At 42.4% G+C, this 144,179-nt stretch overlaps 1 protein-coding gene across 4 annotated transcripts; it reads left to right on the forward strand.

Moving 5' to 3' along the window:
• Positions 1-46,967: 46,967 nt before the first annotated feature.
• On the forward strand, positions 46,968-101,039 carry GATA3 (GATA binding protein 3). Of its 4 annotated transcripts, XM_068276061.1 has the most exons (7): positions 46,968-47,261; positions 48,964-49,030; positions 57,389-57,749; positions 59,403-59,897; positions 82,546-82,691; positions 86,326-86,451; positions 99,943-101,039. In XM_068276061.1, exons 3-7 carry the CDS (start codon positions 57,509-57,511, stop codon positions 100,225-100,227), a joined length of 1,293 nt encoding a protein of 430 aa, XP_068132162.1. In that variant the 5' UTR covers positions 46,968-47,261; positions 48,964-49,030; positions 57,389-57,508; the 3' UTR covers positions 100,228-101,039. The 4 variants fall into 4 exon arrangements, with proteins under 4 accessions (XP_068132162.1, XP_068132163.1, XP_068132166.1 ...); XM_068276062.1 differs by lacking the exon at positions 48,964-49,030; XM_068276065.1 differs by lacking the exons at positions 46,968-47,261; positions 48,964-49,030 and having other exon boundaries at positions 56,906-57,749; positions 99,951-100,087.
• Positions 101,040-144,179: the final 43,140 nt, after the last annotated feature.

The following is a 144,179-nucleotide window of genomic DNA, read 5'->3' on the forward strand; positions in this document are numbered from 1 at the left end:
CGCAAGGGGCAGATTAGGGTCTGATCTGATGGGTAACAGTGACAGGTGGTGATAGGGGGTGATTGATGGGTAATTAGTGGGTGTTTAGAGGAGACAATAGATGTAAACACTGCGCTTGGGTTATGATCTGATGTCGGATCTGCGGGCGATCTATTGGTGTGGGTGGGTGATCAGATTGCCCGCAAGGGGCAGGTTAGGGGCTGATTGATGGGTGGCAATGACAGGGGGTGATTGATGGGTGGCAGTGACAGGGGGTGATTGATGGGTGATTGACAGGTGATCAGTGGGTTATTACAGGGAAGGACAGATGTAAATAATGCCCTGGCGAATTGATAAGGGGGGGGGGATCTGAGGGCAATCTGAGCGTGTAGGCGGGTGATTGGGTGCCCGCAAGGGGCAGATTAGGGTCTGATCTGATGGGTAACAGTGACAGGTGGTGATAGGGGGTGATTGATGGGTAATTAGTGGGTGTTTAGAGGAGAGAATAGATGTAAACACTGCGTTTGGGTGGTGATCTGATGTCGGATCTGCGGGCGATCTATTGGTGTGGGTGGGTGATCAGACTGCCCGCAAGGGGCAGGTTTGGGGCTGATTGATGGGTGGCAGTGACAGGGGGTGATTGATGGGTGATTGACAGGTGATTGACAGGTGATCAGTGGGCTATTACAGGGAAGAACAGATGTAAATATTGCACTGGCGAATTGATAAGGGGGGTCTGAGGGCAATCTGAGCGTGTAGGCGGGTGTTTGGGTGCCCGCAAGGGGCAGATTAGGGTCTGATCTGATGGGTAACAGTGACAGGTGGTGATAGGGGGTGATTGATGGGTAATTAGTGGGTAATTAGTGGGTGTTTAGAGGAGACAATAGATGTAAACACTGCGCTTGGGTTATGATCTGATGTCGGATCTGCGGGCGATCTATTGGTGTGGGTGGGTGATCAGATTGCCCGCAAGGGGCAGGTTTGGGGCTGATTGATGGGTGGCAGTGACAGGGGGTGATTGATGGGTGATTGACAGGTGATTGACAGGTGATCAGTGGGTTATTACAGGGAAGAACAGATGTAAATATTGCACTGGCGAATTGATAAGGGGGGGTCTGAGGGCAATCTGAGCGTGTAGGCGGGTGATTGGGTGCCCGCAAGGGGCAGATTAGGGTCTGATCTGATGGGTAACAGTGACAGGTGGTGATAGGGGGTGGTTGATGGGTGATTGATGGGTAATTAGTGGGTGTTTAGAGGAGAGAATAGATGTAAACACTGCGTTTGGGTGGTGATCTGATGTCGGATCTGCGGGCGATCTATTGGTGTGGGTGGGTGATCAGATTGCCCGCAAGGGGCAGGTTAGGGGCTGATTGATGGGTGGCAGTGACAGGGGGTGATTGATGGGTGATTGACAGGTGATTGACAGGTGATCAGGGGGGATAGATGCATACAGTACACAGGGGGGGGGGGGGGACCTGGGGGGGGAGTAGTGGGCAGGGGGGGAGATAAAAAAAAATAGCGTTGACAGATAGTGACAGGGAGTGATTGATGGGTGATTAGGGGGGTGATTGGGTGCAAACAGGGGTCTGGGGGGTGGGCAGGGGGGGTCTGAGGGGTGCTGTGGGCGATCTGGGGCAGGGGGGGAGAAATCAGTGTGCTTGGGTGCGACATAGGGTGGCTGCAGCCTGCCCTGGTGGTCCCTCGGACACTGGGACCACCAGGGCAGGAGGCAGCCTGTATAATACACTTTGTAAACATTACAAAGTGTATTATACACTTCGTATGCGGCGATCGCGGGGTTAACATCCCGCCGGCGCTTCCGTATAGCCGGCGGGATGTTGCGGCGGGCGAGCGGTGACAGGCGCCGGCGGAGGATCGCGTCACGGATGACGCGATCGCTCCGCCCATGCCCTTACAAGGACCGCCGCCTCTGTGGGTGAGCCGGTCCTTAAGGGCTCCACTTCCCGGCCGCCCCTGTGCGTTAGGCGGTCGGGAAGTGGTTAAATAATTTATATCTAAATTAAATTATATTGATTTGATTTAATGATTTTTGACAATTCAGAGAAGGAGGCACAGGAAGACAGAAGGAGGCACAAGGGGGTAGAGAAATGCCCCAGGTGTGTATAGGGGGTAGGGATCACAGAGAGACACAATTGAGGCTGCCTGCAACTTACACTATCCGGACCTTATAATGTCTGCCCTCCAGGGACCTGCGAAGCTGCTGCTTCTGAGGACACCAAACTTCCTATGCAGCAAAAGCAGGTGATAGAACACCTATGGTGTGGGGCTTAATCCAGATGTGGGGCTTAATCCAGAGGCATGCCCCCCCCCCCCCCCCCCCCCCCCCCCCAGGACCAATGGCACTCCAGGCACTGGCTTGGAATGCCTTTGTCTAAAAATGGTCATGCCTCCTAATATAAGCTCCTAACCATTACTCACTATCTGTCCTCTTCACTGTCCAGTGTGCTGTGTTTCAGCTACAGTGTAACTAAAACACTGCACCAAAATTGCTCTTCTAGCACCTAGGTTCTCAACGTGTGGTACGCGTACCCCAGGGGGTACTTCGGATGGTTCCAGGGGGTACTCGGGCTTGATATACTTAACCAAGCATAACAAATTTAGAGTTCTAGAATATGATAAATCTTATTTAAACAACACCAAATTAGTATTTTAGCTAAGTAAAAACAATAGTAAATGCTTGGAAATTGTTTAGAACCAATTATCATGTACTACGATTAAATATATATTTGTCAAGGGGTGCTTGTGGTAATGTTTACTATGCTGGGGGTACTTGGTAAATACTGGGTTTTAAAAGGGGTACATACCAATAAAATGTTGAGAAACACTGTTCTAGCACATATGAGCTTGTGCTATGCTTCTGGCTGTCTAACAAGTGGAACTTCATACTTACATCGTAGTGTGGATTTTTGGCTATATAATAGTCGTAACCCTGTGCAGATTTTAACAAGCATTTTATGAAACTGATTTGAGCAAAAGGACATATAATTGTACAACATACTTGAAATTTGGATCATTGGTACAGGCTAGTTAACTTCTGCTTGATGTGGAAACTGGATGGTAATTGGCTGTGCACTGCACATCTGACTATGATCTTTTGCCCAAATTAATAGCCACTAAATATGCCTGCTTATTCCTGTAGTAAAGAATCGGATGAGTAGAGCAGAAGAAATACTACTTTAGGGGAATAAAAATGTGATGAGCTGAAAATATTCAATAGGGCTGATAACTATTGAGCTCAAGCAGATAATAGGATAACAGAGGCGCCAAAAAAAAACACTAAAAGAACTTAAAGACCCATCTTGGTAATAGAGGAGGTAGTAGTGGAATTACCCCCTCCAAGCAGAACATACGGCTGTGCATTTTCAGTCAAAACTATTTTATTGGATACTCCAAATAAAGTGCAACGCGTTTCGCAAGACACAAACCAGCTTCATCAGGCAACAACAGATAGGAGTAAACAGCATCTGCCAGTATCATCAACACTGAGCGCCTGAAAATCCATAGTCGTATGTTCTACTTGGAGGGGGTAAGTCCACCACTACCTCCTCTATTACCAAGATGGGTTTTTAAGTTCTTTTAGTGTTTTTAATCCTGTTGGTGCCTCTGTTATCCTATTATCTACATCAAGTCCACCCTTGGTGGAGGGTTGTACCCTTCCTTCTTCTACTACAGAGAGCGACTTTTTAATCCTGAGTGGGGTCAGGACAATCTCCCCACCTGCTTTGACAGTGGTTGCCTACCTGGTAACCCTGGTTTGTGAGTATTAAATTAATATTATTACTCTTCCAATTATACATTACCAGTACATACTACACTATATTGGGCTCTTGGTGTTCTCTGTTTTTCTCATTGTGCTCAAGCAGGTCTCATCGAAGCAGGTCTTTTAGGCACGTAGACTGCAATGCAAATTCAGGTCGACTGTATAATTTGCAAAGCATCAGAGGTCAGCAAGTGCCGGCACTTGGTGCACTTGGAGTACACATACTAAGTAGCTGATTGCGGTGCAGATAGCGGCAACAGTGAACAAAGTTCAGCTACCATGTAGCTGAAACTCCAAATAGTGGCAGAAGTCTTTAAGTGGCACCAGGGAATCAAAGTAGCCAAACACTAGATATCAGTGCAAACAGTGGCATGAGTAACTGGGCATCAAGGGCTATTATGTGGCAGAACCCCACCTAAGCTATCAGTTAGAGCAAGGCAAGGCATTGGTGGGGGTGGGATGGGTGCTTTTAGGCATAGGTGGGTTCTAGGTTAGTGTTAGGAGTAGGCAGAGGGGTAGGAGTTTGTTTTAGGCATAGCGGAGGGTTAGTGTGATGGAGGCACCAGTAAAATATTGGTAACAAGCAACAAAAATTCTACCGTCAAAAATGCCAAGCACCTGAATTACCAGACACCCTTTTTATATGTACATGGGCTCATACTAGACAATGTACAGGCTTACGTGCTGCTCCGGCCCTAAAACATCAGATCCAATGACTACGTTTTACGTAAAAGCTTGTATTTATTCAACTTCTACCTGCTGCTTTTTGTACTGCAACTTTTAGAAAATACATGTTTTCAGTAATTGCAGTATTATCGGAAATATAGTGAACAACCCTTACTATAATGAAGTGAAGACAATATGTGTGACACCTTCAGCTTCTCGACATGATACATGGAAAATGTTAATGAGCTGAAGGTGTGAAATAAGGAGTATGGCATCAGTTCTATTTCAGATGGAACAAACCGGTTCCTGTGAAGTTAGCAAGGTCATACACAGGCCACTTGGCTTAAGGTTACCAGTGTCATGTTACCATTAATATGTGAACAATATGCTAGATGTCTGGCATCATCACTAGAAATCCTGGTAAACCCCCACATCTATTGCCTTGCTGAGTTACATATCAGTACATATCAGGGTTTACCGATATCTGCTCATCAAGGTCAGATGAAGTGCCAGACATTCTGAACATGAACCTGCCACCAAATATACACTCAGCTGCATTGCTAGTTAAGTGAGTGTAGACTTCATTGGTCGGTCATTTGACTATGTCAATTAACTAAGACCATTCTAACCACAGTAGGGCTACAAAATCTGAAGAACTTTTCGTGAACTTATGAACTCAACACACAAGTGTATGTCTATGGAAGTGTAAGTGGAACAGAGTAAGTAGTGGGCAGAAGACTTTGATTGTGCCGGTTTATTAAATTTGGAACATTAACAACTGTCACAAGGCTTTAAACCTATTCAATGTTGCCCTAGGTAAGTAAAGTGGTAGATCTCGCAGGAAACAGTTGCCCTTTTTGGCTGGAAACTACTGGATTGATCTCATCATTGATCCCATCTCATATAAAGTATATGGACTACTTAACTCTGATTATAGTTATACAGTAATTGTTTGAAATGCAAATCTAATGTTATCATTTAAAGGGAACCTGTACTGAGTAAAATTAATTAAAATAAACACATGAGGTAACTTCAAATGAACACTACATAGTTACCTTGCCATCAGTTCCTCTCAGAAGCTCACCATTTTCTTCTTACAGTGATCCCTTCCAGTTCTGACATTTTGTCAGAACTGAAATATATCAGTTGCTGTCAGTTATATACCAGTTGCTGTCGGTTATAGCTGAGTGGACAACTGATGTGCCCGGTAATGTCCATGTTTCCCTATAACCCAAGTGGACGATGTTACAGTTTAACAGTGTGCTGACCAGAAAGCTGTTATGAGGTAATGGTCATTTTCAAAATGGAGGACAGAGAATTCCCTTGATCACAGTGGACAAACAGGACGTGGGAGAGGAGAGATTGAGGAGTAGACTACACGGGAGGTAAGTATGACTTGTGTATGGTTATTTTGACTTTTAATTTTCAGTTCAGGTTTTCTTTAATGATGATGGCAATAAACAAGGCAATGGCCACTCTAAAGAATAGTAGGACTGCCTTTTGTTTTTCTGCATGCCAAGACCTAGAAATCTTTAGTTAAATCCATTCAATACCCAGATATTCACTGTATGACTTGAACCATTATTGTGTATATATATATATATATATATATATATATATATATATATATATATATATATATATATATATATATATATACATATATATACATAGTACCCAAATATTCACTGTATACACTGAATCATTGTTTCATGTTTATATAGTGCGAGTTGAAACATTGTAGCATGCACACATGGCATTACATCTTTCCAAAACCACAAGTCATGGCAAATATTGCACATAAACTTTATTGTGACATATTTTCATGGTCAAATACCCTATCAATGGCCATGGTAGGCGTCTATGAAGGTGCAATCATTGTATACATTGCTGAATAGCCAGCTCATGCTATAGAGAAGTATGTTTGTATTGAATGTTTTATGCTGTAGGAATGACTGCTTGTTTTTTGTTAGTGTATCAATTCACACGAGCAGAGACATGGTTTATGAGTCTTAATAGTGTTTGTAATTATCTAATTATTCTTACTGCCAAAACGGTTTACAATGAGTACTGTTAAAATATCTCCTTCTATACTGCTCATATATGATAGCATGGACGTAACAGTCTCAGATCTTTGTTTTAGTCAGCAGACTGAGAATGAGAACCGGTGTACAGACTTCGAAAGTATGATTTCATCTCACATGAGTGGTATAATATAAAAGTAATCATAAACATATTATAAAAACAAATATCAAGGGCAGTTGCACAAGGAAAACCAGATGCAGAAGAATACTGAACAATCCCGACTGCCTGTTCTAAGGTAAAAAGACTAGACGTTTCCCTTTGGTTATTTAATTACCACCAGCTATTCAGCTATATACATATCCATGTTAAATGTTACCCAAAATGACCCTTTGTAGTCACATTGAGTGACACTATACAGTGGTTGCTCAAGTATAATCCGCTCGGTGGATCACAAAGGGAGAGGCCAACAATGTTGAGGGACACCTATAAACATGCTATATTGGAGAATATTCACTAGACTGTCACTAGACTGTGGCATTCAAAAACATTACCATGGGTAACTAACCACCGTTACTAATGTGTGGTAGTACATTATGCATGTAAGCAATGCATGAATGGTAAATTAACGCATGTCATCTAGGTGTGTTTGCACCATTACGCATGATTTACACATGCGCTGCTCACACTATTATCATTACGCGCAAGCAGAGGCGTAGCAATAGGGGTTGCGACCACATCGGGGTCTTTGGGCCAGAGGGGCCCCCGAAGGGCCCTCCCTCAACTATAGTATTAGCTCTCTATTGGTCCTGTGCTCATAATAATCACTTCTATAGATACTTCGAGTAGTGGTAATCATTAACAAACCGCTCCCCATCCCCTCCTTGCACCTCAGACACTGTAGTTGCCATTGGTAGGTTTTGGTGTGCCATATCAGTTGTTATGTATAGAGTGCTTGGGGGGGCCCCAATGTAAAACTTGCATCGGGGCCCACAGCCCCGTAGCTACGCCACTGCGCGCATGAAACCTTACCAATGTGTGTATGTGGTATCACTGCATTGCATTACACTATCATGCATATGACTTTACACATGCTATCCTATTGACTGCAGTTTAGTAGCTTTATCCTATTGTCACCATCGTAATACTGCCAATATGACCTGTGTATGGAGGTTTAAAGGTTAAGCCCAGTCATTGGCTGTAATGGTGCTGGCGCAAAGAAAAGAGGGCTCATACCCCCATTTTTATCTAAAAACTACACACACTGCATGAGTTCCATGGACCTCTAAAGCAGCACACAATAAAAGATAAACAATATTTTTTAAAGATGATGTTTTTAAAACAGGATGTGAAAGATGCTCTATTGAATCTCATATCAAAACGCATATTTCCATAAATACTTAGCATACGTTAAGACATAACATACACAGAGTATCTGCAAGCTACAATGCATGCAGTGAATCTATTTAAATGAATAATTGCACAAATATTATAAGGATTTGGTTGTTCGCGCTCTGTGCTATGCATTTTTACAAGTCGCTTGTGAAAAACAAAGACTCCCTTCATTTTTAACTTACATTTTTTAAGTTGCCTTGAAATCTTGCCCATGCATTTCCATTAATCCTATTAGCTCCCAGTGTATCTTTCTGGAAACTGCTGATGTAAAACGTTAGAAAGAATTTCAATACGTATTTCAATAGGAGAAAAAAGATGGAAAAAAAACACAGAAGATATATGAATGTGTCAGTGTGGAAATGATCAAACACAGAAACGGTGTATTAACTTCAGACTCAGATTAATATAAAGTTCCTGCATTCTTTATCTACCTGCATTACCAGTGTTCCAATCATGAATTTGTAATGCATTTTGGTAATGCAGATACATAAAATATTATTTCATATTAAACCCAGGGCGGCTAGTCACTTACTAACCATGTCCAGGCTGCTAGATTTCCTCACAGAAGGAACAACTTTAATGGAGTAGAATGTCACACCTACCTACATCTTAAGGAAAATAAAGTGAAAGGCTTGTGGAAGGTCCCCTTACTGGCTTTGTTTTCTTTTTTAATGAGAACCCAACGTGACATAACATGAAAAAATACTTACCTACGAAAAGGAAAGCCTCTCCTCCAGAGCATACATATGAACTGGCCGCTGGGAGACTTGGGCGCAGGATACAGCCGATATATGGCTGATCCTGCTGCTGCTCAAGTCCCGGTGGCGTTAATTACTATTCCCCCTCCAGGTCCGCGTGGATAGTGGGTAATTATGTAATTTGTCTTCCAGCTATTGCTGGCAGACAAATTACAGTGTTTTAAAAGCAACTTCAGCTCCGTCTTCTGACAGCGCCGAAGTTTCTCACTGTGCGCCGCTATAGCCATAATTCCTATTACGGTCTATGGTGGTGCCGGCTACGCCCCAATCTGCTATTACAGCGCTCGCCTCCAGAGGCTTCCCACCTCCTCCTCCAGACCAACGCCGCTGCCCGGGACCCTCCTGAAGTTCACACCCGCACGTCTTTACATGCACGAGCATGGCTGTACCGCACTTACATGAGTACTGCCGTGCCGGTGCACTAAGCCAAAGCTGTTTGTATATGAGCGGCTTTGGCTTTATGCGCAGGCACGGTGGTATTTGTGCAGGGGCAGTACAGCAGCACATATGCACAGTGGGGATTGTGGCCATGTGAACATATCCAACAAATGACAATGGCGAGGGCCAGGAGGACTTCCCTCTTCATAGGTAAGTAACTTATTTTTTTTAATACCGCCTGAGGTGCACTTTAAAGTTTACTTGCCAAATTGCTGGGCTGATCCTCTGATGCAATACAATACTTTCTATTTTACTGACCCAGGACAACAATGTAGGTCATTCTGACTCCACTGGTTGCATGCTTGTACAGTGGGGTAGCAATAGAGGATTCAAAGACTGCATCAGGGCCCTGGAACTGAGGGGGCTAAATGGAGCCCTCCTCCCTCTAGTTGCTGCATTTGCTCTTTATTGGTCCTGTAGTGGCAATGTGCTTTAAATAGTGATAATCATTAAGAAACATTCCCTTTCCTCTATTAACCCCTCTTTTACAGAGAGGCTGCCCTTGGAATGTTGTTTTTTTGTGTGGTTTGTATCATGTAATTGTTATACATACAGTGCTGTGGTGGGGGTAGTGCAAGATTTGCATTGGATGCCATGGCTTTGCAGCTACACCACTCTGCTTGAACCACGTGTAACCCGGACACAGGCTCGGATTTACCTCACAGTAGCCAATATGCACTGATGTCCTGGCACCTTAGATTTTGCCCTCCACTAACCTACAAACCCCCACCGAACTGCACCACAGGTGTGCTGGCTGTCCCAGCTGTCACATCTCCCTAACTTCCCTTCCATAGGAAGCAACAGGTGTTCCTTAGCATCATATACCCAGAGGTACCCTCAGTATTAAGTAGCTAGTGGTGCCCCCCAGTGGAATGCCGAGATCTGGGTGAGTAACCTCTCATCTACACTCTGCTCAGGACTCTGCATAGGGAAGGAGGGAGGGAAGCGCTCGGGGAGGGGAGTAAGCCACCTTTCCATCATCAGGCGCCTGTAGGCACGTGCCTTCAGTGCCTTATGGTAAATCCGACCCTGCCCGGACACCAACTAGAAGTAGGGTGTCTGGCATTGTAAAGCATAATCTTTATTTTTCCATGCAAACACTGGATTCACATTAGCAAATATTGACGTGAACATCAACGTTCCAACAAATGTGTGACAACTAGATATGGCCCAGACTGTTCTGCCCCCTCAGGTGAACACATGGCGTGTTCAACCCGCCCCCTATACATTATAATGGAGCAAACTTTGACCCTTCACCCCAGAGTCAGCAGACGAATGGCAGTCAACCAGCTTAACTGTCATTGAACTACCTCAGCCCAACAGTAGGGGCTTGAAAATCGCGATTGCCTGCACTTCCGTGAACGTGCACACAAGCACAGAGGCACTACACACCACTACACAAAGACTGCTGCTGAGAGGACTAACATTTATGTCCTGGAGGTGTCCACTGGTAAAAACAATTATTTGCTCACCTGACGTTATCACTAACGCTCTCTGCAGTTGTTTGTGGTGCGCAACGCGGCATTTCGTCTGTTAGTGTGGACTGAGCATAACCCTTACACTACCTTATTGCCGTGTATGCACGCCAGACATTTTAAAGCACTTAATTCCACAAATGTAGGAATGTACTGTGATTTTTGCCCTTTAGAGATTAAAACATGACTCTGCGTCAACTCCGTAATTTTTGGTGGGACTTTTGCTATGGATCCCCCTCCAGCATGCCACTGTTTAGGTGTTAGGCCCCTTGAAACAACTTTTTCATCACTTTTGTGGCCAGAAACTGTTCTATAGCTTTTAAAATTGGCTTGCCCATTGAAGTCTATGGTGGTTCGCTAGATTTGCCTGTTTGCAAACTTTTGCGGAAAATTCCTGTTCGCGAACCAAAAATTTCATGTTCAGTACATCACTAGTGACAACACGATGGAGATACTGTACAAGCTTCAGTGGTACGAACACGCTGAAACCAGCGCAGGAGATTTGGGCGCAGGAATTACGGCTATAGCAGGCACAGGGAGTCAGAAGACGGAGCTGAAGTTACTTTTAAAACATAATAATTCGGCTTCCAGCAATTGCTGGAAGCTGAATTATTTCATTCCCCACCATCCATGGCGGCCTGGAGGGGGAACAGTTCTTAATACGGCCGCAGGATCAGCCATATACCGGCTGAATCATGCGCCCAAGTCTCCAGTGCCGTTATCTCTCATACGCTCAGTGGTAGCTCATGTGGGGTAGACTTTAGGCTTTGTGCACATTAGGCCTCAGAAGAAGCAGGCAGCAAGACAGGTGTCAGGCTCTGGCATCTATCACTACCTTTAAAAAATACACGTGCAGTTATACCAAACATCATTATTGTGGTCCAAAGATGCATTGGTCATGTTTATTATTTTTCTTCTTTTACAAGGTGCTGTATTTGGAGTGTTTGCCAGAAATCCCCCATCTGGTTGTCATGTTGGAGACCACAAACTCTGTGTACAATACAGAGGTGGGCCTTCTGCTAGCAACAAACCACTGATTGGCTGCTGTGAACAAGATGTCCAATAAGCGTTTATTGACATCCAAAGGCTATGGGTGTAACTACATATGGCCCCCCTTCCCACGCAGATATATGTCACTTGCCCCCCTCCCCAACCTCCATGACATGAGAGAGGGGGAAGCATGCTAAGAGCTTGGGGGGGAAGGGGGCGGTCTTGTGCATAATGCAGTCAGTGCCAGCCAGCCGATCGCCATGTATGTTCTCTCCGTGTCTGCGTGGGTTTCCTCCGGGCACTCCGGTTTCCTCCCACATCCCAAAAACATACGGATAAGTTAATTCCTCCCCCTAAAAAAATTGGCCCTAGACTACAGTACTGACACTACATAATATAGACATATGGCAATGGTAGGGATTAGATTGTGAGCTCCTTTGAGGGACAGTTAGTGACAAGATATATATATATATATACACTGTACAGCGCTGCGTAATATGTCGGCGCTATATAAATACTAAATAATAATAATAATAATAATAATGTCTTTTCAGTCCCATAATTACCATATGTAAATACCGTATATTACCTTTGCAATACTGCACATAGCACTTTACATACTTATTGTTACACTATAACGTGCTCCTCTATGCCTGTTATCCCCACACTACTTGATTTTAATTTGTAACACATTGCCAATAAAATGTATACCTTATTCATTATATTTTAGTGCAGTTTGTGATGGTAATAGGCAAGTTAAAGTGGATCCGAGATAAACTTTTACTCATTGCATAATTGTGTTCCTTACATATAGTTTATAGGGCATTCCTCAAGCCAAATACTTTTTTTGTTTTGTTTTAATACTCTAATTCCCTATAAACTAAACAAGCCTCGCCCACAGCTTCAGAGTGCCTTGGCATTCTCAGACTCATGTACCAAGGGCTTATGGGAGCTCAGTCTGGGCAGGAGGAGGAGGTTTTACTAGCCAGAGATTTCAGAGGCAGAGGGGAGGAGGGGAGTTAAGTTTTCACAGGCTGAGAGCTGGAGATGCTATCAGCTTGCATGTGTGTAATGGGACAAACAGAACATGGCTGCCCTCATTGTATCACAGGAATGATTAATCCTAAACTTTTGAAGCTGTTTGCAGCTAGATTTGCTATGTAAACTATCTAAACTTTAGATAAGATATATAGACAAGTTACTTGTTATAGTTGGTTTTTCATCTCAGATCCACTTTAATGCTAATATCCGACAGGTCCGATGACCTGCCGGATAGATTCCCTGCTCAATCCCCGCGGGTGGACAATAGTGGGGAATTGAGCAGCTGATAAGGAATGCCCGCAGGGACAAGCGGGAATCAATCCGCGTGTACACATGGACGAGCAGTGACACGCCGGCATCGACCCGCTGGCTTGATACCGGCGCATAAACGCATCGTGTATGTTTAGCATAAGGTTTAGCAAAACAGGGAACCAGGATCCTTGCTCTGTTTTTTTTTTTTAGTTCAAGAAAAACCTATTCAGACACTGCAATGGCACCAGGGAGCTTTGTGTTTCTCGGGACTCTGTATTAGCACCAGTTAGCATTTTATTGGCTGGGGGACACTGTAGTGGCTTGAGGGAGCTTTTTATTGGTTTGGGGACACTGCAATAGCACCAGGTAGTGTTTTATTGGTTGGGGGGCACTGCACTGGCACGAGACAGCTTTTTATTAGCTAGGGGACACTGCAACAGCTATTGGTACCAGGAATTTTATTGTAAGCAAACAGCCACCTGTTTTATTGGCAGAATATCCTACTGGCAGGTTTTTAAAGGGCTGAAGAAAATGCTGATGTCACTTCCCACTCATCACTTATCCTACATAAAAAAAAACCTTTGCGCCTGTGTGTGTTCGTGTGTGTCCCTGCGTTTGCGCCACTGCGCATGTGCCGCAGGGACACCCTTTGGACGGAGCAGGACAGCCAGGGGGGCGGCCGGCCGGGTGCACGCGCGCGGTGGGCGTTTGTGCGCGCGGCAGGTGAGCGCGCACATGCGCTGGCCGTGGTGACGGACCTAGATCATTTTTAAACAGGCTAAGTCACTAGTCATAAATAATAATTGTGGTCACTGAAAATGTAGCCGTTTATGCAGCTGTAATGGGAGTAGCTTAATGATAATATACCTCACCACAATACAATACTGCAATACTGCATTCTCAGAAGAGCTCTTCACAAGCCTAAACAGTTAACGTTTACTCTATTTAATTAGGGTACATGAGGGAGGGATGGGAAGGGGTGTTATACTGGCTACAGAAATATAGTATGGATGGAAATGTACCTGAAAGCTGCCAGCATCCAGTCTGCAGTATTCTATTTCACAAGTAAGCATTTACATTGAGGTTTCTGCTGATTTCATGACAGGGTCCACAGCCAAGGTGTGAAATTAACTGGCACTGCATCAGAAACTCATCGCATCACCTTCCATGCATTACTGGTAGCCTTCCTAACATATATTACTGGCATATGCCTGCTTAGCCAGCTTCCTTCAGCTGGCTCATATAAACAGTCTTTTGCCTTTGCAGTGTATCTCCAACCACAGAAAAGGACCCATAACACTATCAATGTAGCCAAGCTGAAATCAAACTGACAGTTTTGGAATGTTCATTAGATCCCGCAATTATTCTCTGGAAACTGTTGTCCACTGTCTCTGAGCCTACACGCCCGTACACACACGCACTACATGTATTCTTCTCAGCCACACAGAGTTTTGCCATCTCTAATTTGTTATCAGTGAGAATTGTGCCACAGTCCAACAGCAGTTTGACTACATAGATATATAGCCCTTTCTTGAATAACAATAGTTTTTATTGGAGTTTTCAAAGTTTTTTAACAATGAGTTCAAAACAAGTGAATAAGGCATATCAGAAAAACAAATTGCACATCAGTTGCATAACATTGAAATTGAGCATTAATAAGCATTACTTACAGTAGTGTTATGATCAGATGGTTCTAGTTGTTATTTCTAAGAAGATTTATCTTTATTGATACAGGAAAATAGAGTATGAAAATATGCATAAAAATGTTTATAACCTTCAAAGAGATAATAAAGAATTGAACTATAGTGTTGAATTAATAAAGTTCTAACTTAAGAGATAGCAGGGATATCTAATGTTAGGAAGTATAGCCCTTTCTTGAAGCACCACTTTCACAAAAAATTGTAAATGTAATGTGTATGCTTTAATATAAAATGCACATTTGCCCACAGTGAAATGCACTATAAATTAAAGTTTTCCTATGTTGCTGTCACTTACAGTAGGTTGTGGAACTATTACAGATCTGACGGGTTTTGAACTAGTCCATCTACTCATGGGGGATTCTTAGGGTTTTCTTTATTTTCCAAAACACTTACTGAATGGAAGTTGCTCAGTGCAACACAGTAGATGCTACCCTGGAAGTGCTTTTATGAATAATAAAGGGAATACTGAGAATCCCCCATGAGGATCTGTCAGACTTATACTACCTACCATAAGTGACAGCAACAAGGAAGAAAAGTAATTTATGGTGCACTTTATCCTGGGATAAATGTACTTCACATTCACATTTGTATGTGTTTACATGTATTTTAATTCCTTTAACTCTTACATTAAGAAAAAGTAAAATGGAATGCCGGCGGACAATGGCAGGGAATCGAGCGGCTGATAAGGACCGCCGGTGGGGACGAGCGCGAATCGATATGCGCGGATGAGAGGGGACGCGGCTGGAGTCAATCCGGCGGCTAATCGGCTGCCGGATCGACCCGTCTATGCCTAGCATAAGAGTTAGTCATTTCAGTAAGCCAATCTTATGAACCCACCATATCATAGTCGTCTGGAACTCACTGGTTAGAGAGGAAACATCATCAGGTTAAGCTTCGTACACGCGCTTGACTTAAGTCAGGTGAGGCGGCCAATAAAGACCACCTCAGCCAACAATCAGGCATGTGTATGGCACCCGACGACCCCTGACGCCCAACCCCCGGGCAATCTGCCAGATGGATCTACTCAACCCAAGCAACGCCGATCCTTGGACCATCCCATTGTTTGCGCCGCTCCCCCGCCCACTGAGTGATGTCACACATGCGCCGCTCTTCGCCCCTCTGTCGTGACCCCCCCTCCCCTGCATAGCAACACAGTGCATAATCAGCTAAACAGCTGATACGTGTGTGTGTGTGCAGCAGGTCTCAGCCATGTCTGCCAAGGGGATCAGGTGCTGATCTCTGACGGGCTACATACATTGTCAATGTGTATGAGACCTAACACTGTTAAGAAACGGGTTTTGCCACCTTGTAATGCAGTGTGGAAAGTCTGTATCACTCCTGTGACTGGCTTAGCAAAGTCATTCAGCAAGTCAGACAGTTCACTGAGAAGTATTTCAACTCTTTGTCTATCCTTATGCCTGTAAACTTGTATATAACAAAGAAAATATCTTAATTGTGGTATTACTAAAATTGTTAGTAAACTAAACTGTGTTGAACTTAGTTATTAGTTATTAAGAAGAAGTTGCAATACAATAGCAGTGGAATTCAGAGAATATGAATATGGAATCTCTTGCAAGCAGCCCTGCAGTAGCCTCTCTTGTATGGAAACCCTGGACATTCTGTCTATGAACAATAGCTTCCATCAGTACATTGAGATTAGTAGCTGACATAGAGAACTGTCCACAAATGAACGCCTAGCGATGTGAAGAAAATTTCCATTATCTGGTCCTTACAGACAAATCAACATGGCAGTTCAAAAGTCAATTTACCTGGAAATAAATCACTTGTCAGATTCTGTCCTTTCTGCTTGGCAGAATTTAAGATGACAAGCATAGCTGTGCTTATGATGGGTGACATTGGGAATCTTTATGGGACAACCAAGGGCTGTCTGACACCAACTGTACATCATCACGAAAAGTAATTGATACTCTCCCTTGGACTATATAAATGGATGAATTGAGAACAGATTAACCTCTTGATTGCCATTAGAGTTTGCAGTTAATATTCAATTGAACAGTAACAATGCAGTAATTGTGGTTAGTAAATAAGATGTACTCTTTACTGTTTACTTTTTATACTGTTCAAGAATGTCCTCAGCAGCTGTTCCTTTGGCCTGGAGCAAAAGCTGCAGGAAAGTCATCATCATCTAAACTTCCTTGCATGCTAATGTCTGCCACAGCACTATTCATACAATGGGGTGTATTCAGTAACTTACGGTAAGCTTCCATGCGTACACAGTGCAGGGCAATTTTACCAGGAATCCTGACAGTAATGTAACGCACACACATCAATCAGTATTTTAAGTGTTAATTGTGGCAGCACCAGGGGGAGCTTTCCGGCGCTGTAACACCCCCTAAATTCTCATTAGCAGCCTGATAGGCAGGAGGGGGTGCCGATGCTATCAGGGTGCTAATGTGGGTGGGCGAGGCAGGGCAGAATGGCAAGCATGCAGAGAGAGAGAGAGAGAGTGAGTTACAATATTTACGTTGCATCCTCTTGCATCGATAGAACGCAAGAGATCCAGGAAGTAAGTATGTGTGATGCGTGAATCCCGGCAACGTAAGTATCATAACCCGCTCTCCCTCTCTGCATGCCAGCTGCTCTTCCCTGCCTTGCTACCTATACTGGGGGCACCTATACCAGGCTGGCTATACTAGGAGCACTTATACCTGGCTACTTATACTGGGGCACCTATACCTGGCTAGCTACACTGGGGGCACCTATACCAGGCTACCTATACTAGGGTCACCTATATCTGGCTAGCTATACTGGGGGCCCCTATACCAGGCTAGGTATACTCGGCATGTATACCTGGGTACCTATACTGAGGCACCTATACCAGGCTACCTATACTGGGGGCACCTTTTCCTGGCTCCCAATGCTGGAGACACCTATACCAGGCTACCTATACTGGGGGTTCCTATACCAGGCTACCTATACTGGGGGCACCTACACCAGGCTACCTATACTGGGGGCACCTATGCCAGGCTACCTATACTGGGAGCACCTATGCCAGGCTACCTATACTGTGGGCACCTATGCCAGGCTACCTATACAAGGGGCACCTTATACCTGGCTAGCTACACTGGGGGCACCTCTACCAGGCTACCTATATGGGGGTCGCCTATATCTGGCTAGCTATACCGGGGTACCTATACCAGGCTAGCTATACTGGGGGCACGTATACCTAGCTACCTATACTGGGACACCTATACCAGGCTACCTATACTGGGTGCATCTTTTCCAGGCTACCTATACTGGGGGAACCTATACCAGACTACCTATACTGGGGACACCTATACCAGGCTACCTATACTGGGGGCACCTATGCCAGGCTATCTATATTGGGGCACCTATGTCTGGCTACCTATACTGGGGACACCTATACCAGGCTAGCTATACTGGGGTCACCTACCTATACTTGGCTCCTTATACTGGGGCTGTAACGATTGGTGTCAGCAAGAACAGATTTCTCTGATTATTGGTGATCTGCAGTATCACCAATAATACAGACGCTATACCTGATTATGTGTGATCTGCAGAATCACCAATAATACTGGTATAGCCAGGACCAGGACAACCAATGTGAGGGTATGTGTTTGGTGCAACAGTAATGATAGAGATGCTCGCTATTCCCAGAGGAGCTGGGAGATAGGATTATCTCTAAGTAAAATAGTGAGATAGTTCACCCGAGGAGCGGGTGGAACTATGTTACAACAAGTGTACTGATCACACGAGGAATGGGTGATTCAGACTGTACTGTAGCCACTAATACCTGAGGGGCAGGTAGAGAGGATAGTACTTTAGTGGCTATTCACCTGAGGAGCAGGTGATTCAGACTGTACTGCAGCTACTGACCACCTGAGGAGCAGGTGATTCAGAGAATACTGCAGCTAGTAATCTCCTGAGAAGCAGGTGATTCAGACTGTACTGCAGCTACTGGCCACCTGAGGAGCAGGTGATTCAGATAGTACTGCAGCTAGTAATCTCCTGAGGAGCAGGTGATTCAGACAGTAATGCAGTAACTGACCACCTGAGGGGCAGGTGATTCAGATAGTACTGCAGCTAGTATTCACCAGTGAGACAGGTGATACTCGCAGAGAATCCCTCACCAGTGACTAGATTCACTGGTGAGGATAGGAGAGTCAGACAAGCAGGTTTGGCAACGAGCGGACAGATACAGTACAGAGACAGAAAGCTAGATCAGAGTAGTGTTTCAGGCAGAGTCGGCAACTATATCAGATAGGCAAAGGTACAGGATCAATAAACAGAAGAGTAGTCAGGCTAGAGTTGAGCTGAAATTTTCGTAATTTCACATTACTATAATTACGCATGCGAAATTTGCGATTATGATGCGAAATTAGCGTAGCGAAATTGCCATTAAAATCGTAATTGAAAATACCGTAAGCGTAATTTTCAACGCGAAATTTCGTGTTTCGTTCATGCCGTAATTTCGCATTAAACGCTACCGTAATTTCGCGTTAAACCGTAACGCTCCGTATAATATAAAAAAGCCGCCGACTTTAAGGGTTAATAGCAAAGCCCCCTTAAATGCTAAGAGCCTCAAATTTGGAGAATAGATTAAGGAGATCAGGAGGAATAAGAGGAAAATTTTTTTTTTCAAAAAGACCTTATAGTTTTTGAGAAAATCGATGTTAAAGTTTCAAAGTAAAAATGTATACATTTAAAAACCCGCCGACTTTAACGGTTAATAGCAAAGCCTGCTTAAAGTTTAGGAACACCAAATTCCTAGGGTATATTAAGGGGATCAGTGGGAATAAGAGGAAAAACATTTTTTTCAAAAAGACCTTATAGTTTTTGAGAAAATCGATTTTTAAGTTTCAAGGGCAAAAATGTCTTTTAAATGCGGAAAATGTCAGTTTTTTTTGCACAGGTAACAATAGTGTATTATTTTCATAGATTCCCCCAAGTGGGAAGAGTTTTACTTACTTCGTTCTGAGTGTGGGAAATATAAAAAAAAACGACGTGGGGTCCCCCCTCTCAGACCTCTTTAACCCCTTGTCCCCCATGCAGGCTGGGATAGCCAGAATGCGGAGCACCGGCCGCGTGGGGCTCCGCACCCTGACTATACCAGCCCGCATGGTCCATGGATTGGGGGGTCTCGGAAGGGGAGGGGCAGCCAAGCTTTCCCCTCCCCCTCCGAGCCCTTGTCCAATCCAAGGACAAGGGGCTCTTCTCCACCTCCGATGGGCGGTGGAGGTGGAGGCCGCGATTTCCTGGGTGGGGGGTTCATGGTGGAATCTGGGAGTCCCCTTTAAAAAGTGGTCCCCCAGATGCCCACCCCCCTCCCAGGAGAAATGAGTATAGAGGTACTTGTACCCCTTACCCATTTCCTTTAAGAGTTAAAAGTAAATAAACACACAAACACATAGAAAAAGTATTTTAATTGAACAAAAAACATAACCACGAAAAAAGTCCTTTAATATTCTTAATTAACCATTAATACTTACCTGTCCCTTTAAATAAATGATCCCACGCAATATCCTCGGAAATGTTCTATCAGTTACAATGTAACAAAGTTATTACAATGTAACAACTTTGTTACATTGTAACTACGCCGCACCCGACGTCACTCACCGCCGCCGCCGCCTCCGCGTCTGTGCTGCAGGACCCGACAGAGCTCTGAGCTATAGCTCAGAGCTCTCGAAAGCATCTTTGTATTTGGGCTCCAAGGAGCCCCATTGGTCCTTAGCAGACCAATGGGGTTCCTTCTGATTTGAAGGAACCCCATTGGTCTGCTAAGGACCAATGGGGCTCCTTGGAGCCCAAATACAAAGATGCTTCTCAGAGCTCTGAGCTATATAGCTCAGAGCTCTGTCGGGTCTGTGCAGGACGCTAAGTCCCCGCCGGCTCCGCTGCCCTCCCCGCCTCTCCCACATGTCACCCACATGTCACCCACATGTGGGTGACATGTGGGTGACAGATGTGGGCGGGGTGGACAGCGGGAGCTGCGGGGACTTAGCATCCTGCACGGACGCGTATGCGGCGGCTGAGCGGCGAGTGGCGTCGGGTGCGGCGTAGTTACAATGTAACAAAGTTGTTACATTGTAATAACTTTGTTACATTGTAACTGATAGAACATTTCCGAGGATATTGCGAGGGATCATTTATTTAAAGGGACAGGTAAGTATTAATGGTTAATTAAGAATATTAAAGGACTTTTTTCGTGGTTATGTTTTTTGTTCAATTAAAATACTTTTTCTAAGTGTCTGTGTGTTTATTTACTTTAACTCTTAAAGGAAATGGGTATGGGGTACAAGTACCTCTATACTCATTTCTCCTGGGAGGGGGGGTGGGCATCTGGGGGACCCCTTTTTAAAGGGGACTCCCAGATTCCACCATGAACCTCCCCCCCAGGAAATCGCGGCCTCCACCTCCACCGCCCATCGGAGGTGGAGAAGAGCCCCTTGTCCTTGGATTGGACAAGGGCTCGGAGGGGGAGGGGAAAGCTTGGCTGCCCCTCCCCTTCCGAGACCCCCCAATCCATGGACCATGCGGGCTGGTATAGTCAGGGTGCGGAGCCCCACGCGGCCGGTGCTCCGCATTCTGGCTATCCCAGCCTGCATGGGGGACAAGGGGTTAAAGAGGTCTGGGAGGGGGGACCCCACGTCATTTTTTTTTTATATTTCCCACACTCAGAACGAAGTAAGTAAAACTCTTCCCACTTGGGGGAATCTATGAAAATAATACACTATTGTTACCTGTGCAAAAAAAACTGACATTTTCCGCATTTAAAAGACATTTTCGCCCTTGAAACTTAAAAATCGATTTTCTCAAAAACTATAAGGTCTTTTTGAAAAAAAAATTTTTCCTCTTATTCCCACTGATCCCCTTAATATACCCTGGGAATTTGGTGTTCCTAAACTTTAAGCAGGCTTTGCTATTAACCGTTAAAGTCGGCGGGTTTTTAAATGTTTACATTTTTCCTTTGAAACTTTAACATCGATTTTCTCAAAAACTATAAGGTCTTTTTGAAAAAAAAAATTTTCCTCTTATTCCTCCTGATCTCCTTGAAATATATTCTCCAAATTTGAGGCTCTTAGCATTTAAGGGGGCTTTGCTATTAACCCTTAAAGTCGGCGGCTTTTTTATATTATACGGAGCGTTACGGTTTAACGCGAAATTACGGTAGCGTTTAATGCGAAATTACGGCGAAATTTCGCGAAATCCTTCTTCATTACGATTATGTACTTACGGCCATAATCGTAATTACACTAATTACGCGAAATTTCGCAAAATCGTAATTAGGTCATTACGCTCATCTCTAAGCAGAAGGTCATAACAAATAATACAATTCAATTAGTACTATAGCTATCAACAGAATCTGACTAAGTGTGGATCCCCAGCTCCAGCTGGTTCTAGCACACTTTGGGATCTGACTAGGTCTGAGTGCTAACACGTAGCATTTGCAACAGCAGACGAGGAGCAATTGAATGACCTGTCCTATATATACTGCAAGCGCTCCACAGCGCCGCCTTAGTCACTCAGCCAATCCGGAGCATAGCTGGAGTCAGCTGATCGCCTGATCAGCTGACTCCCCTTCTAGTTGCATAAAGGTCCTGTCGCCTGGCGCGCGCGCGTGTAGCCCTTAGTCTATGAGCAATAAAAGGACTAGTCAAAGCACCAGCGTGTAACTGCGCGGCGGAAACCGCCGGCTGTGACGCGGAGATAGCCGCCATGCCGCTTGCTGTTGCGGCCGTATCTCCGCTATTCATTACAGGGGCACAGGGAGCTTCGCAAATTTGAATGTGGGTAACCATGACTTCCCAACCTGGTTTAGGTACCAGGATACAATGAGGTGTGGATTTAAAACTAGGAGGTATTGCATTCACCATAGGGCTATACTGCCTTGCAGTAACGGAAGCTCATCTCCTATAACACAGTGGGCTTGTTTCACTAGACCATGATAAGTCATATCACGGCCATTTTTGCTTGCATTTTTGCATTTGATCGCGCGCAAATGGCCGTGATATGACTTATCACGGTTTAGTGAATCAAGCCCAGTGTATTAATTGCAGTACAAAAAAATGTGGTAATGCATATTTTGTAATATAATATGTAGGGTGTACAAAAAGATTCCTCAGATTGCAAATTCCGGGAGCTGAGGGAATGCTTGATTGTATGTGAGCAGATAAAGCACTGGCCTTTTGCTGCATGGTAATGCACTTTTGATTTTTGAGAAAATATATTTTTTAGGCATACAAACTGCAAGTTGTAGGCTGGGTTACATTACATAGCAAGGAAAAAACAACCAAATGACCAAATAATAAAATTACACCCTAATATAGTAAATTAAATAACAATACATAAATCCCCCATTAAAATTAACCCCTATCCTTCACCACTCCCCCCCCCCCCCAGTTACCAAATTAAAACATTTGTATATATATAAAAAAAAGACATTAAAAAAACACATAAATAGTTACCTTAGGGGCTCAACTTTTTTAACATGTAGTCCACGAGGATTATATTACTATTAGGGCTGGAACCCACAAGAGCGTTTTTTTGAGCATTTTGGCAGCGCTGCGATACGCTAGCGCTTTGCCAAAACGCTCATCTGATGTTAATGGATGGGGCAACTTCCACAGGAGCGTTTGCGTTTCCAAGAAACGCAAACGCAGGACATGCAGCATTTTGGGAGCGCTAGCGCTTCAATGTAAAGTATTGAAACGCTAGCAGAAACGCTCAGAACTGAGCGGTTCTGCTAGCGTTTTGCGGTTCAGCACACTGTAACAAATTGAAAAATAATTCACAGGACCAATCAGGAAAAAACCGCAAAACGCAAACCGCAACGAAAAAAAAAAAATGTTGCAAAACGCGCACGAAAACCCGCATGAATCCGCTTGCAAACTGCTCATACAAAACGCTACCGCTTGCGATTAGCGATAGCGGTTTGCAGTGGGTTCCAGGCCTCATTGTTCAAAATAAGGGTTTGTAATTAGTGATGGACGCAAAACTGAAAAAAATACACCTTAATATCCAAATAAAATATTGCCGCCTTACATTGTGCTACGGACGTAATTCAAACATTGTAATAACCAGGACGAATGGGCAAATAAAATGTGTGGGTTTTATCCACAGTAGCACGATTTATTTTAAAAATATAATGGATGAAAATGGAGAAATAATTATTTTTATTCTTTTTTTTCCTTATTATTCCTGTTAATATGCACATAGAATAAAATAATTCTTAGCGAAATGTATCACCCAAAGAAAGGCCAATTGGTGGCAAAGAAACAAGATATAGATTATTTTATTGTGATAAGTAATGATAAAGCTATTGGCGAATGGAAGGGAGAAGCGCTAAAGGTTGAAAATTGCACTCGTCCATAAGGGGAAAAACCCCTCAGTAGTGAAGTGGTTAAAAAAGCTAGTGTATAGTGCTTGTAATTCCTTCAGCTGAGTGGGAGTTCCTTCCCCTGCACAGAACAGTTCACCTGACCCTTCCAATATTGAAGGGAATTAACCATTTGTGGCCAACACTCCAGCTACAGTTCCTTGCTACTTAGTGTGTGATAAAGTAATTAACCCTTCCCACACCTTCCACCTTCCCCAGTCTGTTTATAAAGGTTATGTGTATCTCTAATCACCCTGTCCTGTCTGGAATAAGAAATCAATTATCACTGTTTTTTTTTTAGTCCCGTTATGAAGACAGAGAATAAGAAGGTTTAAATTATTATTATTTTTACTAATCAGGAACAGGGAGACAAGACTCTGCAGATCTGCAGTCCTGCAGTACTGTCCACAAGAGTTAAAGAAAACCTGTAGTGAAAATACAATTAATCATGTCATATGTTTATGTGTTTTACTAAAGGTAAATATAACATAACTGAGCCTCATATGTTCATGTTCAGTTTAAAGGAATACTGTAGGGGGATCGGGGGAAAATGAGTTGCACTTACCCAGGGCTTCTAATGGTCCCCCACAGACATCCTGTGCCTGCGCAGCTTCATTTTAAAACAATTTTCTAAACAGCAGCCCTAACAAATTTTCCTTGCTGAGCAAAAATGCAACCATAAGTCATGACCCTACTTTACCACCACCAGATAGAGTATCTACGTCCAAGTGTTTACACAAATATAAACAAATAATAAACACTTGGTTCTGTTTCTATTTTTAGAACACATTAACTCTGTATCTCCATCTTGTGGCCAAAAAGTAAAACCACATCCAAATACCCTATTATACACCTTCCCATAGATAAATTAAATTTTTTATTATTTTTAAAAACCCTTGGAGGTCAAGTGGTTACAGCACTAAACCCTTAACAAAAGTCTTTCCTCGCTCAGATATAGCTATTTTGGCTTCTATTTTCTCTTCAGGAAATGGACGGGCTAATTTTCTTCAAATAGCAACTCTAGTGTTTTCTAGCATTTAGTTTCCCAGAAAGTGAAAAGTGACTTCAGACAATTTCTCATTTCTGGCTAGTACTATATGTACCCATGTGTATCTCATGTATATCGTATCACATCACATCACTTTAGGTGTGCTTTAACAACTCAGAAGTGGGAGGAGGTGGGTTGGTTCAGGAGATCTATACACACAGGAAGAGACTGTTTGTTTCCAACTCCCATCTCCTTACTGTGTCATGCTTGCATTTGATGGGATAGGGGGAGGAGATTGGACAACTGTCTCCTCATTAAGATTAGACTGTCATGTCAATAGAAAATAAAGTTAAAGGAGGCAGTCAACCAGTTATTTTAAATACATTAATTGCACAATGTTCAGCTGTGAAATGCACAAAGGTTTGTGAATTGCTAATTACAGTAAATGAGCGTGATGGAAAAAATTGTAACATTTTAAATACATGTGCACATATATATGTCCGTGAGTAAATGCACTGTAGATGTTTTACTTCCTATGTAGCTGTCACTCACAGTAGGTATTATAATCCAACAGTTTTGACCGCTTACTGACAGATTCTGAAATAGTTATGGGTTATTCCTAAAGTTTCCTTTATTTGTTTCAAAACCTCTCCCCATAAAGGACCCATACAAACATACTAGTAGGCCTGTCTGCTCACTGCACACTATTTTGGCAGCTGGACTGCATCACTGCTATTCAGGGAGTGCTTTTGAAACCTTAAAGTACTTACCTGGGGTTTCCTCTAGCCCGATGAGGTTCATTGGCTCTCTCAGCATCCTCTCTGGTGACTCAGTTCAGTAGCAATTCCCTCCAGTATTCTGGCCAGCCGTGGCCAGTTGTGCCCTATCAGCGTGTGCATGGCTCGGCCACGCGCACACCCCCGCTGAGCTCCCGACCCCAGGAACGTTCTGTGTCTGTGCAGTACTACAGAATGCTCCTGGCTGCAGAAGTGCAATGAGGTGTGCGCATGGCTGAGACGCGCATGTGCAGGAGAGTGCAACCAGCTAGAATACCGGAGGGAATTGCTACTGAATGGAGCCACCGGAGAGGACGCCGAGAGAGCCCATGAACCTCATGGGGCTGGAGAAAGCCCCAGGTAAATATAAATACTGTCATATAGCCCGTCTCAGGTTCTCTTTAAGAATCCTCCATGAGGAGATAGACTAATCCAAAACTTGTAAAGGCACCTACACTTGTAAAGATGCTGAGCGGATCAGTCAAAACCACTCTTATCAGTCTGACAACAGATTGTACTCACATGCGACTGCCCCGCGGGTGGGTCTGACGACCCGTAGTATGAAAAAGTCTGACGTGTGTACGCGCCTTAAATAGGGCAGGATTCGCACATATATAAAATTTCAAGTGCGATTTGGGATTTTCCAAAAATGCAATCACCGCTCATGTACTGTATTTTAACAGCATTGTGTTCTCTTCCTGTTATGTGAATTTACACTCATAATAATTTCCCAGGTCACAGCACTGCTAGTACTGGGAACAGCCAGATAGCCTCAGAAAATTGTCCTTATAAACTTTTTTTGCTGGAATATGTGGTGAATGGCATCCATCCTTCATGGCAGGGGAGTTGCTAGCCCCAAAGATCAGTGGCCCGTGCCCCAGAGCTATTCTGGAGTGCCCCGGATGTCCCTCAGGCAGAGTCAGCTGTGGTGCTTTAATGGCGGGCATGCTGGGAGCTCTGGTGCATCAATCGGGGTTATGCTGGGTGCTGTGGTGCCTCGAAGTGGGCATACTGGGTGCTGTGGTGCCATTCTGGGCGCTGTGATGCCTTTAGGGGGGCATGCAAGGAGCTGTGGTTCTTTTATGGGGGCATGCTGGGATTTGTGCCTCAATGTGAGGCCCGTGGGAGCAAGGGAGGGGGTCCACTAAAAAGTTAGGGAATGCTATGGGGGAACTGCCATATAAACTGGCCATCCCACCCACCCACCAGAAAGCCAGAACAGCCAGCACAGAAGCCAGGTAACTCTGCCCAGTTATAAGTGACACTGCCTATTTAAGTGCTATGCTGCATTTTTTTAAAAAAATTTTAAGAGGGAGCTTCATCCAACATTTTGCTGGGCAGGCCTACTTTGATTGCTGTTAAGTTCATGTAAATTTGACTCCACCCATGACCACACCCACATTATGGTGCATGGCCATACCCATTTTCTGTCTGAAGTGCCCCGGATCTCTTAGGATCCTAGCAACGCCCCTGCTTTATGGTACCTCTTGAATTGTCATTCAGAGTTGGAGAACTGACAGGACCTTTAGGACTGAAGACTGTGCTATTTGACCGTGTACAGGCTAAGCTACTTTACAGTTGGCTGCTTCAAGATTCTCCACCGATCACATTGAACCAACTTTAGTCAACAATTCACGGCCAACCCAGTGCAACCATCATATAAATAAGGACCAGCAAAGTTTGGGACCTCACTTTACTGAGGATCATTGCTGATCCCAAATTTTATTTGATAAACTCATTATATCCCCCAATATCTAACTACCAACAGAACAAAATCTCTTCTTACTTTCTCTCACTACTGTATTTTAACAGTAGAGGTGGCCACACACCATGCATTTTTTTAAATATCTGTTCAGTTCAAGAATAGCAATCATTTTTTCTAATAGATTGTAACAATTAAAAAATCTGACCAATGTACCACACACCTATGTTCAATTTTCCCCCAATCATAAATAAAATAATTGAAAGCTCAGAAAAAAATGATTGGAACTGCACATCAAAAATTTGACAATCCATCACACACACCATGGAATTCTTGATAAAGTTGGTCTGAAATTTCCAACATGTCCAATCTCCAAAAATCGAAAAAACAAACAGGAAATTTGATCGTATTTATCAATCAAAAACAAAGAAAAGCTCCCGATTTTTCGGGACAACCGATCGAAATGATTGAATTGGCAAAAAATTGGATCTTTTAATTGTATGGTGTGTGGCCACCTAAAAGAAGTTATCAAGGAAGTAACCTAAAATGAGCTTTACTCACCTGGGTCTTTCTCCAGTCCCTTGCAGCAGACTGTCCCACGCCGACCCCTCTGCTCCCCGCCGCTGTCCCGGTCTCGCCGTTCGTTATTAAGGCCGACTAGGGGGTCGGGCTTACTGCGGCTGTGCGAAGCGCCGCTGTCAATCATCGCCACGTGGGCCACGGCGAACTGCGCAGGCGAAGTAGTTCTGCGCCTGAGCAGTTCGCCGCGGCCCACGTTAAGGGCCTGTATCCACTCGTCAGTTTTTCTGTGTGTCAGTTTTTCTGTTTGAGTTGACTGACAGTTTTGCATTGTTTTTCTGCATGTTAAAAAATGCATTCTAGTGTGAACTAGCCCACTGATTAAAGAGGAACTCCGGTGAAAATAATGTAATATAAAAGTGCTTCATTTTTACAATAATTATGTATAAATGATTTAGTCAGTGTTTACGCATTGTAAAATATTTCACTTACACTCTGACAATATCACATGGTGACATCTTTATTGCTGGCAGGTGATGTCAGTGGAAGGAGATGCTGCTTGCTTTTTTTAGCAGTTGGAAACAGCTGTTATTCTCCACAACTCAACAAGACTCCCACAGTGTGAAGTCAGAACCATGGTCCTGACATCACACTGTGGGAGGGGTTTCACCACAATATCAGCCATACAGACCCCCCTGATGATCCGTTTGTGAAAAGGAAAATATTTCTCTTGGGAAAGGGGTATCAGCTACTGATTGGCATGAAGTTCAATTATTGGTTACGGGTTCTCTTTAACATTGGTTGCAGTTTTCCTGTACAGAAAATGCAGAGAAAAACGGTTTGAAATAAAGTTTTGAATTAGGATGATATACCATATATTGGCTAAAGGTGGCCATACACTGGTCGATGTGCCATTAGATCGACCAGTTGACAGATCCCTATCTGATCGAATCTGATCAGAGAGGGATCGTATGGCTGCCTTTACTGCAAACAGATTGTGAATCGATTTCAGCCTGAAACCGATTCACCATCTGCTGAGCTGCTCCTGCCGCCTGTCCCCCCCCCCCCCCCCGTATACATTACCTGACGCTGGCTCCCGGGCATCTTCTCCGCATTGTACGGCTCTGTTCCGGCTCCATTATGGCGCTTCCTGTGTTACTCCGTGACCAGGAAGTTCAAATAGAGCGCCCTCTATTTGAACTTCCTGGTCACTGCAGTGACACAGGAAGCGCCGTGATGGATGGAGCCGGAACAGAGCCGTGCAGCGCGGAGAAGACGCCCGGGAGCCAGCCTCAGGTAATGTATACTTGATCGGATCGGCCGCCGCTAGCGACGCGCACTTTACCCGCGGGCGATCGAGGGTAATTTCCCGCACGGCGCGATCGACGGACCGATCCGATTTCGGGAGGAAATCGGATAGGCGGCTGCGTTTACCGCGAACGATTGGCAGCAGATTCGATCCCAGGATCGAATCTGCTGTCGAAACGGCCGGGAATCGAGCCAGTGTATGGCCTGCTTAAAAGTACATCAAGTAGGAAGCTATGTACCCCAGATAACAGCATTAGTCTGATCTGATGTCTGAGTGACTGGGAGGCATGGGGGCAGGCATGACAGTGCAGCATAGGAGTAGGCATGACAGTGCTGCACAGGGGCAGGCACGGCAACCATGGCATAAGCCATGTTTGCACGCCACTGACTACCATGTAACGCACTGAACAATTACATAGTTACATAGTTATTTTGGTTGAAAAAAGACATACGTCCATCGAGTTCAACCAGAGAACAAAGTACAACACCAGCCTGCTCCCTCACATATCCCTGATGATCCAGAGGAAGATGAAAAACCCTTACAAGGCATGGTCCAATTAGCCCCAAAAGGGAAAAAAAATCCTTCCCGACTCCAGATGGCAATCAGATAAAATCCCTGGATCAACATCATTAACCCCTGCAGCAAAGCCCACCAGGCTTAATTTCACTGGAGATGAAAGCAGATAAGTAAGGGACAGTTCACACTGGCACTTTCTGGAAAACGGGATTTCCGTTCCAAAGGATTCATGCCCGTTCAGTTGGTATCCGTTTTACAACGGAAAGTGCTGAATAGCTGCATGGGAAAATGCCAGTGCTATATGTGTTGATGCTGAGAAAGACAATATTTATATAGAGATAGATACAGAAATAGAATAGAAATAGAAATATTTATATAGCACTGACATCTTCTGCAGTGCTGTACAGAGTATATAGTCATGTCACAAGTATGGAACATTGATTGCTGCATTCCAGACCCCCATCATAAAGTAGATTTTGCTGGCTAGAACGGGTCTGTTTTATAGTCAGTGTGTTGTACAGATCTGTTTCTCATTGCCTCCCATGTTCTGCATCAGCCTCTGTTTCCATTCCTCTGTCCGACAAAATCGCTGCAGCACCAAACTTGCAGTCCGTTCAGCAGACCAATGTGAACAGATCTATAAGTTAACAGTGGTTCCATTTACATTCATTAGGACCATTTTGTAGGCCTGATATAGGAGGGTTATGGGTGGACTGCATTATGCTAGCTTTATACACATGATGCAATTGACAGTCGAATCGATTATTTTTGATGATTTTTCTCATCGATTTTCCAATCACTTCTATGCAAAATCTATCAGAAAAAATAATCGGAAATCAGATCGGACCTGTTGGAAATGATCAATTTGACCCATCTATCTGACAGGCAATTGGATGGTGTATACCAGCCATTACAGGTTTACTTTCCTCTTTAAAAAAAAATACATTTTCTGCATTCATTTATCTGATGCCAGTCAAGCAAGTGATGATAAAGAAAATCTATGCACTAATAAACAGAAGACTATAGTTGAAGGGGTTATGTGCCTAATAGATAAAGGATGTATTTTACATGCAGAGCTCCCTTCCATCCCTCAGCCGACCTGTCCTTCCCTCTATCCGGCCAAATCCATCCATCCATCCAATGTGATTAGGGAGGCTTGTGCTATGACAGAGCAGGGCAGTCAGTGGATGTAGAAGCTCTGAACTCCCCAGGCTCCAGCAGCCCACAGTGACATGAAGCTGACTTCTGACACCTGGTAATAAGACCAATAAAGCGAAAGTGGGAGCTAGTTTTGTGAAGAAGGAGGGAAAGTTAGTGAAAGGCGTGCTGTGTTGTGGATGACTTTGTGTCGACCTTTGTTGGAAATGGCCTATGCATGCAGAATAATGGTCTCCTTGCAGAGAGGGAAATGGCTTAGTGCTATCGCCATCGCCATGGCAACCATCGGAGTCCCCATCTAGCACAGAGAAATGAGTTATGAAAAGGCTTGAGTGAAGAAGGGATTAAAACATGATCCCAGGGACAGCATGTCAATCAAAAGCAGCCTAGAAATTACACTTCTCCAGGTTAGAATTTCTGACGTTTATTTAGAGGAACTTTTTAGAAAAAAAAGATTCAAATTAGGAGGATTCTCATCAAGCATCTAAATTCTTTACAATATCCATATACACATACTGTAGTCATTAATTTAACGTGTGGTGTGTATATGGACATGTACAATTTATCATCATCTATATAGCATACTGTCATACTGTATACTATATATATATATATATATATATATATATATATATATATATATATATATATATATATATATATATATATATATATATATATATATATATATATATATATATATATATATATATATATATTGCATATACACACACATATATGCACATAATGTCCAGCCATGCCATATCAGTAGCCTTGTGGAGTTCGCAGTCCTATAGGCAATTGTGCTTGAACATGAGCAGTGCACGTTCTCGCTTTGAGCATTTACAGAAGCGATGGTTCCTGTCGTCACTAACATATCTTACTAATAAGCAACACATTTAAGAGTTCAGGTCCCCTTTTCCCATTGCTATATCCCATTAGCATCAACATCAACTTATGTCCATATTAACTGGGAGTAAGATTTCTCATGTCTCCACAGCTTGTTTAACACTGAGTTAAAAAGTCCTCTTCCTCTTTCATATGCCAGCCTCCGCCAGCCCCACAAGCTTCCAGCTCATAGGTACATAGAACAGTTAACCAAATTGCCTTGACCCTTCTGCTATTTGATAGTTGCCTCTTTGACACTCATTTAGAAGTTCGCAGCAGTAGAGCAGACACGGGACAAGTCCAGCCTGAAACTGAAGCCCCATGAAAGGAGGAGATCAGGAGAACTTGATAGCTGGAAACTTGCACTCTCCAAAGGCTTTTTGGACATTTTAGCTCAGCTCAGGAGTCCTTGGAGCGCCAGCAAGTCTCCAGTCAGGGTGTAAACTTTAAATGTTAGCTATTTGTTCCAGAGATTGCAATAAAACTGAATCTTTCTTTTGTTACATTCTAACCCTCTCCTTGGTCCTCTCTTCACAGCTATTCATTAAGCTAGCCTTCCGAATATTTTATAGAGACAAGTTAATACTATGAACATACATTTTTATGTATACATATATATTTTAAAATTACCCATTGAGTGATTGCAATCTCGTGTACACATCTGCAATGGGATTTGTTTATCTATTCTTAGAATAAATGGGATTTGTTTATATATTGTTTACCTATTTTTAGAATAAATTCTGGATGAGCAATCATGAATAACTTATGATATCATCTCTGGAGATGTTTAGAGATCTATAGAGATGCATAGTAAATCAGGTACTTGAAAATAATAGAGTCATTAAGCTGTGTATGAAATGCAACTATGAAACGTATGTACAGCTTAGCTGGAAGCAATTATGGGTCAGGCAACCAGAGATAGCCCAGGTCACATTATAGGCATTTCTGTGGAGGCAGATTGTGTGCTTGAGAATTTCAAAGGATGGTGAGAATTATCTTAGGTAGGTGTTTTCAGCGGAGGAAGGAAACGTGAGAAAACATTATGCATGTCTGTATACTGATATTTGTGGATATAAAAGACCAGTTTAAAGTTACAAAGAAGAAGTCCTCTTAGAGCCAGTGTGGGATATATCTAGCCCATATACATAGATCCATAATGGCCCAATTTGGCAAAAGATCCCTCGCTTGAGGTACCACATTGCCTCACTCAAGGTCCCTCGCTTGAGGTACCACCTTGCCTCACCCAAGATCACTTGCTTGAGGTACCACCTTGCCTGACTCAAGGTCCCTTGCTTGAGGTACCACCTTGCCTCACTCAAGATCCCTTGCTTGAGGTACCACCAATGGCGTAGCTAAGGAGCTGTGGGCCCTGATGCAAATTTTACATTGGGGCCCCCTAAGCACTCTATATGTAACAATTGAAATGGTGCACCGAAACCTGCCAAGGGCAACCACAGTGACAGAGGTGCAAGAAGGGGATGGCGAACAGTTTGTTAATGATTACTACTACTCAAAGCATCTATGGCAGTGATTATTATGAGCACAGGACCAATAGAGAGCTAATAATGCAATTGAGGGGTGGCCCCTCTGGCCCAAGGGCCCCGATGCGGTCGCTACCTCTGCAGCCCCTGGGTACCACATTCCCTCTTCACTCAAGATACAATACAATACAATAACATTTCTATTGCGCTTTTCTCCCATAGGACTCAAAGCGCTTAGGGTCTCTCAGATTCATTAGTTGGTAGTAGGATGAAGTATTCACACAACAGAAGTTAAGATAGGTACCACCTTGCCTCACGCAGTCTCAGATATTTATCCAACTACTAAGAATTGTGTGTACAAGGTCCTGCTGCTCATTCAATAAAAAAATACTGCTGCACTTAGCCACCAATGCAATCCATTAAATGTCTAAACTTAGCCTATGGTGGCAACTAATGATCCAATCTTTTTTGTCCAATCTTACCACATCTATGTAGTAGAAGATTAACTGAGTGAATATATTGGTTACTTTAGGCAGTCCCTTATATTACATAGAAATTGTAAAATTGGATGAAAATATTGGATCATTAGTGGCCACCTAAGGTTTATCAATCTACTATTTTGGGAGTTAATAGATCACTGGCAGAAGGCATCAAGGTCCTGAAATATGAACTCGTATATGGCCATATGATCAGGGCCGGATTTGTACTTTTTACCGCCCAAGGCCAACTATACCGTCTGTATGGTTGTTATCTCTGTGTGACCCAATGAGAATTCTCCTTACTCTCCATCATTGGATGTCACAGACAATAACTATTTTAGTAATATGTGTATAGATATGTTATGTTTGCCATCTCTTTAATGATGGACCCATTGTGTCACCATGAGAGTTAGGCTGATGTGTACCTGCAGGACAGAGCTTACAGGTCTTGCAGGGATGACAGAAGTACAGGACAAATAGTTCAAAGGTTAAAGCTGTAGTTGTAGATAGGGATGGCTCCATAGAACAGCTTTACTGCCCCTCACTGAGCCGCCCCTAAATTTCTGGTGCCCTAGGCCATGGCCTAGGTGGCCTTGCCAGAAATCCGGCCCTGCATATGATAGCATATTACCCAGAGAAATAACCTGAATTGATCACATATCTGACTAGAGGGGTATATAATTAGCATTATACGTTGGATTTTAATGTGCTTCTCTACCAATCTGTCCTTGTAGTAGAAATGTGAGGTTTAAACTGGTATCTTCTTCACTATTCAACATCAACAGTGGCTGTCCAGAGACTTGTAAAATAATGATTTGTATGACTTCAGATACTGCCCTTGTTTACTTGTGAAGGGACACAGAACCCCCTGTTTCAGATACGTTTCAGAAGAATACCTATTCTCTATCTATCATCTATCTAGTCTGCTTTTTTCAGGATGGGTAGTTCAGGTCTGCCGACCTGGTGGATCACTTCTGTTGTGTAACTTGACTATGTGACACATTTTTTTCAGCATTCTTGGCATTTTTTTTACTTATTTACGTTTTCCTAACCCTAATAACTAAACTGTTTATTGCCTACCCCTAACCTACCACCCTCACGAATCCTAGGCTGAAAACCATCTTTAATCAAGCCTCCTGCCTGATGCCTAACCATAACCTTCTTCATGTAGGCATTACCCCCTACCTAACCCCTAACACTAACCTCCCGACCCAAGATAAGACTAACCTCCCACTACCCTAACCCCTCTTTATGATGACTAACCGTAACCAATCATGCTCGTTTTGACCTCAGTACGTGGTGTACAGTCAAGCCTGTCTTCACCAATGTATCTCCCAAGATAAGTGCCAGAGCCCAATCCACCATCATACTACTGATAGTGGCCCTCTAGCTGTGTGTTGGCGTCCAGCCCACTGGTGACAAATCCACTCATCTATCTCCATTTTGTCAATGCATAAATACTATTATTATTATAATTATTATTACTATTATTACTATTAATAATAATAATAATAGCAGCAGCAACGTAGCTAGAGACTGGTAGCCCTGCTGTTGGCATTACTAGTGTGTGGTTAGAGACTTGGCAATGCACCCATAGGGGCTAGTTCCATTAAATAAAGCATCCATTGTGCAGGCGATCTGTCCCGCTACCCAGCCTGACCAGAGATAAGATATGAAAAGGCTACATAAGGAGTGTGTCATATTATAGATCAAATGTGACATCAATGCTATACAAAATGGCTGCAAAACAAAGGCAGACTTGGAGATGTTCATCTGCTAATTACAGCTGCAAATATTATGCAAATGGGTCTTGGCACAAAAAAGCACAAAGCAAGTTTAAGTATGGAGATAATTCTGCAAAACGGAACGCTCATTTGAGAGTGGGAACCGCTCCAGTACATCCCAGTTGTGTGCTTGATTTTACATTCACTGCCTTTTTTTCTGTATCAGTGGCAGATCCTAATCTTTATTCGAGTCACTGGCCTGGATTTAAGATATGAGCATCATTTATCTTTTTATATTAAATGTCCCAGAGCAGTTTCCTCCTAATTAAAGATGCTTCTGCACATGCACAGCGTGTTAGCGCAGCACAGACACACTCTCACGTCACATAGTACAGGAGGGCCGGTCTTTAATCCCTCAACTGTAATCGCACAAAAAGCAAAAACAAATAATGTAATGTCTGTAAAGTTCCCAATGAACAGCATGCTGATAGGAGACTATTGTAAAAGTGGCAAAACATTGGTAACAAAACGTCTATTCGTGAAATCGAAGGCAATGCCAACATGCAATAATTCCCAGCATCCAATCAGAAGGGATTCCTCCAAGCTACAAATGTAGTTGCTATGGTTACTGCACTTTGCACCCAATAAGAGACTATTGCTCAGAATTGGTACCTTTGGATAAGCATCCATAAAGGGAAGCTAGCAAGCACTGTTACCTTTAAGTATATTCATCTCTAATAAGAATCTGAAACTTGCTCATCCATCGTGAAGTAAATGAAATCTCTTAATAAACCATCTTGTGATTTTTACACGTTGTCTAATCATCATCATTATTGGGGCTGCCCGGTAGGACTGAGGAATAATTCTCCACTGTACATGGTTAGAGCAGGGTATGTGGCCATACAGAGAGGAGGTAGGCAGCCCAGCTAATAATGTCAGTCACTCTTTGGAATACACAAGCCTTTGTTAGATAAGAGGGAATATTCCATCTACATTCACATGTCCCTGCTAGCCAGCCACTAGAAAGACAACCCTGAATGTAAATGGAACTAGATCAAGATTATCTGGCAGGGGCTAAAAAGTGATGAATCTGAAGTTTATTGAAAGGAAAGAAAAGTGCATTTCAAATCGCGATCCAGTGATCAGGCACCGGGAGGAAAGGCTGGACTCTCTTCTGTCTCCAAAACCATTCCCTTTAAAACCATCAAGATATACAGTTACCGGCTGGACAAAAATACTAATCTTTCCTCGACGAATAAAAAAAGGACACTTTATCCGCTGAAGTATATTTAGATGGGGAGATACCCACAGAGGCTCCACTTAACAGACTTCCAGTTATTACAGCACAGAAAGTCATAATTTCCTGCAAATAAATAAATGAGGGGGGGGGGGTTGGGTGTTAGGTCCTGAAAAAAATTATATATATATATATATATATATATATATATATATATATATATATATATATATATAACACTTACACATTGTGTAAATTAGGGTGTTGGACTCGAGCTGGACCATTGCGCCACAATATACGCCCTAGATAGCCCGGTATGTATTATCTTTATAATTAGGGCCATTTGAGGAGAGATTAATAGAGAGTGTTTAATCGATTTGGCAGGCAGAGAAGTGAATAGGCTGGTATTAATGCGGTGGGTGCAAATGTAAGCAGTATGAACCCCCCCCCCCCCCTCCCATCATGTACAGGAGATAAATAATGGCCAGGTCTTCCCTATAGAAGTCGGGGGGAGAATGAAAGATTTGCAGCAGTACAAACGGTTTGAGGTCGATCTTGTTAATTTCAGCTTGAAATTGACACACTAATTACACAGCACTATGGTAAACCTGCACGAAGAGGCGAATATAGGCAGACCTTTATCAGATCTGCCTGTTATTTTCCCAATTAAAACTCTAAAGGCAATTTCAGTGCCCCCGGATAAAAATACCCCCCTCCCCAGAGTTTTTTTTTTTTTTTTTTACAAGGCTGGCCATCACTTTCCTACCATCAGATTCATTGTGATGTATTAGATGCAATAAATTATCCCATGTAACAAAACATTGGGAGCTGAAAGGCTGATAATCTGGAAAGCACAGATAAGAATTCATTATTCCAAATCATTATGAATCCGACGTTGCCTGTGACTTCTTCCTTAATCAGCTTCTCTGATCCTGGTTATGTGAGCAGCGCAGATAAGGACACACTCATTTATAATTCTCCACCTCGCCTAATATTTTAAAATAAAGTCAGAGGCAGAGAGATGCTATAAACCACCATCGAGCAGGCAGGCTGCGAATGAAAAATCGCTTCCATGTTATTATATCCGCTGGAAGATTTAATTAAAAAATCAGCTCTATGTGTTTTATTATTTTTCATATACTTTGCATTATGCATAATTGATATAAATGTGCAAACGGGGAGCAGGATCAGACGTGTTATTTAGAGCTTTGTACTGCGGCCAGCATCGCTCTGAGTCCCTTCAATGACACCAGCGACTGGAGCCGGCAGCAACCTCGGGATTTTGTGAATGATGCAAGCCACTAAGGCAGCATAAAGTCACACAGTCAGTGACTGGTCTATGGAATCAGCCCACAGTCACCCATCTCTGAACCCTACACACTACTGATCCACTCAGGTGATATACACATCCCACTCTACTGATCTATTCAGGAGATATACAAATCCCACTCAGGAGATATATACTCTCAAACTACTGATCCACTCAGGAGATATACACATCCCTCTCCACTGATCTACTGAGGATATACACACTGCACACTATTGATCCTCTCAGGAGATATACACACCCCACACCACTGATCAATTAAGGAGATATACACATCCCACTCTACTGATCTATTCAGGAGATATACACATCAAACTCTACTGATCTATTCAGGAGATATACACCTCCCACTCAGGAGATATACTCACACCACACACTACTGATCTATCCAGGAGATATACACATCCCACTCAGGAAATATACTCACACCACACACTACTGATCTATCCAGGAGATATACACATCCCACTCAGGAGATATACTCACACCACACGCTACTGATCAACTTAGGAGATATGCACACCCCACTCTACTGATCTATTGAGGAGATATACACATCCCACTCAGGAGATATACTAACACCACACACTACTGGATCTACTCAGGATATACTTACTCCACACTACTGATCCTCCCAGGAGGTATGCACACCACACACTACTGATCTACTTAGGAGATATGCACACCCCACTCTGCTGATCTATTGAGGAGATATACACATCACACTCTACTGATTTATTAAGGAGATATACACCTCCCACTCAGGAGATATACTCACACCACACACTACTCATCTACTCAGGATATACACACTCCACAGTACTGATCCTCTCAGGAGATATGCACACCCCACACTACTGATCTATTCAGGAGATATACACATCCCACTCTACTAATCTATTCAAGAGATATACACCTCCCACTTAGGATATATACTCACACCACACACTACTGATCTATCCAGGAGATATACACATCCCACTCAGGAGATATACTCACACCACATACTACTGATCTACTTAGGAAATATGCACACCCCACTCTACTGATCCACTCAGGAGATATACACTCCCCTAACTACTGATCCACTCGGGATATATACACTCCACACTACTGATCTACTCAGGCGATACATACTTCATACTACCGATCCACTCAGGAGATATGCACATCCCACACTACTGATCCACTCAGGAGATTACACACCCCACACTACTACTGATCTGCTCAGGGAATATAAACACCCAACACTACTGATCCACTCAGGAGATATACACATCCCACACTACTGATTCGCTCACATCCGCACAGTATTCAGGTAAACGTATCTGCAAAGGACTGGAGAGCTATAACCATCACTCCCTCCTTTATTTTACACGCACACCCACACTTCCTAATTACTCGGAATAATTTAGAAGATTCATATATAATAGGGTATAGGCTGCGCGCGCACCCACCTGCTAATAACGCAGGATAATAAGATGAATACATTCAGTACAAATAGGATGAAGGAATTTACACTAACACTTAAATAAAATCATATATTTGGTACACACACACACACACACACACACACACACACACACACACACACTGTCATTATTAAGCTATACATATTTAAACATTCACACTGTACTAGTCATTTATGAGAATTAATTATTCATAATTGATATAAATTAATGAAAATTAATTATTAGTACAGTATATATGAATATATTGGTACCAATATATTTAGAATAATTAATTAGCTCTAATCAACCAGAAAAACACACACACACAAACACACACACACTCACTTAATAAAATGCCTATGTTTAATACAGACAGTAAGTATTCACACACACAAATACACAATAACTCAGACCAAATAACAGAGAGGAGACATTTGCTCCAAATAGAGTATAGGCACACACACACACGCACACACACACACGCACACGCACACGCACACGCACACACACAACACACACACACACACACACACACACACACACACACACACACACACACACACACACACACACACACACACACACACACACACAATAAAAAGCATATGTTTGATACAAACTGGGTATAGGTATTTAGATACACACAGATACACATTAAGACATCCTTAATCAAAATCTTTGAAACTAAAAATTCACACGAATTAATAGACTAGAGGCATTTGGTGCAAAAGCGTTTAGGCACACTAGCAAACTAAATTAATTTAAAGCATATGTGTGGTACAACTGGGTACAGGTATTTACAATTTAGATACATACAGACACACATTAACAACCATGCCTAATTAACAGATTGGAGAAATGTGGTACAAAATAGTACACAACACACGCACACACACGTGAAAATGTAAAAAACCACACACACACACACACACACACACACACACACGCACCCCCCCCCCCCCCCCGTGTATACGTTGGAATAGATTCCATGATGATGGATATTTGTATGTGACACGAGGCTGTGCATGATAAGGCACAGTAACTGCGATAAGCGCGCGCCTTTCTGCTCGCCTCTACCTTTATTACAGTGTATTAGCAGCAGCAGGCTCCGCCCTATGCAGATATTACCGGGGATCCGTTTAGTGAAAAATGCTTCTTCTATGGAATGGAGCATCTTCCATACATAGGAGTGAATTGGATTTGGGAGCGTCGTGCAGATAAGGCAGCGAATAAATAAGATGATGAAAATGAGAATAGGCTTATATTCCAATCACTGAAACCAGTTCTAGGTAGCTTTAATCGTTGCTGCCGTTTCTTGGCGGAGAGAATATTGTTTTCGTGCTTTAAAATAAGCGGTGCTTGAAGCCTTGTGATGGGAGTTTAATACACAGCTACATGTGTTTTATATGAACGGGGTTGTTTGAATGACACAATGGGACTATATGGCTTCCAGCTTATTCTCAAATAAAAGCCGGTCACGTGCTGCCTCCTCTTCTTTCATAAGTAAGACAAGCTGTGCACCGTCCAATGGTCCTTGCTCCATGGAGGAAATAGGACTACAGTGTGGGCTGCCTGGCTGCTATAAACTCCTCACCCCCGTCGCTTGGATCCCTCCTCACAGCACTTAGGCAAGGTTTCAGTGACCATGCCACAACTATCTTGGCATCAGGGAAGTCTTCTATGTCTGGGCTACCTTTTTTTTCTACACAGTCTCCTGTGCAGCTAATTATCTTTAATTTATTACCTTAATTGAGTTTGTTTTTTCTAAAGATAGAAATGGTGTGATCAGGTTACATTTCACTGCACTTGAGTCACCTAGAAAGTGAGAGATGTGCCCCCAACGTCAGCAGAAAGCAGGCGTTTAACGTGCTCCATACTGATCCATTACACTGATTTATTAAAGAACGTGGCCAGTGGCAGTCTGCAGCCTTCCCATGTGGAGGACTGTGCGCCACCACTGACTGGGGACTGACAGATAACATCACCTGCCCAAGAGATGGCTCCAGCCCTCATCGCAATTAGTTCATGCCAATAGCCAAAGTTGTGCAGAGCAGCTGCTCACATCATTGCTCCTGGCATCTGATATCTCCTCATATCACCAATAGACCATCATCACTGTACATCTATTGATCTACCTACCTAGCTATGTCTGCTGCCTGTCTGGCATCTACCTCATCAGTCAGCTTGCTAAACTATATTGTATGATTGTAAAAGACCTTCTAAAATAATGTTATTATAATTAAGGTGTTGTTTTGGATAGTGTGGAATGGCTATTGTCCAGGTCTCCACTGAAGAGTCAGCCCCGCCCCCCATCTTGTCCTTGAGACCCCCATCAAGGATAACTGAAGTGAGAAGAATATGGAGGCTGCCATATTTATTTCCTTTTAAATAATACCAGTTGCCTGGCAAACCTACTGGTTTATTAGGCTGCAGTAGTGTGTGAATTACACCAGAAACAAGCATGCCGCTAATCTGCCGCTGGTGGCTGGATGGTGTAATGGTTAAGGGCTCTGCCTCTGACGCAGGAGACCAGGGTTCAAATCTCGGCTCTGCCTATTCAGTAGGAGACCTTAGGCAAGTCTCCCTAACACTGCTACTGCCTATAGAGCGCGCCCTAGTGGCTGCTGCTCTGGCGCTTTGAGTCTGCCAGGAGAAAAGCGCAATATAAATGTTATTTGTCTGGTCTTGTCTAATCTTGTCAAAAATGACAATAATGTCAGAAACACCTAATCTGCTGCATGCTTGTTCAGGGTCTATGGCTAAAAGTTTAATGCTAGGTACACACGATGAGGTTTTCTGGCAGATTTTCATGGAAAATCGATCAGATATGTTGGAAATAATCGATCTGGCAGTAAATCTGCCAGAAAATCTCATTGTGTGTACCTAGCATAATGCATAGTACACACAATGAGATTTTCAGGTAGATTTCCTGCCAGATCGATTATTTCCAATATGTCCGATCTGATTTTCCAATCGATTTTCCATAGAAGTTGGAACATGTTGGAAAGAATTGATCTGACAGGAAATCGGCCAGAAAATCTCATTGTATGCACCTAGTATTAAAGGCAGAGGATCAGCAAGCTAGTCAGGCAACTGGTATTGCAGGCTCCATATCCCTCTAGCTTAAACCAGAACTGAAGTAAGTATTAAAACAAACTGTTTCACTTACCTGGGGCTTCTGCAAGCCCCCAGCAGCCGTCCTGTCCTGCGCCGCTCCTCCACGATCCTCCGTTCTCCCGCTGCCAGCTACTTTCTCTTTCGCCGCTGGGCCACTGCGCCTGCGTGGCTCTGGCCACGTGTATCCTTCTTCGCATTCCAGTCTGCAATATCGCTATTGCAGACGGGAATGTGTAGAGAGAATACGCTTGGCAGGGCTGCGCAGTCCTCGACTTACAAGTCGAGGAACAAAACGGAGAGGGGGCAAGAGAACGGAGGATCGTGGAGGAGCTGCGCGGGACGGGGCAGCTGCTGGGGGCTTGCAGAAGCCCCAGGTAAGTTAAACAGTGTGTTTTAATACTTACTTCAGCTTTAAAGAGGAACTCCAGTGAAAATAATGTAATAAAAAAAGTGCTTCATTTTTACAATAATTATGTATAAATGATTTAGTCAGTGTTTGCCCATTGTAAAATCTTTTAAATCCCTGATTTATATTCTGACATTTATCACATGGTGACATTTTTACTGCTGGCAAGTGATGTAGCTGCTGCTTGCTGTTTTGGCAGTTGGAAACAGCTGTAAACAGCTATTTCCCACAATGCAACAGGGTTCAGAGCGGAAACTGCCAAGAGTAGGTACTCAGAATTTCTTTGTGGGAGGGGTTTCACCACAATATCAGCCATACAGCGCCCCCTGATGGTCTGTTTGTGAAAAGGAATAGATTTCTCATGTAAAAGGGGGTATCAGCTACTGATTGGGATACAGTTCAATTCTTGGTCGGAGTTTCTCTTTAAGTTGTCCTATAATGTGAGCTGTGATGGTCTTCCAGGAGCTTAGATGAAGCCAGTATTTCCGGGGATGAACCAAAAAGGAAAAAAACAAAACACACACACAGTTATAGCTCCTTTCCAAGCTAGTCAAACAATGTATTGCTTCTGAAATTGGAGCTGTGACACAGCAGAGAGGAGACATGCAGGAAAAGGGGAACTGGCCAATATTTAAGCTGGCCATACACTGGCCCGATTTGCCGCCGTTTCGACAGCAGATTCGATCACTGGGATCGAATCTGCTGCCAATCGTTCGCGCTACACGCCGAATTTCGATTCATTTCGTCCGATGCCGTCGATCGCTCCGTGCAGAAAATTACCGTCGATCGCTCGCGGGTAGGGAGTGCGTCGCTAGCGGCGTTCGAGTACCCGACGACCGATGCAATAGAGCCGCATACATTACCTGCTCCGCCGGCACGACTACCCCCAGTCACCGCTGCTCCGTGTTCGTGCTGGTCTCCGGCATGCTTCAGTTCCTCCTGCCCGGCAGGAAGTTTAAACAGTAGAGGGCGCTCTACTGTTTAAACTTCCTGCCGGGCAGGAAGAAGTAAAGCATGCTGGACCTGGAGACCAGAGCAGAGAAGACAGCGGAGACCTGGGGACTGGAGTCGCGCCGGCGGAGCAGGTAATGTATGCGGACATGCGGGCGGGGGGAGCGGCGGCAGCACCACCACCACCACAACAGATTGTGAACGGTTTCAGGCTGAAATAGGTTCACAATCTGTTTGCAGTAAAGGTAGCCGTACGATCCCTGTCTGATCAGATTCGATCAGAGAGGGATCTATCTGTTGGTCGAATCTGATGGCAAATCGACCAGTGTATGGCTACCTTTACAGTTTTTTCTGTTTCCTATGTGGCCAGTGTGATAAATGGTCCTTTGAAGAATCACATGAGCTATGGGAATCATTCCCCAATAGTAGCTGCTGCAGTCCCTGTGACAGCAGGAATGCAATGCAATGGATCGGGACAGCGATGCCACACGTTATACTCGCATTGCATCGGGTACAGTGAAGAATATAGTCAATGAAAAGTATTCTTCACTTTTGTTAATGCCTGCGTTTAGCGGTAACGCATGCCGCAGCCCATTACACCGCTACGCTCCTTCCACACTGTGTACGTCACATTGATGGAGCAATATGGTAATATGATGTTCAGAAAGCGGTGCATTACAGTGTAATGGCCCCTTCACTCAATGCACCGCCTATGTGATGTTCACAGTGCGGCATGAACATTGCGGTATAACGGGATGCGGCATAGTAATGCACTACATGCAATGCATTACTGCAAAACACTTGTGTTAAGGGTTACAGTGAAGCATACTTTTCATTGAATTGTATGCTTCACTGTTTGCAACAAAACGGGCAGGTAACGTGCAGTATCGGTTTCCCAATCTGTTGCGTTGTGTTTCTGCTGTTACAGGAAAAGCAACAGTCACTAAGAATGTGCCCTAAGGATCAGTTGCTGTCAGTTGTAACTGCAATGACAACTGATGTGCAGTCCAGTGTCCATGTTTCCCTATGGCCTCTTTCACACTATACGCTAAAAAACTAAAGTTTTTTACCAATGCACTGCTATGGAGGCAAAAAAAATGCGATGCATACTAATGCATTTAGTGTAAAAGGGCCCTAAGGGTGTTTTTACACTATATTAGTTGCTGTCAATTATGACTGAATGAATAATTGATGCGCAGGGTAAATGTTCATATTTCGCTATGGCTCAGTTCACATTATAAGCGTTTTAACTGAAAGCCTTTTCACAATGCACTACTATGTTAAAACCCATCAGTTTTTCAGTGCATAAGGCCTTGCTAGGTTTATTTGAATTATTATTCTCAGTGGACCATTGTGGTGTGTCGTGATGGTTACATTGTAATACAGAATGCAACACTACTATGGAAGAGCAATGCAACGTTCACAGTTCGGCCATTGCAGTGTGGCCTGATGAAATGTGGTATTCTATAGCACCCACGTTAACCCACGGACAGTGAAGCATACTTTTCATTGACTTCATGCTTCACTCATGCGACGCAATGTGTGTAAAACATTCAGTGCCACTTTTGCGTTCCATTGCAATTCTGCTGTCACAGCGAACGCAACTCCCATTGTGAACCTTACCTTAATAGACGACTACTGCAGAAAATAGTAAAATAGGTATGTATAACAAGTACATTTCTCCCAGTATAAAAGGCACTAAATTACTTTTGCCCTATGTTGCTTCACTTACAGTTGAGAATACAGTTCTGACAGGTTTTGGAGCAGTCCATCTCCTTGTGGGGGATTATCAGTATTTCCTTTATTCTTTAGTAAAGCCCCTCCCTGGGAAGATCTATACAAATATTTTAGTCAGTCTTATTTGCACACCAGCAACTGCCATTCAGTAAGTGCTTTTGAAAAAAAAAGAAAACCTTGAGGATCCTCCAAGAAGAGACAGATTAGTCCAAAACCTGTCAGATCTTAACTGCCTACTGTAAATAACAGTGAGATAGGAAAAATGGTAATTTGTACTGCATTTTACTCTGGAATAAATGTACATTTTATACCTATGGATTTTAAATGTTACTATGTTTCATGAGAGTGGTCTATGTGCCTGGTTAGCAGCTCCCACAAATATTGAGGGTGTTACAAAATAAAAATATAGCAGATATAATTTTATTCTGAAACCATGGCAGTAGTAGCTGCACAGATAGGCAGTGTGATGTGATATAATGATGTAGTGTACTGATACAGTGGCTGGATAGTGTAATGGTTAAGGGCTCTGCCTCTGATGTAGGAGTCCTGGGTTCAAATCCTGGCTCTTGCGAATCGCTGAGCCAGCACCTATTCAGTAAGGAGTTCATTGGGCAAGTCTCCCTAACACTGCTACTGCCTACTGAGTGCGCTCTAGTGGCTGCCTCGCAAGCGCTTTGAGTCCGACAGGAGAAAGGCGCTATACAAAAAAAGGAATTATTATTATTATTATTATATAGGGGTCTTTTAAAGGACAACTGAAGTGAGAGGGATATTGAGGCTGCCATATTTATTTCCATCTAAGCAATACCAGTTGCCTGGCCCTCCTGCTGATCCTCTGCCTCTAACACTTTTAGCCATAGACCCTGAACTAGCCTGCAGCAGATCAGGTGTTTCTGACATTATTTTCAGATTTGACAAGACTAGCTGCATGCTTGTTTCTGGTGTTTTTCGGACACTACTGCAGTCAAATAGATCAGCAGGACTTGCCAGGCAACTGGTATTAATTAAAAGAAAATAAATATGGCAGCCTCCGTGTACCTATCACTTCTGTTCCCCTTTAACTGTGGCCTAGGCTCCATATTGTGCCCTTAGGCACTTTAGATGGAAGGGCTATTCTATTCTGTAAATCCATCAGCCCTGTCCGAGCTCTGCAATCTCCCCTTTCCATTTGTATTTGTGCTCCTGCTGCTGTCACCCTGGTAAAAGTCCAGGCTAATCACACAGCTGTTTGGTGAACTGTCATTCCTGGGGGCTGGACTAATAAACTGAGCCCAAAACTCAATAATAAGTGCAGCCACCCCACGTGAGGCTTGGCCAGAGCTCGCATTGAATGGAGGCAGATTTGCACGCTGTTCCTCAGCCTGGCAGCCGCCAGCCAGCGCATTTGCACATTTTCTAGAGATTTGAGAAAATTGTCGCCATCTCCTGAAGGTGGGGATGTTGTTATGTGTGTTGTAATTCAGCAAGCTAAATGGAAAGCACTAACTAGCTCATAACCTCCACTGTCCTCTGGGCTTGATCTGCTATACCTTTGCTTCGGAGCCATAAATCTCCTCTCCTGCCGGGCAGCACTCATTGCTGCTTTATGTGGTGGAGTAGTGTACTGGAAAGAGACAGCACCAGGACAGCCACAACCTCAGGTACTGCTGCTATCCTATGTACTACTGTGCTATTTACCTGCTGCCTTCTGCCACCTCCTATGCCTTACCTCTGCCTTCAGAATCATTAGCGCTCCACTAGGCTCACGTCTGACTTGTAGGTAGACGTGGACTGAAATGGATGAAATGCTTATGCCTCGCACTTACACAGCGCAGTAAACATTACAACTAGATACATACTACATGCGGAGGGAAACGATACTATCAAGCGGGTAACATTATTATATAAAGTGTGTTGTATTAAATTATGGTGGGACTGTGCTGATAGCAGATGTGCCAATCGTGCCCTTATGACAGCTCTTATTCTACACTGACATTATTATGCATCTTTCTTTCTTCCTTCCTTTCTTTCGAAACTTTCATTAACTGCATGTATCAATTACCTCTATTTCTGTTTTATTGTTTCTATTTATCATCTCATAATATGTCTGTATTGATGAAATTGGTATTATTATTATTATTATTATTATTATTATTATCATCATCATTTATGTGTGTAATGGATATAGTAGTCTAAATCAAATTAAGCACATTTACTGACACTAAATGAATACACAACATAGTAAATACAACCTAAAAGGAAAGATAATAATTGTGAGAAAATAATAATAATAAAAAAAACAATAATAAAAATAGCAACTTTTAGTGATTGCTTGACTGTCATCGGCTCTATCTATCTATCTATCTATCTATCTATCTATCTATCTATCTATCTATCTATCTATCTATCTATCTAGATACACAGGTAAATGGTTAAATGATGGAAATAAAATACATTATTTACTGTTATAAGGAATATGAATATACTGTGTATAGGTATGTGTATATCTATCTTTCTTAGACAGATTGATATGTATACAAAGATAAATGGATAAATAATGGCAATACATGTATTGTTATTAGAGTTATAAAAATGCTAGATGTATGATATCTATCTATCTATCTATCTATCTATCTATCTATCTATCTATCTATCTATCTATCTATCTATATATTTATGGTAGGTAGATAGATATGAAAACATGTAAATGGTTAAATAATGGCATACAATTTAATTACTGTTATAAGAGATATAAATGTACTATATCTGGGTATGTATAATATCCTGCTATCTATCTATCTATCTATCTATCTATCTATCTATCTATCTATCTATCTATCTATCTATCTATCTATCTATCTATCCATCTATCCATCCATCATCACTGGGTGTAAATATGAAGTGCTCTTTCTGTGTCTTCCATGCGGCCTGTGGTCAGCTGAGTAATAGAGAGCAGTGTGCACTGCCCATCCATATCTCTGAGCTGTTGGCCCACTTTCTCCTGTGCCACTGGGGAGGATGGGCAGTGTGCCAGCATAGACCGTGCCTCTGCCGCTAGCCTCCCTGGCAGCTCTGTTACCGCGTGGAAGTGCATTCTAATGGCTCTAGTAAGAGGCAGCGTAGCATCAATGTGTCTGTAGCAGGTGACCGCGCTGTCACTTGCCCCAGCCCGGAGCAGGGGACCATCTCAGCATGATATTTGTGGCTTTGCCCTCTGTCACGCCCGGAAGAGCGGAGCCGCTCTCCTCCAGGTAGAAGGTCACATATCTGGGTGGGTAGGAGGAGTAGATCCCCCAGCTCTGTATTTCTCACTCCAGCTTAAATGCCATAACCAGTGCAATCTGTCTGTCATTTCTGCCTCAGATCTTGCAGAGATCAGAGAAGGAAGAGGAAAAAAATACGAAGCAGCTGCCAAGTCCGAGCTGTGCAGGTCAGTGAGTAGAACATTTCTCCCCCTCTCCCTCTCCACCTCTCTCCCCTCTCTACATTTTTACTGGCTTTGCTTCCACGTGGAGAGAATTAGAATGGGATCTTTGCCTTAAAGGGATAGCATGTGTCAGTTGTAACCTAAGACTCGTTTGTTATTGTTCTCTAGTCAGTTTAGTCATTTTAAGAATTTTTTTTCTCCCCCCCCCCCCCCCCCCCCCTTCGCCATGACCTGGCAATGGCTCTGCAGAGAGCTCTGGTTTCCCCTGCTCTAGGGATAGGCTCTGCAGTGGAGATCACCTTGTCTGCGGCCCTTTGCCATTCACAAGATCGCACACTCATAGCCATAATGCTGGCATATTTTATTATATCAGACGTAAACAATGGGGCTCCTGTGTGGCCCTGCTCCTCAGCACCGTGCTTCGGGCACTGCTTGTCATGTTAAGGAAGCCAAACGTAGCTAGACTCGTTTGAAGAAGTGAAATGGTGGAGATTAGTCCGTGCTGGGGGTTTGGCTTCAATTTACAGTGATGTACATCGGTTAAGTGGAAAATGTTCCTGCATTGCTCTCAGTAACAGCCCTGTCCATCAGAGGGGCTCTGGCTGGCTAAAGCAATGGCAGAGATTTGGGAAATATACAAGCACGTGTCCCCATGCAAAAGGCCAGCTATGGCAATGGACTGACGTGCCTTGTTCATCCACAGGGCTACTATCAGACCACATCATTACTATCAGACCACATATACAGCCACTGACAGCTACAGATTGCCCCCTGTGATTGCTGGATACATTATACGTTCAATACAGATAGTGATCGCTGCTTATGTTTATAAGATGTGACGTCTAAGCTGCTCAGTAATGTGGCGTAAGCTGAATTTGTCATAAAACATTACAGCTGATTTTATAATTTATGCTTCAGTTTTTGAATCTGTAGCCTGTGTACAACACTTATATAAACACAGGTAAACAGCCAGATAGTCACGCAGATACAACACTAACCATGACAACACTGATGCGAATAGTAATCTAATTAATGTAAAACTATAGCTGGGTAGATAAATACGATAATAATAATACTAATAGTACTAATAATAATTAATAATAATAATAATACATTTGATATAAGTATATAAATTACAACATGGGTAAAAGCTTTTCCATCGCTAGAAAATAAGCTAAATGTATATTTGTGCGTTTATCTTACAATAATCTATCTATATTTATATAACCGTGTATTTTCCCATCCAGTATATAAATAAAGCATTTCTTTAGAAATTCAGCGACACGTCACTCCATGTAATGCAGTGATATTTGTCATTTACGTAATTTTGCATTGCTCCTGAGTACACCCCCCCCCCCCTAAAATCAGATTTTCTCCTTTGATGTAATTTGGTAGGTTGGTAATTATTATTTTCCGTCCTCTGCTTGCTGGGGTTTCATCGCAATCAGAGATCTGTGGTGAGAACCACATCTCTTCAGCAATAAAGCCCTTTGCTGAGTAAGAAGATGTATTTTAGCATTCTGCCTTAATCTGCAGACACATCAGTATTAAGCCATGAGATTCTAAGAATTATCTTTTTTTTTTTTTTTTTTTTTTTTAATAAGAAATACTCTGCAGTAAGGTCCGTGCGCCTGTCCCGCCAGGGGCTATTCACATGGATTAGTCACTATAGGAATTCCAGCAGGCTCATCATCATTATTCGCTGTACATCAAATGACATTACTCTATGCATAAAGAATCCAATGTCAGTCATCCTATAAAAATTGGCAAAGCAATTTAGTATGTTATGTGATGATGATAGTACGCTGAGTGCTACATATGAATAAGTTGACAATTTATTTCTCTTTAGCATACGAAAACATAATTTGGTCGTTTACATAGTGAATGTGTCCCTGTCCTCTTTCTATTTTAATTTTTCTGGCTATTTATAGAAGAATTTCTCAGTGGCACTGACCTTTTCCCCATTTCCCCCAGTATTATTTTCGTTCTCTTTCTCTGAAGAGAGAGAGAGGGAGAGGAAGAGAGAGGGAGAGGGGCACACAAGAGAGGGGAGAGAGAGGGAGAGGGGCACACAAGAGAGGGGGAGAGCGGGAGATAGAGAGAGAGGAGAGATAGAGAAAGAAGAGAGGCAAGAGGGGGGATAGAGGGAGAGGGGAGAGAGAGAAAGGGAGGAGGGAGAAAGAGAAGGGGGGAGGGGTGGGAGAGAGAGGGAGAGAGAGGGGAACACAAGAGATGGGGGAGAGCGGGAGATAGAGAGAGAGGAGAGATAGAGAAAGAAGAGAGGCGAGAGGGGGGATAGAGGGAGAGAGAGAGAGAGAGAAGGGGGGAGGGGTGGGAGAGAGAGATGGAGAGATTGGGGGGGGGGGGGAAGGGAGAAGATAGAGAGAGAGTACTATATATGTCTGTTGGTGTGTGTGATAAGACCACAATGTTTTGTAATAGGTGCAGTTGATTATAAAAGTCCCCGTGATTGTCCCCTGGGCCCTGATTATAATGTCTAGTATGAGGTTATTGGTGACTTTTAGTTCCCTGCAAGACCAGCACGTAGCTCCTGCGCCTGCACTGATTCCTGTGACATGTGCCAATCCCACTAATAGTAGGGGCATTGTGCACAAGCAGCCAGGGACCCTGCAGGAGGCTGCCAAGATGGTGCAGCCAGCACTGCCCAGCAGAGCGAGCGCTGGCAGCAGTACAATGTCACAGGCTGTCACCTGCAGCACTCTCCCGGCAGCTGGGCTCCTGCTCTCCCTCTGTCCGGCTCAGCACAGAGCTATGCGATAGTTAAGGGCTTGGATGTTAAATGTTTACACTCAAGTGGAGAAATGTGTCAGCTGAACTGTTCTCAATGGCCTCTGGAGACATTTAACTAAAACATATCTAGTCTGAGCTAGAGGCAGACAAAATACCTGTAATCCATTTTCCATTCTTGTCATAAATAACTGGTTATTTGAGGAGCTAAGGAGCAGGCAGTAGTGCTAGTATCACTCACTATTATTATTATTATTATTATTATTATTATTATTATTATTATTATTATTATTATTATTATTATTATTATTATTATTATTATTAGTCCGTTATTATATGCGGTGCTATAATAACTAATATGATCAGACTGAGGATACGCGCTATTTACTAATGACAAGGCACTATTATTGGCGAAAATAATTATATAGTCAAAGTGTGATGACATTAGGGTTTAAATACAGCAGATTTTTGTGTGCAAGAGGGGCTATTGTCCGTTTAACAATCACTGAGATTTCTGTATACATTTCCTGCGATGGATGAAAAAAATGGGGGGCTAGATCTGATTTAGGCTTTGTTGTATTTCCAATCTTGTAGGTCCCCTGGAGCAAGTCCTTTCCATTGGGTTGCATTTCGCGGTTCCCTCACATTTTCCAGTAAAAAAATAAGGCACTAGTATAGCAGCGCACCGCTCAGGAAGGCAGTCTGGTTGGGGAAATATGTGAAATGAGATCAGCGTTTTCCCTGGCGTGGAAACTGCACCCCACTCTGGACAGCTATCCTCATAGACAATTATCCTCTATTTTCACGTGTAGGCTGAACAGAAGTTGTTTTACATAGGAAAGTATTCGGAGCTGTGCCCTGGGCCGTGTCCTCTCTATAACCCTCCGATATTCAGCCCTGGGCTGTTTATACAGCTTTACCTGTACTACTATAGGACCCTGTTAAATCAAACCCCAAGCAAACGTAACCTAATCCTGCTATGATCGCTTTAACTCGGTGGTATTCAAGAGGCGTCTTCTCCAGCCGCCCCCAACCAGAGGACAAGGAGAAATTCGGACCAGGTGTGGCAGCACCCTTCAGTGCAGGAAAGCCATCACTTCAAAAGGGAACAGAACTAAAAACAATTTACTCAAGATCTGGGGGGCTCTATTGTTTTCCATTAACATTGCTGTTGATTTCCTGTTGCCAGATGCTAGTGACCCCTGATAGGTAACCCTACTATAATCCAACTACTGCACTTCATTATTACCATGGCGTGTCAGGCTTATGGGGCTTGAAAGCTATCAGCAAGGGATCGGTTTGCTTAAAGAATACATGGCGTAAGCGTGATGATGTCATTTTAATTTCCTGAGGAGATAGAGATAACCGTACCGTTGCTCGGGTGGTCAATACTTCCTATTGATTGCTGAAGGTAGACGTTATTGAAGGAGCCTCCTTAGCATTGGTCACACAACAGTAAATATTGGGGTTGAGGCTCCTAGGATTTACTTTAATCTAGACTCTATGGCGTTTGAGCAAAGAAAAAAAAAAAAAAAAAAATAAACTGACTGGAGCAAAATGAAATTTCTGTTGATGTAGTAGACAAGACAGCGGGGCTGTATTATGGAATTGGTATTCTTATGTATGTGTAAGAAATCCTATTGCAGATAAGCAGTGGCTAACCCTAGATGACCCCTGATAGCAGATCCTAGGTTATTCCAGCCAGGAAGTGGACTAGATTTGTCTGCTGTTAGTCACTTGTACCTGAGCTACTGGAATGAGGTTTGGAAAGTGTCCCCGAGATTCAAAGCGACGTCTGCCTTAAATCTATGCAGAGCCTGCCGGAGGCAGAGCTGGCTCCTTGGGTGGTATATCAGGAAGATCTATATGAAGTTCAGCCCTGCTTCGCCCATGTCTCTGTCCATCCATCTCTGTTACCCCTACAGGCCTTGTAGCCACCCTGTCCTCCTCTATGGCAGGAGACAGCAGAGAGCACACATACCGGGATCTCACCATTTCATGAAACGCCTTTTTCTCTCCACTATTGTTTTTGTTAATTGGGCAGACAAAGAAGGCTATTAGCGCTGAGCTGTCAATTAGAGCTGGTTGGTGGGGTGGGTCTGGTGGTCAGTATGGCCGGCAGCTAGACTATGTGTATAGGCAGCCCTCTCTCTTATCTATGATCTGGACTGCTGTCACCATTCCATCTCAGCTGCTCTTCCCATTCATCATGATCTCTTGATTATTTACTCATGTATATTAAATTAACTCCACTGACCGACAGGGCAACATTCTGAAGGCTCTCCAGAGAGCTCACCTCTCTCCTGCCCATTTATCCACTGAGCGATTTTTTTTTCTGCCTTCCCTCCCGTTTGCGATAGAATGAAAAATAAAGCGATAACAGAATAGTTGCGTCGAAATGCTGCATTCTACACACCACTAGTAATTAATTGTAAAGGAACCTCGTTTTTTAATAAGAAGAAAACCAGTGAAATGGTGAAATATTTGCTTAGTGTTGCTATCAGGAGCTCTTACATAAACAATCACAGCGATGGCCTGGGGCAGACTGAAGACTGACGTGCTCAATAGTCTTTTTTTGGATCTTAAAGGGATCTGAGCTACAAGTGCATCACAAAGCTCTTCTGACTCACAGGTCAATTAGTACTGTCACAAATACATACCGTGTAAAGAGGCACTGACAAAGGATGGCTACTGTTCCCAATCGGTATACAAAAGGATTATATATATATATATATATATATATATATATATATATATATATATATATATATATATATATATATATATATATATATATATATATAGTCCTGATCAGCACACGCTTGCCTTTTAGAGCACACCTGATGGTATCTTCAGATCGCTGACATGTCAGGAAGACAATGGATGGTCTATTAGCCAGCTCGGTGGGGTTAATTGAAGAGGAGAATACATTCAATTCGGCGCTGTTTGGGCAAGGCTAATCGCCCAGCATTGAGGGATGGAGGCTTGCTGAGGCTAGACTGCTGGGAGTTTCAGTGCATCTGTGTGAGAGGATGGGGATAAAGCGATGCCCTAGATCACTGGCAGGCCACTGGCCCATGCTCATGCAATTTCCTGGCTGTGGAGTTGAGGCGTGACGTCACGGTTCCTGGCGTCGGTCAGACTGGCCGGTGCAGGGCATTGCATAGCATCAAAAGAGCAGCCTCCCATTTCCCAATTACATACTGTCAATCTGGGGGGACAGGCTGGGAATGGCTCTGCTGCCTGCTGGAAGCACATCTGTGTGACTGCTTCACACACTGCTCTACACTGATGGAATTCCCTGCTATGGAAATGCATGGACCTATCCTAGCACAATTCAGTACAAAAAAGGAACTGCGTTCAGTAAATGGATGAGGACGAGCAAAGCTAAGCTTTTTATCACAGTCACTGTGTTTACTTTATGCCGCATTATGCTCTTAATCCCTCGGTGAATTGTTGTGTTTCTTAGCATTGTGTACACTGGGGGTTCTGCACACATGCATGTGTATATTTCAGGAATGCCTGCAGGCTCTCTTCTCTAGTCTGATGTCAGGCTCATCTTCTTGCTCTGTCCATCCATCCAACTATTAACCTATCTATCTATCTATCTATCTATCTATCTATCTATCTATCTATCTATCTATCTATCTATCTATCTAACATCTATCTGTCTATCTGTCTATCTGTCCATCTATCCTATATCTCCTCCTGTCTCCTTGTTACCACATTCACATGAAGGCATAATGATATACATATATATATATATATATATATATATATATATATATATATATATATATATATATATATATATATATATATATATATATATATATATATATATATATATATACCAACCAAATAGGAGGAGTATTTTTCTTGTATTAGTTTTGGGTATAAGAAGTGAGTAAAGTTGATTCTAAAAAGTAAATTTAGTAAATTTAAAATCCAGTAACTGAACTTTTCACTCCCACTGCGCTGACTCCAAGACTTCTCCAGGCAAGCCATAGAAATCCATTCCAATCTCACATACCGAGCCTCCTCTCTAGATATTCACTACCAGAGATAGTCAAATCAATATTCATGTCAAATCAATATTCATGTCAAATCAATATTCGATAGGGAAAACGGCTGAATATCGATTCATAAAAATGATCTTTTCATGGAGTTTGTACTGGATCTAATATCTTATCTATCAAAAAATAACTAGCGTTTTCCACCTGTAAAGATTACTAATAAGTCCCCTCTCCATTTCTCCTAGCTATTACAAAACATGTTCCCGCTTTATATTGTTGTCTATAATTGCGTTTTCTTTTGTACCATAGCATCTAATCTGCGCTCCTTGTTAGAGGTGAATAATAATAATAATAATAATCTGGACTGCTGTAGTGTACCAATCCCTCTGTGATAGAGGGAGAGGTGGAAGTCGCCGCACAGTAGCAGTAGAGTTGATGAAGTTTCTGCAGCTTGTTGCATATGTGCCGCTAGGGGATGCAGTGACTCAATGCACAGGGCAACAGGAGGGCTCAGGAGGACCTGAAGCCAGGCAACCAATCAGAGGCAGACCTCACACTCCACAGCTCCCCCCTCCCCTTCTGTGCTATCCCCATCCCCAGCACTAGTGTGCCCTGCGCTCTCCAGCACGGTGCTAGTGCTACTCCTGCACCTCCTGTACAGTACCCACCTGTTCCACCCATCTGAGGGAGAATAGCATTTTTAATTTAAAAAATGCACGTTTTTCTACATTTAGCAAGCATCTACAATGAATTTCAGCGGTGTAATAGATTTGCTTCCATGCACAGCCGTTATGGAAGGCACAGTGATGCAGTATTAGATCGCTATGTGGAGTGCATGATAACTGCAGAACCTGGGGAGTTACTTTCATTTTCACCAGAGGTTAATAAGTGTCAGCGCAGGAAGCTGCCCAGTGATGGCATGCACAGGCAATGTAAACAGACAGCTAGCATGGATGTGTATGATCAGACTGCCCTGTGACATCCATACATTCATAGGAAGAACCATGCTATAAGTTTATGAGCTGTCAGGCACATTCATGGGCGTGACAGACAGCTAGCATGGGAGGGACTGAGGCTGAGTTGGGTGTCCTATTCCTTCCCTCTCCCCTCCTGTGTGACAGTCCCCTCCCTCACTACTGATGACAGTGGAACCTCCTTAAGTTGCGTCTCGCCACAGCTGTCTGCGATCATTGAGCTGCCTGGCGCCATCCTGCTACTTTCAGAAAGAATGCCTTCACTGTAAAAAAAAAAAAAAAAAAAAAAAAAAAATACAGAGAGAGGGAGAGAGAGAAAAAACACCAGATCTGATCAACCAGTTCCTTGGATCACATAGCTGTTCCCCTCCCGCTTTGTAGTTGTGAAGGGTTTGTGCTGACTTTCTATTGACTGACTCTAGGAGGTCCTGCAGGGTTGAAGTGCAGACCCCCGTGGCAAACTCCTTTCTGGGACAATCACTTTGCTCTTTTGTCAGAGGAGGCTCGTCTCTGGCACACCTGAGTTACCTGTCCAGCCACTCACTGCTTGAAAAAGACAACTTTGCTGCTATCTTCCAGTTTAAAGTGTGCTTCTTAAAGTTGGTGTTTTCTTTCCATCTCAGGTGACAGACGTCAGTGGATATTTGTTTGGGGGGAACTTTTCCTAATTATTGGACTTACTCCTGGTGGTGTGGTGCGCCCACAGAGAAGTGATCTTATTAAAGGGCCGGGTGCTTTTGGCAATGGAGGTCCCAGCTACAGACCAGAATCGCTGGGTCAGTAATCACCACCACACGGCTCTGCTGAATGGACAACACCCGGCGGAAAGCCACCACCATGGACATGCGTACCTGGAGCACCCTCAGTACTCTCTGCCCGAGGAGGTGGATGTACTCTTCAACATCGATGGGCAAGGAAACCATGTCCCTTCCTACTACAGCAACTCAGTCAAAACAATGCAGAGGTACCCAGCCGCCCACCACGGTGAGTACCCGCCTCATCTATGGACCTATTCACACCTTTAAGGTGCCGACTAAGGACACTATCTTTTTTGTCCACTCTTACCACTTCTATGTAATATGAGGGAATGCCAAAATATCCATTCAAAGTATATTCGCTCAGTTTACACCTCCACTACATAGATTTGGTAAATTGGACAAAACAGGATTGTATCTATTAGTGGTCACCATTACAACTACTTTTATGTGCCAACATTAACTATCAGCCATATCAGATCGGCTTTATGTCCGGATCTAGTACACTTACAGAGTAACTGTACCACGAGTTACATGTACTCTTTAATTATCTATTTACAACAGAAATGAAAACTTTATACTAGATAATAAAGTGTAATTAACAGCGTGATTCAGCGAAACACGTATATTACCCTGATAGAATGCAGGCTTTGCTGAAGATAATTACACAGCAATCAGCTAAGTGTGAAGATGTATTACTTCCTAGATAAATAAACCGCTCGTGTATTTCTTTACATGGTGAGCACACAGCCATCAGTGTAGATTAGAGAGCTGTGGACAGTGGAGATAGTATAGCCAGCCATCAGGCTGTATGACCTGTTGCTGTTGTGCTGCTGGCCCTCTGCGTCTTGCGTGTCATGCGCTAAAACCAACGTGTGATCTAGTATTTTCACACTTATTAGTTTGTGTCCTCTTTCCTGCACTGGTGTCAGTGTTCATGTCTACCCCCCACCTCTTCCTCTCTTCGCTTCTACTACCTGTCACTAGAGCAACTTGTACAGACCTTGCACTATTTTATACAGCCCCACACATGTATTATTTTCTGGTTATTATGCATTTTACACTCCTATATTCACTATCAATTCACTGATTTCTTTTCTAAATGCTATTATACATTATCTGTATTTATATAGTACATTATCATTATGTATTATTATTTATATGGAGGTGACATCTTCCACAGCTTAAATATACAGTATATATAGTCTTCCCACGAAATGCCCCTTAAAAGAACTCACAATCTAATCATGGAATAGATTGGCAAAAAAATAAATCAGAATTTAATACACGATTTTGTATAATAACAGATGTCCAAAGTGACATAGATAGATAATAGATAGACATTAATACGACAACAATTTCCTTTAAGGGAAATAATACGTTGTGACTTTAAGCTTGTGGCATTTACAGGAGGGCCTAATCAGAAAATGTATCACTGCCTTTTTCACAATACTCTATCAGGTTAAAGGGATTAAGGGGATACAAACAGAAATTTGCATGGACCTGGTTGGGTAAATTTGAAGAGAAAAAGTGTTAAAACGTTGCTAAATAGCATAGGCCCATTTATTACTGGAGCTTACAGTAGCTTGCACTGCTTGGCAGACTGGCACATTATTTAGTTACACACTACTAGACGAGGGCCTAGAGACGTAACTGCACTGAATGGTGTGCTGAAAAAGGAACCTATTGTATTGGTAAGGTAAATAATACAGAGTATTGCACGGGTGATTGATATTTTCAGTAATGTTAACAATCCCATGACAGTAAAGATTTGTGAGCTTGTAGTTCCTTGCTGTGGATTGCTATTACCTTGCTTGTAGATTTAGGGAGCACGATAGTTTTGTGCGCTATGTAATCTTATGTTGTGATTACATTTCCTTAGGTCAAGTATACCGTCCTCCACTTCTACACCCTTGGTTGGATCATGGGAAGACCATAGGAGGACCCCATACAGCATCCCCATGGAACCTGCCACCCTTTTCCAAAACTCACAGTCCCCCGGGACCTCTTACTGTGTACCCTCCAGCATCATCTGCATCCCTGGTTACAGGACACTCAAGCCCCCACCTGTTCCCCTTCCCTCCAACCCCACCCAAAGATGTCTCTCCGGACCCTTCCTTATCAACCGGTGGCTCTACCGCCTCATCCCGCCAGGAGGACAAGGAGTGTATCAAATACAATGTATCGCCCGATTCCATGAAGCTGGAGGTCTCCCACCACAGGGCATTAGGGGGAAGCGCCTCATCAGTCCACCACGCCGTCTCTAACTACCAATCCTACGTCCAAGATTATGGCTCTGGCCTCTTCCCACCCATCATTGGGGGATCGCCCACCAGCTTTCCTTGCAAATCCAGGCCTAAAACACGATCGAGTACAGGTAGGAATCTCATGCAAAGCCTAGCCATGCTTATACTTTGTGACCAGATCTGTATACTAGTCCATCCATTTATTATTATATGAATTGCGACACTCTTCCAAATTATTTTCCAATTCCCAATTCCACAAGAGGAAAGGTTTTGTTAGTGTCATTAATCCACATAACTAACTAGTGCAGATCAAGGGGTATGATGACGCAAAGGAGCCAGTCCAGGCAAGTATATATGTTGTATATCATATTAACCTTGCCTGTACTATCTTCCCTCTATATCTGCTCCCTGGCAGTGGCTGCGTGTGAAGCCAGGCTCGTTGTAGGCCCGTTGCAGGGGTGTTTGCATTGAGCTCTGTGTGATTTGAGAGAGCAGAAGACAGAAAACCAACAGTGTCAGGACCGGGTCTGGGATGAGATGTGTTTTCAGGGGGGTTTTCCAGGGTAACATTTGCTTTGCTTGTCTGAGCCGGGACAGTCTCTATTTAGTTGATATGTTTGAGTTAATCCAATTATTTTCAGACTGCTGCACGCGACAGTTTCATTGTTTATCCAGCGCCAAGGAGTTTAATAGGGTCCGGATGTGGTCAGGCTGACCAGAATAGAGAGGATCTGCCTGCACTGCACAGTCACACAGGGCCGAGGAGCTGCCTGTCAGCTGGCACTGCACCCACTTGCTATACTACTTCTTCATACATAGATACAGACACATACAGAAGCCTTTCTGCCATTTACTCTGCCACTCGATTTACACGTGTAATCATGCAGTCACAGCAGTGTTAATTACTTGTGATTATTACATACTTCTTAATCACTTAACAAAGTTTACTTTATTTATGGAACTGTTAATCTCAGTCTGTTTTACAGACAGATAGAAGTCACTCCCAGCAGAGATTGTGAGGGCATGCTCAGAGTAGTAGTTACACAAGAGGGCATGCTCAGAGTAGAAGTTACACAAGAGGGCATGCTCAGAGTAGAAGTTACACAACAGGGCATGCTGAGAGTAGTAGTTGCACAAGAGGGCATTCTCAGAGTAGAAGTTACACAACAGGGCAGGCTGAGAGTAGTAGTTACACAAGAAGCAATTCTGGTAGCAGTAGTTACACAAAAGGGGATGCTGAGGGAATGCTGAGAGTTGTAGTTAGACAATAGGAAATGCTGAGAGTAGTAGTTACACATGAAGGAATATGGAGAGTAGTTGTTACACAAAAGGGAATGCTGAGAGTAGTAGTTACACAAGAAGTAATGCTGGTAGCAGTAATTACACAAAAGGGGATGCTGAGGGAATGCTGAAAGTTGTACAATAGGAAATGCTGAGAGTAGTAGTTACACAAGAGGGAATACTGAGAGTTGTACCAAAAGAGGGAATGCTATAAGTACTTAATTCACAAAGACTGTGGATCACTGAAATATATATATCTGTGAACTGCTTTCCTCTCAGATAGAACACTTTCAAACACCTCCATAAACCTCTTTTCCAGCCACTGAACAGCTGTTTGTATATGGCCCCCAAACCCGACTGAAGAATAAAATAGTAGCTGAATGTGCTCTTTTTGAATTTTAAACAATGTAACTAATCCATAGATAATGGCAATAGAGAAATACTGTTACAATTTCAAACACATCTCAGTCTTTATTAATTAACCATATTTTTTAATGTAGCATTGGCCACACAGCTCGCATTAACTGTGGAAAGATAAATTCCATAGATGTCAAGTGATGTCTCTAAAGGAAACCATAAATGCATTTAGCCGTCAGTATCTAGTCACATGGGAGAGGTTTAGCAATGAAAATATAAATCCAAAGAAACAAGAGAGAGCTTGATGTTGTTGTCACCTTCTCCGTTCCAGGACATTAAAAAGGTGTCCGCCCAAAACTAGGTTATATTTTGTTGCTTATACCATGACCTGGATAACCTTCACATATATATCAGGATCTTTTTTAAGCCACTTGATTAGTGGGCACTGGGCACTGATCAGAGTAGAACATCTCAGATAAGATGAGAATTTATAGGAATGCGGTATAACTTAATAATCAGCTGGATTGATTTATGTAAGAAATCATTTTAATTTTGTGTAAAGTGAAACTCTGAATGGTGTATAAGAAGAGGAGATACTTTCCTGGATGTCTGGATGAGTGGAAGGACTGAATGGGTGGTATAGAGAAGCCAGTCTGTGAGTCTGAAGGGACCACCACAGGCCGGGGCTGGCCTGTAGGCCGAGAGATGGGGAACTAGGTCATTCATGTTTCTCTCACCCACATGAGCTGTGTGGTATGTGAAAACCCCAAGCTCAGGTAAACAGCTCAGTGAAATGTACAAGGCTCGGCAATATTCACCACCAGTTGTTTTCTACACCCCAGAAATGTAAACATGCAGATACTGGATTAGCTAATATTATAACTAATACAGCCCTAGACAACAACAAAAAAGAGGGCATATAAATGGGGAAATAAACAGGACGGCTAGAAAGCAAGCTACACCTCTTGTGCTGTGGTTTGTTGTGTTGTACTGGCCTTGCTAGGATCTATATGAGCTGGATGATTGCCTTGTGATGAGCACCAAATGACAGAGCCTGAGTTTTCTGAAGAAACAGTTAAGAGTTTGTGGTTGTGGTGCTAGAGTGCAGGAACCAGGCTGAACATCGGCTTGGTCTATTTTTCTTAACAGCCTCCCACATCTTAACACCAGTGAGCAAACTGTCAGCTGGAGGATGAGGCCTGTTCTCTAGTGTGTGCCGTTTCCTATCAGAGCTGCTGCGGATGATGAAAATATGATTGACGTGAGGTTATTTAAGCCCTTCCCACTCCCTACTGACTGAATTCTTTATTCCTGTTGCAAAAGGACATCTGAGACTGAAGAAATGCACCCTGGCAAGGAAGGGGACAAAAAGATATTATAAATGACAGCTGAAGTACAAATGGCTGTCAAAGGCTGTCATTTTTTTGCTTTATACTGTAAAATAAAGAAGAAAAAGGTTGCTGTGTTTGTTAGACATATAGATGTAGGAATGCACAGATGACTGTGCAAACTTATTATTTACATAGTAACTGAAGGCACTATTTAGTATTTCACCTAATGGTAAGCCCTTCCCCGTTGTCCTTTGTTGGGCTTTGTGAACCACAGCTTACAGAATCTGTTGTATTCCATGCAAACACTTAAGCTACTTCAATAGACTGACTGCTCTTCAAAGACTGCAGGCACTAGCTATGGTGACAGATATCAATATTTTGTCACACCGTGCTTAGAGAGCATGCATATATTTCCAATGGCAAACAATGGCACATATACTTAAAGCCATTCAAATAAACAGGGCCTCTACAGTTTTGAGGTAAAGTCTTTGAAAGGGACTCCATAAACTCACCTGCAAAATGATGCTTAGAGCTTTGTCGTATGCATTGTAGAGGGGGCTGGGGGTGGTATGTATAAATAAACCACAGCAGACTGTATGTGCTATAGAGACCTGTAAAGGCTTGATGATTAGAGAAAAAGTTACTTTGTGTTCAGCTGAGCATGAAAGCACTGAGGTCATATGTCACTAACTTGTCCAGTTCTATAGATTGACAAACCTAGGGCATTTTGTTGTTGCTCTACAGACACAAACTAATAATAAACATTAGAATGCCCATGTCATTGTGAGATCTCACTGTGCGTTCTAGTTCTAAGGAACGGAAGTATTTAATATTCTTGCTAAAACAGTACATTGTGTACCTATTTAGTACGAATCACAGTGTACTTCATATAGTCTGATTAAGCAAGTGACCTATTGTAGCTTCCTGTACCTATATCATAATAATATAGAGATAAATACCAACTTTTAATTAATTTTTTAAGTCAGAAATGTGTAAATATGATATTTATTGCTGCTCTTTAAATATTATAAACTAGGCCCTGAACATTTTTATCTGATTTATATAGTAAAATTGGTATGCTAAAAATAACAAATATAGGAGGGTTGTTAGCACACATATAGGGAGTTTGAAAATAAGTATTATTAAAATATTTAATAGTGAAGAGCATTAAAAAGAAAAAAATAATAATAGTAAGCATGTTGAATCATTTTACACTGAAATAAAGGCTTTATGAACAGTTATCAATGTAGAGAAAAGTTCCTGTTAGGCTATCCTCTAGTTTGCTGTATTCATTGATTATACTTAATAAAAATAGATTGTAAAGTCAAGAGTCAGGCGATTTTGAGACACCATATTAAATGGACTAGGCTGGACTGATTTACAGAAAAATAAAAACAAATAAAAATAGGTGTTTACAGACTGTAGCAAGTCTAACTTTATACATTCATTCTAGCTTAATGCCAGAAAAGTATTAAAGTCCTTGTGATTAATAAATCAGGAAAATCAAGAGGAGAATAATGTGGTGGAATTGTATTTCTTTTGGCTTAAACAGATGTGCATCCTCATCTTCAGTACGTTTATGATAAGGCAGCATAACATGCTCAGAGACCAGTTAACAAAACACCACAATGGGATTTGCATGTACATTTTCCTGTATTGTTTGCACATCAAGGCCCCTGAAATTCCATTATATAGACTTACTGGTGCAGCTAATGTTTTGCATACTTTGGGGATGCTGAAATATATACGGTAGCCCTTTCTTTGTCATTTTGCAGCTCGATTTTAAAGGAATTTGCATAACTACTTTTGAATCACCTCTCAATGCACTTCAACATCCAAAATATTTCTAGTAGCTAGATGATGATAGTAATGATGAACATGCGAACTGACGTAAATGGGGCTTGCAGTAGCACATTACCTTAAAACATTGTGTGTGTGTGTATAACTGTATACACATGTTCTCCCTAAAATATTGAAATAAAAAAAAATGCCTTCTGTCTTCTGTAGTAGATCCACTTCTCACTATATATTCAGGTTGGTAATTTCAGAGAGAAGTGCAAAAAAACTAGCTATCACTTTTGTTGATTGGCCAGGGTGTCAAGTTCAGAACACTCAGTGGTCTGCTTAACAGTGCTAGGTTGGTTGTACTGAAAGTACCATAGATTGGAACTGATTTTTTAAATGCCTTCAAAGCTCACTATTGTTTAAAGGTTTTCTGATGTTGTTTCTGAGGTTTGTGCCTGCTTGACACAGCCATCATTCACAGAAATTCCTGAGGATAGCTATCTCAACCTTAAAGTAAAACGTAAAGAATGGAAATATGGGAACTGTCATTGCAAATTTGATTTTTAAACTTCCAAAAGTCTAAGTATATTATTTTCACCCTGGGTTAATTTCAATGCCTACAGATTTGTGGACCCAAAACAAACCTGTAGGTTCGGACTTTAGACTTTTTAGACTTCACTGGCTACATGTGCCTTATTACTCACAATATGGTAAAGTCAGGATCATGATGACAGCCTTTGAGTTTGCAGGCTTTAAAACAAGTTCAGCAGTGGAATCTTCCACTCTTCTGGCCCTACAGGTTCATGTTAAGAAGGATGACCAAGTCTCCAAAAGTGAGCATCCCGACAGCTCTTCCGCTGCGCTGTTAAAACAGGTGACTCATAGGAGTGTAAACAAGGATACGCCAACAGATCATTATAACCAGATTTGTGGAAGGGCGTCTTGGGTGGCAACTTAGGCTGTGGTCTAGGGTAGCAAAGTTTCAGGGGGTGGCAGGCAACTTCAGGTTTCATTATAGATTTGTCCATTTCCATGCAAGACAAAATTAAATTATTTGTATTTGTGCAATTGTTCATATTATACCATACATTACTTAGTTTATACCACTAGGGATGATTTAATAAAGGAGGTTATATTGAAGTTTGGAGTGATTTCATTGTGTAACTTCAACATCCAGTGACGTTCAGATACATTTCTGGATTCTTAAATCCCTGTGCACCTGATTGGTTGTATGAAGCGACCACAAGAAAACCTCCACTACTCTTCCCTTTCACTGGTTCACTGCAGTTGGGAAACAAACAACCAAAATAGCTGTTAATTCAGGGGTAGAGGCCCCATTTAAGAATCACAAGGAAGATATGTGTGAGTGTGTGTGTGTGTGTGTTGGGGGGGGGGGGAATAAGGTGGGGAGTAGGGGTAAACAGTAGAAAACGGACCCTGTTAAAATGGCCATAAAGGGGCATAGTTAGAGCCTTTTCATTTCTTGAAGAAAAATGAAGACATTTTTAGTGATGGAAGGCATTTATACAGGACATGGGTTTTCTGGTTTGTGTAAATCGTTGCTGTATTAAAATATGTAGGCAATCGTCCCACCAGAAACCTTTCCAATATAGGTTCTTAATATTCTCTTTAAAGTATTGTTTTTTGTAAGACCTAGTCCGTTTCTTCACCAGAAAAAAATATTACTTCTTAAATTCATTCTAATAAAATCCAGCCTCGGTCATAGACTGTATAAATGCCTTTCATATTTCAAGCATTATTGCCTTGTTCCCACTATTCTAAACATCCCGATTAGCCGTTTTCCTGACTCCTGGAACAGGTTCATTAGTATTTCTTTTTTTTAATCCACAATCTGGGCAATCTCTGATTGTTTAGTCATCTCTGCATTAAAATGTTTGAAGAGCTTATGAATGTCAACAAAATTAAACCTATTAATCTTGTGCCAGAAAATATTTCCAGAAGTAGTTGGTTTACGCACTGGACATGTGGATGGCAGCGTTTCTTACATGTCAATTCTCTTTCTCCCTGGGATAATACAATGTGATCTGCTGTCAATTAAATGGCATGTGCCTTTATTTAGCACTTTGTTTTCAGTGTTTAGCTGTTATTATTGTTATTACTCGCTGAAACACACAGAATGTGAAAGGTTTTCCTGTTTAATATGCAAATGTCACTAGCAGTTACCACAAGAAGGCACAGTCAGCAATATTATGCTTTCACTTTTGGAAAAAAAAACACCTATAAACTAATAGGACCATAACAGTGGGCAAGAACTAACAGAGGGGTTCATTTACAGGTATAATATGCTAAATTCATTGCATACCTTGGCGCCATACAGATTATATGCTGTAAATATTACATGGATTACACATATACAAAATAAATAAATAAAGTATAAGGGAAGTGGCATTAAGTCTGTACATTTATGTAGTATTTCTAAGTAAATGATCATTTTTGTTTAAAAAAAATTCACTACACCGTCACTAATTTTATCTCTACTGTGAACTGGCAGCCTACACACAGTTTAAAAACATTTCAGATACAAATGTAAACACATTATTATTATTGATTCATAAAGCTCCAGCATCTTCTGTGGCGCTGATTGATTTCAGGGGTCATTTTGAAGAAAAAGATATTCATATTTTCAGTGGTGTAAGCATTTTGTTTTACATTAGGTAGGGGCTATAAAAAAACACTTATGTAGTGGTTTCCACACCTCACGTTTCCTGTTTTTCATGGTTTTGTAATTTTGATATGTGAACATATTTATTTAGTTTTGTTTCCTAGACACCTTTAAATGATTGAATTGTAGCAGTGTGACACAGGCATGTCCTGCTGAAAAGCGATAGCGTTTCATACTGATTAGGATTACTCCATTAGTGGCTGTTTCAGTTTTTCCAAGGGCCTAAGAGAAGAAAACACATAAATAAATACAGCACTTAAGGAAATACCATATCTGCCATGAAATATATAATAATAAACCATCTAATAACTCATTTGGGTGTTAGAACGTTGTGATTCCAAAAATTTTCCCCTAAAAATGCAGATTTTAACTTAATTAGCTGCAGAAGTGTGTAAATAAGTGTAAAGGGGCCCATACACTCAGCTGATTATCGGCCGATCGATCGATCGATCAAAATCGATCGATCGCAAGTCGATTGACCAATCGATCAATTTGTGGCCGATTTCGATGGATTGACATGATGGGAAATCTAGGTGGATCTGTTGAGATGGCTTATCATTTTGCATTGGACCTAATGGAAATCTGATGGCAAATAAATGCCATCAGATCGATTTTCAATAGATTTCATACTGAAATCTGTTCCTAGTAAAAAATGTTCCTAAACACATCAGATAGATCAGAAATCTATCTGATGATCTATCTGCTGCTAATCTAACGAGTGTTTGGCCACCTTAAGATTTTTAACCAATGGGAGGTGTCAACTGTAAGCACTGTACAAAAGCAGCACATGCCCAGTATAACAAGGCACAAGGTTGGAATTGCCCCTTGCCTCACTTTTATTTATTTCATTATGGGAAGCCTTTGCTTTACACAGGTTGATAATGACATGATTCTGCAAATGAACAATTACTTCCTAATCAAAATTGTTTAGGGGTAGTAATTCATGTGCCATGCTGGACCACTCAGTACCAAACAAATTTCAGCTGAAATTTGATGCCACTGCCCTGCTAGAGCTGTACTGCTCAATAAAAATGTACTGACGCTACACTACCAATAGTGGCCTGACTTAAGTTTTACAAAAAAAAATATCCTATTGACCTATTTTAATAAGTGACTTAGTATGGACATAGAAAAGGGCCTTTTAATTTCCTACACCCGATCACATTTCTTTCTGTACTGCTTGGTATATATATTTATTTAGTAGATGTTGAGAAATATCTTTTTTTTTTTGGGTGTAAATACATGTAGTACTTTCAAAATAAATGATTAGAATTTAGAATTTTTAACCAGCTAGTGGTATAAAATAAACTTTTTGATGATAACCATGATTCACTTTATAGACAGATGCCAATAAGAGAGTCATCTGATCTCAGGCTGCATGGAAATAAAAGTTCTCTGTGTAGGCCAGGTTTTCAGTAAGGACTGACATAAGGGATTTTGCAGATATAGTGTAATGCTGTTCTGAAACAACCCTCTTTTTATATTATTTTTTTACCCATTGGTTTCAGTTCCACCAAACCTGAGCATAGTTTCTGGGCCGAAGAGGCCTCATTTATCAAAGTCAAAAGTAACATCCCTCATAAGTTAACAGTAATAATGCAAGAAATGACCTTCACAAAATTTATTAAAACAAAGCCCAAAATTAAGGTGTGAGTAACTGCGCGCCATGGTAACTGCACGCATGATAATCCATTGTTCATTTTACAACCCTAGCAATAGATCATTATGACCGAATCAAACTTTAATACAGTGCCTCCCAATGTCAGTCAATATTACCACTGATAGTAGATTCCATTCATCATATTTTATTTTTAGGTGCCAAAAATACTGAATGAAAAGCTATTATCATTGTCCTTAATTTATAAAGCACCCATTACATATATTACACAGCACTGGGTATTAAATAAGGGGAGTGCAAGTTTTAGATGAGCATGCACAGGAAGATTAGATCACCCTTCCTCAAAGTGCTTACAATCTAAAAGATTTTGCATATAAAAATACTTGTACTTTTAAACTTTATTGAGAGTGTCAATACTGAGAATAAGAATAATAATACAACAACGCTGTTAAAACTGTTAACAAGAATAATTGTAAAATAAGTATTTTAAATCAAATACTTGCTAAAGTGCTTTTTTGAAGCCTGTAACCATTGTATGTATTGCATCAAAGAATGCACATATACTTGGACTGAGCCTGTGTACAGACAAGAAAGTACTGCCACTAAAGTTATCTGTGTCATTCATATGTCCTCGTCACCTTTCCTGACTTCTCGGTGTAGTATTTGGCTGAGCTGGATACTCTCAGTTGATTGCTGTTGTGTTCCACTCTATTGGGATGTTCCCTCTCCTCCTTCTACCCACCATCATAGACATGAACACGCTGCTTGTTTTGAGCTGTGCATGTCTGTTCATATACACATATGTTGTCATGGTTGCTACATTTTTAATTGGATGTCTAATGACAGCCAATTGAAGGTTGTGCTAATTGTAATAAAAATAAGTAGTCAAATCTGTAAATGCTCCTAGATACCCTGCAAAACTCTACCCAAGGAAAAAACTATGCAAGTACCCCAGCTGTAAATGACCAAGAAGTCATCATCACCACAAAACCTGCTTTAGTAAATGTTGGCATGGTAATCTGTGTCAAGCAGTTTGCTGCTTATGCAAGAGTGTAGAAGAAAGAATATTATATACTCACTAGTCATTTCATGCAATATTCTGCATGTACAATCAGCTTAGATCACACCTGAGACCATAAATCAATACTTTCATATACATTTTTATGTACAGTATGTTAACATGTGTTGTAAAGCATGCACTTTTGAAACTTATGCAAGATTTTTCATTTCATGGTGGAGGCCCAGAATGAACCAGTAATATTCTGTAACTTCATATGACACATCTGTGGGAAATCATATCCATACATGTTCAGGGAAACACCTGTTAGCTCTTTATGTGAAATATTATTATCTATAACTAGTTAAATTGTGAAAAATATATTTTCCGTATTACTTTATTTAGCATATTTATTACAGTCTGTCTCCAGGCCTCTAAATATGAAGACTGAGGCCCGGTTCACACTTGCGGTTTTGCAAAAACCGCACCGGATGTCCGGACCGCACCGGAGCCGGATCGGACCTGAACCGTACGGTTCCTGTCCGGATCCGGTCCGGTTGCATACGGTTTCCGTGCGGTATGAACACGGTTGCGGTCCGGATCCGGATTCTTAAAGAGATAACAACCTGTATAAAAACAAAAAAAAATGTTGGGGTCTGGGAGGTCAGCAGAAGGGGGACCTGTGGAATCAGGCCCTCCGCTGTTTAGCACTCACCTCCACCTCCAACATGCTGCCAACATCTCCAGCTCGTGCTGCTCCACTCCAAAATGGTTGCCCATGTGTCCCCGATACAATATCGCCGCAACAATCCTCATAGGAAGTGGGGTAGAACATCCGGATTTTTTGCCAGTGTGTTGTGCGCTCTCCGGTTCTCATTGGTTTCCATTGGCCGGATGGTGCAGTCCGGCTCCGCCCCGGATACGGCTGCCGGAGGAGCCGGACCAAAAAATAGCGCATGTTGGAACGGACACCGGAGTCCGGATCCGGTCCGGCTCCGGTCCGGACGAAACGGACACATGTGAACCCTGGCATAGACTTACATTGCTATGCCGTGCGTCCGTTTCGTCCGGCCAGCATGCGGTGCGGCTCCGGCACGGCTATTCCGGATAGCCACCGCTAATGTGAACCGGGCCTGACAGAGAATATTGTATTTCCATTTAGATTGCATGAATTGAAAATATACAGTTATACATACAGAGCTGGTACCTTTTTTAGGGATTTTTGTGCTCAAGTGCAGAATGAAAAAATGCTATTTGTGATGGATGGCAGGGACACTTGTTCTTTCCTGTGACTAGATCCATGTGTTCCACTGAAATCAGGTACCAGCATGCACTGTCACACTTAGCCTGTGATGGAATGTGAAGTCTTGATACTGTGGTCAACAGAACTAACATGAACTTTGAAGTGAATCCTCACACAACATTTATTTGCTTATTCTTAGGGCTCGTTTCCACTATTGGGGTGCGAAATCGCCTGGATTCCACCGCTGATGAAATCGCATGCAGATGCGATTCCGCACGCGTTTTTCCCGCGAATTCGCATGCGAATTTGCATAGGTGAGGGTATATGCGATTTTAACCATGTCACTGCCTGTGTGAATTTACATTGGCACCTAACAAAAAACGCATGGGGAAAACGCATGCGATTTCCCTATTAAATACATTGTGTGCGATTCGCCTGCATTCCACACGCAGGCGAATTCTGCAGTGTGTTCCATGCAGATTTTCTCCGCACAATAAAATGCTCCCACAGACGCATAAGTGGAAACAGGCCCATTCACTTATATTGTCTATGCGAATCCGCATACGCAAGACACATGCAGATTCGCAATAGTGGAAACGAGGCCTTAGTTCCTTTCATTAGGAATTAATTTCTCCCAGTGTTGACTCTCTCCATCAGAACTTGTTGACAGTGCACTGCTTGAATATTTGACCTTGCTGTGTCCCTAATGTATTTGAAGCAAACAAGAAAACAAAAACAACAAACTTCTATCAACTTCTATCAGGGAATTAACTGATCACGGTTGAAAATATTCCTTTGACAAATTGTTTAGTTTTTAAAAAGCAAGATGGCAGCCCCCATAAATGATTCTGCTGCTTTGGCTAGAGAGGAGAGAGGACATCCTGTTATTTAGCTATGTAGGACATAGCAGATAGGGGCTCAAGTGGAGGAACATTTATCATTAATTATGAAATGAGTATCAATAAATAGTGTGTTGCTCCCAGAAGCACATGGAGCGAAAGGTACTTGTCTTTACATGTAGGTGAAATCTCCACTATCGTTCTATCTATGAAATGCGTGCCATGCAGATGGAAGATTATCTCTATCAAAGCGTAATACCTTTGTCTAGAAAATATAAGATTATGAGACGTGCAGCCTTTTGTTTACATAGCTATTCATACCTTAAGTCAGTGATAAATGCATTAAACCTGCTAATACTTTTCCAGCTGAACACGAGACTTGCAGATTGTTTCTTAAGATCTAGCAGAATATATGCAATGTAATAATCATCTGACCGATAATGCAGTCCTTTTGTATAATATTTTACAATAATAAACACAGTTTTTGTAGCTTAAGGCAGGGGTCACACTTATTGGCTTTCGTACGCGTTTTCTGCACAGAAAAACTGACTTCAACTGAGAACTCATGTTAATCAATAAGCAAGGTCACACTTTAATGCAGATTTCGCACGCAGAAAAAAAAACTGACATCTTGCGCAATTTGTCAGTTTTCTCTATAAATTACATTAACTGCTGTAAGGCAGGGGTCACACTTGTCTTTCAGTTTTCTGCAAAGTGTAGAAAACTGAAAGACAAGTGTGACCCCTGCCTAAGGGTTATTTGGAGGCTTCTGGAATTTCTTTTTCATTCATTAGACCCAAAATCTGGGGGGCTGGACCAGAAGTTTGCAGTGGTTAAATCAGTTTCAGGAACTGCAACGCCTAGTTAATTAACTGTTGGTGCAAGTGTTTCAGTTAAGCTTGCTGGCATCACTCATATAAGTATCATTCATTACTAATTAAGGCCAAATCAATATTCGGATCAAAGACCAATTATGCTAGTTCCTAATAGATTTGTTTTAAATATTCAATGTTTCTGTGGAATTTAGCATATGATCTTTAAAAAAACCATTGTACAGTGTATTTTATCCGCATACATTTACCATGTGATTACCATGCAAAGGGATTTCCATGGCTCAGAAATGATATCAGATTAGATCAGTGGTCCTCAAACTAAGGCCCGCGGGCCGAATGCGGCCCGCCTAGGCTTTTTCACTGGCCCCCAAACACAAAATGTATAACTTATAGATATGACCCCCACTGTGCTATTTATAGATTACCAATGCTGGCACCACCCATCCACATATTGTAGAAGCCAGCAAGCAGTCATTCGCTGGCTTCCAATACAATTCTGCATCAGGTGACACTGCTGAGTGTCCAACTGAATGGCAGGTTGTCACTTGGGTATGCTTCACTGCCTGGTGCACAAAGACGTTCTTTGGGCATGCATGACTGAATGGCTGCTGCTGGGAGTTCTCCTCTGGGCATGATTGGGGGGAATATATACCTAGACTCAGTGTAGTGTTTTTCAACATCATTTTATGTAGGTTCCGGCTCCCCGGCAGTCTGAAGTATGTTGACCCAGCCCTTGACTGAAGGGGACCACTGGATTAGATGATGAATGAGCAAAAAATTTAGCACAGAGCCATATTTATCAATAGGAGCACTAGGTATGTGCCTAGAGGCATCAGTACTGCAGAGGCTGTTGGCTCCCACAAGCCCCCACACTATCTCCAGTCGCACTGAGAATTGCAGTAGCTCTAGCCACCCAGATGTGGCCTTTATAACTGGAATGGAAGAGAGGTAGAATTTATTCCCTGGCATATTTACATGGGGTGGAGCTTGAAGGAGCTGAGCTTTTGGTTCATATAGACTCCTGATACTTAAATCTGGCCTTGAGAGTTTTCAGGTCAGGCTCTGTGGTGGCAGTTCCATAAATGGAAGCACTCAGCTTAGCTGCATAACTCTAGTTTGTGGAAAGGGGCAAGAGAGCTCTGAACGAATACTGATGATGCTAGCTTAAACAAGGCCTCCTAACTCGCCTGATCATTTTCCCCATGATGTCACTGTTCTGGTAGTGTATGCCAGGGAACCCGTACTTAGCAGATCATTACCTGATATGGTTGAAAGCGGTTAAATCAGACGACTGTCATCTGGTGTTTGTAGACACTTTTAGTGTGGGTATAGGAGCCCGGCTGCTTGACATGCTTACATTATACAATGGCTGAAGTCAAGTGCAGGGGGATTTAGAAAACAGTAACTTCTCTGCACAGGGTTGGCTGTTTGAAGTGAACACAGACTTGTGTCAAGACCCTTTTACACATCTCCAAGTGTAGTGTTCACTACTGTATCCAGCTGCACAAAATAAAATGAAAAAAAAAAAAAATCACACAGCAATCCCTTTATTGTTAAAGCGGACCTGAACTTCAGAACTTTCTCTCTGCTCTAAAAGATACACAGCAGAATAATAAACTTTAAAGAAAAACATTTCATTGTCACAACTAAAACAAATCCTGAAATAAATCTGCACTATTTCTACTTTCTGCTTTCATGGAGCAGACATATTGTTAACATCCTGTGCTTTCAAAAGAGCTTATCTGCCGTGGCAGTCATGTGACACAGGGGAGAGATCGCATTACAACTTGTGATCAGACACAAATGAGGGGGAATTAGACAGGCTAAACTCACTAAATACATACAGGGTGCATTTATCTATGTTTTCCTTCTGTCCTGTGCAAGATTTCAGGTCTACTTTAACCCTGTCATATAGCGTTAATTAAGTCATTATTGATTTACAAAGCTGATCATACTTCCAGAAGATTAAATGTTTGTGGTAAGGTCTGCTTTAAATCTAAATGATGGAAAACAGCATATTGGTCCTTTGAGATTTAATCCTTAGTATTGGTCAATCCATAATTGACAGATTAATTTGACCATAAGTGGCCTCAGAACATCTCACAAAATCTGATGGTTGTCCACAGAAAATGTGCATGAATTATGAGGCATAGGAAATTCATACTATTAGCATTTCAGAATGTATTAGGAAATGCTTCATTTTTGTGAAAGGTGGGTTTGAGTGAGAGACAGTTCAGCGGTGCAAAATATACTGTTATTATAAATATGTTCCCTGCAAATTATTTGTAATAAATGTGAACAGAAGTCAGACAAAGAAAGCAGTCCAGCTTATTGCAAAGTCACTAAGATAACTATGCTTGAAGTCTTTAGCTAGCCATACACTACTCTATGTGGCCAAGAGATAGATCCCTCAGATAGAATAGAATAGAAAATCTTTATGATAATCTGATCAGATAGGGGAAATATCTGATCAAATCCATCCACACTTAACTCAGCATGAAATCTGTGAAAAGTCTATCAAACCGCATTGTTGCAGTGTTTGATGCAATGCTATGGGCCATCAATCTGCCGTCACTCCTGACCGGACACCAATCAATCAGTATGCTTTGTCTGGTCTGATTGACCAATTCATTCGATTTAGGCCAAAAATCAATCTAATGATTGATCAGGACAGCATGTTGGGGTGTTGATTTCTAGCAGATTTGATCGAAATAATCAAATCGGCCAGAAGTCGACTTAAAAAAACGATTAGTATTGCAACTTTATTGTTAACAATAACAACATTTTATGTATACAGTCAATAAAATTGTTGAACAGGTGCCCAATGTTTATCTGTGTCTGTGTTTGCAGCACAGGAGGAGGAGGAGCGCATTGCAAGCACGTAATGCGTGGTAGTGCCATCCCCACAAACATTAATGCTAGAGATGGTTTGTTCCTCCTACATAAATTCCTCTCATGTAGAATTTATGGAGAAATGTGTGATCAGCTTGTAGTCCTCTGACAGGCCAGTCAGTGAGTCATGTGATCTTGTCTCACGTCTGCTTCTTTTTAGGCTAATACAGGAAGTGAGACATGAGGAATTGTTTGCAAACAAACAATCACAGACACACAACTTGATGACATGATAAAGTCTTCTTCATCAGGACTGTCAAAATGGTGGCCTTGTCAAAATGTCAGATCTTAACAGTAGTACACTGACTTTTTTAAGGAACCTTATTTATAATTTGGAAACATTTGGACAACGGTTGTGGGATGCCTGAATGGGCATTGGGCGTCGGGCGTCAACTAATTTCTGGAGCCAGTCCTACCTGGAAAGGGTGATGATGATGATGGTGTCAGAGTAAACGGCTTATGTTGATTACATTTAATACACACCAGCTGGATATCATATTTATTTGTGCTAATTGACTGGTGAGTTTTCTTACTGTTCCACTGATCTTCTTTTGTTGTGGCATATAATGGTCTTTCCTATTATTTACCTATGTGGTTTTGGTGATTGCTTGCGGTCTGTCATGGTGGACTGTAGTATTAGGTATTTTATCATCATACTAGTTGATCAGATGTGATTATTTCTTTCAGATGTGTTCTCATATATTGTTGTTTTGATAAATGGGGCCAGATATGTTGTGCAATAGATTCCCAGCAAATTAGATCAGAATGATCAAATCTGTCACAAATCGACTGGGAAAAATCCATGTGTGCATGGAAAGCTTATTGTCTGTACAGAAGAAAAGCAGTCCTTTCTGTTAAGGCCCCCACCCATGCTAGATTGATGTTGCCCGACGGGTATCGGGACCCACTCTTTCAGGTGACATTGATGGGGCGAGCGGCAAGCACAAAGCTATTGGCCTTCCTTCAACTGAGTTGATCCACCCGGCGGATCACTGGCCTGGCGTCAGTTGAGGGTTGCTGTACATTGTTTCAGGTAGTGAAAATCTATTGCCTGATAGTAGTTTTGGTTTAATGTAACCAACAATCTTTCATATGAAAGATCTGTATGTAAATATGTAGGCATGCCTTGGATAAATATGTAGATTCTGCAGAGAAATAGAGTGTAAGAGACCTCCGCCAGGATTCCTGCCAGAGGACAGTTCTGTGTCGTATGTGGGTACGAGGTTTTACTCCATGAACAGCAATGTAGTGGTTCACTTTAAGCTCTGACTTTTAGTTTCAGTCTTATGAATGGCAACAGTATACTGTTTGCTGTAAAACAATTATACATTTAAACCAGAATTAGAAATCAGAATATGAATCATAAAAACGTATATTCGCCAAACACGACTGGGTCATGCCTGGAATTTGGTCCTTTGGGTGGAGACGGTGTTTGCTTTCGAACTCAGGTCATTGGATGTGTTTGAACCTAGGAGTCGGGTGCAGGATACACTTTTGACTTCTGTGCCATCAATGTAGATTGGAGGTGGGTTGGGGGCATGCTTCCTGGAGTCAATGATCATCTCTACAGTTTTGGCTGTGTTCAAGACCAGCCTGTTCTCCACACACCAGTGGCATATTCAGTCTGCTGACGGTAGGCCTACTAGTCAGTCTTGTTGACAAGGCCAACCATGGTGGTATCATCAGCAAATCTGATGGCCTTGACAGAGTCTGCAGTGGCTCTACAGTTATTTGTGTAGAGGGAACAGAACCGGTGACAGGATGCAGCCTTGTGTTAAAAAGGGCGCAGCTGTAATTTGGGTGCTGGGAGAGACGCTAGTAGAATATTGGTAAAATTACCAATATTGGACTATTGGGCAGTGGCTAATTCTGATAGTAGGACATCAGTAATTGTTAAGAATAATTTAACATCGCCTAACTTTACCCTCTTCTCACACTAACCTGGCCTCTGTTGACGCCTAACACTAACCTATTTCCTTCGCCATATTCTCCGCCAATATCTGTGCCACCTTCGCTGCTACACACTCCTTCCGCCAATATCTCTGCTGCCTATTACCGCTATTTATCAGGCACCACCAGCACCCAAATTAACCCTGGGTGCCGATATAGCCGCATTTAACTTAATGGCCTATGGAGCCCCCATTTTATTGCTTAGCCGTTGGTGCTCAGATTTACTGGTTTGGTAAATAAAACCCCAAATTCTTCTCTCATCTTTCTCATTGGTTCCTAAGTCTGCACAAAGCTGGAAGTAGAACTTATTGCCTCCCTTTAAATCTCCAATTACTTTAGTAGGTCTATTGTGATGACAGAGTCTTTCCATGAGGATGAAAGATCCAATGCATCTGCAGAGATCCTGGATGTGCATGGATGAGGTCTGAAGTAACATCTCTAAGGGCTTTTTCATAGGTGTTTTTTTCCACATTTTTAAACATATGTGTTTGGCAAATACACAAGCACTTTGCCGCTGAACCTCACTGTAACATATCACATTGTGTTTATGCTTGTGGGGAATTCTTTAAGCACAGTGGTGTATGCAGCTTACGTAAAAAATCCATGCGTTCTAATTACCCACGTTATGCAAGGACAAACATCAAAGCTTCCAGCCAGGTTTGATAGTGGAAAACTAATAGATTAGGATAAAGCCAGGCAGCTTTCACAGTGAAACATGCAAAGTTACAGAACAGTGACCAGACAAAACAGCAGAACAATCACATGCATTTGTAACCACCAAGTACAGAAGCCCCTCTTTAAGGTACAGCTTGTGTGTGTGTGTGTGTATGTGTGTGTGTGTGTGTATGTGTGGTTGTAGTTGTAGCAAGTGAAGGAGGAATTTAGTCTGGGACTGTAGATCCTAGTGGAAGATTTACTCTTAAGCATGCACAGGATTTGGATGATGGGCGAGCTTTACAAATATCGTAATGATCATTACCCAATGTGTCCTTAAGCGTCATGGTTGAGCAATGATTATTTAATGCCTGTGTGTAGCAGGCATTTGGGCATAACCATTAGAGGGTGTATAGGGTGTGTAGGCACAGCTCTCCAGTCTCCCAGCTGGCGTGCATAAACTAGTATTAGGAGGGAGCAGTGTGGATTAGAGATGAGGAAAGAGAAAAACAAGGAGAGAGATAACAACTTATATCAGGAAAACCAGTGGTGATTGGAAAAAGTTTTTATAAGTCTCTCTAATCAAGCTTCCATTCCTGGGGCTGGTCAGCGAGGCCTGTCTGCTGGTGTAATAAGCAGGAGATGGTCATCCAGTGTGCACAAAAACAATCTCATGGAAATCATATGCCCACCTTGCTTATTATCACTTATTACAAAGCAATAGGCTACTCTACAACTAGCACCAAAGTATCTCGAACTCTTCTAGCATTTTATGTTTTCTTCTAGTCACAAAGAGACCAGGATAATATATCATAATTTATTTATATAGTGCCAACAGCTTCCGCAGCGATGTGCATAGTACAAAACCAATATTAGGGAGCACAGATACACGAGAAGGTCAAAACTCTGTACAACCAAGACATACAAAAACACAAAACACAAGTACAAATAGATACATTGTTGATGTGTGGGCTAAGACATCAACAAATACTGGATACCACACGGATTATGAAGTAATGCAAGTCAATGGGCTAGGCAGTAAGGGTGGACTGACGGGAATCCCAATGATGTACTTCCTGCCCAGCAGGGAGTACGTCACTAGCCGGGGGCGGGCTTATGCAAATGTATATGACCCTTCATATGCTTCTCTGCAGTGTGGCTCAGTCATATGGAGCCTAATTTTTGCAGTGTGATGCAGGGCTTGCACTGCTAAGCTTAGGTGTAAAGCCGGCCTGATGGTTTCCAGGCTCTGAGCATATCACTGCGGTTCTCTAATACTCTGTTTATGAAGATTGGTACACACCATAGATTTTCTTTGACTGCAATTATGATTTGTCATCATTTTGGGTTATTCGCCTTCTGTGTGTACAAGTATCCCCCAATGTAGGTGGTTTCCCTTTCACCAATTCTCCAACTCTGCAATCATTTAACTATGATGGAAATGCCCGTAGAGGCAAGGTCCATGATGCATGTGCATACACTATATAAATGCTTATACACAATGGCTGTATATGGCGTAGTATGTGACTTGCCAAAACAACCACTGTTTTCTAACAGTGTTCAATAATGTTTATTGATGCGTTATAGGCTTTCATGATTTTACTGGCTTTAATCAGAGAAATTCTTGTGTGTTATTTTTATGTTTTAATCTTTGATATTACTGAATGAGATCAGTCAATACTTGCATGTAATATAGAATGATAATAAGCAACATTGTAACGTTGAACCTGCCCAGGCAAGATATAACTAGACTGGAGTTGATCTTCTGTAAAGTATCAAGGCTTACTCCCTCACTTGAATTTGGTAGGAAATATATTTCTCTATAAGCCCTTTCTTAGCGTAAAACAGCAAAGATGGTCAGTTCGTGCTCATAAGTATAGTATTAATGGTACTGATTCACTAATGTACAGTAAAAATGCCATGCACAGACAGAACACATCAATTTTAGTAATATTAACACAAGTAACATAACTTGTATTGCACTCATAGCGCAAATTGCATTATCTGCACAACATTTGTGTTGTTATTATAACTTGTGGTGTGTACATAAAGTGAGTTGCACTGTGTGTGCAATGCATGTTACATTACTTGCGTAAGTGCCAGTAAAATTGCTATGAGCTCTGTGCCCACATCAATTTTACTTTACATAAATGAATCAACCCCTATAAGTCCAAAGTGCTACAGTGTATTTTTATGGAGGCACTCTAGAAGCCAATCAATTTAAAGTGTGTTTCACATTATATAAACAGAACAGTATTGTACATTATACAATTATATGACTTTTTATTACCTAGCATGCAAAACAATCTTCCCGTGTGAATGTGTGAATATTCAGCTAGGTTAGACTCATTAGCAGACTGTGAACTCTCCAAACTGCTTCCCCTATGCACTCTTCTCCCACGTGAGTTAGCCATGCAGGAGCTAGGAGGAGGCACCAGCCAATGTTTCACTGTAATCCTAAAACTGACCCTTCCCACCAAATCTGTGCTGCTGAAAGAGGGAAAAAAAAGAAAAGAAACTCTTTGCAGCCTGCACTGCAGCACTACAGCTCTTCAGATCCTCTTCACCAATTTATGTCTCATTCTCCACTGCTCTGTGTACTAAATAATGTATGTTTCCAACAACCACAGTGTGTTTATTAAAAAAAAACAAAAAAGGATAAACAGGAGAACAGAGAGAAATTGGGTTTTATTGCAGGGCAGGGCAATGGGTTCTACACATAGCTTTTATAAAACTGTAATGCTGGCCACCAAGAGTTAAGCCTCATCTACACAGTACACTTTTCCATCAGATCATCTGGTGATCTGATAAGAAATTGCATAGTGTATAGACGTCCAAATTGTTTCTGATCAATTTTGCGATAGATTTTGCATTGACAAGTACTCAAAATCTATTGCGATATCTACTGCAATCCAATCTGACCAGTTGGAAATGATCTAATAGATCTGTCGATCTGATTGAAAATTGTACCATGTAGATGAGGCTTTAGTATCTCTCATCAGTGGGAGGAAGAGGGTTGGGTCAGATAATCTGCTTTGTGCTGGTGAAGGAAGGAACTCCCTCTCATGTGGCATTAAAGCATCCTGGGATGCAGCCTGCCAATTAGGTACGGTACTTTCAATATTTTCATGTAAAAAGTACAAGTATGCAATGCACAAAAACCTTTATGTATTGGTAATTAATATAAATTGACTATTTTATGCACTAGAAAATAGGAAAGCGAATTAAGGACTGAAAAACAATGTTCTGTTCTCAAACATACTATTAATGCTATTGGTTGTCTGTACAGCTTATTCATTGGAACTGCTTGAAAGTCGCTCAATAAAGTTGATATTATATTGGCCATTTTCATTTGCCTCTTTTCATACTAGTCATCATGTAATTCACCAAATGTGATATCAGACAAACCTGATACACTGTGCACAGTTTCTCATATTGGTGAGAACTGCTCAACTGTATTAAAGCGGACCTCAACTCAGAACTTCCCCTCTTCCCTAAAATATAAGCAACAGCATTATAACCTTTAAAGAAAAACATTTCTTTGTTACAGCTGATACAAATCCTGCAATAAATCTGCAGTGTGTCTAATTCCTGCTTTCATGGAAGCAGACAAATGATTAACATCCTGTGTTTACTAATTAGCTACTCTGCCGAGGCAGCCAGCTGTTAGAGCTGAGAGATCAAATTACACTGGTGTTTAGTCAAAGATGAGGGGGGATTAGACAGGCTAAACTCTCTAAATACATACAGGGTGCATTTATTTATGTTTTCCTTCTGTCATGTGCAAGAGTTCAGGTCCACTTTAACAAATAATAATACAAATAGTTCTCATACTTACATACCAGGCAGTATAAGCTCAGCAGTTCATGTCCCGATAACAGAAAATATTCATTTGTTTTAAGGACTTAAAGGACAACATGAAAAATTACTTTCTTGACATAGAACTAGCAAATAAAAAATGAATATACCATTACATTTAATTTATTTGGCAGTGCTAGCACATATAAATGCGGGAACACACACATGCACATAGATAGGTGCGAACGGATATTTGGCAAGTTACTTTATAAAGTGTTTTTGCATATAGTTTATAACATGTTACAGAGTTAGCACTGCAGTTATCAGTTTCTTAGTTAATTCCTGGAGTATATGCAGCTAAATAGCTGTAAATAGTTCTTTGACTTTTTCCCTACTTGTAGTCAGCTGTGTGTATTGCCCTGAGAGTGCTGTTGCTGCTTATGTATAGGATGTAATATGGCAGTAGACTCATTACCCAGTTCTATTCAGAAATCAACCATGTGTCATCTTGTTTTCAGAAGGCAGGGAGTGTGTAAACTGCGGAGCAACCTCAACCCCTCTGTGGAGGCGAGATGGCACCGGGCACTATTTGTGTAATGCTTGTGGACTCTATCATAAAATGAATGGCCAGAACCGACCCCTCATTAAGCCTAAAAGGAGACTGGTAAGTGACACCTCACTAGTTCTGTTCTTTCTCTAATCTCCTGAGTACAGGAAGGGAGCTTTCAGCAGGAAATTGGCAACCCCACCAAAGGGCTTTCTGCAGTGGCCAAGAGGAGTGATTCCAAGGATGGAGGATTAGATGCTCTTGGTGCTGCATATCCCATTCTAACACCATCTGCCTGGGTTGTGCCTGTCACATGGATTTGGTGTTAGGCATGCATGGCATTGAGACATACAGAATGGTCTTTTTATTTCAGTCCTCCTCCTTAGACAAAACTCTGTAATGACTGCTAAGAAACTGTGATTTCTTCAGCTCATTGTTTCCGATGCATTAACATCTTCAACAAATATTAAAAAGTGCATTAAAAGTCATGTGAGGAAAAAGGGGGTGTCCCATAATACATATTAATCACCCACTGGAACTATAGCACATTCATATAGCTTGTAATCTTTACTATTTAGCTATATTTACCCTCTGTCATATTCTGGGTATTTCAAACATGCTTCTGTTTGTTGAATGTAAAGATGTTTAATAGTTAAACTGCATGCTATATTATGTTACAACATCTGGGCAAAGATTCATATGATGAGTAAGGTGTGTAAACCATTGGTTGAATCTTTTAAGGTTTTCATTTTTTTTTCAATTTTTCTCCATATAATTGGCTATGAGAAAAAATACTTTTGTTTTAGTGAGTAAGAAGCCATGTGGACATAAGGATTTTTATAATAATAATAATAATAATAATAATAATGCAACTACACATCACATTCATTATTTTCTTCTGTAGGACACAAAACACATAGGTAGCTAAGGAATGCTGTTTTAAAGCATGGCCAGTAAACTCGAAGCAGGTTGTTTCGGTGCATGGCGCTTAGTGCCGAGCATCAAAACTAGACGCCCCATAGCAGAAATGTAATGCTGTGCGGGACGCTTAAGGGTAATTCCGGGCCCCGGTGGTTGCCAGACCCCAAATTACAACTCCTTCCATGTTGCGGCAACTCAAAGTGGGAATAGTATTTAACGCCACCGGGGAGTTTTGCGGTAGCAGGGAGAGCTATCATTCGACTAGCCCTGCGCCCAACTCACCGGCGACGGGTACATATGTACGCAGTAAACTACCCTGGTTATGAGATTCCATACAGATAGCATCCAGGGTGGTAATTGAGTCATGGACTTTAGCGATGCAGGGCAAGAATGCTGGCTATTATGCCACCAAACATTATTATTATTTTACTTATTTATTTTTCCTGGTTGAACATGGGCAGATTTTTTTTTACCAAACTGTGTTACTATGGTATTTACACATTTTTCAAATCACTTTGACTGTTTACCAAAACATTTTATAGTTGCTTTATATAATTTTTTTATTTTTTTATTTCTTGTACCCAGCAGCAATTCAAGTCCTTCTACACAGTAGTTTGTTTCTAGTTGCTTGTGCTGTTGCAAGCTGGAACAGAGAAACATTTTTTGAAATGAGGGAATATGAAGAGCTTTGATTTTTTGGCAGCTGTCCCCATCCCCTCTCCCTCCTTATATGCGAAGCCAGGAAAAATCTGCCGGAAATCTGAACTCCTTAGATAACTCCCAAGCAACAATTTCCTCAAAGTAAACCATTAAGTGTGTTGTACTGCAGGGAGAAAGGACTAAGGAAACTGTAGACTATTTAGGAGGTTATATGTCATCACTTGTAAACACTGATCCGCTCTATTACAAATCTAATGCTGAAGTCATTAGCAAACTGGCATTTTAGTGGTAATTTTCAAGCTATCATTCCAGGAGACAATAAGGGGTAATTTTGGAGGGGTAATTTTCACCCTAGCTTGTGCACACTAATGCCAATAAGGCTCAGAGGAATTTATAGAAAAAATAGATTTTTTCCTGGAGTAGATGTAACTTATAAAAGCTCTGCTTCAAGGGAGAAACATGTTTTAGTTTTGGATTGTGTCGATAATGGTTACAACTCCATCCGAGCCTTCTTCCTGCTGTTGGTGTTGACATTTTTGAGAATTACCCCCAATTCCTGCCCTGCCAGGAAAGCGGTAAAAATTTACAAAACATACAAAGACAACAATAAAGAAGGGTGGGGAGAAATCAGATCATTATCAAGTTTATAATATCATCTGTCATTTCCTCTGTTTGGGAACGCCAACATTTATATCAAAGCAGTGGAAGTTTAAAAGTCAGGAAATGAAAGGAAAAGAAATTTCTCCAGTGTTTACACAGACAGCAGTTAAAACCCAGAAGATGTTATAAGCCCTTTCCACACGGTTCAAATCTGAGAAACATTTATATAAACCTTAACATGGGCATCAAATCAATCCTTAGGCCCAGTGCACACCAAAACTGCTAGCAGATCCACAAAACGCTAGCGGATGACAAAGATTAGTCCCAGTGCACACCAGGCAGATTTGCATGCGATCCGCCGGCCGCATCCGCCTGAGCATCCGCGCGGCTAATGTATTTCAATGGGCTGGTGCACACCGGCGGTTTGAGGTTTGTAGCAAACCGCAAACGTGCAGCAAGAGGCACGTTTGCGGTTTGCTAAAAACCTCAAACCGCTGGTTTGCACCAGCCCATTGAAATACATTACCCGAGCGGCTTTACAGGCGGATGCACCCGGCGGATCGCATCAAGATCCACTCGGTGTGCACTGGGCCTAACTTGGGTTCTAAGAGTCATATCACTGTGAGACAGTGCTTAGTTGTAAGCTCATCCCTCTCAAGGTGGTCACACACCATGCAAGTTATTTTCAGTCGGTCTCTTTGATTGATTGGATTATTACAAAAATCAACCCAATCCACCTACATTTTTTTTCTAAAAATTAATTGGAATTTTCCACCACAGCTGATAGCTCAAAAGAACTCTAGATTGAAAAAAAAAGCATTTAATTTTTTCATACTTTTATTTTTATAGGAAAATTGAACGTTTTGGTTGAATCATGTATGGCCACCTTAAAGTGTACCTGAGACAAACAAACATATCACAAGGATTTATACTTTCCTGGGGCTTCTTGATGCCTCCTGTAGTCCATCAGCTCCTTGGTGTCAATCTACTACCCTCCATTCTCCCGCAGTCTGCCCTGGTAAAGTCCTGGACTGAGCCAGACATGGCTCAGTCCCAGCTGCACCCTCCCCCCAATTGTGCTCCCATGACTATGAGCTTTCTGCGCATCAGTTCCGGTCACCAGATTGCACATGCACAGTGAACTGCAACCTACAACCCCCACTGCAGTGCAGCAGAGGAGACTGGACCAACATGGAGGGAGCTAACAAATCACAGGAGGCTGGAGGAAGAACCAAGTAAGTACAAATCCTTGTGATAGGTTTGTCTCAGGTTTACTTTTAAGATCCATACTATTCTAAAGCAGTTTGGAAGCTCTTATAGCTCTTATATTATACAGTGAGACATATTTACAGAATGCTAGTGTTAACTTCATAGAATATAGTCAGATGTTGCTGAGCCCCCGGTGCTGATTAACTCCATAACAGCCGCATTGTCTGGACTACGGTTACACCTTTGCATGAATGTAAAGAATGTAACTTCTTAAACTCACAGGTGTTTTAACTTCCTCCTGCATTGCCTGAGCTAAATCCTGTCTGTTTATTCTACAACAGTATGTTTTTTTTTCTTGCAGTCCGCAGCTAGGAGAGCAGGTACGTCTTGTGCAAACTGTCAAACTACCACCACCACACTGTGGAGGAGAAATGCCAATGGTGATCCAGTGTGTAATGCCTGTGGGCTGTACTACAAGCTGCACAATGTAAGTGTACACCATTAATCAAAAGCTTGTTTTTTTCTTACACACCACTGTCAATTTGTGCTTAAAAATGTGCTTTAACCAGTTAGACTTAATAAAGAAAAGTAATTGGATATTAATGATCAGTGTCACTGCTTCAGGTCTCATGCAGACAGAAATGTTAATGTAGCTAAATATAACAGCCTGTCCCACTTTTAGCCCCAGTCTGTCTTCTGTTTTGTTTTTTTAACAGTATGTTAATGGTGAGTTCTAAGCATTTTAGTATTATGTAGTCATTAGTGTTTCTGGTAATGCTGTGTACATTTCTGTGTGCATTCATATTATTTCAGGCTATCTGTATTGGAAGTAATGGGCTGACATCGCATATTATTATTTTTGTTAAGCCAGAAAAAAAGCAAGCAAAGGCAATCGTACTTCCTACCTCTGGGATACCAATCAAAAGTTCTGGGTTCAGCCCACTTCCCCCTTTCCCACTCTATTATTTGAGAGCAAAGAAGGCCATCATCCTCCAAGTACTCTATATGATCATGTCATTTGTAATTTAGCCACTCTGTCTATCTAAACGCAACTAGACAATAGATAAAGGTTGATGGCTTCCATTACTTTCAATTGACAATATGAAGTGGTGGGAAGTGGTGGGACATGGTGGGGTGGGGGTGAAAGTGGGCAGTGGCAGCAGACTGCTACACCCAGAACCCTTCCTTGGGACCCCAGAAGTATGTTGGGAAGGTGAACTGGCTCCTATTTGTGCCATGCAGAGAGAAGGAGGAGAACAATACTGACACCAGTGGGGCTGTGGAAATCAGTAGAAACTGGGCAAGTGTTTTTAACTTGGTCCGAGTTGTTCCACCTGAGCGTGACTGTTGACTGGCTGTGTTGGCCAGTAAGCTCTCAAAAAGAAGACCATTGAGAAGTAATGAGATTGCACTACATGTTTTTCAGTCCATACAAATTTACAGTGTAAAACACAATAAAAATTATTCCAACTCAGTTTTGCATGCATTGTCCATTCATACAATGAAGGTATATTGTTTGCTATCGGTAGTCTCTGGGCATCAAAATCTCTTTGAACGGTTTGTTAAATTAGGTGATATTTCCAGTGGGGAAAAAAATGTAGATGTTGGGTTCCAGTCTGCAAACACAATTTGATAGATAGGCTTTATTTACTAAACTGAACTAAGACTTTTTTTTCGTTTCAAAATTTTTCAATTACATTTTCATTTGCATAATATAAAGGGTAGGAACACACTAGGCAGAATCGCATATGCGTTTTCCACTATGTGCTATGGAAAACCCATAAGCGATTCTGCCTAGTGTGTTCCTTCTCACAGTCATTCACAAACCAGTTGCATGTCAATAAGAAGGAATGTAGAAAACACCATAGACTCTTGCACGCATATACCAATGTCTGAAAGTATATGAAATGCACAATAAAAATGTATTTGCAGAACAAATCTGTTTTATAAAAATTAAGTTTTGAAGCACCTGTTGCAATAGATCAAGTGTCTCCTCCACCCCCCATGTGGTAATTGCAGTGGTATGGTCCATGTACCCAGGGAAAGGAGGTGCCAGGATCTGCTGCTATCCCTTCTGTTGCATTGGCTGAACACCTATCCATTAGCTTTGCTGGGACGTTCAAAAAGAACTTGCTTGTATTTAGGGTATGTCTTTATAAAAAAATAATGTCTGCTGTCTGATATATCTGGTGGATCATTCTCCTCTTTCTGTGTGATGTGCCTCCTGTGTTTGTTTATGATTCTGGAATTTTTCAGATCATAATAACTTAATGCCTGCACTGGCAATGTTCCTAAGTTATCTCACTTGGCAGCAATTGTTTACATTTTACTAATTGCTATCCCTACCTCCAAGCCTCTATGAAGGAAGGTTTGTTTCAGCTGCTGAGTTTGCAATGGAGTTTTGTTTCTGCATTTGTTCCTCACCAATTCTAAATATCATTTTTTTGTATAAAAAAACTGCTCTAATAGAGGATTGACTATTAAGAAAACAATGAGCTTAGCAGTCTTAGGGAACATAGGACTATATTCACCATACTGCAGTAAGGCCTCTTTTCCACGGACAGTTGAACTGTGTGCTCAACAAGAAGTTACCAGGAAGCAGTGGGCAGTTATCAGGCAGCAGCAAGCAGTTGTGACAGTTTGATAGGCATTTCACTGCCTATCAACTGTCCGTGGAAAAGAGGACCACATTCATTTTCATGGTGTTTATGCAAATAGGAGAGCATGCAACACACGCCTGAGACACATTGGCCTCAATTCACTAAGATCATGCTAGAGATAATAAGGCAAGAGAAAACTTACCTCCACACGTGAGAGAGTTATCTTACCTCTTCATTCCTTAAGTTACCTCTCCTGTAGTTAATTTACCTCCTCTGTAGTTAATTTACCTCCTCTGTAGTTAATTTACCTCCTCTGTAGTTATTTTCACATGCAGCTAATTAACAGCCTGTCTTTAACTCTGGAGTTATTTTAAGGATTGGAGAGTTAATTTAAAGACAGAAGAGTTAACTTTAGGCTTGCCTGAGGTAAAATGTTTCCTGAATACTACATGCCTTATCACCATGGTAACAACTCTAGAAGAGTTATTGAAGACAGGAGATAAGTTTAGTGAATTGAGGCCAATGTCTAGCATTTTGCGATGATTTTGCCTTTTGAAAAACGTGGAAAAATGGATTTCGATCAATCAAAATCAAAACGCAGTCGCATTACAAAATGTTTTGGCATCCCTTAACTCTTGTTATCCACTCAATGCTTGTGTTGGTTCTGTAATGCACATCACACTATTTGCGCTGCCTGCATATGGCAATTTCACTGCCCTTTCGTGAATATAGCCCATTGTGTACATGTAAGTGCACAACAGCTTAAACTATAGAAAGTGAAGTCAAGGTGTAAATGAAACATAAATTATAGAATATTGGGTTAGCAATAGTGGGCTGCAGGGATTAGTACACGAACTATGGGGTTGATTCCAGAATGTTTGATAAAACTGCCTTGCACAGCTAGTGCGTGGCAGTTTCACCGATGCCAGTTACATGAGGCACATTGCTCAAGTGCCATGGCTAACGTTACCTCGGTAACGAACATGTTGCTTGTGTAACGCTGCCTTATGACAAAAATGAACATGGGCACATTGGCTCATCACTACTGGACACCTTACCATAAGAAGAACATAGGAAACTTGAAAAAAACTTCAAAATCCGACCACTACATTTGTTTTCTTAGAATGTAGGGAGAAAAGAAGGCGTTAGTATAATAAATCAGGGAATTCACCCAACTATCGTGGGTTCACAAAAGGGGCTTGCTTCACTAAACCATGACAACTCATATCACGTCCATTTTCGCGTGCATTTTCGCGTTTGCGCGCGATCACTAATTTGCCAGAAGAAATGGTGATAAAATGCAACCAGAGGTATTTCTTAAACATTAAGTACCCATGAGAAATATTTTGCATTAATTGTGTGCTAATTATGTGCATCAATTAATGCTGATGCATGAAATGGCATATAAATTATCCCATTAGATGTTATCAAATGATTGATGGCATCTTTTTAGCTGCCGCTTATCTGTGAATTAAAGACCAGCTTAAGACCTGTCTGAAGCAGGTCTAAACTTATAATGCACTGGCAAGCTGCGCTTTTGTTTTGTAAAAGAAACATTTGTTTATCTTGGAGAAAAAAAGTGTGAGGTTAGCTCTGCCCTTCAGACATAGCAGCTGGTAGTGAGCTAAGAGGGCTGGTTAAGAAGGGCGTCTGAACCAGCAGTGGCGTCTATTAGATGATGCCAAAAGCTTTCCTGCTCCTAAGCAGAGAAACATTTGACAACCTTCAGCGACGCTTCCCCGCGTTAGTCGTTGGCGTTTTGACTCGTTTTAAAAAGCACTCTACCGGTCCTAACTTGCAATCATGGGGTCTCCCACAGCTCAATTTACCAGCACCACTAAACTTTTTCAGCAGTTGGGGGTGGGGGGTCATTGCGGGGGGGGGTGACTATGCCTCTGCTCCCTCACAAAGCACCCTGCCCAGTGCAGGTGAACTTATGCCTGGTACACACCATGCAATTTTCAGTCAGTTAGACAGGTCGAATTGATTATTTCCGACAGGTCGATTTTGATTTCTGATCATTTTTCCAATACATTTTCCGATCACTTTTAACACGTTGGAGCAGAACATAGATCGGATTTCAGCAGCTTCTGCAGAGGGGAGAGGTGATTTAGCTTACATTTACCTTGTGCCTTGTGTCATACTGAAATGCCCTCAGCCAATCATCAGAAAAGAAAGAACGTTGAAGGGGAAGAAGGGATGATAGGATGAGAGAGCTTCCCTCTCCCTGGCAATGTACCAGAAAAGAGCCAGGCTAAATGAGATAAGGTACATTACAGCAGACACATTTATGATTACATTGGAATGCTTGCAACGCAGGATCAGGATGTAGACTACATAATAAACACAGCTGTGGGCAATTGGAATTTGATTTTATGGGTGTCAATCCCGCTTTAATAAAATGCCCTTTAAGCCACCAGCAAGCAAGAAAATACTCAGAATAATTTAGATAGTTCCTCTTCTACTTCGTTTGTTACTTTTTCAATTGCGAAATGCTGAAAAGTTATTTTAAAGAGAAGTTGAAAAATGATCACTTAGGAGAAAACTCAGGTGAAAAAGTCAACTGCATAGGGGCCAATGTGTGCGGAGGTATGTATTTGTGTATACTAGGATTTGATCTTATTTTTTTTATATAATTTGCTGCACCTACTAGGCAGTGGATAATGAAATAAAGCAAACATCATTAAATAATTAGGGCAAATGTTGATATAAATCCATCCCAACAAAAGAGCGAACCAATTATGCCTTTTTGCCTTAGTTGGGTGCAGTAACGTGTGTACGCTGAATATGAAAAAAAAAAGGAATGCATTTGCAAGTGAGCTGAAAGGCTCTGCGTAAACATGAAATAATGTGCGGTGTAGCATGTGGCTCACATGTAAGGTAAATGCCATGCTTGCAATAATGATTTAGGCATCCAGTAAGGTGTGGCAACTGTGCTAATGAATATGCACACAGGCCACAGAAGCTTACTGGAATCTTGCTAAATCAAATTTCACATATCACATGATATCTGAAAAGTATTCCAGCTACCAGATCATTGCTTGCCATTATTAGGCTATTATTGAAAGCTCGCAAGGGCAGGGCTCTCTCACCCTTTTGTAGCTTGGAATTTGTTATACATTGTATATATCATGTTGCTATTGTCACTGTATCACATCCTGTATTTTGTATATTGGTGTATACCATTGTCTATATTATGTACCCCATGTTTGTTTCTTACTTTGTACATTGCCACAGAATATGTTGGCACTTTATCAATCAATAATAATAATATAGAGATTGAAGGACACTGGAACTGAGAAGAATATGGAGGCTGCCATATTTATTTCCTTTCAAACAATGCCAGTTGCCTGGCAGGCATGCTGATCTCTTTGGCTGCAGTAGTGTATAAATCACACACCTGAAACAAGCATGAGGCTAATCCAGTCAGTAGTCAGTCAGAAACATCTGATCTGCATGTTTGTCTGTGGTCTATGGCTAAAAGTATTAGAGGCAGAAAGTCAGCAGGATAGCCAGGCAATCTGCATTGTTTAAAAGCAAATAAATGTGTCAGCCTCCATATCCTATCCTATATCAGTTCAGGTGTGCTATAGTGCTGAGATGTGTTTTCTGACATCTCTGTAACTCATTACAGTGTGTTGCTGTTACTCAACAGAAAAAAAGAATTGATCTTTGACCAGGTGTGCTGAATGATACTGTGAGCTGTAGAAAAATTGGAGGTCCATTAAATCGAGCAAGAGCAGATCTCTCACAAATGATCCTTCCTGGGAGAGAGACTACCCAACCCATGTGTGGCCAATTTAGGCTTGGGCTACATTAGTCATTTAATCACCTGAGATCAACGGAGGTATCTTCTCCACTACAACTGCCTTGTATAAAATTAGCACATTGCAGAAGTAAATGCATATTATTGAGTTACTAAGGCTGGGAATACACGAGTTTTTTTTTTTTTTTTGGGCAGATGTAATGGCTGATCGATTTTCAGATTGTTTATCCAGTCGATTTCCATTCACTTCTATGAGAAAATCAATCAATCGAAATCGGATCGGACCTGTCGGAAATGATCTGTCGAGCCATCTATCTGCCAAAAAATCTCATAGTTTCCAAACATTAGTCTCTCAATCTTTAGTGATTAATATTGCTTGTGTAACATGAGCTCTAAGGATATATACATATATATATATATATATATATATATATATATATATATATATATATATATATATATATATATATATATATATATATAGTGGTGTGAAAAACTATTTGTCCCCTTCCTGATTTCTTATTCTTTTGCATGTTTGTCACACTTAAATGTTTCTGCTCATCAAAAACCGTTAACTATTAGTCAAAGATAACATAATTGAACACAAAATGCAGGTTTAAATTATGGTTTTTATTATTTAGTGAGAAAAAAACTCCAAATCTACATGGCCCTGTGTGAAAAAGTGATTGCCCCTCTTGTTAAAAAATAACTTAACTGTGGTTTATCACACCTGAGTTCAATTTCTGTAGTCACCCCCAGGTCTGATTACTGCCACACCTGTTTCAATCAAGAAATCACTTAAATAGGAGCTATCTGACACAGAGAAGTAGACCAAAAGCACCTCAAAAGCTAGACATCATGCCAAGATCCAAAGAAATTCAGGAACAAATGAGAACAAAAGTACTGTAATTGAGATCTATCAGTTTGATAAAGGTTATAAAGCCATTTCTAAAGCTTTGGGACTCCAGCGAACCACAGTGAGAGCCATTATCCGCAAATGGCAAAACATGGAACAGTGATGAACCTTCCCAAGAGTGGTCGGCCGACCAAAATTACCCCAAGAGCGCAGAGAAAACTCATCCGAGAGGCCACAAAAGACCCCAGGACAACATCTAAAGAACTGCAGGCCTCACTTGCCTCAATTAAGGTCATTGTTCACAACTCCACCATAAGAAAGAGACTAGGCAAAAACGGCCTGCATGGCAGATATCCAAGGCGCAAACCACTTTTAAGCAAAAAGAACATTAAGACTCATCTTAATTTTGCTAAAAAACATCTCAATGATTGCCAAGACTTTTGGGAAAATACCTTGTGGACTGACGAGACAAAAGTTGAACTTTTTGGAAGGTGCATGTCCTGTTACATCTGGCGTAGAAGTAACACAGCATTTCAGCAAAAGAACATCATACCAACAGTAAAATATGGTGGTGGTAGTGTGATGGTCTGGGGTTGTTTTGCTGCTTCAGGACCTGGAAGGCTTGCTGTGATAGATGGAACCACAATTCTACTGTCTTCCAAAAAATCCTGAAGGAGAATGTCCGGCCATCTGTTCGTCAACTCAAGCTGAAGTGATCTTGGGTGCTGCAGCAGGACAATGACCCAAAACACACCAGCAAATCCACCTCTGAATGGCTGAAGAAAAACAAAATGAAGACTTTGGAGTGGCCTAGTCAAAGTCCTGACCTGAATCCTATTGAGATGTTGTGGCATGACCTTAAAAAGGCGGTTCATGCTAGAAAACCCTCAAATAAAGCTGAATTACAACTATTCTGCAAAGATGAGTATGCCAAAATTCCTCCAGAGCGTTGTAAAAGACTCGTTGCAAGTTATCGCAAACGCTTGATTGCAGTTTTTGCTGCTAAGGGTGGCCCAGCCAGTTATTAGGTTCAGGGGGCAATTTCTTTTTCACACAGGGCCATGTAGGTTTGGAGTTTTTTTCTCTCACTAAATAATAAAAACCATAATTTAAAACTGCATTTTGTATTCAATTGTGTTATCTTTGCCTAATAGTTAACGGTTTTTGATGAGCAGAAACTTTTAAGTGTGACAAACATGCAAAAGAATAAGAAATCAAGAAGGTGGCAAATAGTTTTTCACACCACTGTATATATATATATATATATAATATATATATATATATATATATATATATATATATATATATATATATATATATACATACACACTGTACGTCGTATATTAGTAATATTAGTACTTCTAAGACACAAAAAGGAGAACACCCTGCCCTTGTGAGCTTACAATCTAAAGATCTAGTTTTAATATACACTTACTATACAGGCTCTTATTCAATTCACTTTTTCTACTAAGTTTTTTCCTAGGAGATCATTTTTCATCTTATGTTTAAAATACATTTTCAGCACTCTGCAATTGAAAAAAAGTACCAAAAGTAGATAAAAAAAGTGCTGCCAAAATTGTATTTCTTGCTTGCTGGTGGCTTAAAAAGCATTTTATTAATAAGGTGTGAAAATATCACCTAGGAGAAAACATAGGAGAAAAAGTGAATGCAATAAGGGCCATAGTCATCGTAATCTGATCCATCCAATTTCACCGGTATCTGGCAGTGACCATTAAGGTGGCCAAACACTTATTGATGGCCACCAGGTTCGACAATAAGTTAGATCCCTGTTGGATCAAGTTTGATCTGAAAGGGATCCATCACTGCCACACAATAGGCATACATTTCAGCATCAAAGCAGGTAAAAATCTGACCACAGCGTTGCATTGTCCAGTGCAGTGCAATGCTATGGGCCATCGATCTGCCACTGCTCTCAACCTGCCACCGATAGACTGATATCTTCCATCCGGGACACTTAACAGATTTGATCACAGTGATTCAGTCTGCCAGATGTCGATGGGAAAATTAATAAGTGTATCGCTACCTTTAGTCTGACAGAGAGAACGAAATCAGATGTGCCATAATGATAAAAAAAAACAGTCAGATGTGCCAAAAGGCCCATACACACGTCTGATTTTTGCGAACGACCGGCGAATCGCTCAGGACCAGTCTTATCACCCGGACAGTCTGTACACACGCCCGATTTGGCGTGCGAACGACTGAAACGACGGGACGTTCAAACGACCCGTCGTTCGCAAAAATCAGATGTGTGTATGGGCCTATAGTCTGCTGAAAACAGTAGGGGTTTCAGCCACCATGGAAATGCCCCTAGGACCTTCTGCTGATGGACTATGACTTTAACAGGAATGCTGAGCTTGATGAGGCATTGAAAAGTATGCAGTGACTGGGTGCAGCAAAAGCAGTTCTCCAGAAATCAAGCGTGGTGTTTAAGCCTTTCCACTCAGCTCTTTCTTCTGTGGAATTTAGACTGTTGCTTGATTCAGCTAGAAATTGCTGTAGGTCCTTCCTGTTATTGAGTCAATGGACAGTAGGTGCGGGGTTGCTTTGCTTAGCTGATGACTACTGTCAGGTAGCACAAGTAATAAGGGCGTTAACCCAGTCTTCTCCATTATGTAAACAAACCCTTATTTTATATAAGTGTGCATATTAATGAAGTGATTGTGTAAAATTAGGTCATCCGGCAGTCAAGTCACACCTTTATATCTCATTGCTATCCAAAATGTATACTGTTAGTTTTAATGTGAATTAATTTTCTTTATTCTCAAGCTTATAAAAGCACATTTTGTGATTAAAATAAAAGACCACAAGTGTTTTATGCATATTTATGGCCCTTATTAAATCTGTATTTTACACAGTAAGCAGCATATTAATAATATACAGAAAGTAGCAAAGGAGTAATAAAAAAAGTGTACTTTTAATGATAAAATTGCACTGTTACTAACTGTACTGCGTCAATGTGTTATTTAGAACAGCGGCAGGTATTATAAAATAGATCAAATTCATCAGAAATGATTTAATATGACTCCTCAGCTTTTCTGAAAATAACAAGGATAATAAAGTGGGATTTCAAAAGTAATTACTAAGCTTATCATCCCCATAAAACTTAAACAAGTATTAGACCTACAAGTATGGTATTCTCATTGTTTTATTTTGATATTTAGCCATGTGACTGCAAATCCAGGTGACAAACAGAACTTCATCTACTATAATGAGGCAGTTTAGGTACAGCGTATAAAGGTGGCCATACACTCGTTAGATTAGCAGCAGATAGATCATCAGATATATTTCTGATCTATCTGATGTGTTTAGGAAAATTTTTTGCTAGGAACAGATTTCCAATAGATTTCAGTTTGGAATCTATTGAAAATCGATCTGATGGCATTTTTTTGCCATCAGATTTCTATTAGGGCCAATGCAAAATGATAAGCAATCTCAACGGATCGACCTAGATTTTCCAGCCTGCCAGATCGATTGAAATCGATCGAAATCAGCCGCAAATCGGTCGATTGGTCAATCAATTTGCAATCAGAATCAGAATCAGAATCTTTTATTTCGCCAAGTACAACGGGGGGTTGTACCCGGAATTGTTTTTGGCTCATACAGGGTCGGTGATGGTACAAACACATACATGCGAACTACAACACATACAATCATATACAGTACAGCATCAACCAATCGATAGATCGATTTTGATTGATCGGCGAGAAATCGGCTGAGTGTATGGGCCCCTTAAATATCATTATTAATTCTTGTATATATATATAGATCTCTCTCTCTTACCCCCTTAACCACGATGAAGTTATAGTGAAGAATGCATATTATCATTAGGCACAACTGCACTTAAAACAGATGATATATATTAATAGTTCATTTCCTAACAAAACTGGCTGTCTTTATTCTATAAGGAAAATATATATATTTTTACATTTGGCTTCTAGACCTCCTAGGTGTATTCATCATCAGATGTGAAGCGCAAGGAGCCTATAGCAAGATGAAGCTTGCTTTCTTCACATAATTAAATATTTTCTTTTGATATGTAGTGGAGATGGTATAATGTAAAATAGGTCATCATCTCACATCTGTGTGTAAAAGCTACCTCACATTTTCATGGAAGAGAGAGCTGTTGTAGGCAAATAACTTCTAGTCTGGGTTACAGCACAGATTCTCCTTCTTCTTAACCCTTTGCAGCTACTGTGTATTTTGTACATGCGTACAAGAGATTTAAGATATTGATTTCTCGATAAAATGACAAGCTTGATGACAAACAGAGTAGTGAAAATAAAACAGAAACAGCTTTTCAAGGCAAAGATTTTTTTTGCAGCTTAAACACTTTTTTAAATTTATCAGAATATATCACAGATTGTATAAATTATAAAAAAAGCATTTTTATATTTTCTTAAAACACACCATGAAGTCTACAAGATCTGTCTGGCTTGTAAATGTATGTTTCACCTATTGAAAATACAACACAATATAAGCATGCTATTGTTTTTTTTTTTTAATATATATTTTTTAACAGTTTTCAATGACAGCAACAAAACATTTGTAAAGCACTTTTGTCCCATAAGACCCAAAGCGCATAAGCTTGTCTCTGATCAGTACATAGTGATGTGTACAGGGGGAAAGTTATGTGATCATAAATGCCAGACTAAAGAGGTGGCTTTCAGTTTTGATTTAAACGTTTTGATTGGCGCTGTCTTGATTAAGTTTGGCAAGGCATTCTATTGGGTAGGGACATCATTAGTTAGTTTAGTTAGCTGTTATCAATAAAACAAATTAAAACAACTCAAATATGAGACAATTTGTATTTAACAAAATGTATTTGATTTTTGAACGGCAAAAATCTTTTAATATCGGTTGTAAAGCTTGAGAGACGTAGAGGTTAATATAATATATATTTTTCATTTTTATTACAATTTCTGGTATTTGGACCAGATAGAGTACTTGGTTTTCCTACCCTGCCCTAAAAAAAGCTACCTGAAATCCATATATTGTGACACTATCATGTTTCATATTTAAGATGAATGGAGTTCAATTGCTTCATCGTTTTTCCCCCTCTGAAATACAAGAATTCATGCATAGGGAGATGACAACACATGATCGGCATGCCAGGGAGATTTTATCAACCATGAAGACCTTATAACTTGGTAACAGGTCATTAATAACATAAACAGAATGCAACTAATGCATTCAGCCAGAATATATTACCCAGCCACCTAAATGATAAATATAGTAATTTGCATGTCATTGTTTCTTTGTTGCATGCATATGGAACCTACAGTACATGTAGCTTTTTTCGTAAAATACTGCTGTCACAATTTCACAGCAATCACTGCAATAAAGCCTTTTAGAAATGGGAGAGTCTGGTCAGGCAGACACTCGGCAGGTGTCCACATGAGCTATAAAAGTGACCACCCTCAGCAGTGTGCCGTAGCTAATTAGTAAGATAATGGGGACTCACTTTCAAGCTATACTCTGAAAGGATCATGAACAATTCCACAACTCGTAATGTAGAACACTACTGTTTTATTGGTTGACCTGATCATACTAGGGTCAGCCTTTGTAAAATAAAAGAACAATTTGCCATGTAGTTGTTAACTACAGCACCAGAGTAGTGCAATAGATGTATTGCAGTTAAACACAGTGTGTAATAGCTGACAAGGCTGTTCCTGAGGAAATACTGGTTGAAACTGACAGCTGTCAGTAAAACCTGCTAGTTCCAAAATGTGTAAGCTTTTTGTTTTGTTCATTCTAGTTTTAAGTAATATGAGGGCCTTGGTGAGTAGTTCACTACCACAGGCATTGGGCTAGATTTGCTACAGACATCACTTAGATGTGTTGTACCACAGAAAAATATGCAGTGTTCAGATTTTAAACTGTGACAGATTTAAATGTATGGGTCTGAAAATTTTAAGTGATGCAAACGTTGATCAAAATCTCATATACCTCATTCATTGTTAATAAGTGCACAGTTTAAAGACGCCTCTTTACACAACTATGGAATCCAACAAGGTTGTCTCACCTCTTATTTTCTCCACACCTTAAATCAGTTCAGGACATATTTAGCATGTATAAGCAGAGCAAGAAAACACAATACAGAAAGGTCCTTCTCCACAGGGCTGTTGCTATGACTGTAACCCCTCAGTTATTGTGGGGGACTTTGGATGATTTCGTACTTGCTTGATTGAAATCATCCCTCGACCTCGGTCTAGGAAGCGGACGTTCCATAAAATAATTCTCTATGTCTGTCTCTGGGAGCTTTAATGATCTCTTTGTACAGGTCAACATTAAGCTACACACAGATACTGTATTAGATGGTCATAAACCTACTAGGAGATGATCATATGTTATACAGGTTTCCTGCAAGAACTTCAGTGAAAAAAATGGCTTGCTTGTAATTTCTTAAACAAGTGCTGATATTTTTCCCTGAGATAAAGCTTTTCCAAAAGATGACCAGAAACACTTGGCTAATCATTGTTAAGGAGAGTGAAAATGGATATGTGTACAGCCATCACTGGGTTTAATTATAGTGGCAACTGAGTATGGTGAAACCTGAAGCAGTGATCTTTTATTGGATGACTTTATTGGTTTAGTAAGCTTGTTATTGGTTTGAATGTGTGTACTTTAATTTATTACTGCCAAATACGCTTCTAAAATTTTCCTGCATGTATTTAACCACTATGCAAAAATACTAAAGAATGAAAAAACAAAAACAAATAATTGATTTTTGTTTAGATTAACAGACCCTTGACTATGAAGAAGGAAGGAATCCAGACAAGAAACCGAAAAATGTCTAGCAAGTCAAAAAAGAGCAAAAAGATCCACGATGGTCTTGAGGATTATCCCAAGAGCAGCTCGTTCAGTCCTGCTGCCCTCTCCAGACACATGTCTTCACTCAGCCACATTTCCCACTTCAGTCACCCTGGTCACATGCTGACCACGCCGACACCAATGCATCCACCATCAAGCCTCTCCTTCGGACCTCATCATCCCTCCAGTATGGTCACTGCCATGGGTTAGGTTTCTCTCTTGAAACTTGCAACATCTTTTAAGACTTCAATTATATTTTGCATTTTTTTGCAAAGTAATGACCCTATAAAATATGAAAGAAATGTTATTTAAATTGCTACACACAGTAGTTTTTGCGACTTTTAAAGGAACTCACTGTGGCATCTAGACATTCTTGACCACTGAATCTGGATTCCATTTGTGAATAAGCCATTTAAACCGTGACTCCCTGTTGACAAGGGTTTCTAGTGCTGTGAAAAGAATGAAAAACATTGCAAAAAGAAAAAAAAAAAAAGACTTTATGCTGTACATTTTGAAGACTTTTATTTTTCGCTTCGCACCTGTATGAAAAGCATGAAGGACAACGGGAATTTTTGGGGAGCCTGGCAGTCAGTCATAAGCCTTACAGACTTTGAGGCCTCCTGACGTACAATGTGAACACTCTGGTGGACTTGACTTCCTTTACTTGGCCAGGGCTGGTTTGATGCATTAAAATTGTAGACAATTCATACATTCAGGCTGTGGGCCTCTTTGTAGGAAGTTCTATTGGTCCTGGGAAATTAGTGCAACTCCACGGATGTTGCCAGTTAGGATTTCCAGAGAGCATTCCTCAGGCCTCAGTGCATTGTGAACAAGTTCCTGTAAGTGTTGTTTGTACGTATAATTCAAAGACACCAAAATAAAGAAAGATGTAGATTTATTTCATCATATTATACAGATTGAATGGTTGTATAAATTTATTTACTGCTAGTGTAAAGAACTGCTTTTATTGTTTTCATATTTTTTCTTTCTTTAAAAATAAAATAGACTACATTCTGTTGAAATGGGGTACTTGTCATCTACTTGGTCCAAAACTATGGTGGAATGCTGACATCTGGACCCATGGTACAGAAAAAAAGAACACTGGAGAAAACAGAAAGTACATAGACCCGCTTATATTTTATATATGTTTAACAGCCATGACTAGCATGAAAAACAGGTCTATGTCAAGCAGAAGTTTACATTAAGAGGAACTTTACCGAAACATAGGGGAAAAAATAAATCAATACATTGCAAAGTGAGAAGTCAATAAATACAGTAGATGATAGATCAAGATGTGATTGCTAGACGCCGTACAAGTCATTCATGTTGTTTGAGCCTGCAGGTCAGCACCTTTACTGCAGGCAGACATGAAAAAAAAACAAAAAACAGACAGCATAAACTGCTATTATCAATAAACACATCCACTAACAATGTGATAACACACACACACACATATATATATATATATATATATATATATATATATATATATATATAGTCCAAGGGGGTCAGCAGCTATCACAATCCAAATGTTTCCTATATGCACGCAACTGGGGTTGCCCACTTCCCACAGGTATAGATCTGGATGAGACGAGAAGTTGCAGCACACTGCTCTTTATTGAGCTTCACACAAGGTTCAAACAGGCAGACAGTTTCGGCTGTCCCCAGCCTTTATCAATGGGCATTGATAAAGGCTGGGGACAGCCGAAACTGTCTGCCTGTTTGAACCTTGTGTGAAGCTCAATAAAGAGCAGTGACACACACAGGGGAAGATACTGTTTGATTGGCAGTTGGAGGCAGCCATTATTTCCTGCAATGCAATGATGTTCTCAGACAGGAAACTGTCAGACCCCAACATCACACTGAGAATGGTGTGAACATTGGGGACCGCCCATGAATTGTAGTGACACCCCTGCTTTGGGCATTTTCAGTTTGCCTGAATTCTGTTACAGTATGCAATCAAATTTATGAAATTTTACTCTTTTTTTTTATTTTGAAGAAACCAATTTGCTATTTGAACAGACAGTAGACAAAAAGAACATTTCTCATTACTTGTTTCAAGCTCCATCTTCTCCACCTGTTGGCTACTGGCAAACTTTGTAAGTTCAGGAATGGCTTTATTTTGTTTCAGTTCAGGGAAGATGAGATACTGTAGCTCTGCAAAGAATAATGGAGCCTAATGCTGGGAATACATGGTACGTTATTCTTGATCGATTTCGCTCCCGATCGATTTTCATGCTCGATTCCGCGGTCGATTTGCTTATCTTTTGCTCGTTTTTCATATATTTTCCCATTGTTCCCTATGCGACATCGAGCGCGGAATCGATCCGGCGGGAGATTGGACATGTCGGAAATTATCAATCGAGCAATCTTAATGGCTCAAAAACGTACCGTGTATTCCCAGCATAAAGGTGGGCATCGGGATCCGGACCCTGAGTTGATATAGCAGAGCTGAGGCTGTGCAGATGTGTCACTAGTCAGCAGGCTAGTGACGTGTTTTGTAGCTATTTGTAGGAGGGCCAATGGAGAGGCGCAGGTGTGACATAACATGGGAGCCAGGGAAAACAATAGGGTTGGGAGCTGCTCTGCACACACTGAATTCTATGCGGGAGAACAATGCTCTCAGACAGCGATTGGTTGCTGGAGAGACCGGATGGCATTGGTGCCTGCTGTACCCATACTAGGTACTCAGCAGAGGTGGTCATTATCAAGTTTAGCGTGTGTATGAGGCTTTAGATACTCATGGTCCAAAATGAACATTAAAAGCCTCTGCTGAATAGCTTTTAGATAGTGTGCAGGAATTGATACAACCAGTGTTATAAAGTAATACAATAGTTTTGGCAAATAGAATTTCTCTCCCCTATCCAGTAGTTAGCCACAAATAGCTATTTATATGAGGGAGTTAGGAAAACAGCAAAATATTTTACTGAATGAACCCAATGGAAAGAATAGCTTAAAGCAGATCCGAGATGAAAAACTAACTATAACAAGTAACTTGTCTATATATCTTATCTAAAGTTTAGATAGTTTACACAGCAAATCTAGCCGCAAACAGCTTTAATAGAATATGCTTATTTCTTCCTGTGATACAATGAGGGCAGCCATGTTGTTTGTAAACATTACACAGAGGCAGGCTTATCTGTATCTTGATCACTAAGCCTGTGAAAAAAACCTAATCCCCCTCCTCCCCTCTGCCTCTGAAATCAATGGCTAGTAACACCTCCTCCTCCTCCTGCCCAGACTGAGCCCTTGCTACTGCCAATGCTCTCTGAAAACCTGTGGGTGTGGCTTATTTATTTTATAGGGAATTAGAGTATTAAAACAAAAACAAAAAAATATTTGGCTTGAGGAATGCCCTATAAACAATAGGAAAGGAACACAATTATGCAATGAGTAAAAGTTCACCTCAGATCCACTTTAAAGCAAGGTGGGCGTGGGCTTTGGTAGCTAATGAAACATTTAGTGCTTTAGGTTTTCTGGGTTGATTTTAAAGCCCAATATAAATTTGATTTTGAAAGACTAAATTTTGCTTAGCTAATATGGCTGACTTGGCATGTATTCACATTTAACACCTTCACGTAGTTGAGAATAGAAGACTGTGCAAACAAAAGCTTTCGATAGAGGAAATTCTGCAGCTTTGGCTATTGTATTACTGCACATTTCACTTCCCAATATTTGTTTCTTCACTTGGCCAAGTTTTCCTTTTTCCCGTCCAAATTAGTATAGCATAGTGTTCTATTTAATTTCTGTCAGCATCAACTAACTTTGACAGCTATAATGTGATGCTTATATGGGATGCTACCTATCATTTTATTGAGTATGTTACAAATGTTATCATTATTAGCAGCATTCAGGAGAGAAAGACTTCTGGGCACCAGCCTTTGCAATCACCTCAATTTATTGACATCCCAAACAAATGACAAAAAGTGCAGTACAATGGCCTAACAGACGTTTTGCAGATCTATGACCTACTTCTTCAGTAGGGATGATCGGAAAGTGCAATATCCGATTCCACGGAATTGCGGAATTCCGTCCGCGTTGAATTCCGTAACCGTTACATTCCGTCGGAATTTTGCATAATTCTGACGGAAACATTTCAGTAATCTCAATTGAAACCTCGTTTTTGAAAAATCGTAGGCCATGGGACCTAGTGGCTGTTCCACCGGTCTTTTTTTTTTTTTTGCAGAAGGAGTTGTTGCGTAAGCCATGGGACCTAGAGGTGGTTCCGCAGCAGTCATTATAAGTTTGGTTGGGAGCAGCAGGAGTTGTCGCGAAAGCCATGGGACCTAGAGTTGGTTCCTCAGTGGTCATAAGCTTGGTTTGGAGCAGCAGGAGTTGTCGCATAAGCCATGGGACCTAGAGGTGGTTCCATGGCGGTCATTACAATTTTGGTTTGGAGCAGCAGGAGTTGTCGCGTAGGTTATGGGACCTAGAGGTGGTTCCACGGCAGTCATTTCAATTACAGTTGGTGCTGAAATAATCAGTTGGAACGCTATAGCAATTCCGTTCTGATGCATCGGAGTGGAATCGACAATTTCAGACCGGAATCACGGAAAACGGAATTCCGCAGAATGCGGTGAGCATCCCTATTCTTCAGAGGCAGAAATTCATAGAATGCATCCATCCCTAGGGGAACTGTATTTCCAGAGGCAGTAAGTACCTGGATTAAATTGTAACAGAGATTGCTCATAGGTTAAAGAAAATGGCTTATGTTAGATTGTGTACTTGCCTGAAAGGGTGTGTTTTATGAGTGCTCTTAAAAGTTTAGAGACGTCAAAAGTAACAAATGTAATTTAGAAGGAAATTTCAGAGGAGGAGAGAAGCTCGTAAGAAGTCTTGTAGGTGTGAATGTAAGGCGGTAATGAATCAGAGAAGACGTTGTGTATAGATTGGGGGTTGTGAACAGGGTAGTATCTACAAATTAAAGAGGAGATGAATGGGAAAGATTGTATAGAGCTTTGTAGGTTTGAGTTAAGCTGTGTACACATGTAGATAAAACCTGACCAAGGCAGTCAAGAACAACCACCCCTGCTGAGAATTTAGTATGTGTACAGTGGCCCCCCGATACCCCCTGATGCCTTGACCGGCGATCTGCCTGGTGGAGCAATTTGGCCGAGCGCTGGCTGAGAACATTGTTCTCCCCACTCGCCCCTCTCCAGCTGTGACACTCTCCTTGTGCGTCGCTATGCTGCCCTTCCTCCCCCGCATAGGAACAGAACAAGTCATTAGCCTGCCTCTGTATAGCCTTGAGCATGTCAATTGAGCGATCGAGTCCCAATCTGTACTGGGCCACATGCCTGATAAGTGTGTTGGGAAGCACTAATTCTGTATTTTGACATGATTTGGAGACAATGTATGTTTAATGCCATTTTAACTTTTAGCAAGCGAGAAGTCATGGAGAAACTATGGAAGAAGAGCCCGCACACAATTTTTTAAACAAAGCCCACATGCTCCAGGATGTGGTAAAGTCCAAAAGCTTTTATTAGGCAATATCAGGAACAGCATAAAATGGCTTCAGGGACTCAGGATCAGAAGGAAATAAGGTGTTGAGCTGAGATACAGAGATTTGAATCATCTTCATATTAGTGGTATTGCATTTCTTAATATTCAAAGGCCATACATATACAGTAGAGGTTGAAAAGTAGGGGACAAAGGACAGATTATTTGGAAATGAGCTGTGGTTCAAATAAGAGGAAGTGAAACGTATTTTTGAGAGATAGGAAGAGATCTAATAAAGAACCTGGCCTTCATACCCAAGGATGAGATTGTGTGATGGAGCGAGAATGGTCAGTAGTGTCAAATGTGGAGGACAGATGATGAAGGATGAATGGATGAATTGGATTTAGCAGGTTGGTGATCATTGACTACTTTAGTAAGGAGAAACAGGGAGCTGGAAGGAAGGTAATCATCTAATTTTTCATGGGCATGTCATTTCAGAACTTTGCATATGAAGTTGATAAGCGAAACAAGGTGGAAGCTGGAGAATGCTGTAGTACCTAGAGACAGTTTCATAAATAATGGTGTTATTATGACAGTCATTTGAGAGAAGACAGCAACATGCCAATAAATAGGGGTAGATTAAAAAGAGATGTTTTTACTGGAATAAAAAAAGAGGGGAATGAGGTGGGAATTAATAGGGTCCAATCCACAGTTAGTGAAGTGGGATTTGGAGATTAGAGAGGAGAATCTTTGTTCAGATAGAGAAATGAACAGGGTTTTCACTACAAATCATGAAGCCACCCTACCACATGATGATGGGGCTCTCCTCCCTATGGTCCAGTAATCCTCCACCACTGTGGAGATCCCCAGGGACTATAAACCCCTGGGGGGTCACCTTCCATAATAGATGTAGCCATTGATTTCCTCCCTCATATCAAGTGTTGCCACCATAACTCTCTTTACCACCATAACCCTCTCCTTCTGCTCCATAAGAAGCCTAAAATCAACTTACCAGCATAAACCTCTTTTTCCATAACATATAAAGTGTATGCACCATTCCCCTACTCTTAGTACAAGTGGGGTCAGCAACCCCCCCTCTCCTCTCCATAACAAGAGCGGCCTTCATATCTTTCTCCCTCCATCCATAAGAAGGGTACCCAGCATGTCATTCCCCTTTTCCCACCCAGTGTCACCAGTGTATCTTTTTCTGTCACCCCACTTATAAAAAGTATTCCCTCTCATAAAAAATGTGTCCAGCATATCTTTCACCTTCACACCCTGTAACAAGGTGTGCCAGCAGATATAACGTGTGTAGCCAGCATAGCTCCCACCTCAAAAACAAGTGTGGCCCCCAATTACAGGTGTCTCGTGTCTCCACCAAAAAAGCAGTGCAGGCACCCTTGACCGACATCTCCTGCCCAAATGCAGAGCAATGCAGTTGGGAACACAGGCCTTGTACCTGCTCCAGAATCATGTCCCCCCTACTGGAGGGGGGGGGGGGGGAAGGGCGAGTGAGTGTGTTAAAGTCCCACTTTCTTGCGCTTGCTGGGCTGCTCTCCCGGTAGTTACATCACTGGGAGTGTGCAGTCAAGAGGATGGGTACTGACTGAAATTAAGGTAAGGTGAGGTAAAGCTACTTCCCATTTTGCTAGTTTTATTAGTGCAGTAGGTAGCAATGTCCTCAGCAGATAAGCAGGTGGTGGGAGAAAGAAATGAGGAACAAAGCAATATTAAAAATGTTTCTCAGTTGCTTTGAACTGTGGGACTTCTGTATGTTAGGGAAGAGAAATATGACTGCTTGGTTGATGAGAGTGCACTCATGAAGTTATATAGTGCTGTTTTATAAGACCTCATCACATTTTTCTACAAAGCCGTTTAGACATTCTAGCACTCCTTTTCACGACTTTATTGGGTTTATTCGCCAGGCAGGGAAAGTTTTTGACTAAATGGATCCCTGTGCAAAAGTGAATGTGGGGCACCTTATATTTTCATACGGTAGTGACAGTAAATTTGTGATCTCTTTAGTCCCTGACTTGTGGGGTCCCTAAGAAGCTTGGGGACCTTGAAAAATGCCCTGTTTGACCATACGAGCCCCGGCTCTGTTGCCAGGGATGGTGAATGCCACAACTAGGGTGGGCATTGTTACCAGAGGCAAAATTATCCATAACTGGTGTAGTGCAGATTCAGTTTCTGTGCAAGTCTGTGTGTACCCTTACAGGGGTGGCTGGAAGAGAGAAGGAGAATGTGGAAGCTGATAAACTGTGCACAGACATTGAAGCCCTATACTCACTGCTGTTAGATTGGGGAACACTCAACAGCACGGCCCAACGAACGAGCGTTCCCCGTACCATATCCCTACCTGCAGGAACACACAATGTCACGCGATGGCACACGAGGCATGCAAACAAGAGTTCAAACAATCGTGGCACTTTGCGCGGGAGCCATTAAGGATCTAAAAATGAATCAGCTGTGATGGTTGTAATCGCTGCATGTCGCAAAGTGTCGTTTGCACAATCACGCACACGTACCCATGTTGTGAAATCGCAAAACCAATTACTTGTTGCACAAAAAAAATCACTGGTTGCGGTAAAAATCCTTTGAAAAATCGCTTGAGAGCTTATCTGTTAGAATGGCATACAACTTTTATTTGAAATAAGGCAAAATGGTGTTAAGGACCTCTCTAGGATTTTACTGCCGTCAATGTCCCCATCTGGAATATCTTTCCTCTTTTCCTCCACTGACAAGAAGTAGGAACAGTGTACCCGGAAAGTATTCACAGCACATCACTTTTTCCAGATTTTGTTATGTTACAGCCTTATTCCAAAATGGATTAAATGCATTATTTCCTCAGAACTGTACACATAACACTTGAGGTTTACTTGAGGTTTTGACAAATGTATTAAAAAAACAAATAAATTAGAAATCACATATACATAGGTATTCACAGCCTTTGCTCAATACTTTGTTGATGAACCTTTGGCAGCAATTACAGCCTCAAGTCTTTTTTTAATATGATAATATGATGCCACAAACTTGGCACACTTATCCTGGGCCAATTCTGGCCATTCCTCTTTGCAGCATCTCTCAAGCTCCATCAGGTTGGATGGGAAGCATCAGTGCACAGCCATTTTACAATTAATCTAGAGATGTTCAATCAGATTCAAGTCTGGGCTCTGGCTGGGCCACTCAAGAACATTCACAGAGTTGTCCTGAAGCCACTCCTTTGATATCTTGGCTGTATGCTTAGGGTCGTTGTCCTGCTGAAAGATGAACCATCTCCATCGTCTGAGTTAAAGAGTGCTCTGGATCAGGTTTTCATCCAGGATGTCTCTGTACATTGCTGCAGTCATTTTCCCTTTATCCTGACTAGTCTTCCAGCTCCTGCCACTGAAAAAAAATCACCACATCATGATGGTGTAACCACCATGCTTCACTGTAGGGATGGTATTGGCCTGGTGTTGAGCAGTGCCTTGTTTCCTCCACACGTGACGCCTGGCATTCACACCAAAGAGTTTAATCTTTGTCTCATTAGACCAGATAATTTTGGTTCTCATTGTCTGAGAGTCCTTCAGGTGCCTTTTGGCAAAGTCCAGATGGGCTTCCATGTGCCTATTACTAAGTAATGCCTTGGTCTGGCCACTCTACCAATTGGTGCTTTGCTACAGAGATGGCTGTCCTTCTGGAAGGTTCTCCTCTCTCCACAGAAGACCTCTGAAACTCATTGGGTTCTTGGTCACCTCCCTGACTAAGACCCTTCTCCCCTGATTGCTCAGTTTAGATGGCCAGCCAACTCTAGGAAGAGTCCTGGTGGTTTTGAACTTCTTCCACTTACGGGTGATGAAGGCCACTGTGTTTTTTGGGACCTTCAAAGCAGCAGAAATTTTTCTGTAACCTTCCCCAGATTTGTGCCTCGAGACAATCCTGTCTCGGAGGTCTATAGAATGGCTTCATGCTTGGTTTGTGCTCTGACATGAACTGTCAACTGTGGGACCTTTTATAGACAGGTGTGTGCCTTTCAAAATCATGTCCATTCAACTAAATACCACAAGTGGACTTCAATTAAGCTGCAGGAAAATTTCAATGATGATCAAGGGAAACAGGATGCTCCTGAGCTCAATGAGCTTCATGGCAAAAGGCTGTAAATACTTACATACATGTGCTTTCCTAGTTTTATTTATTTTCAATAAATTTGTCAAAACCTCACATAAACTTTTTCACATTGTCATTATGGAGTGTTGTGTGTAGAATTCTGAGGAAAAAATGATTTGATCCCATGTTGGAATAAGGCTGTAACATAACAAAAATGTGGAAAAAGTGATGCGCCGTAAATATGTTCAACAGAAAAAGAGACAGCAAAAAATAAACATCTGTTTTTTGTAAAGTAGGAGTAGAGTTAGAAATCCTATCAGCTTCCAATCCCTGGGATCACTGGGATTGGAGAGGTAAAAATTACCCAAAAAGGAGCACAGACAGATGAAAAAAATTAAAAATAAAAGGGATTCTAATCCTGTTTACACACTTTCTGAAAAATAAAATAGCTGTTTTAATATTGTTAACTTTGTGTCCACCTGTTAAGGTATGTAGTAATTCATATGCCTTATACAGCTTAGCCACTGTTCTAGAGTCATGTGACAAAGTTGACTGTTGTTAATAAGGAACTGTTAAATAAAGTTTACTCATAGAGCAGAGAAAAAACTAAAGCATGGTTTTCTGTGGGCAGTTTATCCTCAGTCAGAGAGCTACTTCAACTCACAAGATAAGATTAAAAAGCAGCATGATCAGGACGGTTATCCCACCTCTTAGATTAAAATGGCAACACCATCAGGCAAAATTCCTCCCATGAAAATGTCAAGAATCTTACAGTGCAAAGCATGACTAACACAAAAATCGATGCACGTTTAGTTACAAAAGTATGACACTGCGCTGGCATTGTCCTTACTATTTTGCTTGTTGAGACTAGAAACCTGTTCCTCCCTTTCAGCAGGTCAAAACGCATTGCTATATAGTGCAGCAAGTTGCGACTCTAATAGGCATCACACAAATACATTGCTTCTTTATATAAATCTTTGTTACAGCTTTGTGCTACTGTTTCCATAATCAGAATGCTGTGACTGATGTTTATTGATAGTGTGAGTGATGTTTATGATGTGTCAACACCTCAGTTATTAATGCCACACCCATCCCTCCATGTTATTTCACACCTTGGTGTGAACACATGCACCATTTATCAACAATTATTTAATCATTCAAAACCATGTGATGAGATCGGCTGACAAAACAAGCAGTCATGGTGCAATTCTAATTACCAGCCGCTCGCATTACAAAACCAAAAGGTTTCTTTAGGCAAAGACACATATAGTATCTGTGTAAATAATATATTCAAAACCAAAATGTTTGAACTGATACTGCAGAACAGCCACAAAATTAATACATTGTACATAGTTTAGTTTTAAATGTCGTGTCTGAACATTGCAGGGTAGCAAACTGCAGCGGTATCTTTTGCTAGAGGAAGTCTGACATTGGGGGCTGGAGGTCTGCTGGAAACTGGCTGCTCATTCAGATACTGTATATCCAGCAATCTGTCTCCCAAAGACTGAAGCAGTCAGTGTACAGATCCTAGATGAAAATCAGCCAGGGCGGCGATAATCACTACCTCTGCAAATAATTCTGTGTACAAAAGCTCCTGACCCCCTCAGATGAGAGCATTGTTCTCCCCACTTACTCCGTCCGCCAGGGGTGTAACTAGAAATCACCGGGCCCCCCTACAAAATTTGGATGGGCCCGCACAGGGCCGTTTTGGGGGGCAGGAGGGGTCGCAGCATGAGGAGAAAGCATGGCCGCACTTCGACGGGGAGGGGGACACTCCCCCTCCCCTTCCTCACCTCGGGCTCTCCCCTCAGCGCGCTCCCCTCCTGCAATTATCAGTGGCAGCGGGCGGCGGCAGGAACACATACCTCCATCCACCACGGAATTCTGCTCTCAAAGTGCCTCACGCTACTTTCGGTCGAAACAGGAAGTAGCGTCAGACACTTAAAGAGCGGAACCTCTGGCGCGTGAAATGCATGGAGGTATGTGCTCCTGCCGCCGTCCCACTGATAATTGCAGGAGGGGAGCGCGCTGAGAGGAGAGGCCGAGGGGAGGAAGGGGAGTGTACCCCTCCCCGCTGAAGTGCAGACATGCTTTCTCCTAATGCTGCGACCCCTCCTGCCCCCCAAAACGGCCTTGAGCAGGCCCCAGGCCCCCCCCCATGGGTGCAGCGGCTGCAGCCCCTATTGTTACACCCTTGTGGTGTCCACCACATGACATCACTCACACACCGCTCTGTTGGCCCTGTTATTCATTGGCTAGTACACACTTGCAGATAAAAATGGACAGACTGCACACATTTTCTCTATCAATTACATTAGTTTTTTTGATAGAACGTGCATGTTTTCACACACACAGACACACATGGGGCTTGATTCACTAAAACAAATAGCATGCCTTATCAGAGATAACACGTCTTATCAATGTTATCACACCTTATCAGAGTAGCATAGCGAGTGCTATGAACTTATGCCTACTAATTGGCAACTCCACTCGTCCTGCCCTGAGCCCCTTTGGGTTCGTAGCGCTCCCTATGCTACTCTAATAAGGCGTGTTAACTTTGATAAGGCGTGTTAACTTTGATAAGGCATGCTATTTTCTGTCTATTTGTGAATCAAGCCCATGGTGTGCAAAAAACGCACACAGAAAACCAACAGATGTGTGTGCTCCCAGCTTCAGCTTATTTCTCTCACTCATGGAGCAGAACTGGCTCTGCAGACTCCTCCAGCATCACTACAGCATTTGGGGAAGGGGTAAAAAGAGGTTGGGGGTTGGGCGTGGTACACAAGAGCCTGCTGCACACTGAATAGGGGCTGTCTACATAACTTTGTATGATTCATTATCAGTGGCTGAGCAGATGCAGTCATTAGAACAATTGTGCAGAGAGCAGGAAGTTTTTTTTCCCTCCGTGCCCTTGGTTGTCAGTCTCTCAGGATACAGAAAATAAACTTCTTCCCTTACGCCCCTGATTCCTAGTACATACATACAAGGCTGGACTCTTGAGGTGAGAATAGAAACTGCTTCAGGTGGGGTGAATATGGAAAATAGTGCTCTCAGTTACGCTTGGCTGAGTCAATCCGGCAGGCTGATCCCTGGCTGAGGCATCAGGGGCCATCGAGGACCACCGTACACACACTAGATCCTTTGCAGAGGTGGTCATTATTGGCCGCCTTGGCAAAGTTTAAGTGGAGAGGGTAGAGAAAAGGCAGAGCCACTGCAATCCTGCTGATCATAACCGTTTTGTTAAAGAGGCATAAAACTACATCACTAAGGCAAGGGACATCCATACTTACTTTGCGACATACATTTCAAAAAAAAATTTAACAATGCTTTTTTTTTACAGGTTGAATATTGTTCGCACAGAGGATGCATATTAAAATCTTTTTAGTCCTGATATCATATGCTGAATAGCACTCTCACCTTGCAGCACTGGGTCCCTGGTTCAAATCCAAGCCAGGGCACTATCTGCATGGAGTGTGTGTGTTCTCTCTGTTAATGTGTGGCTTTCTTCGGGTGCTCTAGCTTCCTCCCACAACCCAAAAACATACAGATTTGTTAACTGGATTCCTCCTAAAACTGGCCCTAGACTACAATGGATATATGACTATGAAAGCTATTAGATTGTAAACCCCTTTAAAGGGACAGCTAGCGACAAGACTATATACTCTACTAGTGCTGCGGAAGGTAAGCAATATATACCGTATTTTTCGGGCTATAAGACGCTCCTGAACACAAGACGCACCTGGGTTTAGAGGACAAAACCAGGGGAAAAAAAATACTAAACCTGGTGCATCCATGGTGAAGGGGCATCTTGTGAATTATGCTCCCTTTGTACCTCATGCCCCCTTGTACCTCTTGTGTCTCCCTGTGTCCTCCTCTCTGTCCCCCTTGTGTACTCCTGTGTTCTCCATGTGTCCGCCTCTGTCTTCCTTGTGTTCTCCTCTATTCCCCTTTGTGTCCCCCTTGTGCCCTCCTCTATGCCTCTTTGTGTCCCCCTGTGTCCTCCGTTTGTCCCCTTGTGCCCTTTGCATGGGCACAGTACAGTGTCTCTGACATTGCGACGGGTTGGAGGTTCGTATTGGCAGGCGTTCACAAGTCAGAAACTATATTTGGACTATAAGAGGCAGTGACATTTTCCCACACTTTCTTGGGACAAAAAGTGAGTCTTATAGTCCAAAAAATACAGTAAATACTTAATGGTAATAATTATACCATGATTCAAATGTAACAATAGACATGGAAAATCCTCTTGATATCATTTGGGTCCAGTGAATGCCTCCATTGTCTTACTGTTCCAGCTAAATCATATGAGGGGGATCAACAATCTAGTATTTTTGCATAAAGGACAATTGATGCTGTACTGAATATATGACTATAACAATATGTATATGCTCACTCTGGACTTAAAGGGACTCCGAGCTCATCTAAAAAATAAAAGTGTCGGGCTGCTCCTTCCGCGTATGACGCGGCTGACGTCACACGCCGGCCGCCTCGAGTCATCACGGCGTGAAAGTACTGCGCATGCGCGATTAAAGCGTGCATGCGCGGTACTGCCACGCCGGCCGCCGTGATGACGCGAGGCGGCCGGTGTGTGACATCAGCCGCGTCATACGCGGAAGGAGCAGCCCGACACTCGAGCGAGTGTCGCCCAGGCTGCGGCCGGTCAGCCATTCCGGAGCGGGGAGTAGGAGAGGAGCCAGGACGCCGTCGTGGGACCTCCCGACCAGCACTGGGCTGGAAAAAGCCCCGGGTGAGTACAACTTTTATTTTTTAGATGAGCTCGGAGTCCCTTTAAATAGGCCGTTTGGCATGCTGCGATAATTGTATCACATACAAGCGCATGTGCGCACACATGTCCACCAATCATTCACTCACTGATGCCTGTCTGTACGCGCAAATGCACAATGCCTTGCAACACCAAAGCCTGAACCATGACAAGCAACACATGCAAACGCCCCCTGCTGGGATCCCAGGCTTAGGAAGCCAAAAGAGAGCACCAGGATCAGTTTCAGTTTGTGTCAGCTGCCACGATCGAGCAGATAACTGACCATGACAGAGCTGCTTGTGCATGGCTGTTTGTTCTGCGCAAACCCTACTGGCACCTGCAGAGTGTGGCCGCACTCATTTACAGAGAGGAGTGGAGCACGAAGAAGAGGACGGTTCCAGCGAGAAGCAGAGGACTCGTTGAGGATCAGGAAAGCCTCTGGAGCTTCCCTCTACAATGGGGAGTATGTAACTTTTTTACAACTTTCGATTTGCTTTACATGAACAAATACGTCTTGTTTGTATTCCTACTTGTTTTAGTATTTCAAAGTCCCTTAATTGTCCAGTCCAGCCTGCAGGCTACATTTAAGGTTTCTCTTTTATATTTATATAAATTAAGGTTGCAATCAGGCAGCTGTGTCTCTTTAACATATATACGAGCTTTATTCCATAGGATGTTCTATTGTTTGCATACATACTGTTAAACACTGCTAATAGTTCTTTTACATAAACCGACTTGTCTTTCAGGTTTGTTGTTCTGAAATATGATTATCCCTGTAATTAATAATTATTATTTATCTTATCTTTTAATAATGATTGCACTCCCAATCTCCTTTGTACATGTGTGATAATTATGTTTTAATGATCCCATTTGATATACACCTTAATTTTGTTTAGTTTGTGTGCCATTTTTCTCTGGGGGATAAATGAAATAGCTGTTGACGATAAGGGCTCCCTGGGAACACGGAACTCACCTTTGAAACCCAACAACAGTCAAACAAACGACTTAGTCATCTGCTTGAATCCCCCACCCATGTGACCTGCTCACCCCTCTCTATTCTTCCTCTTTCTAAAGTACACCTCATTGTAAGAGCCCTCATGCTGACAATGTTTTGAAACCCACATAAAAGTCTGCACAAGCAAAGCAGATCTACTTCCTCTTGTCTGGGCTGATATATACTTCACTGTGACCTATACCTTGCGCTTAAGGACCTCACTTCCACACAAGTTAAACAAGACAAGTCTTCTTTAGTTTAGCTCCTGTTTTCTCATGAAGTTTAGTGTTTGCATTTCAATTGAAAAGGACATTTTCCATACACAGATCACATAATAGCATCCATTTATACGTGATGACGTTCCAAAACAACAAAGAATTATGCACCCATTAGGATTTCTGCTTATGTTTGGAATTTCTTTGCTCCAGCATGCCTGCTTATTCATATGTGAACAGAGGAAGCAGAGGTGTGCTTGGAGAAGTCATTTTTAACATTAAAAGCTAATAACTGTGATGTTCTAAGAGGCACACATGAAATACAAGGGGGCCCGATTTACTAAGCTTCAGGCCCCGTTTACACTTCAACAGTTGGTATGGAGAAGTAAAAAAAAAAAACGCATAGCAGTGCATTGTGAAAAAGATTTCAGTTAAAACATGTTAGGGGCTTGATTCACTAAAGCGTGATAACTGCTATCACAGCAGTTATCACGTGACCTGCCACGCGCAAATGTTTGCGCGCGCGCAGCATTACTTCACGTAATAAGCAAATCTTCAAGTTTAAGAATGGTACATTAGTTAAAATAGTTACACTACAATCTATGTTACAGCAAGGCCCTAATGACACTTTCTCTTAAGGGGCTATGGCGGCCATTGGTTAGTGCATTTGGCTGTTAACTGAAAGGTTGGTGGTTCAAGCCCACCCAGGGACGCCCTTGCCTTTTGTGTTTTGTGAAGGGAACTAATGTACCCTTCTTAAACTTGAAGATTGTATACAAATGTAAGCAGACTGCAGAGTGGTGCAGCGGAAGTGTGCTGGGCCCATAACCCAGAGGTTGATGGATCAAAACCATCCTCTGCTAGGCATGATTTCATTTTTGCACCTCGCTTTATCGCAAGGGCAAAACGGTTTCCATAGCCCTGTAAGAGAAAGTGTAATAAGGGCCCTGCCATAGCATAGATATTACACTAGCTAAGACTACTCCTGGGCCTTTCTTGTAGTTGAAGAGATGAGTGAACTGTGACACCACACTTAAAACAAAACAAAAAAAACAGCAAACAGAGAAGCTTCCCCATATTGGAGCATTGGATTTGGTAAAGTCTTAAGCCAATGTGTTGTAAGACACAAGTAAGCTTTAGGTTAGCAGGAATGGTTGCATGGCCACCTAGCTTTTCATCCTTCCCAGGCCAGCTAGGCTGGCTTCAGCATGTAGTGTCGGTAGTATAGTGGTGAGCATAGCTGCCCTCCAAGCAGTTGACCTGGGTTCGATTCCTGGCCAAGGTATGTAAGCGGGCTTTTGACATCCTACAAATCCCTGGAAGACAAGATCCTCCTCCAGAGGAGGAGGTGGAAGGAGGGAGGGAGGAGGATTACACTCCCTTATTGATGTAAACATATATATTAGAGTAGGCCTGCAATTTAACAGTGAAAGGGATTTCTGCCCTTAAAAAACACTGCTTTGTGTGAAAACCAAATTTTTTTCAGGGACTTTTGACGTCTATCCAAGTCAACCATGTCTCCCTCCAGGTGTTTGATGCTTTGAAACATCTTTTCCATTACTTTTCTGGCCAGCATCATTTTTTCTAATTTTTCAAGTTCGCGTGAACCGAACTTTCGCGGTAAGTTCGCAAACCTAAAACCGGAGGTTCGGGCCATCTCTAGTCAGTACCTATTCAGTAAGAAGTCCTTGGGCAAGACTTCACTAGACTAACACTGCAGGGTGGTCCCTTGAGCACATCCTTAGTGGCTGCAGCTCTTTAGCACTTTGAGTCCAGCAGCAAAAAACCCTATACAAATGTAAGGATTAGGATTAGTGTAAAATTTTTAAAATAAACACATGCTGTACCTGCAAATAAGTATATTACATACTTACCTCACCGTCAGTTCCTCTCAGAAGCTCACAATTTTCTAAGTAATGTCCATGTTTTCCTATGGCTCAGTCAGAGCCAGTTCTAGACTTTTTGCTGCCTTAGGCAAACGTGTAAAGATGTGCCCCTCCACCCAAGATTTGGAATGATCGCACATTGCCCGACAATTTGCACCACATGCTATAACCATGATGCCCCCCCCCCCAAAAAAACCCTCAGTATAGGTAGGTAGGTAGCCAGGTATAGGTGCCCCCAGTACAGGTAGCCAGGTATAGGTTTCCCCTATATAGGTAGCAAGGAATAGGTGCCCCAGTATAGGTAGCCAAATATAGGTGCCTCCAGTATAAGCATCCAGGTATAAGTGCCCCCAGTATATCTAGCCAGATATAGGTTTCCCCAGTATAGGTAGCCAGGTATAGGTGCCTCCAGTATAAGTAGGCAGGTATAGGTGCCCCCAGTATAGGTAGCCAGCCTGTCCCCTTCTCCCTCCACTAGCTGACACTTGTTTACATGCTCGGGCGGTGGCCCCCTCCTCCACAGAGTCCTCAGATCCGCTAGTTGGTCTGGATATAGAGACATCAGATCATCGGTGACCTGCAGGGGTGACAGGAGAGTGGTGCACCTAGTAGCAGTGCCGGAGCATATACATACATCGCTACTAGGGGCACCATTCTCCTGTCTCCACTGTGGGTCACCGCTGATCTCTGTCTCTGTGTGCTGCACTAGCACTGTGCAATCCAGCGGATCCAGGGACTCTGTGGAGGAGGGGGCCATTGGAGCAGGTGTCGCTTTGGGGAGGAAGGCGAGTGGGATGCCGAGCAGCTTGGTTGAAGCTGCCTGACGCAAGTGGTTCAGGCTGTGTCATACAAGGTCCGCCCCTTGGCTCAGGTCACACTATATGCATTCTAACTGAAAGCTTTTTCACAATTTATTGCTATGGAGAGTTAAAACGCATTAGTTTTTCAGCGTATGGTGTAAAAGAGGCCTAAGGTACAATAGCAGTAGGAGAACAGAGGCGCCAGCAGGATAAAAGTGGATAAAAACTTTAAAATTTGCTGGGAGGAAGTGGTGGACTTACCTCCATAAAGCAGACACGAAAGACTGTCTGAATAGTAGTCACATTTATTAATTAGTACCCCAAAACAGTGCAACGCGTTTCGCAGGCCCAGCCCGCTTCATCAGGCAATAAAAATGGGGACAAGACAGAATTTCAGCAATAGCAGGTGTAGCGCCTCAGTGAAATTCTGTCTTGTCCCCATTTTTATTGCCTGATGAAGCGGGCTGGGCGGGGGGGGGGGGGGGAGAGGGGGGGAGAGGGGGGGAGGGACGACGCACTGCGGCTGACTGTCTCACTGATTGTTTTTATTAATATTCCCGAAAGTTTCTAGCCTTAATTTTTAAGTGTATTCAGAATAATGCACTCTTGCCATCCATTTTGTGGTTATTAATATTCTTCTAATATACATATGTGATGTGTCATGGAGATCTTTGGTGTGGTGTACGTCATAGTGTTGGGCGAACAGTGTTCGCCACTGTTCGGGTTCTGCAGAACATCACCCTGTTCGGGTGATGTTCGAGTTCGGCCGAACACCTGACGGTGCTCGGCCAAACCGTTCGGCCACATGGCCGAACTAAGAGCGCATGGCCGAACGTTCCCCGAACGTTCGGCTAGCGCTGTGATTGGCCGAACGGGTCACGTGGTTCGGGCCCGAACGCGCTCTGATTGGCCGAACGGTCACGTGGTTCGGGTAAATAAATACCCGAACCACGTCATATCTCCGCCATTTGTCTGTGGGTTTAGCTTTGGGTAGGCAGGCAGGGTAGTTCGCTCTCCAGCCACGCTAGCCAGGGTCCCCCCCAGTCATTGTGTGTCGCTGCTGGGAACAGTAGTACACCGCTCGCTTAGCCACACTATATATAGCATTGTTTACTGCCACTGTGTACCTCGCTCAGCCACGCTATATATATAGCATTGTGTTTTCTGACACTCTGTGTACACGGCTTAGCCTGACTAATATAGCATTGTGTGTACTGCCACTGTGCACCTCGCTCAGCCACGCTATATATAGCATTGTGTGTACTGCCACTGTGCACCTCGCTCAGCCACGCTATATATAGCATTGTGTGTACTGCCACTGTGCACCTCGCTTAGCCACGCTATATATATAGCATTGTGTTTTCTGACACTCTGTGTACACGGCTTAGCCTGACTAATATAGCATTGTGTGTACTGCCACTGTGCACCTCGCTCAGCCACGCTATATATAGCATTGTGTGTACTGCCACGGTGCACCTCACTCAGCCACGCTATATATAGCATTGTGTGTACTGCCACTGTGCACCTCGCTCAGCCACGCTATATATAGCATTGTGTTTACTGCCACTCTGTGTACACCGCTCAGCCAGACTATATACCGTTGTTTACTGACACTCTGTGTACACCGCTCAGCCAGACTATATACCATTGTTTACTGACACTCTGTGTACACGGCTCAGCCTGACTATAAAGCATTGTGTGTACTGCCACTGTGCACCTCGCTCAGCCACGCTATATATAGCATTGTGTTTTCTGACACTCTGTGTACACGGCTTAGCCTGACTATATAGCATTGTGTGTACTGCCACTGTGCACCTCGCTCAGCCACGCTATATATAGCATTGTGTTTACTGCCACTCTGTGTACACCGCTCAGCCAGACTATATACCGTTGTTTACTGACACTCTGTGTACACCGCTCAGCCAGACTATATACCATTGTTTACTGACACTCTGTGTACACGGCTCAGCCTGACTATAAAGCATTGTGTGTACTGCCACTGTGCACCTCGCTCAGCCACGCTATATATAGCATTGTGTTTTCTGACACTCTGTGTACACGGCTTAGCCTGACTATATAGCATTGTGTGTACTGCCACTGTGCACCTCGCTCAGCCACGCTATATATAGCATTGTGCTTTCTGACACTCTGTGTACATGGCTTAGCCTGACTAATATAGCATTGTGTGTACTGCCACTGTGCACCTCGCTCAGCCACGCTATATATAGCATTGTGTTTTCTGACACTCTGTGTACACGGCTTAGCCAGACTATATAGCATTGTGTGTACTGCCACTCTGTGTACACCGCTCAGCCAGACTATATAGCATTGTGTTTACTTCCACTCTGTGTCTGCTGGGCCTGGGAACAGTAGTACACCGCTCACCCGCCACTGTATAGCATTGTGCTCTGTGTTGCTGCTGGGAATAGTGGTACTGTATAGCATTTCTGTACTGCCACTGTACTGCTGCCAGTCAGCGTGTACTGTAAGGATAAGTGAAATGAGGAAGAAATCCGGTGAAAGAGGAAGGGGCAAGGGAAGAGGTGTTTCCCCTGACGGTTCACGTACAGGCCACAGGGGAGCACCCAAGAAAACCCACTCAATACCGCCCATGTTGTCCAGGACAACAACCCTCACAAATCCAAAAGAACAGGACCAGATAATTACTTGGATGACCTCTCAAGCGTCCAGCAGTGGGTTAAGCAGCACCAGCACATCACGCACGAGGTCCGAGTTCTCAGCCAGTTACAAGGAGCCAGTGGGCACAAAGCTGACACAACCGGCAGCGACACCACGCACACAACTGCCAGATAACCAGTCCTATGAATTACCTCAGGACACAATGGGGTATTCGCAGGAGCTATTCCCAGCCCAACAAACTTCCACCTATGAAAGGTCAATGGAGGAACAGCCAGAAATGTTGTGCCCGGATTCACAACCATTAACTGTGGGAAATGCACCGCGCACTGAAATACAAGGCGAGTCCGAGGAGGACTCGGAAACCCAAATCCCAGAGCAAGTTGGGCAGGAGGGGTTGCAATTGCAGGAGGTAGGCCGACAAGATTTGGAAGACGACGTTGGAGTGAGCTGCGCAGAGGTTGTTCTGGGGAGCTCTACTCCACGGCGGCGGCCCCCCACAATGACATATGACGAGTTTGAGGAGATGGAAGAGGAGGGTATGGACAATGTGGACAGAGACCCAGATTTTATTTGTGAACGAGAACATCGCCGTCGTAGCAGCAGCACAGATGAGTCTGTTGAAGAACCCACTGCTGCACGAGTTCGCCTTGTGCCACAAGGTAGGCGGCGCGCAATTTCAGGCACCACAAGCGTGGAAGTTAGAGTGAGAGGCAAAAGAGGAGGAAACAGAAATCGCCAGCAAGGAGGCAGGTGCTCCAAAGTCTGGGCTTTCTTTGAAGACTGCACTGAGGATGTTACCATGGCGATTTGCAAGGTGTGCAAGACTCGCCTGAGCAGGGGGAAAAGTATTAACAACCTCTCCACCACCAGCATGAGCCGCCACATGCTATCCAAACATCCCACTCTGTGGGCAAACGCGGCAGGTCAGGGTACCAGCAACACTGCCTCCCTTGGGTTCACCAGACTCACCACCAGACCCGCCTCAGCAGCAGCAGTAGCCCAGCCATTGCGTGGTTCACAACATTCACAAACATCAGACGACGCTGACACTGTCACTTTCCGGAGTAGTGCTCTTGAGGTCTCCCAGTGTTCATCAAACACAACAACCAACAGCCCTTCCGTGTGCAGCGCTACGGTTCAGTTGTCTGTGTCGGAGATGTTTGAGCGCAAGAGGAAATTGCCAGCAAATGACCCCCGGGCCGTGGCAGTAACAGCCAGCATAGCCAAGCTTCTGGCCTGCGAAATGCTGCCATATCGAGTGGTGGAGACAAACAGCTTCAAGGGCATGATGTCAGTGGCCATCCCACGTTACGTGGTTCCCAGCCGCTACCACTTTGCGCGCTCTGCAGTGCCTGAGTTGCATGAGCACGTGGTCAGCAAAATAACCCGAAGCTTGAAGAATGCCGTTGCCTGCAAGGTTCACCTCACCACTGACACCTGGACGAGTGCGTTCGGCCAGGGTCGATACATCTCCCTTACCGCGCACTGGGTGAACCTTGTGGAGCCTGGCAGCGATTCCTCACCTGCTACGGCGCGGGTGTTGCCCACGCCGCAAACAGCTGCACCGCCGTCCCTCCCACTGGATAACAACAGCAGCACCTACCTCTCTGACTCCTTCTCCTCCAACGCATCTCAAAGCTGTACCTCATCCGGAAACGCTAACCCAGCAGCAGTAGGATCGTGGAAGCAGTGCAGCACAGCTGTTGGCATGCGTCAGCAAGCGTTGCTGAAGCTGATCTGCCTTGGGGATAAGCAGCACACAGGGGAGGAAATTTGGAGGGGAATAAAGGAACAGACGGATTTGTGGCTGGCACCGCTGGACCTGAAACCGGGCATGGTTGTGTGTGATAATGGGAGTAATCTCATTCGCGCTTTAAGGTTGGCTAAGCTGACACACATCCCTTGCCTGGCGCACGTGATGAACCTAGTAGTTCAGCGGTTCCTGAGGACATACCCAGGCGTGGCCGATCTTCTGTTGAAGGTGCGTCGAGTGGCCAAACATTGTAGAAATTCCAGTACTGCTTCGGGGGCACTCGCCAAGATGCAGGAGCGCTTCAATCTCCCCCACCATCGCTTGCTGTGTGATGTCCCTACGCGCTGGAATTCTACGCTGCACATGCTAGCACGCTTTTGTGAGCAGAAGAGTGCAGTGGTCCAGTACATGACGGCGCAGTACCGAGGCGCATCCGGACAGCTGCCAAGCTTCTGTGGATCCGATTGGGCCAACATGTTGGACCTCTGCCAAGTCCTCCAAAATTTTGAGCAATCCACGTTGCTTGTGAGCAGTGACAACTCTTCAGTCAGCATTACCATACCACTGCTGTGTTTACTGAAGAGGTCGATGTTAAAAATCAAGGAAACAGCTGTCATGATGCAACTGGGGGAATCTGAAGGAGAAAACGATCAGCGTGATGGTACCAACATCAGGCCATCCGCCTCAGGGAACGCTGGCCCCAGCAGCTATGACGAAGAAGAGGAGGAGGAACAGCTGGAGTTGGAGCAGGAATTTCATGCCACCACTGACGAGGGCCAGAGCGGTGCACGTTGGACTTCCACAATTCAACGCGAATGGTCAGCAGAAGCAGACCAGGAGGAAGGTGACGACTATGATGCATCACAACAACTATCACAACGCTCACAAGAGGATGATGAGGATTCTGGTAGGACTCTGGCACACATGGCTTAATTCATGCTAGACTGCATTGAACGTGACCCACGCATTGTGCGCATTCTGGACAACACCAATTACTGGGTTTATACCCTTCTGGATCCACGGTACAAACACAATGTTCCAAAACTGCTTGAAGAAAGAGTCAGACAGGTCAAAATGGAAGAATACCAGCAGGCCCTTGTGGAGACTTTAGAGAGGAGATTGACATCCTCCCCCTCCTCTAGCCAGTTGTACGCAGACAGACTGACTTCCGCAAACCCAGGACGACCAGGAGGGCAGCAAACAACGCAAGCCGCAGCTAGTACCCAAAAGGGAACGGTATCGGCAGTGTCCTTGGAGTGGGAAAATTTTCTGACACCCATGCAGCAGCAGCCCACTGAACAGCAAGCGTGCAGATCCACCTCCAACACCGATCGCCTGGAGAAGATGGTCAAGGACTACATGTCAGATGACGTAGCTGTGTCGAACAATCCATCTGCACCCTTCAACTATTGGGTATCGAAGCTAGACACCTGGCACGAACTGGCAATGTACGCAATAGAGGTGCTGGCTTGCCCGGCAGCCAGCGTTATGTCGGAACGCTGTTTCAGTGCTGCCGGAGGCATCGTCACAGATCGGCGTATCCGCCTCTCTACAGAAAATGCAGACCGTCTGACTCAAATTAAAATGAATCAATCCTGGATTGGAAATGACTACACAACACTCCAGGACCCCAACCAAGTAACATGACCAATGAACATCTGGGATGGTGTAGCGTTTCCGGTCCCTGTTTATTGAACCTCTCATCTGTATTACATTTATGACTGCATGGCGGCAAAAAGCATTGCTGCTATATCCGCACGCTTTTTGTCCTCATGCAAGGCCTGGGTTGTTGTGTCTCAAAAACCGTGGCCTTCTCCTCCTGCGCCTGCTCCTGTTCCATCACGTCTGCTGCTGCTGGGTTAGCGTTGCCGCGTGGTCCCTGTTTATTGAACCACTTATCTTTATTACATTTATGACTGCATGGCGGTACAAAGCATGCTATCCGCACGCTTCTTGCCCTCATGCAAGGCCTGGGTTGTTGTGTCTCACAAAGCGTGGCCTTCTCCTCCTGCGCCTCCTCCTGTTCCATCACGTGTGCTGCTGCTGGGTTAGCGTTGCCGCGTGGTCCCTGTTTATTGAACCACTTATCTTTATTACATTTATGACTGCATGGCGGTACAAAGCATGCTATCCGCACGCTTCTTGCCCTCATGCAAGGCCTGGGTTGTTGTGTCTCACAAAGCGTGGCCTTCTCCTCCTGCGCCTCCTCCTGTTCCATCACGTGTGCTGCTGCTGGGTTAGCGTTGCCGCGTGGTCCCTGTTTATTGAACCACTTATCTTTATTACATTTATGACTGCATGGCGGTACAAAGCATGCTATCCGCACGCTTCTTGCCCTCATGCAAGGCCTGGGTTGTTGTGTCTCAAAAACCGTGGCCTTCTCCTCCTGCGCCTCCTCCTGTTCCATCACGTGTGCTGCTGCTGGGTTAGCGTTGCCGCGTGGTCCCTGTTTATTGAACCACTTATCTTTATTACATTTATGACTGCATGGCGGTACAAAGCATGCTATCCGCACGCTTCTTGCCCTCATGCAAGGCCTGGGTTGTTGTGTCTCACAAAGCGTGGCCTTCTCCTCCTGCGCCTCCTCCTGTTCCATCACGTGTGCTGCTGCTGGGTTAGCGTTGCCGCGTGGTCCCTGTTTATTGAACCACTTATCTTTATTACATTTATGACTGCATGGCGGTACAAAGCATGCTATCCGCACGCTTCTTGCCCTCATGCAAGGCCTGGGTTGTTGTGTCTCACAAAGCGTGGCCTTCTCCTCCTGCGCCTCCTCCTGTTCCATCACGTGTGCTGCTGCTGGGTTAGCGTTACCGGTCCCTTTTCCTGGAACCTCTTATATGTATTACATTTATGACTGCATGCCGACAAAAAACATGTTACCTGTGCAAAGAAAACAGACATTTCCCGCATTTAAAAGACAGTTTTCCCTTTGAAACTTTAAAATCGATTTTCTCAAAAACTATAAGCTCTTTTTGCTAAATTTTTTTCCCTCTTGTACCCACTCCCAAGGTGCACATACCCTGTAAATTTGGGGTATGTAGCATGTAAGGAGGCTTTACAAACCACAAAAGTTCGGGTCCCCATTGACTTCCATTATGTTCGGAGTTCGGGTCGAACACCCGAACATCGCGGCCATGTTCGGCCTGTTCGGCCCGAACCCGAACATCTAGATGTTCGCCCAACACTAAGTGTACGACTTCAAAAAGGTTGTGAACCACTGTCCTAGGAGGTAACTCAAGAGAGAAGGTATCGCTACCTTTACAGTTTAGATGATCGTTTGTTGCATGGCCGGATTTACAACCCAGAGGCCCATAGCCACAGGCATTCTGGTGCCCAAAACCCCACCCCTGATCACAGTCCACACCCCAAGCAAAAATATTCTGAACTCTAATTCCTTCCTTATGTCACTAACTGTCCTAAGAATCTTACACTCTAATCACTGTCTCTTATCATCCTAAGTGACATAAGACAAGGATTAGGGTGTAAGTGTCTGAGGTTAGTGATATGTGGCAGGGATTAAGCTCCTGAGGTCAGTAATCTGAGGAGGAGGGGCCGATTCTCCCACATAAGGCGCCTGTAGGCACGTGTCTACAGTGCCTTATGGAAACATGACCCTGCTTTGTTGGCAGTTTAATGTGTGTTGGCAATCTTTTATGTATACATGTGGAGGAGTTGAGTGATTGAATTGCTATAACTTACAAGACTGATTGTTGGCATTTCACTATGTATTGACATTCTCTGGTCACACACACATATGCAAAGGATGTGAAACACTCTGGTAAGGCCAGCCAGATATACCACACAAATCTGGAGGTAATAGCGATGTATTAATAGTTATTCTAGTTTAGTAGTTAAGAACATGTCATGAAAATATCCTCTGCAAAGGGTATAGACAGCAACAAGTATCTCATGAGATAATAACACATTTCCCTTTTATAAAAGGTAAGCCAGATATGACAGAAGTTCTGCTTAATCATTACATAAACATTCCAGGATTGTCTGTCAGTCTGTCTATTGATCTATCTTTCTGCTGTCTGACTCTCTATCTGAAGTATTATTACCTAACTGCTGCAAGCAAGTGTCAAACTAACAATGATAAATTGCTATAATGCATTATTGTTATTGCATAATGAACCCTGCATTCTGTATCACAATGTATTTCACTCCATTCTAATACTAAGGAATTTGGAAGACGGAATGGCTCATCATCACAGTCCCATTCATTTGAACTTGGCAACCTTTATGAGAATTTTCTTTTAATATTGTCTAGTGCATATCTCCCAATATTTGCCTTGTTAAATAAACACTCATCCGTCTCTTGAAGCATTAGAAGGTGTTAGAGCAGGTGCACAGGAAACTGTAGTCCTGCACGGCAACCCACAAAAAGCTACTCCCTGCTTTCACCGCATCCATGTTAATCACTTAGGTTTTCTAGTAAAAATAAGGTCATCTGTCACACAGTACAGTTCATCTAAAATAGCAGATTTACGCATAAATAAAGATACTAAAAACACATTACTGAAACAAGGTAAATATTTACATAACAATGTTTTCACACAGTCAGCTCTGAAATTACGTTTGTGCTTAATCTACATGTGCAACAGTTCCCAGCAATCAGCATGGTTTACTATTGGTGATCCTAAAGTGTAACTGTCAGGCATAAAATCAAAAATTAATTCTTTATTTTTATCTGGTGAACAAGTAATAAGGATGCTAACCAGGCAATCCAAAAGTTAAAAATCACTATTACTTTTCTTGTTGATAAATGATCATTCCCCAGTTTACCTGACTCTTAATTGTGTATATTGCCGCACAAAGGAAGTTGCAGGGCATGCTGGGTTGTCTTTTTTTGCTTCTTTACTTTCCTCTCAGACTTAACTAATGCAGCCTGATTGGCTGAAGCCTCTTTCCCTCCTGTTTTCCCCTCCCACAAATCTGTTCATCTCTGATTGGCCAATAGTTCTCATGCTGAGACAATGCACTTTCTATTGCAGAGCTGGTGGGAGTGCCTGAAGACTGGGAGGAGGGCGGGCAACGCTTACACAATCAGGCAGAGGAGAGTAAGGGAGGAAATGACATCAGGATTGGCTTCAAGATGCACACAGTTAAAATGGAGAATCCTAAGAAGGATTTTCTCTTTTTTTTAATATAGATAAATCACTAAAATCAAAATGTGGACAGTGCAATACATATGTTATGTAAGTAGAGCAAGTATTTATCTACTTATATATGTGTTTTTTTCTGAGATAGTATGGCTGACAGTTCCTCTTTAAAGGTTACCTGAGGAGGTGGAAAAAAGTTTAGATTTATTTACCTGGGGCTTCTTCCAGCCCCTCGCAGTTTGTCAGGTCCCTCGCTGTGCTTCTGATCAACTCCAGTGTGTTGCTGCCACCTCTGGAAGATGAGTGACCAAAACTCTAGTTGGGGCTACTGCACATGTATGGTCCCGCCTGCTTGCCTTCTCCATTGCACTCCCATGGTCAGAGGTGTTATGCACATGTGCAGATCACAACGACTTAAACTGCTGGAGGGCAGTGACCAAGGAGAATCAGAAAAGGGAAGTGTCTTACTAGAGGGGATCGGGAGCACAGCAGGGAATCTGATAGACTGCGGGGCGCTGGAAGAAGCCCCCAGGTAAGTAAAGGTTCGTACACATGCCTGACTAAAGTCATCTGAGGCAGCTGATAATGATTGCCTTAGCAGATAATCAGGCTTTTGTGCAGTGACCCCGAACCCACAAACAATCCACCTGATGGATCAACTCACCCCCAGGGACGGCTGATCACATTGCTTATGTCGCTTCCCACCCGACGCTCTGTCATCCCTCTGCCTCCCCACAAAGGAACACAGCACATTATCAGCTACACAGCGGACATGCATTTGGGCAGCCCGGCCCAGAGATTTTGCCCAAGGGAATCGGGTCCCCATCTATCATTGTGTGCATACTTTAATTATGAACTCCTCTCCTCCGCCTTGGGTTTTCTTTAAAAACAATTTTATTATAATGTGTCCTGTATTGTTGCCCTGAAGAGCGTGTGTATTTTCAGCAGATCTTGTATGCTTTTGATGCATCTATTGCTAAATAGCTAGATGTTATGGTAAACTTAAACCTGAGCTTAGCTAAAACGTGCTAAAGTAGCTGCCTGAGCCTCCACCCTATTGCCTGCTAAATCAATTTGGCATTTGCAAAGTCCTCCAGTACCTTTACTATAATGTTAAAGTTGTCACAGGGATCACAGGGGCTATTGTTATGCCAGTGGCCTCACCCGCTGCCGTGACTCTTTAAGACTGAATGTAACGTTGGGCCTCACCTGGGACATGGGGGCATATTGAGCTAATGCCTGAAAAATTGCTGTGTGCAGGAAATCAGGGGTGTAACTAGAGGGGAGCTCCCTGTGTGACTGCAGGGGGGCCCAGAGCTGTAAGGGGGCCACAACTACTACTCCCGCTGATGAATGCGTCCATCCTTCAGATCAGGTGTTTTTGTGGCTGCACTTGTTATGGGCGTGATGGCCACACTTGTTTTATGACCCTTGTAAGATGGACCCCAGACTGTGAGGGTCACAACGGGTTGGCAAGTGAAAGGGTGTAAACATTGGGGGGCCTCATCAGAATTTTGCTGGGTGGCCCCATAACTTATAGTTATTCCCCTGCAGGTAGCCCACAGCAATTGGAAGTTGCGTATTGCATGTTGTGCAATTAGCATAACCTGTGCTACCTAGGCAATGCAGGATGCGCTAATTGGGCAATGCCCTCTATGTAACCATAAAATTGCCATGTGCTGCCTGCGTATCTTAATTTTACTGTTTTTTGCTAAATACACCCCGTCGTGCATCTGTAGATTTTTGCAGTTACTTGAGTAAAAAATTTGCCTTCTTGTGAGCACACTATCTTTCTGCTTCACTCACTTTACAGTCAAATCCAGCTCCTAATTAAGCCCTTGCAATGTCTATGCACACCTTATACCTGATAATTTATTTTCTGCCTTTTTGTTGACTGCCCATTATTTGCTACAGATACCTGTACGGTATATATTAAAGTGATATATTTTATTACTATACACCACCAGCCAAGCCACTGCACAGTATGATTTTAGAGTATCGACTGGTAGAGTGCTGACAGATTTGGTTGAAAAAAGACATCCGTTCATCAAGTTCACCCAGGAAAAAAAATTAGGTACAACACGTATGACAGAATTATTTTTTTTTAAAGACGTCATCAAATCTAAAATCTTTTCTCTTGAAGTTGGAGCAACTTGTGATGCCAGTAAATCAAATTAAATTGGCCATACATCGGTCTGGTTCTCCAAAAAAATGCTTTTTCAGAGTGGTTTTAAAAGTTTTGGCCACCCGATTGGCACCCTACCCATGCTGCCCTTCCCTCTTGCCAGAAGAAGACAAGATGCGGCGTAGGCAGGATAAGTCCCCTTCTCTTCTTTTAGAAAGAAGTGTACACAGCAGCTGTCTCCCCCCCCCCCCCAAGTGTGGCCAGATTCAGTGTCCCTCCTCCCCTTCTACGAGTGGCTGCAGTGAAATCACTATTACCTGGTCCATTGTCGATCCTGCAGCACTGCTATCCATTTCATTAAAAAAAAACGCAACAATCGGATCCAAAAAAATTCACAAGAAAATTCAATTTTAATATGATGCCACTGAAATACATAGATATGAGACGAAACCAGAATCACTATCCTGCATGCAAGTTCACATATTCTGTTAAGTGTGAAAGGGGCCTAATGCTGGGGATACACAGTACGTTTCTGTATCGTGTATCGACCAGCTGATCCGGCCAGCTGATAATATTCAGCTGGTCCGATCAAGCCGCGCGATCCCCGCCCGCTGGATTCCCGCCTGCGGACAATGGCAGGGAATCGAGCGCTGATAAGGAAGCACCGGCGGGGGTGAGCGGTAATCGATCCGCGGGGACGCAGCTGGGGTCGATCCGGTGGCTAATCGAGCCGCCGGTCAACACATGTATCCCCAACATAAGGCATACCTAAAACAGGGTAATGCTAATGTATGGTTCCTTCTGTCACACACTTTTTCCTTTATAAAGGATCTTCTCAAAGTGCCTTCTGGGTAGCTTCTGCCACCATCTGAGATCCATGGTACAAACAAAGTGACTGCTTGGCTTTACACCAGCCATGATGGAATTGGATGAATCCATCCTATATCAGTTACACTGGTACACAGTTTTATATTGGCCATGGCCACGTGAAAAAATAACCAGTCAAGGATGTCCAGGGGTCATTATGTGTACAGGTAAAAAACAGGTTTGTATTTTGTCTGATACAATCCTGCTTCCTCATGGGAGTTTCATTCACTTGCACGATATTAACCACTTAACGACCAGCCAACGCCAATAGGCGGCGGCTTGTCGTTTGTGGGTTTCCATGGTTCCATGTCAGTTCACGGAGGGTGTCTCTGTGAACAGCCTGCGAGCCTCCGATCGCGGCTCGCAGGTTAAATGTAAACACGCGGGGAAGAAATCCCTGCTGTTTACATCATACGGCACTGCTGTGCAGCAGCACCGTAAAGGAGATCGGCGATCCCCGGCCTCTGATTGGCTGAAGTCTGTCAGAGGCGGCGCAGGACAGATCTCCGTCCTGTGCCGCCCACAGCGAGAGGGAGAGGGAGGGAAGGAGAGGGAGGGCATAAATCGCTGTGGAGGGGGGCTTTGAGGAGCCCCCCCCCCGCAAGGCACAACAGCGGCGGCGATCAGACACCCCCAGCAGGACATCCCCCTAGTGGGGAAAAAGGAGCCGGGGGGGGGGGGAGTCTGATCGCCCTGCCTAAATCACGATCTGTGCTGCGGGCTGGAGAGCCCACGCAGCACAGAGCTAACAAAAATCCCCTGGTCCTTAAGTGGTTAAACTTGAAATGTGAATGCAGTAATATGGCTCCCTTACCATTCATTTCTGGACATCAATCACATATTGCCATCAATATGTCTCTTTCTGTATTTGTGTTTCTGATTACTAGCTAGTGCAAAAATGTTTGTGGTAGATGGGGGTAGGGGTGTTACCCAGCTAAAAAATATGCCCACAGCCTATGGAGTATACCTGAGCATGTTTGGATCCCAGAGACCATAGGGTATTGAATTTTTTCTACTTTTTTTGGGCAGCACAATGGCTAAAAGGTAGTACTCTAGCCTTTCAATGGCTAAAGGTAGTACTGTAGCCTTTCAATGGCTAAATGTAGTACTCTAGCCTTTCAGTGCTAGCGTTTCATCTTCAATCTTTGCCAAGCCATTGTTTGCATGGAGTTTGTGTATTCTTCCCATGTTTGAGTGGGTTTCCTTTCACATTTAAATTAATTGCATCTCTTCAAATTGGACTTAGAGTGTGTAAGAGATATGACATTATAAAAATGTTAGGGGTTAGATTGTGAGCTCCTCAAAATAACAATAAGCTGTAACGAATGTGGAATCGTCTCCGTGGTCAGCGCACCAGACGTGCGCTGACGCGGCGGATTTCCTCCACAAGCGTATAATTGAGGACACCCAGGCTAGGTGCTATGCACCCGCAGAGGGCAATTCCCAACGGCAGATGGCGCTGTGGAGTGCAGGCGAACACAGCCGCTGCACAGCAACAGATGCCAAATGGGAATTGTACAGATCCAGGACAAGGTACAATCAGGCAGGGCTGGATAGCCCACAGGGAACAGAGCAAAGGGACAGAACCAATGTGTGCCCACCAAACTAGTCGCCACCCAGCAACGGCGAACACACAACGGCGGAAACGAAGTAGGAAATGCAATCGCAAGAATGGCGATTGCCAATAGCGACACAAGACTGAGCAGGACAGAGCACCAGGGTAGCAAAGGCACAGTAAATCATACAAAGAGAAAGATAAGGAAAATAACAAACGCTAGCTGAATGCGAACACCGCACTCATTGGCAACAGTGCACGCGTTCGTGCTCGGTCTCCGCGTGTTACGCACAACAGAGACAAGCACGCCTAACTAACCAAAGACAGACAAACACGAAACAGAGAACGCGAGCGCTTGCTTAACGGTTACCTCACCGAGCCTACAGCAAGCGTTCGTATCAGACAAGACAGACAAACGTGAAACAGGAACTAGGCAGAAAGGATCCACCGCTCTTCCGTCAGAGCAAGTGTGATCCAAGCAGAAACACAGATCAGAAAGATCCACAGACGCTACCGCTAGCGGTTAGTGCGATCCAGGAAGACAGATCAGAAGGATCCACAGCACTAGCGCAAGGCGAGTGCGATCCAGGGAAGACAGATCAGAAGAATCCACAGCACTAGCATAAGGCGAGTGCGATCCAGGAAGGCAGAACAGAGTAGCAGACCAGAAGGATCCACAGCACTAGCGCAAGGCGAGTGCGATCCAGGAAGGCAGAACAGAAGGATCCACAGCACTAGCGAAAGTGACTAGCGCGATCCAAGGAAGACAGATCCGAAGGGGCTACCAGTAACAACCGCTGTTCCGGTTAGCACCCAGACACACAGAACAACTTCCTATCGACCACCGCTGGGACAGGACAGTCGCAACAGACAAACAAACAGATAAGCAATCCTAACGGCACTAAAGAAACTGCCTAGTGCAGTCCCCAGAATTACTCTCAGATAACTTCAACAAGAAGTAGCATGGCTGACACTCTCTAGGAGTGTTTACTACAAACCCTGAAGGAATGACCAGCAAAGGACTGTGGGTAATCCCAACCTTTATACTGCCAGTCATCACAGGAGGCAGGTAGGGGATTTGCATAACGAATGTATGCAAATTCCTCAGCAGCAAGCTGCAATACTGACAAAAAGTCTCTCTTAAAGAGACCTGCAGAATGCAGACCTGAACAGTGGTCAAAAAGCTGCCTGTCTGCACAGGCAGCTGAGCAGATTCTCACATAAGCAACTTGAATTATTATATGCAGACTGTGAAAGCACTGTTGAAAATATCAGTGCATAAAAATATAAATATAAGTGCAAAAATAAATAGATTAATGCATAATACTGTAATACTTTTCTAGACAACTTTGTCATGAATTCTTTACTCATGTCTCTAAAAACATTGCACGCTGCCTGGACTTCTCAATGGGTCATTAGTTGCACAACATAACTGGAGCTGGAGCAAGAGGGATGGCCAAAAGGTTCTAATAATTCCAAGCTGATGCAAACTGTTACCAATTATGCTAGTTTGTGCAGTTCTAGCTTTACATATTTGCATAAAATTAGCATCGATTTTACATAAACTTGTATTAATTAACATCTCATTGACCATTCATATGGAGCAACACCTGGATAGACAGTATTTAAAGAAATATTGCGTCTCAATTTCCCTATCAAGGGGTTTTGTCCAAAGCTCATGGACTACTGGACATCTACTCAGGAATAGTAAAAACAACTAGCCTACTTTCCCACCTTTTGTTGTTTTTTGTAGAAAAAAATAAATCAGCAAGTCGAACATTTCTGACCCCTCAAAATGTGCAAATTGCCCTTGCAAGAGTGCATAAACTAATCTTTGCTAAAATCAATCAATTGCATGGAAGTTTAAAGAGGAACTGTAACCAAGGATTGAACTCCATCCCAATCAGTAGCGGATACCCCCTTTCCCATGAGAAATCTTTACCTTTTCTTGAATAGATTATCAGGAGCGTCTGTATGGCTGATACTGTGGTGAAACTCCTACCACACTGTGATGTCAGGACCTAGGTCTGACATCACACTGTGGGAGCCTTGTTGCATTGTGGGAAAGAACGCCATTTCCAACTGCCAAGCAACCAGTATCTCCCTCATATGCATATGTATATCTATTAAAAAAAACAACCTTTCACGCTATGGCATTGTGTGGGTGTGGTTATAAATAATGGTGGTTGGTGGAGTCTGTTTTTTCCATGTCTGCCAGTAGTAAAGATGATTACATGCAGGCTGATAGTAGATCAAATAATATGAACAAATTATATGGTGGCTATCAATCTGGTATCCCTTCTATTTTTTTATTTCTCACTTAGCAAATTTGTATAGATTTTTGTTTCCCTAGTTCACTAAATTTCCTCTTTCAGAAGTCCATCAGTTTCTCCTAACACAAATTAATGGATCTTTGTGTCCAAATACAAAGATAACCAAACAGCCAACAAATAGAAAAGTGCACCCGTATTAGCTGGAGCTGATGCTACCTTCTATGCTGCAACACAGCCGCAAAATATTGTATTTTTTGTATTTCTCTAGAGTAGGTTTATCTAAAAATCATTTTGAAGAAACCATACGTGCAGCAGGCCCAGCATGTATCTTCCCAGCAACATCCTTTATCTGTTGTGGCATACTATGATCCAGAATGTAACCTTGCCTATGTGCTTTCACACCTCTAAAGATCTAATCTAAAATTCAACTTCCATTTTTTGCAGGGAGTGTTCATCCAGGATGTCACAGTGTATTTCTATATATATATTCATATATCTCATTTTTCAATATATCTCATTTTACAGAATTTGTCATTGCGTGCAAAGAGGATCCACACCCTAAAGAGTAGCTAATATAGTACTGAAGATTTTGTTAGCTACACTGCTAACACTGAACAGGTGCCAGCAAAGAGGGATTCTAAAGGATATGTCCATAGAATTTTTTTTAATGCATACAGTGCATAGGTTAGATAGGGCTGGAGTATCCATTGTGCACATGGGGCTTGATTCACTGAACCGTGATAACTCATATCATGGTTGTTTTTGTGTGCATTTTCGTGTGCGATTGCAAATTATCACGTACAATCACGAATTATCCCATGCTGGCATAAGTACCAGTAAAACTGATATTCGTTGTCTGCTTGCTGTAATTTTTCTGGGTTTTAATGAATCAACCCTCATGTCTCATGTCAGTTCACATGAAAGTAGCCAAATGACCTTCATATTCTTTATACATAAAAGTTTACACTAATCTCTACTGACTTATCAACTATCTTATCTTTGGAATGGTTTCAAAGTGGAATATTAACAAAATATGGAAAATTAAAAGTCAAAATAAGCATACACAAGTCATACTTACCTCCTGAGTAGTCTACTCCTCAGTGTCTTTCTCCTGTCCCGCGTCCTATTTGTTCACTGTGATCAAGGGAATTTTCTGTCCTCCATTTTGAAAATGGCCATTACCCATAACAGCTTTCTGGTCAGCACACAGTTAAACTGTAACATCGCCCACTTGAGCCATAGGGAAACATGGCCATTACCTGGTACATCAGTTTTCCTCTCAGCTATAACTGACAGCAACTGATATTTTACTGACAGCAACTGATATATTTCAGATCTGACAAAATATTGTCAGAACTGGAAGGGATTATTGTCAGAAGAAAATGGTGAGCTTCTGAGAGGAACTGATGGCAAGGTAACTATGTAATGTTCATTTGAAGTTACCGCATGTGTTTATTTTAAATAATTTAACTCAGTACAGGTAGAGATGAGCGTAATGGCGTAATTACGATTTCGCGAAATTTCGCGTAATTAGTGTAATTACGTTTATGGCCGTAAGTACATAATCGTAATGAAGAAGGATTTCGTGAAATTTCGCGTAAGCGTAATTTTCGCGTAATTTTCGCATTGCAACGGGTATTACGAAATTAATGCGTATGGCCATGCTCCCGAAGCGGAAAAGTTGACGCATGGATCAATGTTAGGTAGCCGCCGACTTTAAGGGTTAATAGCAAAGCCCCCTTAAATGCTAAGAGCCTCAAATTTGGAGAATATATTAAGGAGATCAGAAGGAATAAGAGGAAAATTTTTTTTTTCAAAAGACCTTATAGTTTTTGAGAAAATCGATGTTAAAGTTTCAAAGGAAAAATGTAAACATTTAAAAACCCGCCGACTTTAACGGTTAATAGCAAAGCCTGCTTAAAGTTTAGGAACACCAAATTCCCAGGGTATATTAAGGGGATCAGTGGGAATAAGAGGACATTTTTTTTTTCAAAAAGACCTTATAGGCAGCAAGCAATGGGCAGCGCTCACAGGCTGCAAGTGAAGTGAAAGCTCCAGAGATATGCCCAGCCCCTTGGGGCTAAATACATACCTTGAATACAAATCAGATGCAAATTATGTGCTAACACTAATCTAAATTATAAAATTTTAATGCAAGCTGACACCCCTGGGGGCAGCTAGCCTGAAGTATACTTAAGTTTTGTACAGCAGAAGGAAATGGCAGCGCTTCCAAACAGACGCTGCACCTGAATTGACTACCTGCACAAGTATGCAGAGCTCGACTAACGGGCATTTTGAACAAATGTGTATACCATTTATGGCTAGCTGCACCAGGTAACTTTTAACTCTTAAAGGAAATGGGTAAGGGGTACAAGTACCTCTATACTCATTTCTGCTGGGAGGGGGGGGTGGGCATCTGGGGGACCCCTTTTTAAAGGGGACTCCCAGATTCCACCATAAACTCCCCCCCAGGAAATCGCGGCCTCCACCTCCACCGCCCATCGGAGGTGGAGAAGAGCCCCTTGTCCTTGGATTGGACAAGGGCTCGGAGGGGGAGGGGAAAGCTTGGCTGCCCCTCCCCTTCCGAGACCCCCCAATCCATGGACCATGCGGGCTGGTATAGTCAGGGTGCGGAGCCCCACGCGGCCGGTGCTCCGCATTCTGGCTATCCCAGCCTGCATGGGGGACAAGGGGTTAAAGAGGTCTGGGAGGGGGGACCCCACGTCGTTTTTTTTTTATATTTCCCACACTCAGAACGAAGTAAGTAAAACTCTTCCCACTTGGGGGAATCTATGAAAATAATACACTATTGTTACCTGTGCAAAAAAAACTGACATTTTCCGCATTTAAAAGACATTTTCGCCCTTGAAACTTAAAAATCAATTTTCTCAAAAACTATAAGGTCTTTTTGAAAAAATTTTTTTCCTCTTATTCCTCCTGATCTCCTTAATATATTCTCTAAATTTGAGGCTCTTAGCATTTAAGGGGGCTTTGCTATTAACCCTTAAAGTTGGCGGCTTTTTTATATTATACGGAGCGTTACGGTTTAACGCGAAATTACGGTAGCGTTTAATGCGAAATTACGGCATGAACGAAACGCGAAATTACGCGTTGAAAATTACGCTTACGGTATTTTCAATTACGATTTTAATGGCAATTACGCTACTGTAATTTCGCATCGTAATCGCAAATTTCGCATGCGGAATTTTAGTAATGCGAAATTACAAAAATTTCAGCTCAACTCTAAGTACAGGTTCCCTTTAAAAATCCATATATATATAAAATCGCGTGTGTGTGTGCGTGTGCGTGTGTGTGTGTATCACGCGAAAATGCCTTGACCGATTTGATCAAAACTTGGTATACAGATCCCTTACTGCCTGGGATGATATGTTCTGGGGTCTTGCGTCCCCCCTGCACACCTGGGCGGAGCTACAAACAGCAAATCAGATTCTACCCATTCATTCAATGGGAAAAATGTAAAAGGCTGCCATTCTCCCAGTAATCAAGCCAGAGTCCCCACACTTGGCACAGTTGGTCACTTGGTGACCGAGGTTACTAATCCAGGAAAAGTCGGCTGAGCATAAAACAGCCAATCAAATTTCAGCCATTAATTTTTAATGGGAAAATGTAAACTGCAGCCATTCTTACACTGTTAATGGCAGGTTTCTCAAACGTGGCACACTTGGTCACTGGGTGACTGGGATTAGAAAAGTGGGTTGAGCCTACAAAAGCCAATCAAAATTCAACTATTGATTTTCAAGGGGAATATTGGAACTGCTGCCATTCTTACACTGTTTATGGCAGAGGCTTCAAACTTGCTACAGTCAGTCATTCAGTGATTGGGGTTCAAATTCCCCAAAAGGGGCAGAGCCACAAACAGCCAATAAGATTTCTTGCTGGATAAAATGCTTTCATTCACACATTTTTGATGCCAGGAACCTGAAAGCTCACAAACTTGGTCATTGAGTGACTGTGTGTCTAGGTTACAAAAAGTGGGTGGAGCCAAAACCAGATTTCACTGGTCAAATATAAACTGCAGCCATTCTTAAACTGTTAATGGCAGGGTTCTCAAACTTTGCACAGCTGGTCACTGGGTAAATGGGATTAATATTCAGGAAAATGGGTGGAGCCTACAACAGGCAATCGAAATTCACCTGTTGATTTTCATGGGGAATATTTAAATTGCTGCCATTCTTACACTGTTAATAGCAGATGCTCCAAAGCTGCTACAGTTGGTCACTGGGTGACTGGGGTTCAAATTCAGAAAGGGGGTGGAGCCACAGCCAATAAAATTTGCTTAATTTCAATGGTAATATACAAATTATCAATACCAAGGACCCCAAAGCTCAAACTTGATAATTGAGTGACTGTATGTCAAGGTTAGAAAAAGTGGGCGGCGCCAACAACTACATTTTTTACATGGAAAAATATAAACTGCAACCATTCTTACACTGTTAATGGCAGGGTTCCCAAACTTGACACAGTTGGCCACTGAGTGACTGGGATTAATATTTAGAAAGTGGGAGGTGCCTACAACAGCCAATCAAAATTCACCTATTAATTTTTCAAAGGGAATATTTACATTGCTACCATTCTTACACTGTTAATGCCAGAGGCCTCAAACCTGATACAGTCTGTGATTGGGTGACTGGGGTCCAAATTCACTAAAGGGGTGGAGCCACAAACAGCCAATCAGATTTGTTAGATTTATTTCAGCCATTCTGTCATTGGCAGGTTTCTCAAACTTGACACAGTTGGTCACTGGATGACTGGGATTAATATTGAGGAAAGTGGGTGAAGCCTAAAACAGCCAATCAAAATTCACCTATTGATTTTCAAGGGGAATATTTACATTGCTGCTATTCTTACACTCTTAATGGCAGGTGCCTCAAATCTGGTACAGTCAGTCACATGGGAAACTGGGGTTTAAATCCTGTAAAGGGGGCGGGCCACAAACAGCCAATCAGATTTGTTTAATTTCAATGGAAAAGTGCAACTTATTGATGCTAAGGACCCCAAAGCTCATAAACTTGGTCATTGAGTGACTGTATTTCAAGGTTACAAACAGTGGGCGGAGTCAAAAACTAACTTTTTACATGGGAAAATATAAACTACAGCCATTCTTACTCTGTAAATGGCAGGGTTCTCAAACTTGACACAGCTGGTCACTGGGTGACTGGGATTGATATTCATAAAAGCAGGTGGATCATACAACAGCCAATCAAAATTCACCTATTGATTTTCAAGACGAATATTGAAACTCTGCCATTCTTACACTATTAATGGCAGAGGCCTTAAACCTGCTACAGTCAGTCATTTAGTGGGTTCAAATTCACTAAAAGAGCGGAGCCACAAACGGCCAATCAGAAGATTTTTTTGCTGGATAAACTACTTCCATTCACACAATTTTGATGCCAGAAACCTGAAAGCTTACAAACTTGGTCATTGAGTTACTGTGTGTTAAGGTTACAAAAACTGAGTGGAATTAAAAACAGATTTCCCCTGCAAAATGTAAACTACAGCCCTTCTTCACTGTTAATGGCAGGGTTCTCAGACTTTGCACAGTTGGTCACTGGGTGACTGGGATTAATATTCAGAAAAATGGGTGGAGCCTAAAAAGGCCAATCAAAATTTGCCTGTTGATTTTCAAGTGGAATATTTAATTTGCTGCCATTCTTGCACTGTTAATGGCACAAGCCTCAAATTTGGTACAGTTGGTTATTGGGTCACTGGGGTTCAAATTCAGAAAATGGGGTGGAGCTACAATCAGCCAATCAGATTTGTTTGTTTTTTTATGGCAAAAATAAAAATTATTGATGCTAAGAACCGCAAAGCTCACAAACTTGGTCATTGAGTGTGTCCAGGTTACAAAAAGTGGGCATTGCTAAAAACAAATTTCACTGGGAAAATATAAACTGCAGGCCTTAATGGCATGGTTCCCAAACTTGACTGAGATTAGTATTCAGGAAGTGGGTGGAGCCTATAATAGCCAATCAAAATTAATCTATTGATTTTCAAGGGGAATATTTAAATTGCTGCCATTTTTACATTGTTAATAGCAGAGGTCTCAAAAACCTGCTAAAGTTGATCATTGGGTGACTGGGGTTCAGATGCTGGAAAGGAGTGGAGTCACAAACAGCCAATCTGATTTGTCTAATTTCTATGTTTAATTTCTATGATAATATACAAATTATTGATGCCAAAGCTCACAAACTTGGTCATTGAGTAATTGTTTATTAGGGTTAGAAAAAGTGGGCGGAGCCAACAGCCAAACACATACCCGGGCAACGCCGGGCCATCAGCTAGTATAACATAGATAAGGTGAAAACAGAGGAAAGCTTTGTGAATCATGCCCAATGTCCTAATCTCTCTTACATTCAAGCTAACTGCAGCATCCAAAGGTTAGCCATAATAAGCCATGGTGGGCCTGACATGGCAGTTTACAGGCATCCAATTCACTTTTACAATTGACACATATTATCAAATACTTTTACAAGTTCTGCTGCTGTTCCACTGTCAGTTTATGTTCCATGCATGTCTGCTGTGACAAATAATTTACCTTAGGGGCTCTCAGACTTTTTAAATCCTTGATCACTGATTTTCTTCCTGAGGTACTTGCTCCAGGTCTTACAGCTCACTTGAAGTGAGAGGGATATGGAGGATGACATATTTATTTCCTTTTAAATAATACCAGTTGCCTGGTTTCCGCCTGATCTTTCTGGCATCAGTAGTGTCTCACACACCTGGAACGGGGGCTAATCTAGTCAGACTTCAATCAGAAACACCTGAGTGATCTGCATGCTTGTTCAGGTTCTGTGGCTAAAGCTATTAGAGACAATCGGCAGGTCTGCCACACAATGTGCATTGTTTAAAAGGAAATAAATATATCAACTTTCATATACCTTTCACTTCAGGTGTAATTTAAGAACACTAATCTTCTTGTTCTTTTATGGCTATTGGTGTGAGGCGCCGTTAACTAAATAGGACAGCTTGGATCTTACCAATAATATGATTATTATTTATTTATAAATCATTATTTATTTATATTCCATGGTGCTGTACAATGTAAGAAAACAAACAAGGGATACATAATGATACAGACAACGATATACATCAAATATGGACACTGGTAATTACTGGCTTGTATTTTTTTTCTTATATTTAAAATGGCCCAGCAAGACCAGAACCTATATCTGACCTAAACGTGTATGTAAGCTGACATATGTCGGTCATTGCTGAGCTCATTCTAAGACATGCCAGTTGCCTGGCTGTTCTCTTCCGGCGTTAGTAATTTCTGAGTCACGCACGTACATCAAGCAGTTCAGGCAGTTGGGCGGAAAAACTGATCTGCATATTCATTGTTAGTCAGTGATTCAGAAAGCATTAAAAGAGGATTATAACAGCAGCCAAACAACTAAACTTTTTTTTTTTTTTACAATGAAGTCATCAATGGCAAATTTCCTAATTTTTTAGCTCAGGAGTTTTCTAAAAGGAAATTCCCTTTTCATTATAAGATTACTGTGATCATAGATCAAGTTTCAGGGTTATAAGAATAAATAGTTTTCTGAATTCTGCCTGAAGCATGCTAAAGTTTTCCAAAAGTGGCAGCAAGGTGAGATTGCTCTTCTCTGCAACTTGCAACCTTGACAATAGGATTCTGTGTGGAGTACTGTTGCCATTAGATTTCCAGATTCTCCCACCTTACTGCAGAGGCAATTTGTTGCACAGAGCAGGAGCCTTGCTAGCTCAGTTGGATGCATTCAGAGACTGGCAGCAAGTTTTGACTCATCTATCTGCCAGTTTCTGTAAGAAACATTGTGGAATGAATGTATTCTTGTATGCATATAAATCCAAATTAATCAAGTTGAAATAATGTTTTCCATAACTCCTTTATAATATATACAGATGGACTAAAGGCTTGGAGGTTTTCTCAACAAAGTTTTATTTTCCTGTTAAGGTCTTTGTTGCTTCCATGGGATTGTATATAGAAAACAGATTAATCATTAACCACTTCACACCTAGACCGTCCCCCCCCCCCCCCATGGACCAGAGCAGTTTTGAAATTTTAGCTATGTCTCTATCTAATTTGCAATAAATTTAACACTACATATGACACCTTAGTGGTATATACACATTTTTTTCTTGATAAGCTATTCTTTCTTTGGGTACTCCCCCCAGGAATCATTTTATTTCCTATGCTTTAAAGGGGAAAATAACAAAATTAAAAAAAAAAATGTAGTCAAAATTATATTTGGCAATTTATGCCATTTATCGTAAAACTTAAATTGAGTTTTCTGCAACAATGTATGCTGATGATATTTTTTATTTTAAAATCCAAGTATAATTCTTTGTATCATGCATTTTATTTTTCCACGATGATAATTAAAACATTTCTACAGTTAAAGGGGAATACAAGATTTACAAAGAGCATAATTAGTTGCTAGTGTGTGGTAAACAGCATTTTGTATTGTGATAGCACATGCACTGTGCTCATCTGCACTACAGACTGATATTTACATCCTTCTGTCAAAACTGGTGGCATATAGGATAGGATGTAAATATACTGTAGTACCAGTGACAAGTGGATCATAAACCTATACATCTGTGCCTTGTATACATCTTCATCTGAGATGATCGTTTAGTGTGTCGCCTAGCCAAAGAATCTTGTGTGTGTTAAGTTGCTATCGATCTGGCATGCCAATGGACAAGCGCATTGATCTGTAACTTACCCCATCTGCTGGAAGCCACTTAGGGTCGTTTCCCACTACAGAAAACTGACTTTTTTTGTCTGTTTTACCACATCGGAAAACTGACAGTAAACAAATCATATTTATTTTATGAATAGGATCCTTTCACACTTCTCAGTCTGTAATGTTGTTGGATCTGTTGCAGTAAGCAGGTCGCACTTCTGTGCCATCTGCGATTTTCTCGAAGAGGCGGAGGCTTTTCCCATATAGCCATATAAAACACATCTGTCCCGGGCTCCAGCCAGACCACAGCGGACACTACACTGTGCACACCTGCTGGATGTACATGATCTGGTTGTAGATGGGAACAGAGCAGGGGTGGATTTAGGCCAAGGCCACCTAGGTCATGGCCTAGGGCACCACAGGAGGTAGGGCTCCAAAGCAGCAAGCTAAACTGGTGCAGCATTTGCAAGCTTGCAAATGCTGCAATGCAGGTAGATCAGGCGAGCGCCTCACCGCGGTACTCTGCTGTAGCTGCCTGTGCAGCAGCCATCTTGCTCTCTGTGCACGTTTGCATTGTGGCCGGCTGCTATGGACTTGGGCAGCTTTGCAGACAGAAAGGAAGAGGAAGCTTCTACACTGGAGAAATGAGTGACGTGGATGACTGCTGCAGTCTGAAGGCAAGCAGGCTACCTACAGTATACTGAAAGTGAGGGTCGGGAAAAGGAGGGATTAAGGGAGTCATCTGGCTACCTGGACTGGAGGGAAAGGGTGAGGAGTCATCTGGTTACCTATACTGGGGGGGGGGGGGGGGGGGTTCGGTTCATCTCACTACCTATACTGAAGGGAGGCGTCTGGTGACAGTGGCCTTGTGCAGTAAAGAGTACAAATCTGGCCCTGGTTACTCCTACACCACGTAGTTCTTCCTCCTGCCTGTCACCCTACTGGTTGTTAAAGTGAGCCTAAACCGAA

Source organism: Hyperolius riggenbachi, chromosome 3 (assembly GCF_040937935.1).
Source record: "Hyperolius riggenbachi isolate aHypRig1 chromosome 3, aHypRig1.pri, whole genome shotgun sequence".
Lineage (NCBI taxonomy): Eukaryota > Metazoa > Chordata > Amphibia > Anura > Hyperoliidae > Hyperolius > Hyperolius riggenbachi.

Excerpts from the sequence above, each read along its gene's own strand:
- GATA3 (XM_068276061.1), top strand. The coding sequence starts at position 57,509 with ATGGAGGTCCCAGCTACAGACCAGAATCGCTGGGTCAGTAATCACCAC. Across the intron at positions 59,898-82,545 it reads TAAAACACGATCGAGTACAG|AAGGCAGGGAGTGTGTAAAC; the intron begins GTAGGAATCTCA and ends TCTTGTTTTCAG. Across the intron at positions 86,452-99,942 it reads TGTACTACAAGCTGCACAAT|ATTAACAGACCCTTGACTAT; the intron begins GTAAGTGTACAC and ends ATTTTTGTTTAG.